At 37.7% G+C, this 144,179-nt stretch overlaps 1 protein-coding gene across 1 annotated transcript; it reads left to right on the top strand.

Annotated features, from left to right (window-relative positions):
• The first annotated feature begins 18,559 nt into the window (after positions 1-18,559).
• Positions 18,560-91,915, top strand: LOC149153424 (zinc finger CCCH domain-containing protein 14-like). Its single transcript, XM_089438135.1, has 3 exons — positions 18,560-19,097; positions 55,454-55,514; positions 90,934-91,915. Exons 1-3 carry the CDS (start codon positions 18,917-18,919, stop codon positions 91,700-91,702), a joined length of 1,011 nt encoding a protein of 336 aa, XP_089294261.1. The 5' UTR covers positions 18,560-18,916; the 3' UTR covers positions 91,703-91,915.
• The last annotated feature ends 52,264 nt before the right edge of the window (positions 91,916-144,179 follow it).

Consider the following 144,179-nt stretch of genomic DNA (forward strand, 5'->3'; position numbering starts at 1 on the left):
ATGTTGATTTCGTGAACATCTAATGAGTATATTTGATATGTGCCCTTACTATTATATATAGGATGAAACTATTTATTGTTGGGGTTTGGAGCATGTTGAGAAGGAATTTGAATCTATTTTGGAGGAGTAAAAATTTGAGGGGTATTTTTGGTTGATGAGGAGGGCGCATTGGATTTGCTTGTTAAGGGTTTTGGGGTCTCCAACCTTGTGGAGTATCAGTCCACTAAGGGTTTTGCTTTTGAGAACATTAATAGGGAAAGGAGCATGTTGGTTTGGATAGTTCCATTTACTTTACATAGTCCAAGGAGGTTTGTTAGGCTAATACCAAGTTTAAGGAGGAATTTATGCATTATATCCACCAAAATACTGAGTGGGATTATAGTTCATACCTTGTTGGAATGGGTTTTGTTATATTGATCTTATTTGGTTGATGAAGTAGACCGATTCCATGATTTCCTTTGTTGCTTGATATATAGCTTTTAAACCTAGCAACGAAGAAAATTTGTTAGTTGTAAGAGGTTCTTCACATATACAACATACTATTGGACTGTAACTTTCAACATTTTGTCACCTCCTTTCCCCAATTTGTTCCTTATAAACTACTATCTTATCATGAATTTTACCTCATTTTTCATCTCATATTTGCTAAAAAACTATTATCTACATGATTATAGATTGAGAAGGAATTTTGAGGTAAATTGTTAATGTTATGCACTTTTCATTTTTTTGAATAGATAATTTTGATTATAAGCTAATTCCTAACATGTCGCTACCAGAATATTCAATTATGTAGTGACCATATACTTGTAATTGAAATCATGGTAGGGCCATCGATCTAGGTGGCTTTGATGAACTAGAGAATAAGTCATGATTTGGAGAAGGCCACAAATAAATTAAAGATATTCCTTAGCCAAATCCTACATGCAGGCAGACATGTGGCAATGGATGGTCAACAATCAAGTCAACAAAAGTTTATAATAGCTTTGTGGCAACATATCAACATTAATTCGATTTGTTAGAGCAGCAGATTATGATAAAGTAATCAATCCATGGACTCATGGACCAATTGTCAAAGAATTGATGCAGAAATTATTAATGGAAATCATCTTTCTCCGAGATACATTGTTCAACATATTTTTTTGAATTCGTAGTCCATGGATGTAGTGATTTGCTAAACTATTGAATTTATATATGAGGCTTGAAAAATATTATAGACATCATGTATATTTGTATGTATTGATTATCAAATAACTGAACCTAATATTTTGTACTTTGTTCCTCTAGTTTAATATAAAGCAACAATTCATCTTTCTCACATGATTTCAATTTGAATTCGGTTTATGCTAAATTAGTCTATATATGTAGCATTTTAACAGTAGGAGGGCAGGGCACAATGCACAAGGTTATTTGTTGCCTGATAGGTTAGTTTAGATTTTAATTTACATTTATTATTTCCAATTCCAACTTCGACCTAGTCTTCATTTATTTATTTTAATTTATAATTGTTGGTCATTTGATTTGTTATCACAGTTTTATTTTATGCACAGACACATAAAATTGATTGTATATTTGTAGTTAAAACTACATGAAAATTAAATTTTGTTATTGATTTAGAAATTTTCTTTTTTATTAATTATATAAGCTAGCATTCTATTGCATAGTTAAAAATTGTAATGGGGATATAAAAATAATTTGCAGGTCATAGACCAAATTATTTTTTTGTAACAAATTTAGTTAGAATAGAAGGTTATTATTGATTGGTTTTTACATGACTAATTATCGCACATACAATGTTTATGCTTCATAATATTACAAGTCTAGATTGATAATTAAATGAACGAATTTAAAAATAATTAAATTACTTGATACATACCTTGACAATGTTCACTAGGAACTCATTCCTAGGATTCCTTTTGGTGTATTTAGGACAAAACATATATAGTCATCTTTCTATTTCTTCTTATTTCTTCTTGATATACAAAGTATCTATCCGTAATACAAGTGAGTGTAAAATATTAGTTTTCATGTCCTCTAATAGTTCTCCTATTTCATTTTTTGTAAGTAGCAAAGAATGAGAAAAGGAGTTTTCTATACCTATACCATTTGTACCTTTCTTCTTGGTTTCCTTGGAGTATTCTTTAACCATTTTCTTTATGTGCCATAATATAGTTGATAGATATCCCCATTTGATTAAATGTTTAGTGTCTCTGTGTTTTCTTCCCTTACTCCTCTCAACAAGGCAAGTTTAAGTGAGTCCTCATCCACAATGCACTTGTGTGCTCTCTTGTAGTTGAGATGAAATATTTCTTCATGATCCTCTAGGGACTCATTTTCCTCTTGGGTCATTCGGAAAATCTGATCTCTTGTGTCTCTTTCTCTACGATAATCTTGATACTTGTTGCTAAAATATTACTCTGTTTTCTCCCAACTAGTGATCCATAAACTGTCATGGATATTCCACTGGACAATTTGTCACAACGGATCTGATAAAACTATATTTAAAATTTTGAAATCTACACTATTAAGGTTTTATTTCTCTTTATATTTATGGATATGTAGGTTACTATTAAATGCATATGCATGCAAATTAAAATTATTTAGAAAATAGAGAGCAGTGAAATAAAAACTCACAAACACATTTGACACAAGATATAACTTGGGAAGCCCTATTGGGAGAAAACCTAGCTGGAAGGTGAGGCCACTTTGCTCTCTTTCTCTGAATAGAAAATGGTCGTAAGTACAAAGAAGTATGGCATGTGGCCCGTGGGATACTACAATGCACAAATTCTCTCTAGTTTCTTTCTCTCCTTTCCCTCTCGGATATTTTTTGTCATCTATAGAACAAATGCACTTGAAAAGAATGGACCCCTTTTCCTCCTAGTGGCCCAGTTATAATACAACCCAATAGCTCACTAGTGGTTAAGTTTGACTACCTCAAATATTAACCAGAGTTACAATGTGGACTCTTCGAGAGTGTTTTTCACCATAATAATGTGGCTAGTCCCTTTTTTAATGAATGATTGGGGTTGATGTGACATCCTCTCTAATTATGGTGGTGAAAATTGGAAGGTCAACTTCCAAGTGGCATAAATTTTGCATACGGACTCTGATTGAGGTGATTTGTGCATCGTTGGAAAGGTCTTTGTGTGTAGAATATGAAACAAGGGTTCTAGGCTAAAGTGGTAAAGTTTTACCCCATAAAAGAAGTCATTTAATGTGTCAAAATGATCCCATAAGGTTTCAAATCCCAATTTACCAAACTAGGTCCCACTAGTAAAAATGGTCTCGTGAGTTTATTCCTCAACTTTTTCCACTCTAAAAGCATTGAGATAGATGAAAAAACATATAATGATCCAATATAAATCACACCTCCCCCTTTTTTGAGGTTTTTTGTCCCAAAAATATTTTACTAAATGAGATGAGAAAATTTGTCCTCCAACTTCTCTTTGGGGTACCATTTAGCTTTGCTTGGAAGTTATGCTTTCAACCCAATCTGCCAAAGGTCATGTTTCCCCTATGTTGCAATTATGGTCCTCTTCTACAAAACTATATATTTTTTCAGCTTTTCCTGAGCATCTTGTGCCAAATCCTCTATAGAAAGCAGGACATGTTCCTCTTCGTGATCTAATGTGGAAGGCTCATAGAGCTTCATATTATCCACATTCACAACTAAGTAAATGCACATATATGGGGCTAGACTGAGTCATAGGTGTTATCTCCCATCTTTTCTAGTATATCAAAGGGATCATAACACAAAGCCTTGATTTTTTTACCAGGACTATGTAACCTCTCAGTTATTCGATTGTAACCATACTATATCTCCCACCTTGAATGACTTATCTATTATGTGATGATCATGCCTGCAGTTATTTTTTCCTTTGACTTCTGCAATGTCTCTCGTACATGTATACAGGTCTACCTGATATTTTCAACAATTTTTTTTAGCCCTTAAGGCATCCCCTATAATATCCTTCCTTAATCTTCCTTGTTTCACATATGCAATATCCAAAGGTGAAGGTGGAAAATATCCAAAACAAGTTTCAAATGGGAACTTACTAGTACAAGTGTGTGATTCTCTGTTATAAGAGTGTTGTATATATAGTCCCATTGCTTGGTACCTTGCCAATTGTGATGTCACGGGGTCAAATCTCTTCGATGCCCTTGGGGTTAGGCCTGACCAGATAAACAAGTGGGTAGATCCCTTTGGGTGGAACTGCCCGGATTATTACCCATGGATGTAGCAGCCACTCAGTGACCATGAACCACTGTTGAAAAAAAAAAGTGTTGTATATATACCAGATTTTCATCATAGGTCTTCATATGCTTATGATTGTAACCCCTCAAAAGTTGCATGAAAGTCTTATTGACTACTTCTCTCTACCCATCAGTCTATGGATGGAATGTTGTATGCATCTTCAACTTTGTGCCCATCTTCTCCCATAATGTAGTCCACAATGCACTGAGAAAATGTCATGTCCTTGTCTTAAACGACCATTAGAGAAATTTTGAGGTCCAAAATGGGCCTCCAAAGGAATATTATAAAATAATAGTTGAAATAATAAAATAACATTATATTACCTCGTCAAGTTTTGGAGGGAAAAAAGAAAAAACTACTTTTTCAACTCATATTTTCAACTTATCTCCCTGTGATTTTACTCAAATTTTGACTGGGAGCATTCGTTCGAAGTGGAATTTAATTTTGCATCCAAGGATTACCTATGTTTCATACTTTTGATTGACCCTTATACACGAGAAATGTGAAATACATGCAAAACCTGATTGCACTCACATTTTTCATGTATTTCACATTTTTTGTGTGGTAGGGTCCGTCAAAAGTATGCAACATGGGTACTTCTTAGATGCAAAATTAAATTTTGCATCCAATGAGTGCTCCCATTTGAAGTTTAAGTAAAATCATAGGGATATAGGTTGAGAATACGAATTGAAAAAATAATTTTATTTATTTATTTTTAATCTTTTTACCTTTTTACTCCAAAAATGGTGAATCATCCCCCATGGTTGACATCATCATATTGAATCCTATTGGTTCTTATAAAATCTATTTTGGTTGTACATTTTTGTTTTGAGACACATTTTTACCTTAAAATTCTCTAATGACTCCTTGGTATCCCAAAGTGCACCCAAACCTACCCAAAGAACAAGTTTGTTGCTTCTTACTCACTGATGGTATTTTTACACGGCATCAAAACACACATTTTGTTGAACCTATCAACTACCATGAATAGGTAGTCATGGATTTTCCTAGATGTTTGTAAACCTCCTATAAATTCCATGGAAATGATTTCTGAGGGACGAGTGGGTACTTGTACAAGTTGGCCATTGTCTTCCCTATACCAAAGTGCCCTGCAATCTTGGAGGTGTGAGGGTCTCTAATCAGTTGCAATCGCTCAATTTTAGGAACACATAACTTATCCAACTTGTAGAGTAACTCATCTTGGAGATGTTAGTCAATAGTGTTATCACCATCATGCACATGACTCTAGATTTTCAAGTATTGAAACACATCCTTGAAGTCCTCATCCTATGAATATGCATCTTTGTATGCATCATGGGTGAATGGCTCCATGTGCATCAAAGTTTTGATATTTGATGTGGGTGGTCTTGAAAGCACGTCGACCAACTTGTTTGTGCTTCTGTTATTGTAATTGATCACTAAATGAAATTGCAACCCCATCCACTTGTAATGAATGGCATGTTGTAGCTTACTATAGGCCTACAAGTACTGTAGTGGTTGGTAATCTATGTGGATTATTGTCTCCTCCCCCATCAGATATTCCTTCCACTTCTTCATAGCTTGCACCAGGGCATAGATCTCCTTGTCATAGGTAGGATAGTTAAGAACTAACCCATTAAATACTTTAGAATGATAGCATACAATCCTTCCTCCCTGCATCAAGACCGTATCCATAGCATACCCACTCACATTTGTCTCCACTTCAAAGGGATGTTGCAAGTTTGGTAATGCCAAAACCAGAGATTGACTAATATTCTACTTTGGCTCCTCAAATGACCTATACTGACCCTTTCCCCACTGGAAACTCTTGCCACTTGTTGTTATGGCATGGAGTGGTGATGCTACCACTAAAAAAATAGGCTATGAATTTCCTTAGGTATTGTGTTTCCCTAACAAATAAACATTAGTAGGAACTGGTTGTTTCATAATGGCCTCCATATTGGCAGGATCCATCTTCATCTCTCCTCCACCTATCACGTATCTTATATACACCAAATATTGTTATGAAAACTCACGCTTCTTGATATTTGTTAGCATTTTATCCTTATTTAATGTCTCAAGCACTTGCGTTAAATGTGATATATGCTCCTCCTAGGTAGCATTATATACCAATTTATCATCCCAATAAACAATAACAAATGAAGTTATAAAAGGGAGCAGTATATCATTCATTAGCCTCATAAATGTAGCTGGCGCATTCCATAGGCCGAATGGCATGACTAAACACTCATACAAATCTTGCCTAGGTTTAAAGGTGGTCTTTTAGGTATCTTCTTCTTTGACTCGAACCTGGTGATATCCAAAATTTAAGTCAGCTTGGTGAAGTATTTCACTTGTGGCAACTAATTGGCAATGGGAAGTAAAACCCAATGTTTTGCAATGCGAAGTATGACAATATCTAGATCTTGTGTTCCACTTCCCTCTTGGGTGGTAACCCTTTAGGCTCCCATAACACATCCTTATATGCTTGTAGCAACTCTTCTATTTGTTTTTTCTATTTCGTAATACTCCCTTCCAAGGATGCCTTGCCTTTTATAGGCTCTTCTACAGAATTATTTTCTCTTAAAAATAGTAAAAACATACCTCTTACTAGAATTGATTAATTTCTTGGCTTACTTGGCACTTACCAATGAAATTTTTTACTTGCCTTTGTGCACATTGATGGTGAACTATTTTCCATCCTTAACAAGCCAGTATCGGTTGGATCTTCGCATGAATATTTCATCTCGTATATAGTTGTAGGGACTTCGAAACATGATTCCACATGCATCAAGGGGAACTACTAGTTCTACTTCATCAATAAAATCAGCATTATTGACAAATCTAATTTTGCACTATGTTTTCACTTTTTCCTTAGCATCCTTATTTATCCATCCCAAAGGATACGGGCTTGGATGATTATGAACTTCCAATCCCAATTTATTGACCATCTCAAATACAATGAGATTCGCCCGCGATCATGAGTCAAAAAAAGCATTAATCTTTACCTTCTTGACCTATATCTTTATGTGGAAGAATTTTGTCACTTCTTTCTCTTCTTGTTGTTGAAGGTTACTCAGATTCACCGCCTTCTGCATTAATGTACAAACAATATTCTCATCCACATCTGAGTTGTTTTCAAGCTGATTTCTCAAATTGGTGTCTGTGAGATTCCTCTTCTTATTATCTTTCTTTTTGTTCTTTTGGTTAACTTTTGGATGCAAGTTCCAACACTTCTTCTACATATGGTTGTCAATGTTGCAGTGGTTGCAACGGTTGCTAGAATCTCTACACCAGTGTGCTGTAGTTGTCATCTTTTTATATTTTTCCTCTTTCAACTTATTCTCCCCCTCCTTACAAGAATAGTATTTCTCCTCATGTTCTGATCCACTTGATTACCCTTTCTTCAAGATGGTTTTCTCTAAGTATTGTGCCTATACACGAGCCCCGTCCCCTAATTTGGGCTTGGACATTATCACTTTATTTCATAGATAGTTGTGTATATCCCCACGATACTTGAGGAGTACATTTGATTCTTTAGGGAGATAGACAATATTATGGTCATCTTTCTAAATTCTTTAGTGTACTCATGTATACTATGCCCCTACTTCTGCCTGAAGTAGTGCCACCAAATCCACTAGTCCTCTACATACCCAATAGGGTAAAATTGTGAATTTATGAGGGTTTTAAAGTCCTCCCACTTAGTCACTGGAGGATCTCCCTCCAAACTTAAGGCCTTTGTGTGGCTTTCCACCAGGTCAAGGCATGGCCCTCAAATTTCAATCGTGCAAATTAAATATTATTTTCCTCCTCTATATGATGAACATTGAAATACACTTCAATTGTTGCAACTAGTGGTTTAGCATCAGTGCATAGATATCACCTTGGTAAAAAATCATACGAAACTTCTTTTTCATTTTGAATAGGGATTGTGAATGGTTTACAACATTTGAACTAGGTTGATCTCTTTCGAGTCCTCTCTTCATTTGGTTCTTTGTTTCTTCCTGGTCTCCCAATCTCCCCTCTAATATATCCTCTATGTTAGAACCCCCATCTTATTCAAGTAGCCTGAGCTTATTGTTTAGGGACAACACGAGGGGATCCAAATTAAGACTTATATCTGCAACTTGTACTTCCAACCACAAAAACCTCTCATCTATAGGATCAGGAGGGTTATTCACAGATATGTCACCATGATTAGGGTTTTATGACTTTTGGTTTAAGCGATATAGATTTCCTAAAAATATCCATAATATCCCCAAAAAGTCCTTTTTTGATATCAATATGACCCATAAAATGTCATGGATATGCCACTAGACAATTCATCATAACATATTTGATAAAACTAGATTTAAAAATCCAAAATATACACTATTAGGGTTTTATTTCTCTTTAGATTTTTGGATCTATAGATTATTGCTAAATTTGTATGCATGCAAATAATTATGCATAAAATAGAGAGTGGTTAAATAAAGACTCACAAACACATTTGACACAAGATATAACCTAGGAAGCCTTTCCAGGAGAAAACCTAGCTGGAAGACGAGGCCACTTTGCTTTCTTTATCTAAATATAAATGACAATGATTACAAAGAAGTGTGGCGTGTGGCGCGTGGTATACTATAGTACAAAAATCCTCTCTGGGTGCATTATCTCCTATCCCTCTGGGCTATTTATGCTCATCTAAGGAACAAATGCACTAAAAAAGAATGTACCCCTTTTACTTGTTGACAGTCTGATAGCCTACTGATGGTTAGGTTTGACTAACTCAACTCTTAACTAGAGTTACAATATGGACTATTCTAGAGTCGTATTCATCACAATCATGTGGCTAGCTTGTTTTCCATGAATAATGGGGGCTGATGTGTCATCCTCTTGAATTATGGTGCTAAAAACAAGAAGGTCAACTTCCTAGTGGCATAACTTTTGCATCTGAACTCTGATTGAGGCGATTTTTGCACCATTGGAAAGGTATCTATATGTAGAATATAAAAAAAGGTACTAAACTAAAGTATAAAAGTTTCCCGCCAAAAAAAAACCATGTAATGCCTCAAAACACTCTTATAATTTTTTAGACCCCAATTTTCCAAACTAGGTCAAGTTAGTAAAAATGGTCCTATGAGCTTGATTCATCCACTTTTTCCTTTCTAAAATCATCGAGATGGATGAAAAACAATACAATGATCCAATCTAGATAAACTAGTAATGTTTTGGTCACATAAACTCATGAACCATATCAAGATTGTGTCCTTCAATGTAGAAGGGAAGAGAATGAGTGTAGTGCCCACTCCCTAGTCCTATTAATTAAAATTAACTATTGACCAATATTAATACTAATCATAGGATACTAATGAAGTTGAGGTGTGGGTATGTAGCTAACATACACATCCCTTATACATATACTAATAATACTTATAAGAATTAGTCACAAAATTAAATCACTCGACATGTAAGTTAATAATTTAGCATAAGATAATACGACTAGGGAGTGAGCACTAGATACACCCCTCATAAAAATTCATTGTAAAGTTAGATTCAAGAGGATACTAGTTAAGAAGTAGTGTGACAACAAGGCATACAAAATAAGGGGAAAGATGTAGTAACCAAATTTAAGTAAATCAAATAAGGATATTACTTCCCATCTAGAGTCCTCAACTAACTTATAACCTCCTATCCTCCTTGACCTACTTTTACTCCCATCATGTCTTTCCTATGTTGAAATATATTATGGCATCAACTATACTGATATAACCATTGATAGAACCAAAATGGAAAAATCATCGAAAATGTCTACCTAACTCTCCCAGTAGGAACCTAGCAATCGTCATCGCACATTTAGGTAAGCATTTCCATCATTGACCTCCCACGATTCTAGACATGGAGGTTATATGGTGGGAAATTTATCCATATCTCCTCAAGGACTAGGTTCAACACCATATCATGGACCACTCTCCAATGTTGGTTTAGATTATTTTCATCAAATAATTTAGTCGGGCAGTCATGTCACCTGTAATTTGCACCTTATCCAATCTCATAATAGTGCATATCAATTGAATACAAAATATAATAGAACAATTTACATCATACTATTTCTCATCGGGGCTACCACATATCCTCTTTCCAATTTACAATTTAGTTCTCATCCAAGCATATATATATATGTATATATATATATATATATATATATATATACATCTTATCCTAGTCATCATATTATTATATTTGGTATTTGCATTCCATGCTTGAAGTAAATCATACATCACATATTTAATCAATAGAAACATAATTCATCAAGTGTTTTATATAAGTCATTCCATATGCCCAATCAAATTGCATCAATGTCACATAGTGCTTATAAAAAAACATCTTAAAAATACAAATAGGGCCTCAACATAAGTAGTTATCTAGGTCAAAATTGGCATCACATATGGTAAAAAAGTGAGGGATATTCTCGACTTATAGTCTTTGTATCCTCCCTAATAGCACACCCTAGACTATACTTGTCCCATTATACCTTAACTTGGCTAACCAAATAATGCCTGAGTTATTGAACTCTATGATATAATATGCATAACAGTTTGACCATAATGGTTCCCACATCAAAGACCTGCAATTCCCTCTAATCGAGTTTGTGAGATTCATCAGAAACATAATGTCATAAAATAGATACATGAAAAACATCATGATTTTTATGAAAGTGGGTGGTTATACAAGACGATAAGCAAGTGGTCCAATTTTCTCCTTGATATTAAAAGGTCCTATAAATTGAGGTGACAACTTCATCCCTTTTCCAAATTGAATTGTGCTCTTGTTGGATTTGACACAACTAAAAATTTGGTCCCCAACTTCATAACTTCGATTGATCCTATTTCCATCGACATAACTCTATTTTCTATCATGTGATTCCTTCAAACTTCGCAAATATGCATTTCCTTCTCCTACTTTTCTCGAACTAGTTTTGGCCCTATTATTACTCTGTCGTCCAACCTTTCCCAACTTATTGGTGTCCTACATGATCTCCCATATAGAGATTAATAAGGAGGCCTTTGAATCAAACTGTGGTAGCTATTATTGTAGGTGAACTCCACCAGCGATAATTACGTCTCCCATTGAGTATGGTTACTATAACATACATTCTAAGCATGTATTCCATAAATTTATTTACTCTTTCATATTATCCATCTGTTGATAGATGATATGTAATGCTCAAGTTCATTTGAGTCCCTAACACTGATTGTAAACTTATCCAGTAACCCATGTAGTTGATTAATTTTGATTATAAACAGTTGTGCCCCATCGATGAAATCGTAAGTGTCTCACACTAGGATTAAATGGGAATGCTTTTTCAACTGATCAAACACAACCAAGATGGAATTGTGCCTTTGGTATGTGAGTGGAAAACCCATAATCAAATCCATAGAAATGATCTCTCGTTTAAACATAGGGATGTCATGCAGATGTAGAAGTCATATTGGATGGTTATGGTTGGTCTTCACTTGCTAACATTCAAGACACTCGGTGACAAAATGGATCATATCACATTTCATGAATTCCAAAAAGAAAATTTTCTTCATGTCAAGGAAAATTTGAATGATGGCAAATTATCATAAAGTTTAGAAACTTTGGCGAATCTTACTGGTCCGTAATACACAAATTGTAAAATATTTAGCAATATTTTTGTAAAAATATTCAAATTTATAATAATTTTATATAGTGTCTATAAAATTTTGGCATTTTTTTGTAAGCTTGGTGGGACTACATCTTCATCATGTCCAATATATCACCCCGATCGGGGCGAGGAATTGAACTAGTGACTTCACATCAAGGAGTGCCTTAATAGAGCGCGTGATCATCGTCTATTCAAGAGCCCGTGGACAAAATTTTGGTAATTTTTTAAATAAAAAAAATTTATCCTATAAAATTTTGGCAAATTATTGTTAGAAAACTTGGAAACTGGAAATTTTTTTTTTTTTTTTGAAAAATCATGGAAAAGTAGCCCACCTATGAATATTAGCCCCTAAATTTTCCCTTGCTTCATGTTTGAATGCATTTTATTCACGCCAATATGTGCACAATAAAGTTCCCTTTGTGATTGCTCGAGGATGGTTTTTCGTATACTCCCTTCCCTATATATTTACACCTTCTTGAAATCTCCACGATCCATCTAGTTCAAGGGAATAGGCCTATGGCGAGGGGAGGAAGCATAAAGGCACTGCCGAGGACACTGGAGCATCTCTCAAATTGACACAGGATTCCTCTTGGGTAATTTCTAGTATGTTTGTTTATTATTAGGTGTCTCTTAACATTTTATGCATGGAAAGGAGTACTTCTAGGCACTGGGTGTTCCCTGACACTGCTCAAGTGGGGAAAACGAACAGGTTCCCTCCTCGCTCTCGGACGCAGAGGTTTGCAACCCTGCCAGTCCTTTGGATGGAGGTTGGTGAAGTCAGGATCGAAGCCTCAAGTCAAAACCCTATTGAATGTGATGAAGTGTGCTGCAACTTCATTTTTGCCGCAAACATAACATAAGCCATCCCTTTTTTAAGCCTTGGCAAGTTACTGCCTTATGGTGACACGACAAAAAAGCCTTAGGAGAGGTGGGGCACCCGCAGGGAGGAGTTCTTGTGCGATAAAGAGAAGGACCATACCAACAACGTGGAAAGAGGAAAGACAGGCACTCCAAATGCAGCGACAACGAGGATGACCGAGGAGAGGTGGAGGAAATCAAGGAAGAGAGGAGCATGAGGGGGACGGAGAATTGGACCCTCCATTCGGGAACTCGCCTAGTCGAGTGAATTTACTTGCACCTTTTGATTAAATCGAAGCTCAAATTCACCTACTCCAACACACACTCGAACAACTATCTCAAGCTCATAATGAGGACAACATTGAGTTGGTTGGTCGCTTGTCTGTCATACGCTAGAACTAGTGACGAATCCTGGACCGACAGGCTACACTGAGAAGGAACCAAAGGTGTCTCCAGGCCTCCATGGAGAGTTTTGAGACTCACATGGATCATGTGGAATCTCACATCCACAAAGCCTTTCATCTCCCATAAAATGTTGCCTAAGCAGTATAGGTTAACCTCGCTCCTCCTCCTTAGTTGCACGATTGATTATTAGTTGCCTATACTTTTTGGATAAATTTTGCTCATGGCGGGCTATGGATGTAATGAGGCCTTGTGTTGTAAAGTTTCTCTCTCTTTTGGGTTTTTATATCTAAAGGCCAACAAATCCGGTCAAAGTGAGCCCAATTTTGCATTCTCTCAAAATTCCTCACGTTGTAATATTCTTATGATATTATGAAAAAAGTTGACTTACAAAAAAAAAGGGAAAGTAAATAAAATCCAATTTAGTTAATATTTTCATTACTTAATATGGAGTTGACATGTGACATTTAAAAATAATATTGATATTACATTTCAATGTGAAGGAGATGTGTAATTTTTATTTATTTATTATTATTATTTATCAATTCACATGTGGTATTTAGAAAAAACTATAGTATTGTTGTTGGAGATTTCCATAAGTGAACTGTGTAATATTTTGATTCGTCCAACGTTTCAAATGGTTACTCCATCCATCATCACGACCAAAGAGCTATCATGTCTCAATATAGCAATAAAATAAAATATCTCAATATCCATATTAAGCAACAAACTTTACTATATATATATATATATATATATATATATATATATATATATATATATATATATATATATATAGATTGAAATGACCTTTTTTTAGAGCATTTTTTAGAGCTAATTTTAATCAAAACTCGATAAAGACTTTTAAAAATTTGTGTTTCAATTGTTTAATCTATAGAATTCAAGTGCTATAAGGGTATTTCATGGTGCTGAATCCATTTATGCATTCAAAAATGTATTTTAAACAACAACAAAAATAAAAATATTTCTTAAGATTGTATCCTTAGATTTTGGTAAAAAGACCCATATATATATATATATATATATATATATATATATATATCATATATATATATATATATATATATATATATATATATATCATTTTTTTGGAATTTATTAAAAAAAAAAATCAATATGGATTATGAATTAAATATTTCAATATGTTCGTTAAGAAAAATATTTCATATCTCACGAGGGGAAAAGGAACGGGTTTCCTCATCGCTCTCGGAGGCAGAGGTTTGCAATCCCGCCAGTCCTTCGCTGGAGGTTTGTGAAGTTAGGACGGAGGCCTAAAATCAAAACCTTGTTGATTGTGATGAAGTGTGGTGCAACTTCAATTTGGCCACATACATAACAAAAAAGTTAGCCATGTTTTAAGCTTTGACGAGTTACTGCCTTCTCACAACACGGTAAGAAGCTTGAGGAGAGGTGGGGCGCATGGGAGGAGGAGTTCCTATGCAATAAAGAGATACCGACAACGAGGAAAGAGGAAATATGGTCACTCCAGATGCAGAGACAACGAGGGCGACCAAGGAGGGGTGTAGGAAATCAAGGAAGAGAGAAGCATGAGGGGGACAGAGAATTGGACCCTCCATTCAGGAACTCACCTGGTCGAGTGAATTTACCTACACCTTTTGATTAAATCGAAGCTCAAATTCACCTGCTCCAATGCACAGTTGACCAACTATCTCAAGCTCAGAATGGGGACAACGCTGAGTTGGTTAGTCACTTGTCTGTCATACGCCAGAATTAGCGGCGCATCTTGGATCGACAGGCTACACTGAGAAGGAACCAGAGGTCTCCAAGCCTGCATGGAGAGTTTTGAGACTCACATGGATCACGTGGAATCTCACATCCATGAAGCCTTTCATCTCCAATAAAATGTTTCCCAAGCAACAGAGGTTAACCTTGCTCCTCCTCCTTAGTTGCATGAATGATTACTAACTGCCTATACTTTTTGGGTAAATTTTGCTCATGGCGGGCTATGGATGTAATGAGGCCATGTTTTGTAAAGTTTCTCTCTCTTTTGTTTTGTTTGTATTTAAAGGCCAACAAACACAGTTGGAGTGAGGCCAATTTTGCATTCTCTCAAAACTCCTCACGATGTAATATTCTTATGATATAATGAAAAAATGTTGACTTACAAAAAAAACAAAGTAAAAGAAATCCAATTTAGTTAATTTTTTCATCAATCGATATGGAGTTGACATGTGGCATTTAAAAATAATATTGATATTACATTTCAATGTGAACGAGATGAGTAATTCTTTTTTTGATCAATTCACATGAGGTTTTGATCAATTCACATGAGGTATTTAGAAAAAATTATAGGATTGTTGTTGGAGATTTCTGGAAGTGAACTGTGTAATATTTTGATCCGTCCAAAGTTTTAGATGGTTATTTCATCCATCATCAAGGACCAAAGAGCTATCATATTTCAATATAGTAATAAATTAAAATATCTTAATATCCATATTTTTTTTGTAATCTTGGTGGGACTACATCTTCATCATGTCCAATATATCATCCCGATTGGGGCGGGGAATTGAACCGGTGACTTCACATCAAGGAGTGCCTTAACAGAGCACCCAATCAGCATCTATCCAAGGCCCTATGGACATTTCAATATCTATATTAAGTAACAAACTTAAATACCAATTTATATAAAAACATATAAAGTAATTAAAATTAAGTAACAAACTTTAATATATATATATATATATAGAGAGAGAGAGAGAGAGAGAGAGAGAGAGATCTCTATCTCTCTCTATATATATAGATATATAGTCTAACTTATAAAGGAATAACCTTTTTTCCGGAGCATTTTTTCTAGCTAATTTTAATCAAAACCCAATAGAGATTTTTAAAAACTTGAGTTTAAGTTATTTAATCTGTATAATTCGAGTGCCTTGGGGTTTTAAGGGTGCTGAATCCATTTATGCATTCAAAAATGTATTTTAAACAACACAAAATCAAAATCTCTGTTAAGATTATATCTTTAGATTCCAGTAAAAAAACCATATATATATATAAAGTTTTTTTGAGAATTTATAAAATAAAAATATTTCAATATGGATCATAAATAAAATATTTCAATATGTTCCTTAAGAAAAATATTTCAATATCACATAGGGAGAGAGACTATGTATATATTATATAAAGTAAATGCTTTTTTTCTTTTTTTTTGAGTGGTTAAATATTTCATTTGTGTTGCTCAAATACAAAGATGTATGTAAAAAGCTATTTTTTTGGTATATTATATAAAACAAATAAAAATACAAAATCTTACAATTAAAATATTTATTAGTGTTTTGCTTGACATGAAAGAGATGTTTAATTCCTTCTAATGATAGATCCTAACTAATTTAAGATATAAGAGAGATTTGTAATTCCTTTAATAGTTAATATGGAGTTAACATGTAACATTAACATAAAACTAAATGTAAATATCTATCTATATATAGAGAGACACAAAGGATATCTATCTATATATACAAAGGCACACAAGATATCTTATATAAAATAAATGAGAGGGAAAGAGAGAATTATGGTTAAAACATTTTATTATTGACCTGCAATTCATTCCATGCTAAGCATGGGGTTCTCACACACACACATATAGAAAGAAAGAAAGAAAGAAATTATTTTAACGTCCACGAGGCTAAAGATAACCTATGGGACATATTGCTTCTTCATCTGCTAGATGTATTCGGCCCTTTTTCTGTGAAGCTTCAAAATAAATGCTCCTAGCTTCTCGACAAACCCCTCGCTAAATAGATTATCCCAAGAGCTAGCTGCAAGCATATCTGCATAACTTTCCTTGTTGTCTTTGACCCCTCGCTAAATAGATTATCCCAAGAGCTAGCTGCGAGCATATTTGCATAACTTTCCCTGTTGTCTTTAAAGGCCCCACATTAACTCCAGATGTATAAGTGTTAAGAGGGAGCAATTTTTTTCAATGTAATCTATTTCTCAAATTTTACATTTAAAAAAAAAGTTTGTGCATCATAAAATTTAGTTCCTCTATAACTTGGATCCAAAATTAACATAAATCTATAAACAAATAATGATTTACACCTCTATTAATTAATAATCAAATTACAATAAATTTTTTTATTATTTAAAAATAGTATAAATAATTTATTTATTTATAATATTTAAAATTAATGATTTCCACTTTTATAATTTATAATCTTAATGGAAGGAAAATGAGTAAATTTGCTCATATGGTTATAAAAAAGATTTAATATTATATAATATTTATTTCTTTTTATATAAGAGAATGAATAAATTTACTCATATGATTAAAGAGATTTAGAGTTGAATTAAAATACTACCTAATAGCTTTATATTCCTAACCTCCTAAAAACTATATTAATATTGATAAACAAACACTTCTAAACCTGGGATTTCTTGAGTTACTTAATCTCTAAACCCTGTTGTTGAAGCTTCCCTTGTGGAGATAACATCCATACACAAAACAATGCAAGAACAACACTAAGGTGTCAGTGGTGGCTGATCTCATTGTTGCGCTAGACCTAAAGTATCTAGAGAAGCTTTGCACAAGGTTGCTAGATTTTGCATCACAGTACCTTGACAGCCCCAATGAACAATTAGCTTGTGACTTTCTCCATGTCACAAGTCAAATTTGAACCTGGGTGAAGAGGATAACAATTTAGTGTTTGATACCACCGTACCTTTGTCACACCTTTTTGCATATATTCTGATGTTGTACTCATGTAGCTTTCTTTCTTTATAACATTTTCGACATTTCTACAAGTTACACTTGCACTACCACATTTATATTCATATGGTTGGACTCCAGTCCCATTGACCTACTATTATGGTCATTCATTGAACATTGAAATAATTTTCTTATGTTACCTACCACTTGAGCTAGACCCAATTGACCTAAAATAAAAGGACATGGGGTGGGATTATGATCCACTTGTGTGTGCACAAGTCCGTCACTAAAACTTTATAAATAAATAATAAGTAAGGCAGCCTAGTTGGTGATTGTGAGTGAGGGAATTAATCCCAAATGTGATAAAAAAATGAACAATATAATTAAGCATTGATTCCGAAATTCAAGTCTCTTTGGGTGAAAAATATAATAATATGATAATAAATTAACAATATAATTAAGAATTGATCCCAGCCCCGGATTCAAGTCCTCCTATGTGAAGATATAATAATGTGATAAAAAAATGAACAAGATAATTAAAAATGATCAATAATTAGTATTTAAAATAAATAAAAATAAACAAACAAACATTTCATTGAGATAATGTGGCATGATAGTATTAGGGCACCGCGTTTTTATTCAGCGGGGTACCTCGGATGCGAGGTCCGCACGGATGTCATAAATTCGATATTTTCCATTGAAATTTTGAAATATTTACATCGATCAATTTTAGTTAATCACATGTGCCTGCTCTTACCAGAGAGCTATGCGTAGCTCCATCGCTGATTATCGTATCTGAAATCGAGGCCAAATTACTCTTGTTTTTTTTTTCTCACAAGCGTGAAGAAATCTGTTATTGTTGCAGTCTGTTCGTACCTTTTTTGAGCTCGTTCCGACTTTATGAGAGTTTCTTTCGTCCTTTTACCCTCGGAGAGATTGGAACGCGGGTTTGTGCGGTTTTATTGAGGCCTAGTGCTGCGTTAACAGGGCCTTCCTGTGTGTTTGGGTTTGAAGCTGGGACTGTTTGTGGGTTCTGCCCGATTTATCTGCTCAGAGAGAGGGAGAGATGGACCCATTTGGACCTCCGCGCAAGAAGTTGAGACCTGAGGTGGAGTTTGTGAATGGTAATGGTGGGATCCACACGCATACACATGCACTTACAGATGTGGGTACTCGACGGTTCAACCCTCCTGACATCGTATATGGAGATCCCGCCAGATTCAAGCAGCCAACCTTTGTTTCTCCTGGTATTTTTCTACTCTTTTCTGGACTAATTAGTTAGAATTCCTTTATAGAAGTGTTTAGAATAGCATTCTATCTTTTGCAGTTTACAGAGATGAGTTGCTGTAGGTATTAATATATTATTTTATTTGCTTTGCTTGTATAGATAGATCTTCGTTCTAATGTTGTGAGATGAGATGAGGAGAGGGAAAAAGGGGCATAGCTCCATAGCTTCTCATTCAATGGTACGAGTTAACTAGGATAGCATGGAATGGGAAAAGGAAACTTCATAGCCCAATGCAGTGGAGTAAATTTTGTGGCTGTTTTTTATTTGTTTGGGAAACGCTTCAAGAAAATTCCTTAGAGGAAGGGCTGGACCGCTTCACAAAGAGTGGAGTGGACTTTCATGGATTTATGAGCCAGTGTCTGGTGGGCGGAGGGGTAGCTATTCCTACAGGATAGAGATACACCTGGTCCCATCGTTTTGAAACTACTTATGCCATGGTCTGGTGCACGGTGGGGTGGGGGTCGGGTGGTGCAGACTGCGGCTAGAGTGGAACCCAGTCCATGGTGGGCATCTCAACATTCCTTAAACGCAATAGGAGTGAATTTTATGTATAGCTTATATAGAGGCAAGCACCGTTCTCTTAGCAAACGACGAAATTTATTCAGTCCCCGCTATATTAGGAAACTGCAACAGACTCAGTCGCATGCAGAATGAGCCAAAATATTGCTCTTGCTATTCAGTAATGTATTGTACTATCTCTAGGGTGGTCTATTGTGAGGGTTCTTTCATGATGATTATAGCAACGTGTATGTACTTCTGCATAGGCTAAGTGTCAAGCATGCAAGAGTAGTCGAAGATCACGCTAGGAGCTTGCTTATGTTGAGTGAGTGTCTCTTTACCCAAAATCTAACTTAGAAAAAACATATTAGTCAAATAATTGATTAATGTTGGCTATTGGGTTAAGGTTTTTTAAGGAAAAGTGAAATATTCACTTTATGATCTAGATTTAATCTCAATTGTTGATCTCAAGTGGGTTAGCATTTAATCTTAGCCATCTATCACTTTGGAGATTAGGGTTTGAGATCTAGCTCAATGAAGAATCATAAAGACAGTGCAAGCGAAGGAGGATGACACAACACAATTGCAAAGGATATAGCCTAATGGAAGGAGGATGACACCACACAATTGCAAGGGATTTGCAGATTTGAGAGAGATATTTTCTCAAGTGAGGGATAAGAAACCCAAGGCTGAAGAAAAGGAAAAGTTTGTGGCTGAAAATTTCAGAGAAGGGAATTCAATTGAGGCTGAGATCGTATGAGTGATTGAGCACCAAAGTTTCGTAGAGGGCTTCATGTGGGAGCAAGATCTAGGTCTTGGAAAGTTGCACGAGTTGAGGGTTTGGTTTGCATAAGAGGGTCGCATATGTGATGGCAAGGTTGAGTCCTGAGTAAATTGTGAATAGTACAACTCTGTGACGTGTGACGACTAAGAAAAAGGAAGGCTTTGCATTTGGAGAGTGTTAACCCTTGTAGCAATTTATGCTGCTGAAGGGTTAAGGTCCAATGAGACTTAGTCACACTGATCTATTTCCAAACACTTAATGGCATAATCGTTGATCAGAGGAACTTGTATATTTAGTATCGTCAGTTTCCAAGAAATTGCTATTTTGGACACTTTTGCTTTTTCAATATTTGGATTACTGGCGCTGGTCTTGCACATCAAATTTGACTACTTCTTGACCCTGGTGAAAAGCGAGTCCAATGAGACTATTTTCATCAAATTTGGAATGACTCTTTTTTCTTTTCTTTTATGCTTTTTTGCTTTGTTGTTATTATGGTCCATTATGTCATTTGGCTAAAAGTTGTGCTTTTGAGCTTTTTTGCTTTCTAGGAGAAGACTGCCTTTTTAGGCATGTATATAATTAGTAAGTTTATATATTTGGTAGGGACAGTTGTTGGTTGTGGTTTCTAGCTAGCAACTAAGGGGTGGTGTGAGCTTCCTTTGCATGGAAGAGTGGGGAGTTGAGTAGCATCTTTGTCAATGGCTTTTATGCTGAGCTGACACTTGGCATGGATCTAAATGATATATTTGGGTAGATTTTCAAGGATTATGACTTCAAAGTCATAAATTATGGAATAATTAAATAATTAAATTTTTATTTAATTATTCAATCACGTGGGAAAGGAATCAAATAGTTTTATTGAGAGAATGTGAGCTTTTACTAAATGTCTTCATGAGTAATAGCAGAAAAAACTTATTCCAGCTGCAACATCACACATTTGAGAGGGTGGTCTGGAATTAGTTACCCTGGATGGGGAAGCAATGATCATTAGATGAGAAATCGTTTTCCTCTTTATGAACTTTCTATTTCTAGAAAAAAATATTACTACCTTGTGCTACATAGTGCTTAATAAAATCATTGATAGAATTCACATCTTCATGTAAAGGGTATAAGAGAAGAAGAGCTGTCCTGGAAGGAATTCGAGGAATATTTCTAGGACAAGTATCTCTTTGACAGATACTTTGACAACAAGGCTAAGGAGTTCTATGAACTTAGATTGGGACAAATGTTAGATGAGTATACCACCAAATTCTTAGAGTTGCTAAGGTATGTTCCCTACCTTAAGGAAGATAAAGCAAGGATTTAGAGGTATGTCACTAGACTGCCACAATCCTTCAAGGATAGAATTGAGTTCAATGAGCCTAAAATATTAGAGGATGCAATTCGAAAACTGAAGCGCTACTATGAGCAGTCTAGGCGTAGCCTTAATACTAAGTTGCACAATATGGGGAAACAGGTATGAGTACGAAACGTGACCCCCCCAAATTTTGGAAATGAGGAAACACAATATATATATATATATATATATATATATATATATTTGTCGATCAAAACATTGAATTTATATTATTGTGAAGAAAACAAATACATTTAGATTTTATCAAGCTCGTCTTGCCTCACTTCGACCGGATTTGTTTGCGAGGAGAGTTGGAATATGGAGCAGAAGATTTAACAATTGGCACCTTATTTCCAGAGGATGCAATTCGAAAACTGAAGCGCTACTATGAGCAGTCTAGGCGTAGCCTTAATACTAAGTTGCACAATATGGGGAAACAGGTATGAGTACGAAACGTGACCCCCCCAAATTTTGGAAATGAGGAAACACAATATATATATATATATATATATATATATATATATATATATATATATATTTATTTATTTTATATTTGTCGATCAAAACATTGAATTTATATTATTGTGAAGAAAACAAATACATTTAGATTTTATCAAGCTCGTCTTGCCTCACTTCGACCGGATTTGTTGGCGAGGAGAGTTGGAATATGAAGCAAAAGATTTAACAATTGGCACCTTATTTCCAGAGGGCTATGCAACCATACAAGCCAAAAAACTAACAAAATAAGAACACAACCTGTCACATTCATATCAAGGTGGCAGACACGGTTGGTGCATATCTGCAGGAGTTGGTTGCTCCCTTTGTTCATGCTAATGATATTCAATGTGCTCCAGTCGAGCTTCAATCTCCTGTAGACGTTCATTTGTGTGCCGCTAGCTTCTGTGGAAGTTTGCCAATTATTCTAGGATTTCCTCTTGAGCGAATTGAATATCATTCCAATAGGCCACATTTTCATTTCAAATTTCGTATCGATGGTCACAGAGGATATCCAAGTTGGTCTGGATCCCTCGCAGTTGTGTAACAATTGATTTGAAAGAGGTGGCCTGAACAATACGATAAGGAGGCGGCGTGAGGTTCTGCTCAACTTCTCCTCCCTATCCAAACTGGCTAAACTATCCTCGTTGGAGGATGAGGGGCCACCCCCTTTGACATTGCCTCCTTTGACATTTAAATGGCCATGATATCCACCCCCTCTATGGGGTCTGCCTCTCTGTCGCGACATACCTGCAATCAAAAGGAAGAAACCAAAGCAGACCAAGACCCCAATCCAAAAACTGCTCCAAATTACCACCACACAACAATGTCCAGTTGACCCCCCACGAGACAACACATCAGTCGGGGTTTCAAGTTTTCAATGCCACCACACCAGGGCCATGTTACCCACCATTTTGTGGGTGATATCCCTAGGAGAAAATTTTATCCAAGACAATCCTCAACTGACAGCCAACAACCCCTTGCAGCTACCAACTAGCTCGTTGTGCCATTTCTTCGCCACCTGAGCCAACCATGTGGCCCCTCACCCATATGTCCTGATTGTATGTTTGAAGGTGGGCCTCCCGAACCTAAAGGTATGCCTTGTCATTTGGTAATTGAGTATTGTAGTTTGCTTATCATGGACACTATTGGGCATGGATTAATGGGGGGATTCGGCGAAAAGAGTGGGCTAGGTCTTTGCTCTTGTCCGTTAGACCTCTTTTGGATGTTAACCTTAGACCCTAGTCCCGTGGGATCTCTTTTATTGACCTTTGGGCTCTAGGGATGGTACTACATGGGAAACCCTGATTTTGGTTGTGTGGTCCCGCTCCCTCATTCACACATATCACTCCCCTTCCACTCATTATAATCTAATTCATCATTTGGGCCTCCCAAACTTAAAGTTATGCCTTGTCATTTGGTAATTGAGTATTGTAGTTTTCTTATCATGGATACTTCTGGGCATGGATTAATGGGGGGATTTAGCGGAAAGAGTGGCTTAGGTCTGTGCTCTTGTCCCCTAGACCTCTTTTGGATGTTAACCTTGGACCCTAGTCTCGTGGAATTTCTTTTACTGACCTTTGGGCTCTGGGGATGGTACTACATGGGAATCCCTGATTTTGGTTGCATGGTCCTGCTCCCTCATCCACACATATCACTCCACTTCGACTCATTATAACCCAATTCATCATTTTTCCCACCTGGGTCCACATAGGGTTAGCCTTCCCCCTCCCCTTGCCCACAACCTTGGGTTGGGCCTGGAATGATGCCCCATAGGTTGATGCAGCTGAAAAGAAAAGTAAAAAAGCATAATTGGCCACATTCAACAAGAAACAAAATGCAAAAGATGGTCGGGAGTCCCAGGGTTGTGGGGGAGCGCCCCCTCCCCCCCTCTCGCTCCTACTCCCAATTCGCGCTTCGAGTGGGAGCGGCTCTGGAGCGCGCTCCCTCCACGCTCCTGAGGAGGGAGCGGTTTCGAGAGCGCGCTTCCTAAAAAAAACACTCCCCCTGCCTTTTCGAGAGCGTTTAGCCTTTTTTGCAACTTTTTTTTTGCAGTAATGTTCCAAATGCAATTTGTTTTCAAAGAAACAAATAAGTTTTGAGTGGGGTAGCTTAATGATCAAGCCTCTGGCCCTAGTATTGATATGCGATTCATGGTAATGTTAAATTCTTAAAGTAAAAGTGACATTCTCCTTAATCTTCATTTTCGTCCTTTTACTTAAATTTTTAACATTACCATGAAATGACTCAGGATGTTTGAGAGTGCTTCCGACGTCATTGGATCTCATATGGAGAAAGTAGAATTTTAGATTTCATTCAAAATTCAACAGACTTATCAGTTTTTCAGGATTAGGGGATTGTAATGTTTCCATTGAATTTTGTCATGTATTAGGGTATGGAACTCGTATTTAATCAAGAGCACCAATCCCTCTATGTACCTTGATGTTAGTGACATTGGTTGTCAAACTCCTTTATCATGACCCTCCTAAAAATGTACGCATCACTCGAACAAAATCTTGACTTGACATCTTATGTTTTTTCTATCTTATGTTAATGCTTAGAGGGTGATATTAATGACAAAGATCTCTATACAGATCCAGAGGTAATGACAAAGATACCTCTGGATATTAATGCTTAGAGGGTGATATCAATGACAAAGATCCTGATTTTCCAACAAGACTAAAAAATTAGACATTTCCCGTGGTGGCAAGAGGCCCAAGCATAAGCAATAGATAATAGATTTACTTCTCATTTCTAGTTTCTAGTAGTTTTTATAATTATTGACTCTTTCATATTTATTATGATATTTTTTTAAACAATATATGACAATTTAAGTTTTAAGTTTGAAGTTGGCAATTATAACTCATTAGTAATGAATTATGAATATGATGCTTCATGAAAGTTGAAAGTTGTTTCATTTCATGTTAGATATTATTTGTTGTAATGGTTACACTTAGCTTAAAAGTACAACTTTGGTGATCAATGATGATAAATGTTATATATTGAATTTTGAAAGCTTGAAACTTTAAGATTGATGAATCATGAGACTCAATATGTTGTATGTTGCTATGTTACTAACTTGTGGATGTGGTTGATGAAGATTATAACTTCTAGATGATTATTGTTATATGGTTCAATCTATGTTTTTAATGTTTTTTATATTTAATTCATCATTCTACATGTTTTTGTTGACATATATGCATCAAAATACAAAAAAATAAAAAAAATATATATTATACAAAAAACTCTTCGGGATTTGCTCCCAAACTGGGAGCTTTTGAAAATGTCGCTCCCGCTCCCGTTTTTGTTCCCGCTCCCCGTTTTCGCTCCCGCTCCCAAGTAACCCTGTCTGGGACACCGACAAACACATTTAGCACATGGGCAAAATCCAATACATGAGTTGTACCCCATTATCATAGTCATCGCCATGGTTCCTATAGGCCATAGATGAGCCTCTTTTATCATTCAGGAACCCATGATTGTTCCAACCCCTGGTGGGCAATGAACTACCCTACCTTGAAGGGGGTATCCATTGCTATACCTTGAAAATCATGCTCTTATCCCTTGAGCCCCAGGCAGTTAATCAAAGAAAAAAATCATAGAAGGCAAAAGGCATATAAAGAAGGGTGGAAAAGTCAAGGCCGGGCACCTCATGCACCACGATTGCTCCCTTGTATACACTATATATATCTAAGTGTGGGCTTCCCTCTTAATAGCTACCCTTGTACCCCAGTATGTGGCCCAAAGCTACCCCTTTCGTTCCCTACTCCATTCATCTCTTTATCACATGCCACCACCCTTTGAAGGATGTACCTTGGACATACTATCCCCTTTAAAGGTAGAAACCACCTAATAGGATACTTGGTTAACCCCATTTCGAGGTTGGAGACGTTATTTCATGCCAAAGGCCATTATGGAAGGGCATGCCATTATGAAGTGCCCACCTGTTGTCCATGGTTTGTAAGCTCTTTAACTCGATTTCCTTTGATGACTTGTTGTACTAGAAGGCTAGGGGACGCATTGGATCTTATGCAGGACTGCAAATGGTCTCCATTTTTGGGTTTGGTCTCCCTATACGGGGTCCTAACCCTCCAGAGGGCTACATTGGCACATTTAGGGTGTGTGTAGAGAGCCATGGGCCTCCACAACAGTAGACAACACTCCATGGACCCATAAAAATGTTCAGAGATTGCTTGAGATTCACCTGTTAGACGAGGAAGATGCACTTGGTTCACCATGCCCAACCAACCCCACAAATGTATCATGCACTTGGCACCCAAGACTTGTATGCTGATGTGGCGTCACTTACACCATCATCTGGGCCCTTAGAGATGGTCTACAGGCATCTTCGATCTACTTGTAGACCCATGAGGTTTTTTGTGTGCCCTCACACCCATTGGGAGCGCCACGGGTTTATTATTTGGAGAACAAGGGGCCAACCTCTTGTCCGCTTCTTTTTTGGAGTCCTATTCATCATTGTGGCACTTATGGACTTCATTAGGCTTCTTAGAAGGCTCAACGACATGTATTATTGATCATTCGACCTCTTGAGAGGCTTATTTTTTTGTTTATGAGCTAGTTTGGTGGGGTTGCCACCAAAAGTTAATTGTTTTGCACATTATTTTATTTTAGGGGCTAATGTAGGTTCAAGTAGCTAAATCGAACTCATTAGAAGTGTATAAATAGAAGTTATGAGGATTCATTTTAGGATCATCACTTGGATTTAGAACTTGTACCTCTTTAGAGATTTTCGCTATCCTTCTTGGAGGACGAATTTTTGGAGCATGGAATGAATTTTGATGTTTGGATTATTTTCATATGTCTTGGAGCTTTTTAAGTGGAAAGATTTTGGATGGTTGGATGTATTCTTCTACATGTAAGTACATTTTAATGCTATTCTTTCTTTCTAATTTTGTCACATACATTGTTGCTAGGATTTCACTATACTAGGGCTTATTTGCTGCATCTCTTTATACAAAGTTGTGGAAATTTGTTTCTGAATAGTGAATTCTTCATGTATGGGCAATGTATAATGAATGAATGTTCCTAGGGATGTTTCGTTACTGAAATTCATCTTGATAAGCCATTTATCTTGCAAAATGAAGTATAAAGTCTTTGAAGCTGCTTTTGTTGCTGCCTTAGTGCTAAGCGAAGTTGTCTTTGAGGCTTCCTTGACCTAGAAAATTCAAAGGTCCATAGTCATAATTCTACTTGACTTCAATCTCCCCAAAGGATTAGACACTGGTCCACCCAAAGGTGATCACCTTAAACCTTTTTTTTTAATCCTTCTCCCTCTCCTTTTCTAGGCCTAGCCCATGGGGTCCCCTAGGGCATCACTTATCTTGCAAACCATCCATCAAAAAAATTCGATCTATTGGCCCCTACTATGCTGGTGTGTCTCCTAGGTGCCCTCTAATTTTGAAGAAATTCCGACAATGTGATTTTGAGATATCCCAAGCCCTAGCCTCGAGATTGAATCTTGCTCCGAGCTTCCTTAGGCTAGAAGCCTCATTGGGACCTTCACATTATCTTGCATTAAAAATTCTTTCTTTGGTTCCTTTCTCTCTACGGAACAGGTCAAGTATATCACTAGTTGCTAAACCCTACCCCCTTGACCTACCCTTGGGTCCTCTTGTTCCCGTGTGGTCCCATACACTATTAACGATAATTATTCAAGGATCACTGGGAATCCAAGCCTTCACAAGGATTTCAAGGCCTAGAAACCTCCATTATAAGATACATACCCTAAACCAAAACCTTGAAGTTCCCCTAAGCCCTTCCTTGAGAGCTTTAAACCTTACCTCCAAAGCAAGCAAGCCACATATTTGACCCTCTCTTGTGAATAGGCTTCTAGGATCACCCCTCATCCTTTCATTGGTCGAACCATTTAGTGATCCTCATCATAATGGGTCTCCTCCTATCGGTGAAAGTTCGTAAAGAGGTGGGAGCCTTAGCCGAGGTGACAGTGGGCTATTGCTCCATTGTTGCCCTTAGCCTAGTAGTAGCCCTTCAAGGATCTCCTTTTAGGACCCCTGCTAGTTTAAGTAGTAACAGGCCACACTGCCCCAATCCCCCGACACAAGGAAGATAATTCAACCCAAAGAGAGCACATAACCCACAAGACGTAACATTATACTTCCCACAATCCAACAATGGGGATCTCCCAAGCCATTGGAGACCTCCTAACTTGAATATCAAGCTCTCATGAAACACAAAGACCGAATTTCTCTTTCCCCCAAGTCCTTTCCCTACCTCTGACCCAAGACAATTTGGGACCTCAGACGAAAGAGGAGGGCACAATTGACCACAATTCCGAAGTTGGAAGTTCAAATTTATCTTCCTAGGGATCCGGGGCACCATGTAGGTATCATCAATTAATTTACATCCCCAACATCACGCAGGACCACTGGCCCAAATCCCAATCTTAAGTTCCTTGAGAATGACTAACTTAACCTAGCAAAGCCACCCTTTAACATGAACGATAGCCCAAACAAAAACGCTAGAAAGGTAATCAAAGACAACCAACAAATGCTAACCTAAGAAACAAAGTATTACCCAAACTTGCCTGCTAAGAGATTTCCACCAACACAGAGGAAAGGAAGTCGACAGATGAAGGAGCAACAACTAGTGAGGAATCTGATGGCCACTGACGCAAATTACCTTGACTTCGACGCACTTGGATCCCAAACAAAGTCTTGAGCACAAGACCACACACAAGAGTCGACTGCAACAAAACTCCTCACCATCCCGACCTTTCAATTTTTGCTCCAGGCCTGAAAAGTAAATGTAATCGTGACCACCTTGCTCAGCGTTACTTCTCATCGCCTGCCACAAACAAATAGTAACCATCCCTCTCCAGAACAGAGGATATACCCCTTCCTTCTCCAGAAACCTCCTTTGTCGGGCCAATGGCCCACACTTGCTCGCATTAACCCTCACATGAATAACAATTGGCTGGGGGTGGGGATCCCAAGGCCCCCTCAATTACGGGTCGGTCACCCCCATCGGGGAATATATGTACCGCAACAACTATTACAACAACTGAAAATTATTCTTCTAATTGAATATTATTATGTGCACTTTATTTGCTATGGCAGAGAATGAATAAAATCACAACTGCAATTTTCCCCCAAAATTAAATATGTTGCGGAAACAAACACTGAAACTAAGAAAATGGAGCGCACACACAATAAAATTGACACCATTGTTTTTAGAAAAATGTCCTTGAAAAACTCCGATGTGGGAAAATTAGTGCAGCAGATGAGGTTTTATTATTATTCTTCGCAGCAAAATCTGATAACAATAAACTGGATGCCACACTGGCAATCCTCTGTGAGAAATCACTGGCTAAATTATTGAGGGAAATTTTCCCTTCTCCACAGGTAATCCAACAACAAACTGGCCACAAAAACTGGCTATCCAAGACACTTGTGCAGGCCTGCGCAGTCCCTCACACGCACTTCTTGGATCTGCGTTTGAATCAGCTGTCCTGTTTGTTGCTACCTTTGGAAATGATTCTCCGTCCCTTTGAAAAATTATACCAACCTCTGACACTTGAATCGACCTCCTCTTCAGTGAAATTGAACTGCCTCTTTAAGGCTCTGCACAAGCCCCTGCGCATCCTCCTGTGGAATAACTCTACCTTTCTTAGTGGACTCTTCTGGCTTTGGAAATCTCCTCCAGAATCTCTAGTGATGCTCCTTTGCCTCCACTACTGATCTCTAGCTTGAATTCTCTTTTTGACTGAATCTCTGCTCTATTGGAAATTCGATTTGCTTAAATCACCCACTCACTCGATGTATCTTATTCATCCCCATTGTCCTGCTCTTATAATTTGTCGTTGGTGAACCAACAACCACGATTAGATCCTCATCAACTGCTAAGATCATCTCAAACTCAATTTGCGTGAGTTTCTAGAGCATTCTCACTTTTCTCAATTAATTCCCTTTAATTAATTGATTTCTCTAAGTTAGACTTAGGCATTTTTTAATTATCGATCAATTAGTTTAATTGAGCCGTCTATAGGTGTTTTCTCCTGAAACCTTTCTTGGGTTTTGGAGATCTTGTGTTTCTTAGCCTCTTTTACCAAAGTTGAGACGAGAACACCTGTCCGATGCTGCAAAAACTAACATATATATATATATATATATATATATATATATATATATATGTTAGGACATTTAAGAAATGTTATGTGCAATCATAAATCATACATGATACATTATTACATTATGATTACATTGTCTAATGTCATTGCATAAACTGTAAGTCTATCAATTATACATGATAATGAAACATACTAACATCACATTTACTCATGAATGATCACATAATGAAAGTAGTAATATCTAGAAACAACCTTGATAAACAAGGTTTATTATAAATATATATCCAAGTGAAACGACTCACTTGGTTCGTGTCATGAGGGAATGAGGCGAGAGTCTTCTTATAACTTGTGAGAGACATCTAGAAACATCCACACATTATTTTAATCACCAAACTGGGAAAAAAATATTGTCGAGACACATGTACGAGCTTGAAATGTGTTTCAGGTTATACGGGTCCCATGTAAGCCTCATGAAACACACCTGTACGACCTGAAATGCATTTTAGGCCCATATCAAACGTGTTTCAGCGTTTTGTTTCCGTTTCTCTTGCCCAACGTTTCTTGCAACATAACCTAAATATAAATCAAAATGGAAATTCAAAGGCAATGCCAAGTTCAAAGGAAAAAGGAAGAATGTAATCAAAGGAATGAGTGCAACCCCTGTTAATCAAGAACATCAATACAGGTCCAATATTGCTATAAGAGGCCAATCTACTTAAGAAACCGAGAGTTATGAGAAGGGTCCATGTAAGTGCTGAAATTGTGGAGGGAATCACTTAAGGAAGGATTGCCCACAACACAAGCACGCTGCATGAGACTATACAATGCGCAGGAAGCAGAGATAGTCAAAGATGTGGCACAAAGTATACCCAGAATTTATGTAGTAGTGGATAATCGTCAAGCTGATCACCAGGAAACAATTATAGAAATGGAAGGTATGCTTTGTGACCAAAACATTTAAGTTTTGATTGACTCTGGTTGAAATTTTTGTTACATTAAGTCTTGGCTAGTTTAGTTGGCCACAGGGACGAGAAGGAGAGTGGAGCACATAATAAGGTGATGACTGATTGAGCTAAATGGCATGCCGACTATTGCCAATTGCAATGTACTACCACTCAGAGCATATGACACATTGTTGGGTATGCACTGGTTGTATATGCATCGCACCAAGGTTGATTGTTTTGAGAAGACCATCGAATGCCTTGATGAAGTCAGAGAGCATAGAATATTGCGGGGAAAACTGAAATTTACTTTTGTGAGATTAATTTCGGCTATGCAAGCTAGGAGAAGCTGTAGAAAGGGATGTCTTTCATTTGCTGTGCAAATATCTAGCAACGCTAAAACTAACATCAATGCCAGGGAAAGAGATAATGACATTCTGTCAAAATATCCCATTTTGAAATAGTTCCAAGATGTCTTTGTTGAGCAGATGCTTGGGTTTCCTCCTCATAGGGAGGTGGATTTCTTTATTGAATTAATGCCAGGAGCAACTCTAGAGTCAAAGGCTCCATATAGAATGAGCACTCCAGAATTAGTTGAACTGAAGCTACAACTCAAGGAGATATTGCACAAGGGCTGCATAAGGCCAAGTGTGTCTCCATGGGGGGCACTAGTTCTATTAGTGAAGAAGGATGGCACACTTAGGTTGTGCATTCACTATAGACAGGTTATCATCAAGTGTGTATTAAAGATGAAGATATCCATAAGACAACCTTCAGAACAAGGTATGGGCATTACTAGTTTGTGGTAGTGCCCTTTGGGCTTATTGATGTCCCTGCAACTTTCATGTGCTTGAGGAATAGTATGCTGTGCCCTTACCTGGATAGCTTTTTAGTGGTTTTCGTTGATGACATTCTGGTCTATTCAAAGGTTGAGGAACATGAAGAGCATTTTTTTGCAATACTGCAATTGCTAAGAGAACATGCACTTTATTCAAAGCTTAGTAAATGTGGTTTTTTTCAATCACAGATCCATTATTTGGGACACATTCTCTCAAAAGAGGGAGTAACAATTGATCCACATATGGTCAAGGGCATCATGGTGTGGCCAACCCCTAAGAATGTGGTTGAAGTTAGGCCCTTCATGGGATTGGCAAGCTATTACAGGAGGTTCATTAAGAACTTCTCCAAGATTGGCCACCCAATTACTGCATTGCAAAAGAAAGGGAAGAAGTTCGAATGGACATTTGATTGTGTTGCAACCTTTGATCAACTGAAGCAATTGTTAACCAATGCACCAGTGCTAAGCATTGCAGACTCAGAAAAGGATTTTGTGGTTTGCACAGTTACCTGCAAGGAGGGACTTGGTGGAGTCTAAATGCAGGAATGCCAAGTGGTTTGTTTGAATCATGGAAGTTGAATGAACATGAGTAGAACTATGTAACTCATGACTTGGAATTGGCTGACATCATCCACACATTACAAATGTGGAGGCATTATCTTCTCGGTAGACAATTTAGTCTAATGACTGATCATGGAGGGCTGAAATACTTGTTTGATCAGTGTAAATTGAATGCAAGGTAAGCTAGATGGCTGGCCACACTTAGCGAGTTTGATTTCGATATCAAATACATTGAAGGCAAAGAGAATAGAGTGGCTGATGCACTTAGCAGGAGAGTGCAATAAACCATATAACAACCATAAGGTCCAATGGAACTAATCTTTGAAGAATTGATAAAAAATGCAGGGCAACATGATGAAAAATATCAATAGTTAAAGGAGAAGTTGTAGCAAGAGTCTAGGGGTGGTCATGACAATCTAAAGAAGGTGGTATTAAAGGAGTTTCATGCTAAGCCATTCTCCGGTCACTTGGGTTATCAAAAGACTCTTACAACCATTAAGAAATCTTACTATTGGCCTGATTTGAAAAGGGAAGTGGCTGATTTCATCGCTAAATGCATAGAATGCAAACAAGTGAAAGCTGAATGCAAATACCCAATTGGTCTATTGTAGCCTATACCCGTTCTAGAATGGAAGTGGGAAGTGATTTCCATGGATTTTATTACAAGGCGGCCAAAGACTTGAGCAACATGATGCAATCATGGTAGTGGTTGACACATTAAGCAAAGTAGCTCACTTTTTCGCTGTTAAGTCTACAAATTCAGCTAGTGAGGTGGCTCAAATTTTCATAAAGGAAATTGTGAGATTGCATGGAGTTCCCAAGAAGATTATCTTAGATAGAGATGCCAAGTTCACTTCAAATTTTTTGAGGGAACTATTTGTAGGGTTGGGAACTGAGTCGAAATTTAGCACAACTTATGATCCACAGACTGATGAGAAAACATAAAGAAATAACAATATCCTTGAGGACATGCTAAGAATGTATGTGATGCACTAACCAAGGAAGTGGGAATAATATCTTCCACTTGTAGAATTTGCATACAACAATGTGTATCATGAATCACTGAAAATGAACCTATTTGAAACACTTTATGAGAGTAGTTGTAATATTTCTATTAGCTGGAATGATCTAGTGAATAGGGTCCTTATTGGGCCTGATATGTTGAAGGACATGAAACAAGAAATGCAAACCATCAGAAGGAATTTTAAGGTGGCAAAGGATAGGCAAAAGAGTTATGCAGATCAACATAAAGTGCACAAAGAGTTCCAAGTTGGGGAACATGTTTTCTTGCGAGCTCAACCCATGAAAAGCTCCTTGAAGTTTGGGTCATGTGCCAAGTTGGCACAATGGTTTTGTGGGCCATGTGAAATGCTTGAAAGGATAGGGCGAGTGGCCTATAGCCTGGCCTTGCCACCATTAGTAAAAGTTCATGATGTTTTCTATGTTTCATTGCTTAAAAGGTATGTATAGGATGCTAATTATGTAATTGATTGGTTTATGTTACAGGTAGAACCAAAGGAAGAGTTCCAACTGAAATCTCCATGCATCCTAGATAGGAGGCAACTCATGCTCCAGAATCGGGCAATAAAGCAAGTCAAAGTTCAATGGAGGCACTTTGGGCCCGAGGAAGCCACATGGGAAGTCACTGACCAAATGTGGGCAACATACCCTTTATTATTTATTGATAAAATCAAATGTAAATACATTGTAATGTTGTACAAAGCTGTATGTGTAAAGCTCCTATATCAGCCGTGCTTGGTTTCTAAGCATGTTTTGTTTGTATATGGTTATTGAACAACAAGGATGGTGTCCCTCCCAAGGGGAAGTGGACTGTAACATCCCCTGGTTAATATTCCCTCATTGGAAATAATTGTAATTATTTAAAAAAAGGGTTGAGAGAAAGGGACACAGATTCTAGTTGCTTGGGGATGGAGATTGCTTGACGAATTAGTTGATTTAAATACATTAGCCATGGGTTGGATGAGAAGCTTAAATGAGCTGACCGTGCATTAAATTTAACTGAAAAAGACAAGGATAGACCCATGTATCTCTTACCACTAACAACAAGCAACAAAAGACAAATTAATGAGGGAATGTGTTGCACTGTCCTAGGAGGTTGATTGGGTGGAGCCTGGGAAAACGATAAACGGTTGGTTTGTTAGGCAGGCATGAAAATTAGTCAGTGAGGGCATAGAATTCATTCTCACATGCATGCTTAGTGGAACACGTGCACTCTCACTCTCTCATGCGCATACGTAATGGAAGAGCATAGTGGTGAGCATTGGGAAAATTCTTCCAAGGATCGAAGGCGTCGTGGAGAGCAATGATCATAATCATAGGATCAAGCTTTGGAAAAGGAGGAACCAACTGAGGAACCCTTGAGAGGCTTGCTGGGTGAAATGTTATAGAGAGTAGTGGCTTGCCGTAAGGCTAAGGAGCTCACTAGAAGCTTGTGGATTGATGTACCTACAGGGTTGGGAAGAGGCACTCTAGTATTTGTGAGGTCTGATAAACCACTAGGAGTTGCTTTTGGGTTGAAGCTCTGGTGCTCGACTCACTGATGAAGTACCTGTAGAGGTGATATCTTTACCCAACAATAGCTTATCCACTGATGAACCTTCCCTTGATGTGGACTCTCTTCTCCTAAAAGTGAATTGAGACTCTCTGTACTGTGGTATCTTGGTATGGATGTTAATCATGTCTAAATGTCTGGAAAGACTGAGTGGAAGCTTGTGTAGCTGGTGGATGAAGTTAGAGTGAGCTTGTGACATCCTGTTTCCGCTGTCAATATTGGTTAAGTTTCCTCTCAAAAGCACACCACTTCAAGCATTGGAATATGGCATGGCGGTGACAACTACAAGTAAGTGTGGTTGTAGCTTGTCTAAGGTTAGGTGGAGAGTTAGAGTCCCACTCTCAATTGCCAGATCGCTTATAAGATAAGTATTCTCTTATGCCTTTGTGCATTTGCTTATCATGTCTCTATTTATTGTGCTGAAATAATGCCATGAAAATGTTGAGGTGTGTTGCTTCTTGCATGAGTAAGGAATTTCATTATCTTGTGTAAATATTTTAAGGAATGGTTCATTTCCTTTATATATTTTGAGCTTGAAATGAACCAGACTACCTAAGCATGAAGAGATAGAAATTTTTGTTTATGAATAATTACTTGAACTGACCCGTTGGTATATTTGGTCACTGTGTTATAACTTGCTCATGTTCCCGTGTGGAAGTGCTCCTGAATGTTTTCCTTCGGAAATATTTTATACCCATATCTATCCTGAGTCTGCAAATTGGTCTAAATGACCTATGTATGAAGAGGTGGACAACCTCTGTTAATTAATTGAATGAGGCCAGTAGGCCTTCGTTTATAAATTATAAGCTTAGGAAGATTAACAATTGTGTGTGTATATATATATAAACACTTGTACAATGGATTAAAAGCCATGGTCGAGTCTTGATAAAGCTTTGAAGGGATATCCCAAAAAGACCTGCATATGCCCTTGTACATCTATAAGCTATGCATCGGAGGCCTGGGTGAAAGGCCCTTATGTGTGAATTAATAGCTTCAAGGTGTGGGGCTGGAATTCTTAAGTTTGACGCATAAGAACACGATGATCAAGCACTTAACCAAGGAGAGACCCTTGCCGTTGATGGATGGGCGTTTATGGCCGTCAGATGACCCCAACACTTTGTCCCTAGAAGTCTCGAGGGGAGTCCCAAGGGAAAGTCACTAAATTTTATTCCCTGGGCGACCTGGCACAGTGGGGTTGGTTGACTGCCCAACGCAAAATGACGAAGGGAAGACCTCAAGTTAAATAATATAAACAACTTCTGCGGTGGGACCCATATCTACAAGGCACTCGACAAGACCTTGGAGATTTGGATGGAGGGCATGGTAGAACCCATTGGGATCTATTTCCTAGGGTGACTTGGTGTGTGTGGCTCGTTTAGTGGGGACGAGTGGCATGAAAATGTTCATTTGCTGCTCAAGGGAGAAGCTAAGCTTCAATGTGGATTGTGCGTTACCATGTAGCCAGAAAGGTCATTCCTAGTAGTTTTAGCGGGGAACAATATTGAAACATGCTGAGATATTATTTCTCAGGGTGACGAGGCCATATAGGGTCCACATCTGCACACACACACACACATTTCTCGGGGTGACGAGGCCATAGAGGGTCCACACACACACACGCACAATCAAATCTAGGGCAGCTAGATTAGGGGCAATTTCTTTCACAAACACACACACATATTATATCAAATCTAGGACAACTAGATTAGGAGCGATTTCTCTTTACTTTGATAACTGCTTGTCATGTTCTTTAATTCAACTTGTAGTATTTATAATTAGCTTCTTCTCTTCTTATAGAATCTTCAAATGATGATTTTCAAGGCCTTTTAGACTTAAGACTAAGACCCGGCCAATACCAAGTCAACCTTCTTTTAGATGAGCTTCTCTTTCACAAAGTCAACACAAGTCAAATCTTCTTATTTGCGCAAATTCGACCCCTGCAACAAATTTTCGGTCTTCACTGCAAGTCTACACATTTTCAGCCCTCCTGCAACTTTGCAACTTTGCACGTGTGGGAGAAAGATGCTAATTTTGGCTTCCTTTCTTCTTCGCTCGGCTTGCTTCTTCCTTCTAGATAGTAGACCATCAAATAAGCTTCCTTAATTCAAATTTTAGGTCCTTGGGAGATCAGAAATTTCGTCCTTGTAGCTGCAGAAACCCTAGCTTCATCTTCGCACGTGCAAGAGAAATGAACAAAAAAACTTCAGATTTTGACTTTACTTGTTGTCTTCTAGTTTTCCTTGACCTTTGCTTGCCCTTTTACTTCTTTCTTTTATTGATCAAACTTCCTTGGATTGTCATCTTAAAATGAGGTCGAATGCTTCTTATATATAGGCTTCCTTGGAGTACGAATAGCCCTAAATAGGGCCGACTTCTTCTCTACAAGCTAACTTGGTCTTGGAGGGATATTTTTGACACATTTGACTCAAAAATAATTCTTTTTACTTGTTACAAAATACCCAATAGGGTCTAATACATGTGACTATGACTCTTTTGACTCTATGACAAATCCTAGAAGCACACAATGGGTGCTTTGACCTTAAACAAATTGATTTTGAGCATGAAACCCCATGCTTTATAAAATGACAATAATAATTTTCTTCTCTTTTACATCAAATACATAGAATCAATAGTACATAAAATATTATGAACATTGAAACTAGTTAGACATTCCAACACTCCCGCTTAACTAGGGAGGTATTCATATAGATGGTACATCGACATTCTCATACTGAAGAATTCTTATAAGAAGAGTTGGATTGGTAAGCCATCTCATAAGCTATATTCTCAGCTTATGTTAGTGCATCTCATCATATCAACCAACATTGTCATATAGCAAGGCCTTGACTAACAACTCTATCTCTCCACTAGATCAAAGCACAATGCTGGGGAGACACTGATTTATAGACACCTTCATCATTGTCTCTCAAGGCACATACCCCATCCAAATGTTCACAAGGTATGTCCTTTTAGGACCATTCTCTCCTTGGATTTACACATCCTCAAGGAATCTCCTCTTCGACTACTCCTTCCTATTGGATGCCCTACCTATTCCTCAAAGAGTATCGGTATCGATCTCAGTTGCTTACCCAATCCTCCATTCATTCTTCATGATGTGTCTATCTCTCCCTCTTAACTAGGGAGGATCTACTCATTCCTTTACATGAAAGGAATATACCCAAGCTCCCTCTTATCTAAAGATTTGTTTCCAACAACAACTATCTATTCTTTTGTTGAGATCATGGTACTATCAGCTGCTTGTAGGGCTGCTCTTTCTACATCATCATGTCTCAAGTAAACTTCAACTTCTACATCATGGCACAATCTTCTTCCATAACTTCTTCGTAGGGCTTCGACAATCTTTCTCATCACTTTCCTTCAAGGAAACACAACTGTGAACCAATTATTGCTAGTCATGTCATTCTTCTTATCATTAGATAGTGTCCTTCTTTGTCATCATATGACTATCCTTCATACTTCTAGCTTTTCCAAGTCATGTTCCTTTTAGAATCATCCATCCAATTTTATGTGTAATAGTTGTAGGTGAATTTCTACAATTTTCTGTCGGTAGCCCTTGTTCCAATCCAACCAGATACTTGTTTTCAAAAATCAAAAGTGAATTTAAAAATAGAATTACCTCTTCATGATGACCCTTCGTCATAACATCTGCCTTCTGCAACATCAACATCTTTTTGTATACTATACGAATCCATCTCCAAGACATTTATTACCAAGGTTCTCCTACTATACTTATCAGAGTCTTCATAGCTTCTTCATGGAGATGTCATAGCTAATCCTTCTAATTGTTATCAGATGTTGATTAATCATCTTATCTAAGTAGTTGTAGATACATTTTCACCAACTCCTTTCAACTTCTTCACATGCTGCTTCCTTGAGATCTCTATACATAGTTCCTCTTGCATAGGAACAATTGTTGCTCACCACCTCATATTCTTCATGAGGTCATATGATGTTGATTCTATCATGTCATAATGTAGAAGAGTTCATGGCATATTGCTTTTATGCCTTCATGTGTCATTCATACGGAAGAGTTCCTTCTTCAATCATGCTAATGAGATAGAGTATTCTAACCATTCTATCTGCAACTAAGTGATAACATGAGTTATTTTATCTATTAAAAATTACTAAATATGTGCATACCTATTTCTTCATGCGGTCATCGAGAATTCCTTCAGCAACATTCTTTCCCTTGCTTGAAGATGGAAAATACCTCAACTAAATCTATCATGCTGCACATTTCTTTCATCATACCTTCATCCTTCCAAATTGTGGATCCCATACTAGGTGGAATGTAGACTATCTATGTATCACTTGCTTCTTTAAGTAGAGGTGAACCTTTCCAACAAAGATTCTAATGGAGAATCTTGATGATCCTTTTCTGCAAATGCTTCGTTTTGATGATGATGAGGTGTGATGAGTTCTTGTCTTCCAATCTTGCTAGATGACATGCTTCAACCATGCAAACTGCTACTTTTCTTATCCTTTTATGCTTCTAATGTGATGCCGTCTCAATACTACTACAATGCATCCTACCATAACTATAATGCTTCCTATTATGACTATTGTCTTGAAAATGAACTTGATGTATGAGAGACCTTTAATAGTAGAGGTCTTTCACTTCTTCCTTCTTTGTTTTCTTCTCTTCCGGTTCTTCTACTTCTTCGGTCACATGGGCTTCACTTCTTTCTTTCCTTTTCTTGTTGCCCTTCTTGAGTTTAGGACAATTCCTCTTGTAGTGCCCATATTCATTACATTCATAACATTGAATTTTAGACATGTCAACTTTCTTTTGAAATCTCTTTCATGGCTCAAACTTTCCAAACTTTCCTTTCTTCCTTGACATAGCTGCAAATGCTTGAGATTGCTCATTGGATTCAATGCCATTCTTTGCTTTTAATTTGGTTTCTTCAATCTTACATAATGCCCATAGATCACTAAATGGTGTAGCTTCTTTGCATAGATGCTTGATATAAAGTTGCCCCATTCATTTGGTAGTGCATTGAGTACACAAGTGGTCATTTATGGATTTGACATTGTTTCACCTAGCTCTTGTAGTTGATCTTTAATTTGATCTTCCTTTGATACTTTCATTTTGTATAATTCGGTTCTTAAGGGTATTATTTCCCTAGCTGTACTTACAAAGTATAGTTCTACCAATTTGTCATAGATTTCTTTTGATGTCTTCAATTTTGCAACAAAGGGAATGAGAGAATCTTTGATAGATTCGATGAGGATTCTTTGAGCCCTTATTTCCCCTTTCATATAGTTTGATAATGCTTCAGATTGTTCGTGAGGAGGTTTTGTGATGAGCCCTTGACATAATCAAAAACTTAATTTTATGTGAGAATCATATATATATTTTTCTTCCATGCAAGGTAGTTTGATGTCCAAACAAGTTTATTGTTCTCCTTGCAGAAAGTAGTCATTTGATTTGTAGATTGAGACATGAATATAAAGTACTTACTTGACAAATGAAGATGCCTCCTTGAAGATGATATCTTCCACTAGAGTGTGAGATTTAGAATGAGGGAGGGATGATCTTTCTTCTTCAAAATGACAATGCTTCTTCTTCAAGATTAGGAGAGATGTTCTTCCTTCAAAAGTGTTGGAGGTCTGCTCTTTTCTTCAATATGAGGGAGATCACTTTGATGATGATGATGATGAAGTGCTTCTTCTTGCTTCCTTTGGATGATGATGTGGAATGTGGGAGGCTTCCCAAGATGCTTCAAATGTGTAAAGTCCTTCTTTCTTTGAGATGGAGGTTATGTCCTTGAGGTCTTCTTGTATTCTTTTAAGAGTTCTCCCTTCAAGATGATAGGGTCTTTGTGATGTGATGACTAAATCTTCTTGATGCTCTTCCTCCTTTATTCAGCCCTTATGTGTACTTTTTCAATTGAGTGATCTTCAAGCTTCCTTTCCTCGTCACCTTAGCTTTGATACCATGTTGAGAAATCCTAGGGCAACTAGATTAGGGGTGATTTCTCTTTACTTTGATAACGGCTTGTGATGTTCATTACTTCAACTTGTAGTATTTATAATTAGCTTCTTCTTTTCTTGCTTATTGTAGTGTTCTTATCATCAAATAACTATAAAAACATGAAAATCAATAGAGCAAATGGACACAAGACGTAGGCTGCAAGCCAGGGCCAAAACCTCTCCTAGAGAGGAAAACCCACAATAAATTCTTCTCTTATAGAATCTTCAAATGACGAATTCCAAGACCTTTTAGACCGAGACTGAGACCCCTCCAAGATCAAGTCAACCTTCTTTTATATGAGCTCTCTTTCAGAAAGCCAACCCAAGTGAAATCTTCTTTACTTGCACAACTTTGACCCCTGCAGCAAATTTTTGGTCTTCATTGCAGGTCTGCACTTTTTCGGCCCTCTTGCAATTGCTGCAACTTTGCACATGTGGGAGAAAGATGCTAATTTTGGCCTCCTTTCTTCTTTGCTTGGCTTGCTTCTTTGTTCTCGATTAGTAGACCATCAAATAAGCTTCCTCGCTTCAAATTTTAGGTCCTTGAGAGATCAAAAATTTCATCCTTGTAGCTGCAGAAACCCTAGATTCTTCTTTGCATTTGTGAGATAAATGGACAAAAAAAAATTAGATTTCGAGTTTAGATGAGCTTCTCTTTCACAAAGTCAATCCAAGTCAAATCTTCTTTATTTGCACAACTTCGACCCCTGCAACAAATTTTTGGTCTTCACTGCAGGTGTGCACTTTTTCGGCCCTCCTGCAATTGTTGCAACTTCGCACATGTGGGAGAAAGATGCTAATTTTGGCCTCCTTTTCTTCTTTGCTTGGCTTGCTTCTTCGTTCTAGATTAGTAGACCATCAAATAAGCTTCCTCGCTTCAGATTTTAGGTCCTTGAGAGATCAAAAATTTCGTCCTTGTAGCTGTAGAAACCCTAGATTCTTCTTCGCATGTGTGAGAGAAATGGACAAAAAAACTTTAGAGTTCAAGTTTACTTGTTGTCTTCAAATTTTCCTTGAGCTTTGCTTGTCGTTTTACTTTCTTTTAGTGATTGAACTTCCTTGGATTGTCATCTTTAAATGAGGTTGAATGCTTCTTATATATAGGTTTCCTTGGAGTACGAATAGTCCTAAATAGGGTTGGCTTCTTCTCTGTAGGGCGACTTGGTCTTGGAGGGATATTTTTGACACATTTGACTCAAATAATTCTTTTTACTTGTTATAAAATACCTAATAGGGTCTAATTCATGTGACTATGACTCTTTTGACTTTTTGACTCTATGACAAATCCTAGAAGCACACGATGGGTGCTTTGACCTAAAACAAATTGATTTTGAGCATGAACCCCCATGCTTTATAAAATGACAATGATGAAGACCCAACCTAGTTACACATTTCAACACCATGTGGGGACAACATGGGCGCCATGTGGTAGGTTAAATGATGGCACTATTTGATAGGCTAGTTTTTAATGGCCATATCTTTTGATCCGAGAATTGGATCGAGACAAATTTATATTGTCGGAAAGGTCTCGACGAGACAAATGCAACGATGTTATCCATCTTGAGTTTTGAAGAAGTCGAAGAAGGTCGAAAAATTTAGACTCCATTTCCATAACGTTACATTGGAGGTCGGGTTAGCATAGTAACTGCCTCCTTCTACCCTTAGCAAGGGGGGTATGTTACAAGCAAGGCATACCACCAAAGCTATATAGCCATACCAAAGTCTCTGCAACAAGCTAGCATCAATACCAAGAAGTCCATCTTTGATACTTCACCATGCTTGCCTCACACAAGTTCTCCATGCCACAAGACACCATGGTTTTCTTGTCACAAATCCGAGGCCCTTCTGATGCAAGCGCTCAAACCCAAGAACGTAAAAGTCTCCTCTAGGTTTTGCCTCTCACGAACCTTAAAGCTTCTTTCCTTGCCAAAAGGCAAGTACAAAGACTCAAGACAAGGTCGTCTTTAAGATACAAATGATCCAACAAACTCTCACATGCTACTACATGATTGTTACAGCTAAGAGTCTCTTCGTCCTTTATATAGATTAGTCGAGGAGGTCAACAATAGTAAAGCGGACGAAGTACTCAAGCAACCTAATCTAATGCTTGAGATAAGGTCTCCAAGTGAAGTGCTCTATCTTCAATATATACACACGTTAGGGCAAGACACCTCAAGTGGTGTGCTTTCCAAGCATGGACTCCAATGTCACGAGGCTTCTCGCTCTCCAAAGTAAGCATCCAATGCAACTACCCTCCTCTTCGCATGTGTGTCTTGGTTTCGCCTATACCCCTAAGCAATATGCCCTTACCCCAATTAACCTCGAGTTAAGTGCTCATCCTTGTAAGGTATGCCAAGTGGTTCCAATGCTCCTAGGGTTAAGTGCCCTACCACTTAGTGCCCAATGCTCCCCCTCCAAGGTATCACCAACACTTATGCAAGCAACCATCCTCAACATGTGTGCCATGTAGAAGATATCAATAACATTGACACATAAGGTAACCACCTCATCAAGGAGTGTGTTATGTTGGGCACTGAGTCCAAGGTAAAGTAACCACTTATAGAAAAACCATCAAATGTCATTAACCAAAAGGTTTAAGATACAACTAAGGGGCTAGGGTTTCACTCTACACCTCACATTACATGAGGGCACCTCTAGCATGTTGTAAACACTTTCAGAGAAACCAAAAAGCTAATACAAATGTTGTTCTCTTTATGATCTCTTTCTCCAAAAAACATATTATTGTCATGTGTTAACACCACTTTACGAAATCATTGATAAGAACTCACATCTTCATTTGAAATTCTTCCCATTGAAGTAGATTTACTTGTAAATTTGGTAAAGCTATTTTGATTCAATGTCACCTATTAGGAAATTAGGGTTTTCATGATGAATGACAATGGTGGAGAGTGAATATGATAGATTTAACAGTGTGTAATGTTACATCTCTCATCCAAACACATTTTTCATCATATGTAATTTACATAACACCTCTAGGTGGTTAGGTGGTTTAACCACCTAATTTTTGACATCAACATTTATCATTACTTGGTCCCATATCACTAACACATAAAGGGACACACATTAATGGTTCCTATAATGTTTTTAAACATTAATGTTAGTTGAGCATCACCACTCTAACATCAACCCTTAACATGAAATAACAATATTTATTTTTACCCTCTATCCGATACAAACCTTCAAAATTTCACAACTTTAGGTTTTGAAGAAATTTTTAACAATTGCTGAAGTGAAGATTGTGCGAGAGTTAGTGCCCATTTGTTGGGTCACTTAAGTAACTAGTTATGGGGTCCTCTGGTTTTCTAGAAGAGCCTCCTAGAATATGATCTGTCTTCAATGCGATAATAACTTCATATCCTCTAGAACATATTAGCGGTCCTGTATTAGGTTACCATTGTTGAGTCTCCATTTTGTCACAATTTTTGGCATCCTTTTCACCTTTTTGAACTTAGAAGCACCCATTTTTGACAACATATTCCTTATTCAACGAGAAATCATGTATAAAAGGTAAAAAAATATTCCTCCTTACTTATATTAGTTTGATAAGTTAAAATGTAAAAAAATGACTTTATTCAATAATTACAGGAATTGGTCCTATAGTCCTCCACTTATTTTCCTATTAGCCACAGGTCCATGTCAACAATGCCACATGGACAAGGCTTTTGATGTTCATAGCATGCTTAATTTCCTATTGAGGTACCACGGAAACAATTGGAAGTCTTTAGTCAAAGAATGATCAACATGGGTACGTGTAGTAGAACAGATCCGGTAACCACTGCAAGGATCCTGCAGGAGTCACGGATCCTGAAACCAAACACAGTTTTGGAGCAACAATATTAACAACCACTTAGAGACAATTCACCAGCCAAGGAAGATGATTATTATCTCAAACCATCATATATTCCCATAATATATTTTGTAATCAAGGAGGTGGAATTCTGATCCCAGCAATCAGATTCCTTGTTTTTAGTGATTAATATCTCATACAAGATTTAGTTACAACCATTTTAGGATCTAGAGCCCAGATATAGGCAATTTGTTATATTTCCATTGTAATAAATAGCAGAATATAACTCAATGATATGGGGGAGAGAATGTATGGAAAAACATAGCTTTGTGTGATTTTCTAAGTTTTTTCAAGTTACAATTAATGAAAGACTTTTTGTTTGTGTTGATTTTCTTGCGGACCTAGCAGCCAACAAACCTATGTTGCAGGAAACGTAGGGCAAGGGGGCGTTTCCGTATGGAAACGCATATGGTACGGCCCTGAAACGCGTTTCAGGCCATACTGCCATGTTTCACAAAACTGAAACGTGGCCAGTACGGCCTGAAACGCGTTTCAGGGCCGTATGACTCGCGTTTCAGCGTTTTACTTGTGTTTTTTAATTTGTTTTCTAATTTATTTTTAGGTTATCCTAGTGACTTCTAGTTGCTTCTAGATGCCTGTCTAAAGTTATGAAAGTGAACTTTTGCTCTAGTGTTGATATGCAGTTCATGGTAATGTTAAATTCTTAAAGTAAAAGTGATTTACTTAAATTTTTAATATTACCATGAAATGACTCAGGATGTTTGAGAGTGGTTTCGCCCTCATTGGATTTCATATGGAGAAAGTAGAATTTTAGATCTCACTCAAAATTCTGCAGACTTATCTGTTTTTCAGGATTTCAGGATTGCGGGGATTGCAATGTTTCCATTGGATTTTATCATGTACTAGGGTGTGGAACTTGTATTTAATCAAGAGAACCAAGCCCTCCATGCAGGGGAGACTCCCAATAATGAAGAGCATGTAGGGTACTAGGGTATGAAATTTGTATTTAATCAAGAGCACTAAGGTCGTTCGACTATGTAGGAGGAGACTCCCAATCAAGCACGAGACAAGAAATTAGAAATTTCTCGTGGCTGATTTTGGATATTTCTATTTTCATTATGTGATCATTCATGAGTAAATGTGATGTAAATTTAGAGACTTATAGTTTATGCATTGACAATTGACAATTGTATCATAATGTAATAAATTAAAATGTATCATATATGCTTTATGATTGCACATATTTCTTAAATGTCCTAATATATATATATATATATATATATATATATCGCGTTTCCCCGTTTCCAAAATTTGGGGAGGTCACGTTTCGTATCACTTCCCGTTTCGGAAACTCGTACCCGTTTCCCCGTTTCGTGCAACCTAGCAACAAACCATTAACCTAGCTTATTACAGATCTACTGAATGAATTGCACAACCGGGTTCTTAACAGTAATTAGCGGAAGTAAAACAGAGCCAATCTCACAAAAATGACAACATTTTCTGCTGAATCAAATCAGTTCATCATTAAATTGATTTAGAACTTACATGAGCTCCCGTCCAAGGATAATGGCACAACTGAGGAAATATATGTACAACAATTGGATCTGATTCAGCTGATACTTATGTCGAACTTTCCTCATATTGAACACTTCTTGGGCATTCTTGGCCCCATCAAGTGCCTCTATACAAATCACCGTAGGAATCTGATACCACTTTATAATCAAATTTGCTTTCATTCTCCCAATCTTCTGTTCTCGCATTTGATATTCTCACTAATGTCGCTGTGCTGTTAATTTCTGTATCAGGCAATGAAATAAAAGGCTTCTGACTACAATCATCAACTAACAACGAAGTTTAATCATTTTTGACTGAAAATGCTTGGCAGCTTCTACAGCTATGTGCACTTTGTTTCTCTTCAACAGGTGCAACCTCTCAAAAGTTTTCCTTGGTAGCTTTACCACGGTTCTCATCTTCAACCCTTGGAACAACAAGAGCTGTCTGACCTGCATTTTCAACATGGGCTAATATTTTGCTGGTCAATGTAGTGTCATTGTTGGACACAGAATTTTGAACATTGTTTTCTGGTGAATTTTGACAAAAAGTAGATATTGCATGCGCTCCACATGTTTTGCATGACATAACTACAGTTGTGCTGGTAAGGCTGATTTCTTGGTCTTCAACTGCTCTATCATCTTTATATCTACCATCTCCTTTTCCCATCACAGCTTGAAGGCCTTCATGATTTCCTGCACTGTTATAATTATTTCTGTTGGTACCAACTGACAATTGGAATGTCAATGCTCCAACTTTATCTAGCACTTCTGTTAGGTTCTTGTTATAGTCTTCAAATTTTCACAAGAATTTTGACAAGTGCTCCTGTATGATAACTGTGTTCATCTATCTTTTTTCACTGAGAGAACTAATTCCCGTTGCCACTGAATGGAAGTGCTTCTCAAATTAAAAACCCCTCATGCTGGCAGGGTGCGCCACTTTGATACCACTATAATGTCCCCTGCTAGATTATACCCTCTTGCAAAAAAATCTCTATTTTTTAAAGCATTTTTACAAACACATTGCAAGCAATTATTTACTTCAAAAATTTGGCATGAAAATAATGAAAAGCCTTACTCTATGAAATTATAATACCACCACTTGATAATTTTAATCAATGAGATTCATCAAAATAAACACCAATTGTCTCACCTAATTTTTTATTTAACTAGATCAGGAAATTACATGAAATAATTATTCTAGAACCTGGAACCTACTTTGACAATCAATAAATTCGCCCCCCAACGATGAAGAGCTTTGCCACCACCATTTATTCGGTCCCCAAGAATGATGAACTTGGCCTTCACACTTTATTCAGCTGCTGCTAGGAATTTGTCCTCCAAGATGAACTCGGTTTGCTTCATTAAATTCAGCCTCAAAATTTGAGCTATTGCAACTAGATGAATCATTGCTCCCTCTAGCTCCCCCGATTTATGGAAAATGAACTTCTTTGATTGAGCACCTGTGAAGAATTTGGATGATTCCTCCTTGACTAGTTAGGATGGATATGTTTCATCACTAAAACAAATTTTGATTAGCTAGGGTGGATATGTTTCACCACCGAAACTAATATTCACTAAGGTTCTCACCCTTTACTGAAAAGCTTCAAAAGCTCACCAAATCAATTTAGACAAATAACCAATGCATGCCCAAAAGTGTGCTCTAATTCTCCTTTTTATAACTTTTATCATTAGAATACCATTGGTCTATACCATGGATCTTCCCCCTTTTTTCTTACCTTTTTTCCCACTCAATAATATAAAGTGACTTTGTAAAGTTTCTTTATTTTTTGTCCATAGTCAATTTTAAATTTAATTATTTATTGCCACTTCTACATGTTGTTCTTTTCATCCGAGTGACATTCAAAGAATTAATTGAACCCCTCTTTCCCCCCATAACCTATGGGAACCAAATAGGCTATTGAATCAGTGTCCAGCAGTGATCATTTGGAAAGGGACATTACAAATTCACTGAGTATTAGACTTCATCAAGATTGCCATTGAGGTGAAGTTGGGATGTCCTCTTTCCCCTACATTAAGTTGGAGTCTTGTCTCCAAGAGCATGTCCAACCTAGGGATGGATGCCATCTTCTCTAGGTCTAATCCCCATTCTCATTTTTGACAACAAGGTGATCCTCTTGTTTGGGGTTATAGAGATAACTTGATAACTTATCTAGTTTTTTCAAACTTCGGAAGGTGATTGTCAACCTTCGCAAATCGTAGGTCATGATCTTCAATGGGACGAATAATGTCCTCTTTGAATATCGTTTTCGCTTCTGGGGTGTAGAGATCAATATCACCATTGTTTACACATACTTGGGTGTTTAGTTCTTTGGGCCTATGTTTGGTTTGAGCAAGGCCCTCTTGTCTCAAATCAACAAAGTTTATCACTCCCTCACTCTCCTTGAGCATTAGTGCTTTTAGAACCACTTTCAAGAATTTTGTCTAGGATGGACCTTTGGACAACCTTATCAGACTCATAGTTCTCTACGGTTCATATGTTTGAGGGTTGAGTTTATTGGAGTCAAATTGTACCGTGACAGAGAGAGATCACGTTCTCATGGTCATCCCTTGTTATTAGATGCAATAGGATAGTCCCCATGCCATTATTTTTCTAGAGTTTGTGGCCCTCCCCTTCGGGATTGAAACCATTTACATCTAGTATCCTCTTTGCTCCAAGTTACGGGCTATGCCAACTCATTTGCCAACAAAGATTGCAGCCCTTTTATTGCTCATTGCTTTTTGAGGGTCATGGCCAATAGCAATACTTCTAGTTAGGCTTCTTGTTGGTTTGTGGAGGTCACTTGTTTACTTCAATTCTTTGGTTCCTTTATGGACGGCTTCTTCCCTCTCAAATATTCTCTTAATGCCCTTGGTTGACTCTTACCGACCAAGCAAGAGTTGGATAGGATTATTAGAGAAGACATCTTTAGAAACTATATTTTTGTTACTTGTGTTGGCCCACTTCGCAGGTTAATAAGCCCCAAGATGGCCTTCTTTGTAGAGCACTTCATGGAGTTGAGGGACAACTTCATTGTTCGGACCTCTTACTTGCTTAGGCAATGGATGCATGCTTTTAGGATCCTTCTTGGGTAGTTTTAGTGGGTTCTCATTAGCTTTGAGTCCAACCCAATCGTCTTATACATGGGGAAACTAGATTTGTCAATTTTGCCATCTTCATGAGCTCAAGTATCACTTCATCTTTCTGTGTCCCATCTGTTAGGATATAAGAGGTCGGTTTCACGACCTTTTTAGGGAGTCTCAATATCCTCTCTCTACCTTCTTTTAGTACCTAAACTAGAGATGCTTGGCCCTTTACGTGAAGGGGACCTTTGTCCTTGGATCATAGTCATGACCACCCTCGCCTAGATTGAAACCTTTTGGTCGATTATGACTTTCTTTCTTGTGCTCTTGACAAATCGAGGCACCAAGAGGTAGGTAGACAACATCACTACCATCACGTGTTAGAATTGTGAAACCTTGAGAAGTTGTTGGGTCAACCAACAAGTCCCCTTATTTCTCCTAGGACAACTTAGGCAACATCATTAGATAGGAGACTTTATCTAGATCTTGGCACAGGGCTACACGATCTGGATAGTGAGACATATCTCAAACTAGATTTTCTAATGTTTCTAGATCCTCTGATCAGTCCTATATCAAGAGCTTCTTCTCTTTAGCCTTAGATGTTAGGAAGGATTGCATTTGGGGTAGTTGGCCAACACCCCTTAGGTGAGACACCATCTTATCGTCCCTTATTGAGGGTTTTGTTGTTTGGTTCTAAGCATGTTTTTACATTACCCCTAAGTTTTTTTAATTATGGTCCTAGATTATAGATCTTATCTAACATAGTTTAAATTTGCTTTTAACATGCTTTTATAGGAGTGGTATTTGTGCTCCAACTTTGTATCCCACATTGTTTTACTTAGCACCCCCTTTGATCACTTTGTGGTCAAATGAAACCTATTTATGCAATATTCTCTAATCAAACGATTAATAGAGGTGATCACTAATGATTACCCTCGTACATAGTGAATGAGGATGATGACTACCTCATTCCCCAGAATCAAGTTATCTTGGGTGGGCATTGACTTGGTTATAATTGATATTTAGCACGTTTCCAAGATTGGCTAGTCAATTTAGTTGGTTGTGCCAATCCTCTAAGATATGGTCAGTCACTAATGTGGCCTATTGAGTTGTTGATAAGGTGACTTTCCATGTCATATGCTGATTTTTCTATTGGGTTCACACTTAACCTAAATGAACATCGTCATTCAGGGGCTGATATGCAGGAAAATATGTAACTGTGCTTGAGAGGTTGAGCATGATGAAGAATAAAGGTTGGTTTTGTAGGAGGCTATTTTCATGAGCTTTGAAGTTTTGCACGTTAAAGCCTAAAAAAGTTTGTTGTGAACCATAAGAGAGCATATGAACATAATATGTGTCACCCTTGTCTATCACTTGGCCTTATTGGGCTTGGATGAGAAGTGTTGGTTTCAATTGTGTTAGAATTTGTTAAAAGATACTACTTTGTGGTGCTATTCTTCAGATAAGACAACTTTTATCCAACTTGTTCAAGTGTGAAGGAAATTTTTGAGTGTGTTGTGGGTTGTTCTATTAATGATTTTGATAAGAAGGGGTCAATGCGCTGAACTCTAGATTGACCTCAATTGAAGGCTCTGGTTGTCTAATGCTTGATTCAAGAATTGGAGGACGACAAGGTTGTAGTAACTTTATGTTATATGTTGGAGGCATCCTAAGGTAAAATGGTAGGTCAAGGCTTGAAGGCATAGTTGCTACATTGCTTTGTGGCGATGTATGGGCTATATGGTAGCTGCTTAAGTTTATGGTGTGGGCCTTTGAATCTCTACATTTTGAATGTGGAGCCATGGCTTCTCTCCTATCTTCCACCAAGTTTCCAAGGTGGGTGAGCACGAGAGTGGGGAGACACACAAGGGGGATGTGTGGGAGCACCCCCAAATTTTAGGAGAATTTAACGTGGACGGGGGAACATTGGGGTCCCTAGAATGATAAAATATGAAAATAATAATTATAAAATCTCAACAATAATAATTCATCCCATGCAAATTCATCATTGTACAATCCAGTGGAAATGCTATAATCATGCCAATCCTGAAATCATAAACACTGTTAAGTCTGCTGAATTTTGAATGGGATATGAAATTCTACTTTCTCCATAAGAAGCCTAATGAGGTTAGATCGACTCTCAATAATCCTGAAACAGTTAATGATAATGTTGAAAATTTAAGTAATCTTTAATGTTAAAAATTTAAGTAATCGTTACTTTAAGAATTTAATATTACCATTAATTACCAAGGTCCTAGACTCCTCAAAGCTTTATGCAACGGATGCCATGTTGCATGTGACTTCATAGTTCCATGTATAAATGATGCATTTGAATGTGCATTAGTGTGTGACAGAATTGCTTTGAGCCATTTGATGTTGTAGCCTGTAGGGATACAAGTGGAGTTGGGTAACTAATTTTGGTCGTTGATCAACTATAAGAAGACATCATTCTTTTGACTCCTTTTTCCATTAATGAGATGTAAAAATTGTTGATTAACCCACATTCAGTGATGGAATAATTACTCTTTCTCTTCCTCAACTAATTGTGTTATAGGGCATTAAATCTCCGTGCATTGCGAAAACGACAATGTTGAGGGACTTTGCCTCGAAAGCTGCAATATGCTTCCCATGATCTTATTTGTGGGGGTCCACAACTTACTCTAAAAGTGATTTTTGCACATGGAACTTGGTATTGTCATGTGAGGTGGACTTGTATTTAGCACATCCTTTTTTGCTTTCATTTTTGGCGATGACTTGTGTGGCTATCTTTTGTTTGATAGGTTTTTTGTTATATCGTGCAATGTTGTCTTAATTGTGGTTGTTTACTTGCTCAATTGCTTATTTTTGGTGTTTCATGCTAGACATGGCGCTTGTTAGTAGAGTTTGTGTAATTCTTAGCTTATGCTTCTACTGAATCTTGTGTGCATTTCCAAGTGTCTTCATCGTCAAGGACTCTAGTTTGCCGTCAATGTGATTGACTCTAGTACTTGAGAAGGTTTGCTTGTGTCTCTTTGATATCCAAATGATCCATGAGTCGGTGGATCTTGTTTGTGTAGTCATCAATTGATTGATCATGTAGCTGGCTTATTTGTTGCCACATCATATACTTGTCTTAACATCATCTCAATGGGTAGAAGTTTTGGTGCACTGGCTTCACAAAGCTGCCCCACATAGTGATGGCCTCATCTCCTTCTTGATATTTCTTGCTATGTACTTCCCACGAAGTTTTCACAGTTGAGGGCATCTTCATAATTGCAAGTTTTATCTTTTTTTGCATCACAGAAGTTGTTGTCTTCAAAGTATGTTTGTAATGATCTAAACCACTAGTCAAGTGCCTTAACATTGATCTTCCCATCAAACAAATGAATATGGTGGTCAGTCTTCAGTTTGAAGGGACATCTATTATAAAATGGAGCGATTTGATGTTTTGAGAGTGGCCTAAGATACAAGCCTTTGGATTTTGTTTGTAAATTGGTTGTAGATATCCTTCCTCTGTTTCTTGAGTGCTTCATCAATCAAGATTGCACAATGTTTGCATTGGGATGTGCAAAGCCATTGGAGTTGGAGTGACCTACCCCTTCCGATTGTCTTGTGTGTTAGAAGGTTTGTTGGGTGAATTAGATTGACCTTGTGCTTTTGGCACTTAGAGTTTGTCTAGATAGGCATTTAACTGCACTTCGATTTTGTTGAGGCTGTGTTTAAGCTCTCATAATAATGATTGGCGATAAGGCCCTGCAACTGTGGTTTGACCTTCACTTTCAAGGAGAATAGTCAACGAACATGACTTGGGGTTGTGCTAAAGAAAAGGACCAAGCTGGTTACGATAAAATTGGTGCAACAAAGTGTTTAATGTTGTGGTAAACTCAAGCAATGTATGTACTATGAACACAAGGAAAGGATGAATCAATGTTGTGCGAAAGCCAGATGGATTCAGGGGTGGAATTAAACATTGCTAATGGTAGATTAATTCAGTGAAAAGTTGAAAACACAGAGTGCACTAAAGTAAGGAAACCACTGTAGAGCTAGATCTGGTTAAGTCATAAAGAACAAATCCTCTGCATGCCAAGAACATTTACAAGCACAAATGATAACCATTTATATGATATTGAATGAATGGTCAAGTAAGTCATTAATGGAGGTGGTCTTTTGTGGTCAACCTCGTGCACAGTGAGCGAGGTTGATCATTGTGTCATTCCTTGAAATAATATTGGCTTGGGTTTGCATTGATTCAGTTAGAATTGATGACTAGTGCTAAAGAAAAGGACCAAGCTGGTTACGATAAAATTGGTGCAACAAAGTGTTTAATGTTGTGGTAAACTCAAGCAATGTATGTACTATGAACACAAGGAAAGGATGAATCAATGTTGTGCGAAAGCCAGATGGATTCAGGGGTGGAATTAAACATTGCTAATGGTAGATTAATTCAGTGAAAAGTTGAAAACACAGAGTGCACTAAAGTAAGGAAACCACTGTAGAGCTAGATCTGGTTAAGTCATAAAGAACAAATCCTCTGCATGCCAAGAACATTTACAAGCACAAATGATAACCATTTATATGATATTGAATGAATGGTCAAGTAAGTCATTAATGGAGGTGGTCTTTTGTGGTCAACCTCGTGCACAGTGAGCGAGGTTGATCATTGTGTCATTCCTTGAAATAATATTGGCTTGGGTTTGCATTGATTCAGTTAGAATTGATGACTAGTGCATTTCTTGTTTTGATTTGGTCAGCTATGATTACTCTACTAGTTGGTTCTTCCAAGACTGTAAGATGTGGTGTGTTTTTGATGTGGACTCCTGAGCTATTGGTGGGATGGTTTTTCGAGTCATTTGTTGACATGTAAACTGAGCTAGCACCAATCCTATTGAATGTTGGTGCTGGTGTCAAGGTGTCGGGTTTGGTGAAGACCAGGAGTGGGTTGTGCGGGAGAGTAGTGTAACAAGCTCTGATGTTCTGGCAGATTATTGTTTTGGAGCTCTGAAGCCTAAAATGGGTATGGCACAAGCCATAAGAGTGTGCACATACAGAGCAACATGTTTATGGGGAATTATTGCTGTACAACTACTAACTTCCCTCATGATTTGTCTTGTGCCGAAATATAAACTGTACACCTACTAACTTCCTCAAGATTTGTACTTCACACAACTGTGTTCCTTTCCCCCAAGTTTTTCAGATCCATATGAATTGCAGTGTTGTTGTTCAATGGTATAAAGTTTGGTTTTACAGTTTATATCACAGATTTTTATGTTTTAAGTTTTATTTCTGTTTTTAAGATGCTTTTAGTTTTTTAAAATCCATTGTGTGTGTTCTATACAGACATGTGCACCTCCCTTGTACCCCAAGATGGGCTGATTTCAGAAATGGCAGCCCCACATCAGCACTGACAAACCCTTGCTACATAGGACTTTTGGGATAGAAACATTTCATTTTAGATCCATGACATTGTGTTGGTGTCTTAGTGAGAGTTTGTGGATACACTTATGAATGTTACCAGAATTTTCTGTATATTTATGCATGTCAGCAGGTGCTGTAATTTCAACACTTAGCTTAAGAGCTGGTTGTCAACATGACGATGTAGGATACATTTAGGATGTGGTTGTCTGTTATTGTCCAAGGAAGAATGGTTGAGTTGGACCAAGAGTTGTGATAATTTTTTTGTAATATTAACACTCTAAAATCAGATAAAGAAGACCTGAAATGAAGAAATTAATTTTCTGTAACAGAAATGGAGTCGTTACCAACAGGTTTAGGAAGCAAATCAAAGGCATGCACCAAATTTTTCAGGTCCTAATCTGAACCTATTAAATGATTTTCATAATTGAGCAGTCTTGTTTATTTATAATATATATAGCTCGAGCAAAGTTAATGTCATTTTTATATTCAGCCTAACATTTAATGTAATGCAATCTAACATTTAATGTAATGCAATCTACTTTCCAAATTCATGTTAAACAAATATTTCTTTTTAAAAACTGATGGCAGTCATCTAAGCTTGTGCTACAGGTGTATGCTGCTCTTTGCTCTAACCAAGCTTAATGAAGAAATTTGAACACAGAGTGGTATTTTTTGAATCATTGACTGCAAACCAGAACCTTGATGAAAAAAGTTTCTTAATAATTCTTGTACGTGGAAAGAAATTTAATAATTTCGTACCTGGAAAGAAATTGAAGTACTGGAAGTCTTCTGAACGTGTTTATACAGCTGTTCTCCTCAATCAAGAAAACCAATGTCGGCTGTTCCCTTTGTTTAAGGAATTTATTTAGAGCTATCCCAAACGAGCTTATGAAACACATTTGTATTTATGTCTAGGAAGCTGTTTCTTATTAGAAGGGTTTTGTGTTCCAGATGACTTAAGCTAGCAGCTTTACCTACTTAGTCAAATATAATGTCCTATAAGTCTGTTTTGTCTTAGTCAAGATCCAACACTGTTGTGCTAAAGTTTGTGTTTTGTATCACAAACTTTATTCACTTTATGTCCACAGTCGTGAAAATTAATTTACCACAATTTTGAGAAAGGGGATAACTCCATAAATGCCCTTCTTTGCAATATATTGAAATTTTGAATAGCATCTCTTCCAGTGAAATGAAACCTTGCACTGCACGCCCACACACATATGCACACACATGATGGGGATATCCATGGGATGCCTTCACACATTTATGGATGGTGTCCCTAATAAACCTATTGGTGTAGACTAACACAACTTACTTGAGGGGATTCAATCTTTGTATGTGCTGGTATGGAACTAGCCAGATGCCCAGCAACATTGATGACAATCGGTTGATATTACCCATTGGGATGCATATATTGATACACAAGAAAGTAGGAGCTGGAATTCCTAGTAAACCCATCATTGTAGACTGGTGCACCTCACCATAGGGATTTGAATTTGGTACATGCTGTTATGGAACTAGCCAGATGCCCAGCATCATTGGTGACAACTGGTTGAGATAACCTATTGGGCTGCATATATTGATATACATGAAAGGAGTTGTTAATAATCTACAATTAATTATGCGAAATGTTTTTATTTATTTATTTACCTGGGAATGTAAACAATGTCTGTACATCTTCTTACGTCTATCTAAAGAGCTGTGCTTGATGCCATAATGTAATGTATGATAAGAGTTAAAAACTTGAATGGGGGAATTAGGCTGCAGTGATCAGTTGTAAACATATTTCTAGCTTAATTTTGCCTATGGACATCAATAGAGGAGTAGGTATGGAGGCAGAGAAGAGCATTGTTAAGTTTTAGAATTGGTGGGAGATGTGATTCATTTTAGATTTTAGCTTTTAGCGTGGGTCCTCTAATGAAAGGGTTCTATTGTGAGATTTGTTCTCAACTAGTCTTTCATAGGGTTCTATCGTGAAATTTGTTCTCAACTAGTCTTTCAGAGGAGCGTTAGAAGGCATTCAAAAAATAGATCCTATGTGAAGCCTTCAGGTCCAAGGATCTAGTATATGGATTTGCCATGTACTTAGAAGGACTGGGTAGCAATTTCAGTTTGTGTTCTATGGTGACTTAGTTGAGGAGGTGAAAAATCTGAGCTTCTTTGCATGTCATGGTCAAACTAATTGTAGAAAATTGAAACTGAACTATTTGTCAATAATGGCCAGTGTTGCAAAATTCATGATAATATTGCGAACAATGTGATTTATTGCATTGTCCACTCACTGGCGATAATATCACTTCAAAACATCATGATATTTTCAAGGGCTGATAATATTTCAATATATTCTAAACAACATGATATTTTCACAATCCAATGGAAAATATCAACACATCCAGAATAGTTCATAACCCTTTTTTTTTTTTGTTCTCTTACATCTTGTTTTCTAAGCATGGCGAAGGGGCTTGAGAGCAGATGAGGTCTCTGCTATTTTTCTTTAAGCCAAGGATCAGAAGGAGAGTGTTTTCATTTGCTATCAATAGTTTATTGTGAAGTTGAGATTGATTCCCATCTGGTGTTTCTATATTTGTAGGTATGTGCAGCAATTTCTCAATTTTTTAAAAAGATTTTTAATAGATTTTGCAATGCTGATTAGTTTTCCCTTTTCTTGTTGATTTTTAGTGCACTGTGGGAGATCCATAAATTATTTAGAATTTAGGTCCTTTTTTTAATTTTTCTTTTTATGTAGCATTTTTGTATTTTGATTCTTGAATGCTGATTTTCATTTTTTTCCCCCTAGGCTTAAGCACTGCTATTGAAAATTTCCAAGAGCTTTGGACCCTACGTAGGAATAAGGTGATCTTGTTGATGGGCATAATCAACAGAAAATGAATTGCAAGTTGTGTGAGAAGGAAATGGTGAGGGAAATCAACTGATTGAAATACCACTTTGCACAAATTCTGTGATATGAAGTGGTAATCTGCCCAAATACAACCGCATAAATCGTCAAATTGCCAATAAATTACTTTTAAATATGGGTAAAAAGAGAGATGATAGGGAAGCTGTGAGAATTGAACTTGCAGTGGGAGGAGTTACAAGAATTGAGGGGGCCAAGAAGTGATTGTGTTTTCTCAGCCATACCTTCCACAATGCCCTCAATGACCTCATTTTTTTGTTCGTTCCTAGAACCATAGTTGGCGCACAACTTTCTATCAAGTCAATGGTTAAAATAAAGGAGAAGCAAGAAATTGACAAATTTGTGGGTAGCTGTTTTTATGGAGCGCCATTCCTTTCAGCATTGCCAAGAACAACCCATTCTGTCAGTGTATGTTTGATGTTGCTATTGTTGGCTTGAGGTCCAAGGCTCCTACCTATGATGAGTTGAGAGGGCCTATCCTTCAAAATGAAAAGGTTGATTGCACTCATATTGGAGGAGCTTGAGGAATCATGGGAAGTCATTGATGCGTCGTGATGTCATATGGTTGCACTGATCAGAAGGGTAGGATCCTTAATTTTTTGGTTAATTGTCCTTGGGGGACAATGCTTATCAAATTTTTTGATGCATTTGCACATGTTAAATATGTGACATTATTATGTGAGTTATTTGATGGGTTCATTGAAGAGGTAGGTCTGTAGAATGTTATCCAAGTCATAATGGATAACGCTGCCGATTATGTCGTTGTTGGTAGGTTGCTGATGTTGAGGTATCTGACATTGTTTTGAACTCCTCATGCTGCACATTGCATTGATTTGATTTTAGAGGATATGGGAAAAATTGTGTATATCAAAGATATGGTTGAATTGGCTAGAAGCATCATAAAACTTACAAATAATGGGGAGTTGGTTTGTCTTGTAATCACATGGTTTGCCACCCATCTCATATCTTCTTAGTCTCTTTTGACTCATATGTGGGAAGGGAAGAGAATGCTCCTTTTAAATGAGTGGCATGCTTTATCATTTAGCACTAATTTGGAGGGGGAGGTCATAAGTAGGATAGTGTCATACTAGGAGAGTTTTTGGGTGGGTGTGAAGGAGGCGTGTGCCATTAGTGAGCCGTTGGTAAAGGATATTTAGATGGTTGATAGAGACAAGCTCATAGTGGGCTACTTACAAAACCATGGGTGGGGTCAAAGAAATCATCCGTGCCCATTACGAGGACAAAGGGATATGAGAAGTGATTATTGATATGGAGGGTGATCAATGAGCGATGGAACAATCCACTTCCTTGCCCTAATTCATGCTACAAGGATCTATCCAATTCCCTTACTCTTGGTTATGGATGGATTTCTTATGTGTTCAAAGGATGGTGCCAAACCCACGAGAATGTGTGGTGATTTTTAAAGAAACAAAAATATAGGATGGATGCTCAAATGGACTTTGATATGTTTGTTTAGGATAAGAAGACCAAAATCCTAGGTAAGCTTCATTTTATTTCAAATTTCAATGTCTCTTCTTTCTTTATTTCAAATTTCAATATCTCTTTTTATGTTTCTCATATTTGTTGTAGATGCTTGGTGGACTAGTTACGGCTCATGAGTGAGTGATCAATTTACAAAAACTTGCCATTGTGGTAGTTAGCCAAACATGTAGCTCTTCATGGATGCAAGGACAATTGGTGTGTATTTGAAAAAAATACACATCAAGAAGCGAAATAGGTTAAAAGTTTTCAAATTGAATTTTGAATTCATTATAATTTATAATTTTATGCCTCAACACCCTATAAATTATGTAATAATTTATGGCCCTCGTATAGGTTGGAATCCCAACACCTTAATAATATGCCTACCACAATCTCCAATTATAAGTGAGATAACTTTAGAAAATAGTTGATGTAGAGGCCATTTTGTTGGATGGATTTGACACCACTAGTGTATGGGAGGTTGAAACTGAGAAGCATGTTATGGGCTTGGCCCTTGATTGGTTACAAGAGGAGATGGCAACGGAGAGTGTGGTAGAGGAGGAGGATGTTCTAGAGTAGACAACCTTACAAGAGGTGGATATTGACACTAGGAGTGAGTCACTACCTTCATGGACTTAGACATGACAAGTTGGACTTAGTAGTAACATCAATAGAGGATGACAGGGTCTAAATTTCCTTTTCTTTCTAGAGGACCTCAAAGTCTAGTGCAAGTCCCATGGCTGCCTTCATCTAGAGAAAAATCCATTACTAAAGTCATTTCGTTCTCTCGTAAAAGGGGTTGAGGGAATTGCTATTTTATTTATATGATTTCATTGTAGATAACTCATGATGATGAGATGTATTTGTTATATTTTTGGATCATATTTTGAGGCTTTGGAGTCAAGACTTAGAAAATGATTCAATATTGATGTGTGATGTATTGCTAGAGATCTCATATATCAATGTTCTTTTCATACTTATGTGACATTGTATTTATTTTGTGTTGTTGTTGTGCTTTAGATGTTTAAAAAAGTTAAAAAGATTATTTTTTTTTCGAATGTTTTTTTGGCTAACTTTGCTGATATTTTCAGATATGTTCTAATATTTTCCCCGATGTTATTGATAAGTTGTTTCTACACCTTGGGCTATATTTTGGTTGACACATTGTTTGCAACATTGATAATGGCCATGTGACAATATCCATATCCGTGTCTCCTGCAAAATATAGGATGCAACAAAAGTTGTCTAGAAAAGGTGCATTTGTATGTATTACTGTAGGATGTACATGAATCAAATTTGAGGTCAGAGTTGGTTACGAGTTGGTCATGAGAAAAGTGTTTAACACTACATTTTTTTGTTAAGTTTCTTGGCTACATATGGTCAAAGACATGAATAAGCTTTGACCATGATGGCTCATGGGCTCTATAGTACTTATCCCAAACATGCAAAATTTGTGTTTTACTCTATTGGCCATCTTGATTTGAAAGTTATGATTTGTGTGAGCCATTAAATTAGTTGTGTTTCTTATTAAGGATTTGACATTCTTCACAAAATTAAGGGCAGGTGCTCTTGGAGGTTGCTGAAATTCTCATGGTACTTTTTAATCGTGGAGTGATTATATTACAGAACAAGAGTTTACTGCTATATTAGTGACCATTTTTCTTGTTGGTTAACCCATGGGGGGATTTAAATGAGTGACCTTTTCGCAAGACAACCTTAATAATTACCCCCCATTCATTGTCAATTCAAATCCCCGTGGGATTTTCTATGTAAAGAAGGATGTGGGAGTAAGATGTAGTGACCTTTAATGATTATATTTTCTTGATTTTCTAGCTTAGGCAGATTTTTTTACCTCGTTCTTGTGTCTAGGTGTGTAGAAGTTGCCCACATTCTTTTTAGAACACTTGGTCTAAGTTGAGGAAGTTGTTGATGTAACTTAGTCCAAGTGTAACATAGGAGAAAACACACATAAAAATATTGGCTTATTGAGCCAAGAAAATATTTAGGAAAAGTAAAGTAATTTACTTGAGTATGTTTTAAGTTTAGCAATTGATCTCAAGTGAGGTGAGATCTTATCTTTACCGTCAATCACTCTGAGATTAGGGTTAGGGTTAGGGATTTAGCTCAATGTAAATTATAAAAGAAAGTTCGAGGAGAGGAGAAGGCACACAACAACAACACAAGATTGAGAGAGGCATCTCAGTGAGTGGTGTGCTAGGGCCAAGGGAGTGCAAAGAGGCTGTAGATTTAGATATGCGGGAAAGATTGAGCAACGGTGTAAGAAGATCTACTTGATCAGATCCAAGTTATTGTATTTGTGTTTTCTTAGGTGGGCCATTATCCGAGGAGGGGAGCCCACATAAGTTTGGATTTGTTAATGAAAAGCTTTTTAGGCAGAAATCTGTTTGTATCATTGTAATTGAGATCGTGATTTAAATTTGCTTATGCTGAATTTGTGAGGAACCTAGTTGTGTGTTTATTTAGTAAGTTTTATGCTAGGAATCAACTGTTAGGTGTTGGGTTCAAAAACTAACATGGTATCAAAGTTGGAACTCCAAAGAAAATTGATGTCAAAATCACAGGTGCAAGGTTCGTACAGGATTGTTGGGGTGAGGTTTAGCCACGATTGTACGAGTCATTGTTTTTGGGCCAAAGTAAATCTGCTAAATGATCGAAGAGTTTTTTCTTTTTTAAGAAAGGCCACAATATTTTTAAGGGCATGTTTAAAAAAATAAAATAAAGAATTTGGGTAGTTGGGGTGGTTAGCAACCACCAAGCTTGTCAGAATATACTTGAACTAGGAGGGTGGCTGAGGAGGTTGCGAACATTGTTATTAGGACTGGACCAAATTGGTTTGAACCATTTGGTCCGATCGTTTTGAGGCCAAAATTGGTTCGGGCGGGTGACGTGAATTGTCCGGTTCGGTAAGGTAAAGCCGCATAGAACGCAATAAGTGGGGCCAATATTGCTTTTCTTTTAATTTTTGCCCTTGGCACTAGCCCACAATAGGTGCCTAATATTCAAGCCTATGGCCCTATTATTGCTATGCAATTCATGGTGATGTTAAATTAAAAAAGTAATAGTGACATTCTCCTTTATCTTTCGTTTTCATCCTTCAAATTAAATTTTTAACATTACCATGAAATGACTAGGGATGTTTGAGAGTGGTTTCGACGTCATTGGATTTCATATGGAGAAAGTAGAATTTTAGATCTCACTCAAATTCCAGTAGACGTAACAGTTTTTTTCTTCTTCAGGATTTGGGGGATTGCAATGATTCTATAGGTTTTATCATGTATGAGGGTATCGAACTAGCATTTAATTAAGAGCATCGATCCCTCTATGTACCTTGATGTTAGTGGCATTGATTGTTTAACTCCTATATCATGATCCTACTAAAAATGTACCTATCAGTCAAACAAAATGTTGACTTGACATGCGAAGCATTTTTTATTTTATTTTAATGCTTAGAGGGTAATATTGATGAAAAATATCCCAATATAGGCAAAGATTTTGATGATATGTAAGTATTTGTTGTAGCGTGATTTTTTTTGGATGCTAGAGGCCATCTAAGTCTTGTTTTTTGATGTATTTTCGGTTCAAAGATGGATTGTACTCTGTGTTATTTTGGTTATGTGCACCCTTACATGCTCTATAAATGAGAAATTTTACTTTATTTTGTATAAATGGTTTGGATTTAGATGGATGCACATGAATATACATGGCTTTCTTTAAAATTTGAATATTTTATCTGTTTTTTGTTGACTTGTTTTTTTGTCCCATTTTTTTACTAGTTCCGGTCTACTTCTGACCAGCTCCAAGTCCGTGGGGTTTACCGGTTCGATGATCGGTCCAATCCTGATAACATTGGTTGCGAAGGGCCCAACTGTTGTGCGGAGGAAAACATTGGGAGAGAAGGCAGCGGTTGTGATATTCCCACTTAGCATTTGCTAAGTGAAATATCAATTTTGGCCAATTTTGCTATAGTGCATGATTGTACTTAGGAAATGTGGGATTAGAGACCCTACATATGAGTTTTGACTTAGAAGCATCCCAAACATTAGCGCTGGGCGAAAAATTGCGGCTTAGTGGAGCGTGGGGCCATCTCATGGGAATTTTGGCCCACATAGAGAATACACATGCCTTGGAGGGAAATTCGAAGGGAGGAAATCAAGGAGGGCCCACATAAGGGCGTTGGAGGCATCTTGACAAAAAGGAAGGGAAGGCACTCATTTGGTCATTCAATCATCTATTCAGAAATTGTGTCTTTGACGTAGCATGCTTGAGCTGGAGCCAACTCTGCAGTGTTGTTTAGCACACGAGTGTCTCCGAGCGGAGATCTCAGCACTTGCTTCGATGGACTTCGAGTGTCGGCCCAAGGAGGGAGTTCCATCCTTTTCCGATTGTTCCAGAAGTGGTGTGTGAGTTTTGCATGGAAGAGACTTAGCCAACAATGCAAGGACTGCGCAGTGCTTGTAGGAGGCTCACTTGTGAGTTGAGTTGTGAAGGGAGTTTGGGCTTGAGGTTTGAGGAGGAGTCCGGGAGAGCCTTTGCTTGGAGTTTGCAACCATTTTTGGGAGTAGTTGCAGTAGGATAGACAGGAGGGCCAAATTTACTAGCAGTGGAGCCATAGAGACAAAAGAGGGCCGAATTCCTGGGGTCAACCATAGCCTAATTCCTTCGTGGGTTACTCTGGGTATATTGAGGAGAGTCTGGGGCTATTTTCCCAGAATTTTTTGCGCACTACAGGAGGCCCTAACAATAGATCTTATCACCCAGCAACATATTTCTAGGTAGTTCAGTGCAGAGCCAGGAGACAGAGCAACAACATACTACAGGGGGATTTCCTAGTTTCAGTTGGGCTTGGCTAGCTTTCCTTGAGCAAGCCCAGGTGCACTCTTTCGAGCACCTAATTGTACCCTCTTCATAATTTAATAAAATGGCTCGGCAATGCAATTTTGGTGCATTTCTGTGATCTGATTTGTGTGTTTAAATTTTGTGGCTTTTTGTCTATGTTTGCTTTGCATATTTATTGTAATTTTTCGCTAATAATATTACAACGACACATACAACACTGCAAGGAAAACACCCAATTGACAGATCCAGTTGAGGGCGATTATGACAAAATTTTGGAACAACAATAAACAATCGCAAACCACTAGGGTAGCTGCTAGCCTTCGGATCGACTGGCTGTGGAAGAGTAGGATAGCACAAACAGACAACAGGATTGAGCTGTACGAAGCACCTGCCAGGGGACGAGTCGCGAGTTGCGGTAGTTGGTTGAAGGTGAATCTGTAGGCTGAGAGATAGCCAACCAACAGTCGAAGAAAGCATCTACCGACTGGGGCTTGTGCACAAGGAGTTGTCACGAGAACATATGTAGGATGCAAGGTAGAAACCATAGACGTTGTAAAGAGCAACATACAATGCAGGGTCGATAGATCACAAAGGAGGTTGGTGCATGGGGTTGGGACCCTGCTGGGTCAAGCTGAACTGTTGTGCACGACACATCCCCAACATTGTTAGACCCAATTGCAGACAGGCAGAGGAAAATAGTGGGAGAGAAGGTAGCAACACAGAAAACACTGTAAGGAAAACACCCAATTGACAGATCCAATTGAGGGCGACCGCGACATAATTGTGAAACAGCAAGAAACAACTGCCAACTACTAGGGAAGCTGCAAGCCTTTGGATCGAATGGCCGCAGAAAACTACAATAACACAAACAAACAATGGGGTTGAGTTGCACGAAGCACTTGCTAGGGGACGAGGTGCGGGTTGATGTAGTTGATCGAAGATGAATTTGTTAGCTAGGATATAGCCAACCAACAGTGGAAGAAAACATTTGTCGACCAGGGCTTGTGCACAAGGAGTTATCATGAGAAACATATGTAGGATGCATGGCAGAACCCATAGATGCCACATAGTGCAATAGACTGTGCAGGATCGATAAATCACAGAGGAGGTAGGTGCATGGGGTTGGGGCTCGATTGTGTCAAGTTGACAAGCATGCATGACGAGAGTAGGTTGTGGGGTTGTAGAGGACAAAAGACAGATTAAGCGTGTGGGTGCAGTAGCACACAGATCGAGTGGGGTTCCTATAGGGTGTTGTGTGTGGAAAAGTCAGGGCTTGCGAGGGTTTGAGCAGCTGTAGATAGCGTGAGGAAGGGCACAATTATTCATCAAGGAGAATTGCATTTGGTAAGGTTTGATAAGTTGGATAGGGATGGCAACCAGTCTCAGGTTTGAAGATTGTTTGGATGGCTTGTCTAACTACAACATCTGGAAGGAGTGGATTGGATTGGTATTAGAGAAGAATGAAATATGGGATTTTGTTTCACAAACTCAAATTCATCCTATCGATGCAACTCTTCTCGTTGGCCATATTGAGAAAGACATGAAAGCCAAGAGGATTATTCTGGATGGAGTGAAGGATCACATTATTTCTCATATATCTTAAAAGAAATCGCCAAAGAAATGTGGGAAACATTGACCAAGTTATACCAAAGGGACAACCAAAATCGGAAAATGGTGGTGAGAGAGAAACTCGGGGGCACCATGATGTCCATGAATGATACAATTTTTCTCATCTCACTCGAATTTCTCAAGTACGAGATGAACTTGGTATAATAGGGAAGACAATATTAGACTCAGAACTAGTAAGGACAACTCTAAGTGGGTTCACAGAGTGGCGGGGTACCTTCATTAAGGGGGTTGTGGGATAGGGGAATCTCCCAACCTGGGATAGGTTATGGGATGACTTCTCCCAACCTGGGATAGGTTGTGGGATGACTTCTCCCAACCTTGGGATAGGTTGTGGGATGACTTCACCTAGGAGGAGACTTGTGAAGAGGCTCTACATGGAAACTAGGTGAAAGGTGAAAGGGATGAGGAGAACATTGTTCTTTCAAGTCATGTAAGAAAGATTAAGGGGATTGCTAAACTAAAAAAGGGAGAGGAAGGATCCTCTCATGATCGGAAGAAGGACATGACGAAAATCAAGTGGTTTGCATGTCACATGCCAGGACATTACGTGAACCAATGTACAAACAGAAAGAAAGATTGAATATAAACAAAGATTGAAGAGATTGCCGCAAAATTTGGGGAGTTCTCATTAGTGGTTGCTTGTTTTTGTGGCAATAATGTTAGAAGTGCCCAATTTGGGGATAGTGATGTATGGTTCATAGATCGTGGAGCATCTCACCATGTGACGAGAATGAGGGAAGTGTTCCTAGTGTTTCAAAGACGGATTTAGACATGCATGTGAAAGTTGGTATGAGTACCATACATGGAGTGAAAGGGATTGGAACAATGTTATTCCAGCTAGAATCAAGAGGATGTTTGGAGGTGGTAGAAGTGTTATACGTTTGAGAGTTGAAAACGAACTTGTTCTCAGTCTCATCTCTGGAGGATGAAGGGTATGATGTTGAGTTCTAGAAAGGACAAGTATTCATACGTTCAAAGGGAGCTACCGAAGACACAACAGTCAGGTTTGGTGTCAGGAAGGGTAAGTTGCACAACTTGCAGGGCTAACTTGTAAGCAGATCCAAAGGGATCTTAGATCAACGATCATTGTTAGTGATAGAGATTGAGCCTCTTCTAGATCTGTCAGAACCAATTGGTGTGAGCTAATATAGGAGCAACCTCTTAAGAGTATGGTTGGGAGAAACATGTCTTTAGATCAGATTCCAAAGCAGGCAGCATGAAAGTCTTCCAGTTTAGAGGGAGTGGCTACAATAACAGATGATGTAGTAAGATTGGAGACAGATCCAGGTGGAGAAGGTTCTTTGAGAAGTACCTCCCTTGCCAAGAGGGAGTGTTGATTTTTGTAGCCAAGGCAGGTTCTTCTACACAAACCTTGTGTCTAGGCGTTTAGAAGTCGCCCACATTCTCCTTAGAACACTTGCTCTAGTTTGAGCAAGTTGCCGATGTAACTTAGCCTAAGTCTAACTTAGGAAAAAACACATATTAATATGTTGGCTTATTGAGCTAAAAGAAACTTAGGAAAAGTAAAGTATTTTATTTTAGTAAGTCTTAATCTTAGCCATTGATCTCAGGTGAGGTGAGATCTAATCTCGACCATTAATCATTTTCAGATTAGGGTTAGGGTTATGGATTTAGTTCAATGTAAAATTATAAAAGTAGGGCCGAAGCCTAAGGGGAGGAGAAAAACACACAATAACAACACAAGATTGAGAGAGGCATCTTAGTGAGCGGTATGTTGCGTTCGAGGGAGTGCACAGAGGCTGAAGATCTAGATCTGCAGGGAAAATCGGGCAACAATCTAAGGCACATCTGCTACATCAAATCTAGGTTATTGTATTAGTATTTTCTTAGGTAGGGCCATTATCCCAAGATGGGAGTCCACATAAGTTTGGATTTGTTAATGAAAAACTTGTTGGGCAAAAATATGTTTGTATCATTGTGATTGAGATTGGTATTTAAATTTTGCTTTTGCTGAATTTGTTAGGAACTTAGCAGTGTGCTTATTCAGTAAGTTTCATGCTAGGAATTAAATGCAAGGTGGTGGGTTTAGAAACTAACATATTTTGCATCCTTTAGTGGTCTTACTTGCATCATAAGGTTAAAATTAATCCTTGAAATTGTGCCATTGACATTTTGCACAATTCATGTGTATTGGGAAGTCAACAGGTGTTCACCTCAAGAACAAACACCATAGAAATAATTCACATAGATAAAGGATAGAGACAACAAGATTAAATCCTCAAAAGAAGGAAACATCCACAAAGAAACATAAAAGTTGTATATCTACTCAAGAAAGCAAGACTACATCGAGTACAACATTTTCGATTACGTGACATCGGGTAGATGTTGGGTGTTCCTCCATGATCTTTAAACAAAGATCATGGACCCTATGAGGTGATAAGACATGGATCATGAATGCAAAGATTACAAGTACCATTGGATCACCTATGCACAATATAGAATGGTGACTATTGGATAAGTCAAGTACAAAAGCATACTAAAGAAATACTCTAAAATCCACATGACCATTGACTAGTACATTGGACCAAGTTGGTCTTAAGAATCTTTTAATGTTCTATATCTTAACATCCCACATGCATCCCCTTTGAAGAACAACTTGGAATAAGATGAAGGATCCACAAAGTGACACAAGGAAGGATGAATTACACCTATACCCCATTGATGACTACTTCCTTCACAACTAACATTGGTTGAAGATGTAGAAGGATGCCCTATTAAGGGCTTAGTGTGCAATTCATTAGTGGCGCGCTGGATACCTAGGAATAACAATAAAGATGCCTAAGAATCATCTCCAAAAGGTGTCATAGATGATGGTAGTGTTGAAGTTGAAAGGATCTGATGATGCTGTAGGCAAGTAATATCCAGAAGAGTGGTCCACTCAAACCAAAAACAAAATACATGCCATCCAATGATAAAAGGCACATGTACAAAGGGAGCAAAAGATGCTGCCATCATAATTGTCAAGGGCACTGAAAGTGTTGAAGCGAAAAAGTTGCAAGTCGTATGCTCTATAAGCTAAGTTGTATGAAATGTTGAAACATCTAGAAGTTTCCCAAACATGTATGGCTCGAAATGTGACCCTTGGAAAATGGAAATGTTGGCCGAAACGTCATATATATATACAAATTTCTTATAAATGAGTTAATAACACATTATCTTGCAATAAAGGAAAGAATGAGGCACATAAATGACATTTTAAAAGGAAAACCAAGTCTATATCCACTAGATGACTACACAATGCAAAAATTCAAAATTAGCCTTTATAGATGAGCCTTTACATTGAAGGCTCCAAAATCAACCTTTATACATGAGGCTATATGTTCTAAAACTGAAATAAAGCACGAGTTAAAGACAATTATTGGCTACATTAACATATCATTAATCATAATATTCCTCATCCTCATCAACAAGGATAGAAAAGGATGCTTGTTCAGCAGAAGAGGCAACCTTACTAGTGCTTGCAACTCCACTTGAATCACCACTAGCACCATTGGCAATAATATCAAGAGGAGAAAGAGAGCTCTAAGTCTAAACATTCTGCTTCCACATCCCAATCTTTATGAGTTCGACTTGTATATTCTTCACACCTACGAGACACAAGGCGTAGGTTTGAATGAACAACTACAAGATCCTTGGCCTTCTGCGATCCTAGCCTGTTGCGCTTCACAGAGTGAATGAAACTATAAGTGCTCCAATTACGTTCTGCTGATGAAGAGCTTGCCACTTGTGATAGAATACGAGTGGCAAGGCTTTGCAAATAAACACCATTTGCCCCATGGCATGCCCACCACTTAACTAGGTTCACGATCCTCCTCTCATCGAAAGCTGAAATGTTTGCAAAATCCTCTAATCCAACAACAAAATAGGCAAATTCCTCCCTTACATCAGTTTGTAAAGAAGTTGGAAACAACCTTTGAAAGGCTTTCTTCACTCCATTGGCCACCTCTTTGTACTTATGTGGGGCCTTCCTCTTCCCATTGCCTTCAACAATGAATTCTTCATCGTAAAATTTTGGATTCAGAACATGTGCCAAAGTGTGCAATGTAGTCTATGATCCATTCCACCTTGTAACAATGTTGGACAAAATCAAAATGTACGAAAGGAATAGTGGGAGCTTCTTATGTAATAATTTCCACAGTTTTCTCAACCATGGTATACATTCCATCATAAATCTCTCCTAGGAAAGGTTTCTCTATGTTTGCATCTCAGAGAAGATCAAACACATGTAATGTGAACTTGAGTAAGAAATAAATCTTCCTCCACCAAACTTCATTAATCAACACCGTCCTCACCATACTTCCCTTCTATTAATCTGCGTGTCTCCACTCAACCCAAGTTGAATCCACCACCATACTCATTAATCCAGTTTTAACTTCAAAAAGGCGATGTAACACGATGAATTTTGAGGCGTACTTTGTCTCGACAACTTTGAGCAACTCCAACTTGGAGTATTCTCGATATATTGCTTAAGATTGGTGGTGGTTCGTGATGAATTCCATTTTTGTCTCAATCTCCTCTACAATCGGATTCAAATTGTGGACAATGCAAGGAGTCCAAAATATGTGATTGTATCTACTCTCAATAATTAACACTGTAACTTTGCAAAGATGGGCATTATCTGTGATAACTTGCACCATATTTTTTGGCCCTACTTGTTCAATAGCAACAATTAAAATTTCAGCATTGAACTTACTATCCTTTACCTCAACTAAACAATCTTCTGCTTTGATGACCTTGGCTCCTTTTGATGATGATGCAATGACATTAATCAAAGGCTTGCGTCTTGTATTAGTCCATCCATTTGAGATAATGGAAAGCCTTGTGCCACCCCATGAGTTACGAATTGGTTTTAGAACATCAACAAGAAGTTGTCTCTTTCTTCAGCAAAATTGTTTTGAGTTCTTCACAATTTGGCCCCTTGTAACCTTGGGGGGTTGTGTTAATTGCTCTCACTAAATCCTGCCAATATGGGGATCGAACTGCATTAAACGGGAAACCACAAACAAAGATGGCCCTTGTCGCTCTTGATTCAGCCTCTTCTCTCCCTTGATTATCAAGCATTTTCAACAATCTACTGTCTTTAATTGGATCTGGTGACTTGGATAACTCTTCCTCTACTACTAGTGCCATCCTCTTTCTTGCTTCATGAACAATCCTTGGCTCCATGCTAGCACTCATGTGAGGATTGGTAGTGCCTATGCCGATTTTGCTTCTTTGATCCTTCAACCTTTGGGCATCACAACTCTTTCTCTTGAATCTAGACCTCACCTTTGGAATTTTGGTATGTGCACACACATCAATACCCTTTATGCCTTCATGCAAAATGTGAGCTTTCACTCTTGTGTAAGAGCCCTTGATGTTCTCATCAATTTTGCATAAATTGCACTTCCATTCCCATGTACCACCGAAACCCATTTGTGTCACTTTGGTAACATACCTCCTCAAAGGATAATATTTTTGTTGCCTGGTTGCTTGAGTAGATTTAGGGGCATTGGAGACACAACTTTGAGAAGCCATGGCTGTTACAAAATTAGAAAATGAAATACTCACCAAAACAACTGTTGCCCACACCCTTCTTGTTGTTGCCCACGCTCCAAAACAAAACTAAAATTCGTGTTGTTGCTATAGGAATCTCCTCTTGGAGAAGAATGTGAGGAATGAGTGAATGAAGTGCCTTTTTATACAAAAGAAGAGGTTGACAGGGTTTCTAGAGAATTCTATTTTTAGTTTTTTTATTAAGTTTTATTAATTGGGTGTTTTAACTAGATAAAAAAGTGTTAACTTGGTGTTTTTGGCTGATAAAAGGGGCCCACGCCCTTCTTGGCCCCTTGAGATGCTCGAAAAAGAAAAAAAAGTGCATTTCCAGTTTAAACACCACTAGCTGTCCCGAACGGTGTTTCAAAATCACGAAATGCTGTTCGGGACGATTATCGATGTTTTGGGGCTGTTTCAGGTACCGAGACGACCCAGTCTTGTGACGTTTCCCGCAACATAGTCTAAAATGCAAAAAGACTATAAATGATCAACAAGAATGCTCCAAAGCAACCTAAGAATCTTGGAAACATTGAAAGTGACTCTGGCGTAACTGTCGCCAAGTGTAGTAGATTAAACAATCCTTCAAGGACTCAAAGATAGCTAACCTACCTTTTAGGGAAAAGAGTAAAAAAATCATTAAGTGCTCCTAATAACAATGGCCAAAATGCATATGTACAAGGAAGAAACAAAAATATTGCATCATAATTTTCATGTGTTGAGGTTGAGAATATCAAATGCAGATGATCTAAAAGTCGAAATTTTTTGTGATCAACATAAGTGCTCTATGAAGAGAGTGGTGCTAGCATAGCTAGCATACAAATATGGAAGTAAACACTATGTTTTGAATGTGTTGGCTTTGAAGAGGATTTGATGCAAAGGCTTTTGTCAATGATAATGGTAATGCTTCAAGCATTAAACGGTACCATCATAAAAATGCTAGATAAACATCAAAGTTTTCAAGATGGTTGATGTGGTGATGCTAAAGTAGATTAGATGCAAAGGCACAAGCAAACAATTTTGATAACAATCAACATAAGTTTTCTAGGCAAAAGATGATGCCAATGTAAAAAGATATGGATATGTGTTTCATAAAAAGGAAGCAAACCTTGAATCTGTCAAGATGGTTGGAAGTGTTGAAGTTGAAGATGATTGAATGTAAATGCACAAAAAAACAAAAAATTGACGATGATCAACATGAATGCTCCATGCAAAAAATGGTGTGGACAAACACTAAACTATCAAGATGGATGTTGTGTTGAAGCGTAAGAAGATAGGATACAGATGCACAAAAAAGAAAAGACCACTGTGATCAACAAGGGTAGTCCAAATGGAAGACTTGCTAGTGTAAAATGGCTAAAGATAAGATAATTCTATTAATGTCCAACAAATGACCACAAATGTAGGTCAATGGGATTGCGTAGGAACATTCGATATCGATGCACAAAAAAGAAGAAAACTACAATGATCAACAAGGGTGCTATAGGTGGAAGACTTGCTAGTGTAAAATGACTAGATAAGATAAAATAATTCTCTTAATGTCCAACGAATGGCCACAAACGTAGGTTAATGGGACTGCTGAATACAATGGTGGTGATACAAAGCAAGAGCACTAAAATATGTCCTATATATAGAGCAAGATAGAAAGTAAAGCCTGAGATCTACTCTAAAGCATGAAAAACCTTGGACTCCAAGTATAGGCCAAATGCATTAAGAGGGAGATGTATAAAGGGAAAGAATCCATGAACTAGGGATTATGGTCCACTAGATCTATTTCTTCTAACATTCGAGGGAGAATGAGAAAAATCAAGATAGAATGATGTCACGATGAACTAGGGGAAAATTTGGACTACCCATTGTGCCATTGCTGTTTTTGATGCATGGGTGATCTTGCTTGCCTTTTTGTAAGGGATATGGGTTGGTGATGTTTTTGAGATCTCTAGGAAAGGGGGATGGTCCCTTGGGTTTGCATTGATTTGGAGTAAGAGGCAATGCTATTATTCGTCTGTCTCTTAGTGCCCGTCGTTGATGGGAGCACTATAAAGAAGGAAGTAATCCCTTGAGTGGAATTTGGTCCAGAAGAAGGTTGAGGAATGTGGGCATGAAAAATAAGGGCCTCTTGCATGTATATGCTGAGACATCTTTGGTGTTGATGTTTGTAGCTTAGGGAGTTACTTCTGCAGAAGCCCAAGTGTTTGGGCGTGCAAAAGTTGCTTAGTGGATCCTTGAACCCTGGTAATTACTTTAATAATTAAAATAATTCTTTTATGAGATAAAGCGAGTTAATCTAATCCAATGCAAAGGTTATTTGCATTAAAAAATTAGATGAATCTCAACCATCGATCTCAAGTGAGGTGAGGTCTAATCTCAACTGTCAATCACTTTGGACATTAGGGTTGTGGATTTGGTAATAACTCAAGCTTCTAAAAGAAGGATTAGGCCAACAGAGAAGACACCAACACATAGGGGCACAAGGCATTGAGAGAGGCATCTCAGTGGCGGGTGGAGAAGGAATTCTACTCAAGTGCGCTAGGTTCGAGGATGGTGCAAAGGGGGAAACAAGGAGATCTAGATCAACCATGTTTAGGGCTTGATTAGTTGGATCATATCTAGATTGTTGTATGTATTTTCCTTAGTTTGGGCCATTTTCCCAGTAAGGGAGGCCATGTGAATTTGATTAATAAAATGAAGAGTTGTTGATTGGGAAAAAATTGTGTGTATGTTTATGTGAGATGGTGATTTAATGTGCTTGCATTAAATATTTTTTTTGTTTTGTTTTTGTAATGTTAAGAACTTAGTTGTGCTTTTATTCATTAGATGTAAATTTGCTAGGAATTAGTTGTCAGGTTGTTGGGTTTAGAAATTAACATGGTATCAGAGTGTAAACTCTGAAGGGGACCAATCTCTAAATTTTCAAGTGCTATGTTGGTACAAATGTCAGGGGGTTGGGTTTGGCTAGTGACCATATGAGGCACTAATTTTATTTGCATAGGTTGAAGAAAATTGACTGTACGTCATGACTGTATGACAACCGAAGGAATTTTCTTTTAGGTTGAAGTAGATAAAGTAAAAAAAGAAGAAAAGAGAACAAGTGCGAGGGGTAGTTGTGGTCGTTGACTAGCTAGGTGAGCCAACCACCGCACAGGGATGGACAATACAACTGTTGATAGTTGTGTTAGGCCACAACAAGCAGACCAACAAGGAAAAACAATCACTGATAGGGTGTTGTAACACGATGAGGCAATCTGTAGAGCATTGAGGAAGCAATCGACAAAGAGAGCAAGAAAGGTCGTCGTGCCAAAAGGAAAGGTTAGCTCAGGAGTATCTGTTGGCAATTGTTGTTGTCTGAGGTCTTGTGGAGAGATAGAGGTGTGTCGTGGGGTGTCAAAGGTAGAGCTGCAGGGTGGTCCAACACGGGATGAGCATGGGGCAGGAGTTAGGACCCAGGAGCTATAGACTGTCATGCAACAGAGTGTTGCAAGGTTGGCATGACAGTTCTAGCCACGCAGGAGCAAAGTTGATAGCGTGGGTTTTGGGAGGAGACTAGGTGAGGTCGGTGGGAGGCGAGGCTGCACAAGGTTGGCTGCGGGGCGAGGAGTTGATACACAAGTGGGAGCGATAGGTCAAGTAGTCGAGTTGCAACAATTGTCGAGGGCCAACATTGGGTGGGCAAAGTAGAGCCATGAGTTCATGAAGGAATTGTTGGCGTGAAGGCGGCACCAACAAAATCTGTACAAAGTGAACAAGTGTACCAGGTTTTCTAGCAAGTCTGGTGGAGGTTAAGCCTTAGAGGGAGAGGGGAAGACTGTACTAGTGAAGAGTTTGAAAGCAATTTAATTTCGTGGGTGCTTAAAGGACCAGGTGGATTTTTCAGTTAAGTTTCTGATTTTGGGGATCGCTGCAACAGGTTTAAGGTTTGAGGACAGGTTGTAAAGTGCATATAACTTCATTCCTTGGAAGGTGAGGGTTTCACTGACTCTCATTGAGAATGGCATATGGGAGTTTGTTAACACCAAACTCACCTTGTTTACAGATGCTATAGATCTGGCCATCTACAATAAAGGATGTGAAAGCTAGAAGGATTATCTTGGATACGATGAAGGATCATGTTATTCGTCACCTATTCGAGAAGAATACAACAAGATAGATGTTGGAGGCTCTGACAAAGCTATACTAGAGTGATAATACCAACAAGAAGATGGTGTTGAGAGAAAAGCTTAGGTTCAACAAAATCACTGAATCAGATATAGTGACCTCTTATCTCACCAAGGTCATACAAGTTCATGATGAGTTAGCTGTAGGATGGAGAGATGGTAAGGATGGCCCCTAATGGCTTCACCAAGCCATGGCTCCTTTCATCATGGGCATTGTGGCACAAGAGTAATTTCTTAATTGAGATAGATTGTGGGATGCTTTCATCTAGGAGGAGATTTGGGAGGAATCTCTATCAGGAGGCAAGCACAAGAGTGGTAATGAGAATCTAGCTCTTGCTAGTTAGGAATGAAGAGTAAGGGAAAAGGTTTGACTAGCGTGAGTGAGGAGTCTGCCTCATGGTTGAAGAAGAAAAAGCACTTGACTAAGATCAAGTGTTTTGCACGTCATAAGACAAGACACTATGCATCACAATGTCTAGAGAGAAAGAAGGATGGAAAAGGTATGTAGTCAATTGTAGTTGTGTTAGCAGAAGCTTAGGTGGAAGAGTTTGCCAAGAAGTTTGAGATAGAATTCACACTTATTTCCTACCATTCATTGAGCACCATACCAACTGGTGCATTGCTATTGGATAGTGTAGCCACACATCATATGATAGGAGCATGAGAGTTGTTTAATACACTGACAAATTGGGACTTAGAGATGCATATTGACTTTTGTGTTGATTCCAAAAATACGGTGAAAGGAGTTGGGACAGTGATATTCCAGCTTGAGTCAGGAGGCATGTTGAAAGTGAAGGTTGTGTTATGGGTGGTAGAAATCAATTTCCTTTTCTCTTAGTCTCCTTGTTAGAAAAGAAGGGATTTGTTGTAGTGTTTAAGGATGGATATACATTAATGAAATCCATGGGATCTAGATTTGGTGATGGCCATGTCATTGGAGTTAGAGAGGGCAACTTGTATAGGCTAAAGAGCTAGCTTATTCAAGCAATGCAAGCAACAAGATATTGACAGAGAACAAGGAACAGGGAGCTCCAAAGCTTGCATAGAGTAGAGGAAGGCAACCGTCAGGTTCATGTAGGGAGGACTAGTCAATGAATCCTTCCAAGTTCGTCAAGGAGGCCTTATGGTATGTGAGATGACCTTATACGATTTTCAAGAATAGGAGGCTTCTAGGAGCAAGTTCAAAGTGATTAGGTCTTTAAAGAAGGCTCTAAACGAGATGGCAAAGAAGGTTCTGAAGTAGATGGCAGGGAAGGCTTCTGTTTCAAAGGGAGCAACCATGATAGTGGATGCAGAGTGGGACATTGTTCTAGGATCAGAGCCAGTTCCAGGTGGTAGAAGTACCTCCCTCGCAAAGAGTGAGTGTTGATGTTTGTAGCTTGGGCATGTACTTCTGCATAGGCCTTAAGTGTTTTGGTGTGCAAAAGTCGCCTAATGGACCCTTGAACCTTAGTAATTATTTTAATAATTAAAGTAATTCTTTTATGAGATAGAGTGAGTTAATGTAAATTAATGCAAAGGCTATTTGCATTGGTAAATTAGATGAATCTCAACCATTGATCTCAAGTGAATCAAGATCTAATCTCAATCGTTAATCACTTTTGAGATTAGGGTTGTGGATTCGATCATAGCTCAAGCTTATAAAAGAAGGGCTAGGCCAAGTGAGAAGACAACAACACGTAGGTGTACAAGGCATTGAGAGAGACATCTCAACGGTTGGTGGAGAGGAATTCTACTTGAGTGTGTTGGATCCAAGGAACATGCAAAGGGGCCAACAAGAAGATCCATATAAACCAAGTCCAGGGCTTGATCAATTGGATGAGATTCAAATCTTTATATGTATATTCCTATGTTTGGGCCATTTTCCCAGTAAGGGAGCCCAAGTAAGTTTTGATTAATAAAATGAGGAGCTATTGATTGTGCAGATATTTGTGTGTGTATGTTTACATGGGATTGGTTATTTAATGTCCTTCTGTTTAATAATTTTTGTGGTTAATGTTAAGATCTCAGTTGTGCTTTTATTCATTAGAAGTAAATACGTTAGTAATTAATTGTTAGGTTGTTGTGTTCAAAAATTAACATTTGGTCTTAGTACTTGAAGAAACTAGGTAAGATTTGGGACCCGCATACACGATGGAACCTCCTACGGATCTCATAGTAAATGGGGCAGTGGAACATGAAGTGCTTCTTTAGCTCAACTTCACGTGGATGACTCAATTGGCAAATTGTCTCTACTTGTACAATGTGGTGATCCATGTTGACTTAATGTGTATGTGAGCCAACTCGGAATTGGCTGAGTGAGATACAAAGAGAGTGTGCCCAATGATGAGATGTGGATGGGGTTTGGATAATCAATCTATCCCTCACCTCGATGAAGTTCTCAACATAGAATATCATCTTTGGACATAGCACACCTTAGGGGATTTTCCCAATGACTTGCACAAATTGCTTGTAAATGTAATTTCAGATGACCTTGTTCAATTATTGCCTAGTAGATAAGTAGTGGTCAAGTGCATTTGGGGAGTATTTGAACGAACGAAGTTGATCCATTGAAATACCAAAGGACTTCAAAAAGTTTGAGGCCCCTGCAAATCAACATTTGATATGACCCAGAGGGCTAGATAAGGCAATGTACTTTGATGAATGATAGACCAAGTATAGGTATTGGTCTGGACCCTTTGTTGATTTGAAGAAATTCTGAATGCGTTGTAGAAGTGAAACAAGGACGAAAATAGTCTCAATCTAGGAGGAGGAAAGTGCTTCAAGAAAAGGAAGAAAACACCAAAAGATTGCCATGAAGAAGTACCATTACATGAGACACGATTCTCAACATGGGTCTCAACAAACATTAGCTTGATTATGTGCTCATTTACTATCAAATAGAGCATTACCCAATACCACTTGCAATGGAAGAAAACATCAAAATAATGCCATCAAGAATTTCCATTTACACAAGGCAAGCTTCTTAATATGGGGCTCAACAAAAAATAGCTTGATAAAGTGCCCATTTATTATCTCAGAAAGCATTACTCAAGAGTCCCTTGTAATGTTGAATTTGGGTGTAAATAAAAGGATGATCAAATCTGACAACATCATTGTGACTATGACAAGGTTCAAAACAATGCTTGGAGTAGAGTACCACAAATTCCTAGTTTCCAACAAACTAAAAGGTGGTCCCCACAAGTTGATGAAGTGAAGAAGAGTTTCCATTAGTGAGCATGAACATAGGCATAATTTATCAAGAGTGGGAGTGAAAACCTATAAATATGTTGTCAAGGAACAATCTTCGAGAGGCAACATAGAAGATGACAAGGAGCATTCTAAAGTGAAAGAAGATTAGACTTTGATACAAAAATTAAACAATTTATCAGAGAGAAACATAAGTGGTGTATTCATGCAAACCAACAAAACTTTGTGAAGCAAAAAGTGATTTCATTAGCTCTAGTGTCAAAGATAATAAGAGTGCTTTGAACAAGGAATGGTTGCCATTATTAGTTGTCAAAAGAATAGAGTGAATAATGACCCATGGCAAACAATGACCAAGTCCACCAAGTTTCAAATGGAATATGGACACTCTGAAGATGAAGCAAATCTTCAGAAAGAGACATGTTGCTAAGTCTGTAAAGCCCATGGTATTTTTTACCCCACGCCTTCAAGGAATTTAATGGTGCAATTTATGTTCCCATTTTGATCCTAAAGATTTTTTTATTTCTTAATGGATCTTCCTTGACTTCTATGATATTTTTTTTCGTATCAAGGGTAAATTGGTAATTAGAGCATGCAATCATTGTTTCCACCAAGAACCACATAACATTGCTGCCAAGAAAAACCCTCGTGGCCTGATATGATAGCTTGCAAACCATGCTGAGCAAGGCTAGCCAGGGTATGGCTCCTATGAATATTGATTTGTATTGGTTAAGTGGGTTACATTTAGATTAACCGTAATGAAGAACATGAATCAAATATCTATAAAAATAGAACTGACTGCACTTATGCGAAGTATGGAATAACACACTTTCAAAAAAACAACACTAAAAATGTTTTTGATTGACCAAGATATGCCTTTTTTAAGTTCCAGATGTGAGGATTAGAGGGGTTGTTCTGAGAAAATGAAAAGCAAGTAATAAACATTGATTTTTTCATAAACCTATTGAAAAACATGGTGTGCAAAAAGACCACACTAAACGAGAGTTCAAATGCGAAAGGTATGCTCTTTTTAAAATTACCTTTTTAAATGTTAAAATTGAAATAACAATGGAGAGAGATTTGTGTGAACATGATGTGGCATGCTGATTGGACAAAGTTGATGTTGCCATTGATGTGGTGTTGGTTTGGTTAGGGGAGTTTTTTTTGAGAAAATTCAGAAGCTAGCACTAAATAATGAATTTTCAACTAAAACAAAACATATAACATGAAAAAACACACTATGCAACAAATTGCCCTAAAAACATATTTAGATTGAGAAAGCAAATCTTGTTTTAAAGTCACCTTTGAAATTGGAACAATGAGAGGGGTCTGATTTGCATGAGTGTTGATGTGGTATTGTTGATTTAGTAGTTTGATGTGGTTACTTATGTGGTGTCGATGTGGTAGGGTAGTTATTGAAGTGTCAGGATTGATGTGGTGGGGTTGATGATGTGGTGGTTAGGGAAGATGGCAAGTGGCAAGTGATGAGGTAGTTAGGTACATTGACACATGAAAGACGATGTTGATGCACCACTATGATGATGTGGCACTATTCTGAAATGCGGTGAAGGGTCCATTTGACAAGCAAGAAGAGGTCCACATAGTAGGTGTTTGCATTTCTTCTATCTGTTGACATTTGAATTCTTTGTGGCATTGAGGTGGGAGTGAAATGGCTTGCAATTAGGCCATGTGGCAATATCTAGTGTGAATAGTCTTAGTTAAGGTTTTTTTGCATGGAGTTTCGACATGGTAAATTATGTTTTGAAGGTTGAGGGTGGGAAGGTTCGTTTTCAACAAGACCTTTAAGATTCTACCAACCAGGGTTGGTGTAGATCCAAATGTTGAGCTTATATACTTGTGGTACCCATTTTGGAAGCATAAAGCCTAGTACCATTTTAATGAAATACAATATTTCTTTGTGGGGGAAGATAATACAAATTATTTTGCAGAGAAAACTTGATTTTGACTTGACAGGAAAGAATTTACTTGACAGGGAAGGGGAAACTTTTGGAGGATTATAATTCCACATATACCAAGGTGCATGGTTTTGAGGGAAAACCCTTTTACTTATCCAAGTGTTTTTTGTTAGAATTTCGTTGACCCAACCTTGGTTTAAGTTTCCATAAGTTAACAATTTAATGCTCAACCCTATATGCTACTCTTATATTATGCATTAACTGAACTTGTAAAATAAACACTTTGAATCTTTTTACAAATACTAAAAGAAATAGAAAAGTAAACCACAAAATGAGACACAAGGTTTTTGGGCAATGCCCCTTGAAAAACCCCGAAGGGAAAACCAGTGAAAGTGAGGATCTTTTTATTATTAAGAGCTCACAAAAATGTAAACAGAGTTTACAACAAAAATATTCAAGCAAAAACACTTGAATCTCTTGTGGTACCCATTTTGGAAGCATAAAGCCTAGTACCATTTTAATGAAATACAATATTTCTTTGTGGGGAAGATGATACAAATTATTTTGGGGAGAAAACTTGATTTTGATTTGACAGGAAAGAATTTACTTGATAGGGAAGGGGAGACTTTTGGAGGAATACAATTCCACATATACCAAGGTGCATGGTTTTGAGGGAAAACCCTTTTACTTATACAAGTGTTTTTTGTTAAAATTTCGTTGACCCAACCTTGGTTTAAGTTTCCATAAGTTAACAATTTAATGCTCAACCCTATATGGTACTCTTATATTATGCATTAACTGAACTTGTAAAATAAAACACTTTGAATCTTTTTACAAATACTAAAAGAAATAGAAAAGTAAACCACAAAATGAGACACAAGGTTTTTGGGCAACGCCCCTTGAAAAAACCTGAAGGGAAAACCAGTGCAAGGGAGGATCTTTTTATTATTAAGAGCTCACAAAAATTTAAACAGAGTTTACATCAAAAATATTCCAGAAAAAACACTTGAATCTCTTGAGAATGGTGCCAACTTTAACCTCGAAATAAACTTTTGGAGGAATATGATTCCACATATACCAAGGTGCATGGTTTTGAGGGAAAACCCTTTTACTTATCCAAGTGTTTTTTGTTAAAATTTCGTTAACCCAACCTTGGTTTAAGCTTACATAAGTTAACAATTTAATGCTCAACCCTATATGCTACTCTTATATTATGCATTAACTGAACTTGTAAAATATAACACTTTGAATCTTTTTACAAATACTAAAAGAAATAGAAAAGTAAACCACAAAATGAGACACAAGGTTTTTGGGCAACGCCCCTTGAAAAACCCTGAAGGGAAAACCAGTGCAAGGGAGGATCTTTTTATTATTAAGAGCTCACAAAAATTTAAACAGAGTTTACATCAAAAATATTCCAGCAAAAACACTTGAATCTCTTGAGAACTGTGCCAACTTTAACCTCGAAATAAACTTTTGGAGGAATATAATTCCACATATACCAGGGTGCATAGTTTTGAGGGAAAACCCTTTTACTTATCCAAGTGTTTTTTGTTAAAATTTCGTTAACCCAACCTTGGTTTAAGCTTACATAAGTTAACAATTTAATGCTCAACCCTATATGCTACTCTTATATTATGCATTAACTGAACTTGTAAAATAAAACACTTTGAATCTTTTTACAAATACTAAAAGAAATAGAAAAGTAAACCACAAAATGAGACACAAGGTTTTTGGGCAATGCCCCTTGAAAAACCCTGAAGGGAAAACCAGTGCAAGGGAGGATCTTTTTATTATTAAGAGCTCACAAAAATTTAAATAGAGTTTACATCAAAAATATTCCAGAAAAAACACTTGAATCTCTTGAGAACGGTGCCAACTTTAACCTCGAAATATGTGCCCACTAGCTGCTTGAAATTAGCCCAGATTTCTGTACACTATATGGCTAGAACAATAGAAGTATTTCCTGAAAATTGTGCCCACAATTTTTTTGTACCTTTATGCACGGTACTGTACAAATTAGTACAATAGATTTTGTGCTTCAAAATTGTTGAAAATGGTACGAAGGAGGTGTTTCCTAGGCATTTCTCCTTTTGGCCTAGGGAGACACATAAATCACCTTTTGTCTAAGTGATATTATGAGTTTATTAATATCAAGGGGGCTAATGTACTTTTTATGTGGAGATCTACTAGGTACTTCAAGTTATTAAAGTTGCATGTGTTTTAAAAGTCACTTTATGTAAAAAGGTACCAAGTACACTTTATATTATTAAAGTGACTTTTATATTCTTAAAGTAACTTTATGAGAAAAAAGTGACCATGGTACTAAAGCATTAAAAGTTCTAGAAATCTAATTAATAGAGGAGACCACATGAGGAGGGGTCAAGTAGGTGACCAATCTCCACCCTTGATCTATATGGTTTGAGACTGAATCTCAACCATTAGATCTTAGTGATAGGGTTCTCATCTTTTCCCAAGAGACAAAAGGAGGAAAAAGGAGTTCATTCTTCACTTCACACTTGAGAGAGAAAGAGGAGAATATCAAGGAGAAGAGGCAACCATAGCCTAAACTTTTTGCAGGAGAAACTAAGACCAAATCTGCTGGCTCAAATTTCTAGAAATGTGGAGAGCTCGACTTCCAAGTTTATAGTCAGGGACCAAAAATCGAGGAGCTTGGGGAGGCTATCTATCACAGAAATCAAGTGATTTATGGGTTGTTTTTTCTGTCAGATCTCAGAGAATTTACTTCACATATCTCGAGACAAGAGCATTAAATTCGTGCTAAAATCGAGGGTTTGCGAGTGCTTTTTTTGAGGCTAACATCAACCTTTCAGGGCACAATTTTCTGGGTGGTTTCCAACAGAGTTTGGCATAAATTGCCACGTTGATTTCTGGTAGAGAATTTTTGTTGAGTTTGAGCAAAAGATTCGAAGCATAGCTGGTAGCAGAGATTTGCTACAGTGGGGCATGAATTCCAAGGTTTCTTAGTAGAAAAAATCAGCTGTAAAAAGGGAAGGGATAAGTACTGTGTAATCCAAGTTTTAAAACTAGGTCTGTCCGAATCGGACTCAGCCTGGTCGATTGAGCCGAACCCCTGCCCTGGATGGCTCAGTAGAAAACCGGTTCCAAGGCCAGTCCGTTACCGAACTGGTCGAGTCAGACACCGACTCGACCAAGCCTGTCATAACCACGCCGAGTTGGTCCGCGACGGAAAAGGGCAGGAAAGATAGACTTGAAATGCAATATTTTTTTTGGTTTAGGATTTTCCTCAATGCATCTACCCTCTCCCAAGCCTATAAAAGTTATCCAACCCCCTCACGTTTCCTCACAACTATCTCATTGCATTTGTGTGGGCATTTGAGGAGTTTGTGAAGAGTTGGAGTTGGTTTTTGGAGCTGTAGTGAGGAGCCTCTTGGGCAATCATTGGAGCAGCGGTGAGGAGCTTCTTGGGCAATCATTGGAGTAGTAGTGAGGAGCCTCTTGGGCAATCATTGGAGCAACATTGAGAAGGCTAGAGGTACGTTTTTTTCACTTCTCAAATCTACCCTTGCTTTTTTGTTGTCGTTGCAAATCTGGAAATTGAAGAGAGTAATTTTTCTAAAAGAGATGAACATTGAAGAGTTGTTTTTTTCTTTTCTTTTCATTTTCAGAGTTTTGTCCTTTCATTTCCAAGTCCAAATATTAGAAAATGGCTCCTAGAATGAAAGATGCTGCTTGGGAATATGCTAAGATGATTGATAGTCAAATGCATTGCAAATTGGGTCATAAAAGAATCAAGGGAGGTGGAGAGGGCATTCACACATTGAAACAACACTTGGCTGGTATTAGAGGCCAAATTGTTCTATGTGCAACACCAACAGAACACATTGGGGAAATTAAGGAGGAGTTGTTAGAAAAATTTGTGTGAATCCTCTCAAAGATAGACCAATTGCGCTCACGCCCAGAAGTACTGCAAGTTTGACTCAAAATACGGATTGCAAACTTCTGCAATTGAGGACAATGGCTACCAAATGCCTCCCACCATTGTGCTGCAAAAAATATAGTTGTATGATGAGTTAGCTCAACAAATTATATCCAACTTTCAAATTATAAACAATTTAACAAAATAAGAATTTGAAAATTGAAATTGTTTACCTAGCTCATTTGCTTCCCTTGCAATCCTTGCTAGGTTCTTGCCAAAGAAACCTGTGGCACTACTAAAAGAAGTGATTTGTCGGTGTATCTCTAGCTGCTCACTCTTAATAGGGACCATGCACTCAAGGCACTCAATCAATCCATCTCTAACCTTCCCAGTCAAAGCTTCTGCCTCCATAGCTTTATAATGATAACTTGGGTTCAGAAAAAACCTAGCTACATATATAGGGCGATGGAGTTGATTGTTCCATCTTTGACCAATGATTTCCCAAATGGGCCCATACTTGGCCATTCTATCCTTGTATGTTGCCTCTATTTGCTCCTTTTCCTGATCCATAACCTCATAAATGAAACCCATAGCCAATCTTTCTCCATCCAGTACCCGTACATGTACCCGATTCCTCACCTAAACTCCAGAAACCTTTTTGGATTCTTCTCAAACACACCCTTTCAAACCTGGTTCTGGTATGAAGAACCCGATATTCTGAAAATTAAAAATGAGTTCTTTCTTTGTGATGGTTATTTGGTACCTTGTAATTGCCTTCTCCTAACAATTTTGAAATTTTCCATTAATGGTTTTCCATACGATTACTTGGGCAGGTAGCTAGTTCCTCAGCTTGTGAGAGGAATTGGAGCACATATGCTTTCATCCATTCAGTGAAGAGAAACAGGTTGGGATCGAAGAAGGCTAAGAACTTAGTCTACATTCATAGCACACTTCATCTCATATCTTGGAAAGACCTAGGGTACAAGGAGGGTCCTTTCAAGAGATGGGACCAATACACAGATGATGCTACATGTGTGGACGAGGAGATACAACCAGATGGTCTTATTGAGCTACCTCCAGTTGCTATGGATGAGCAGGAGCCTCCAAATGAGAGTGATCCCTCCCTAGAGAGCCTATTGACTGATGAGCTTAGTGATGTTGATTATGATGACATGAACGCTGATGAGTGATGACATGGCTTGAGGAAGCCAAATCAATTATCTTAGATTTGTTCATTGTTCATTGTTCAATTTCACTTTTTTTTTTGGAATTTTCTATTGAATGTGTGGAAATGCCTTCAAGGCAAAATTTGAATGTAGTATGACAATGGAGTCCTGGACATATAATATATATCTATTATCATGATTCATATCTCTTTGCTTGATATTAAATTTGAAATTTCAATGTGAATGTTCAATGTTTTATTTTTCTTGTTGGAAATTGGAAGATTTCAAAATTGTATATTCATAATTCAAATTTCATATATATATATATATATATATAGTATATGCACTCTACGAACCCACACACCTTGTTTCAAAAAGTGACGTACCCATTCTTGTCCCTGTACTCAAACCCGAATTTCCTGGCAATTCAGAAATAAATAAAGCATTTGTAAGTCCCTCAAATCAGTGAAGGATACTATCGACCCTAGGGATATGAAAGGGGTATATATTATCCCTTGTTCCTGTGGGGCCCCCTATATTGGTGAGACTGGTCGCTCCATTAATCAAAGGATTAGTGAGCACATAGGAGAACCAAGTCCTCCGCTCTAGCAGAGCATGCAGAAAAAGCCAAACATCATGTTTGTATTGAGGAGGCTAGTGTTATTGCTATGGTTTCGCAGTTCCATCATCGAAAATTTAGGGAAGCCCTTGAGATTGAAAAGAGGCCGAGCAATCTCAATAGAGAGGATGGCTGGAAGATCAGTAGTTGCTGGGTCCTAGCACTCTCTTCCTAGTCGCATTCTTCCCTTCCCCTCCCCCTCGTCTTTGGGCTTATGCTAATAATTTTGACTGATAGAAATTATAATTACTTGTATAATAATAAGTTAATTTAACAATTAGATATACGATTAATTATATCTGCATATTTAAAATATTTGTATTCTTTCCAACCCTTGACTTATTCTAATATTATTATTTTTAAACTATTAATACCTTTTATAACTAACTATTATCTTAATAAAATTAATTTATGTTATATATATATATATTTATAAATAAAATTTTATAAAGTAGTTAAAACCTTTAGGTATATTCATATAAACAATTAATTAAATCTGGATAATTTATTAAATAGTTAAAAAAATCCTCTAGGTTAATTTAACAATTAGATAAACAATTAATTTAATATGAATATTTAAAATATTATAATCTTATTCTTTCTAACTCTTGACTTATTCTAATATTTATATTTTTATATATATTTATTAAATAGTTAATACCTTTTATAACTAACGATTAACTTAATAACCATTTTAAATTACTTAATATATATATATATATATATATATATATATAAAAGGTGAAGTCATATGTCCCTCTGACTTAGTATAAATAACTTCCAATTTAATATATTAAATTAACCTATTTTTATGCCCCTGGTCCAACTAACTGATCCCCAGTCAAATTTAGTCGTTGGTCAATATAGCTGTTGCCTGGTCAAGAATTATAGACGTTGGAGGTTCTGCTCTGACTATTTAACATGCAAAGCTTGATCTGATTCTTCAACTTGTCCTGACGATGGTTGGTTCGAAACACGTCGACGAATGAAATATCATGTGATTTATGCCGAAAATCTCTCGTAAATAAATAAAGCAATAAAATGGAGATAAAACAAGATTTTTTTATTTTTTATTTTTGAATTTATGGACAAGTAAAATGTCAGGATAGGAAAATGTACCTGGGGGGGTGTTAGTTACTTCTTGATGTATTGTGGGCTTCCAAAGATTGGTTAAACTTGTAGGGATCTTCTTGATTAAATTATTAGGATGTTTTTCAATTTGTAGCGCATGCTGAATGATATGAGAGGACTGGTAGTGTGCTGATGCAAGAAAGAAATGCTACATCTGGTGCAACAATGTTTGTCATGCAGCCTCACCAACCTCTGGGGTTGCTGACAAATGACCCTCCATGATCTTCGAACAGATATCATAGACTAGTGAGGTGACGAGACACAGATCGACTGTTGTGAGTACCAAGAATATGAAGGCCATTGGATTGCATATCACAAGATAGAATGGTGACTGTTTGGGATGACCCAAGTACAAAAGAACAGTAATGAAACACACTGAAAGTACATGACCGGTACATAAGACCAAGTTGGTCTTAAGGAACCTCATAATGTCTAATGTCTTGTACCAAGATGTTAAATTTAGGTATATTCTATGCTTAGAGCAATTTACTTCAATTTTTCATTTTAGCCCTATGACAATATTCAGATTAGCAATCACATCAGCATGATAGTAAGGTGCAGATAGAACATAAACATAATCATCAGAAGACAAGCCAAGACAAGATGACACACAATGTGGCACCAGCCAGGAACAAACCCCAATGTGGGGAAACCCGTGATCAATTCTTCTTATATTCTTCAATAGTTCAGAAGAGAGAGAGATAGTACAAATATACAAATCTTAGACAACAGCAGTAAATCCATCATTCTACTAATGATGACTAATCTAAGATGCAGCCCTGACAACATTCAATAAGAGTGATGTTGCATATCCCCTTTTGGTAGATCATCAATCCAGTAGTCCTCCTTACAGCTGCAACATTCCACTGATGGCTTGCAGCACCTACAGACTTCAAGCACTTATGAAGAGTAGATCATCAATGCTGCTGCAATGATCCTCTAATTGCCTGATCCTGCAATTATAGTAAGGGCACAGGGAGAAGCCCTTTAACCTTCCAAGCTGTTAGACAACTAAGCCCTTCAAGGGTAGCAGTCCACCTAGGAGAGACTCTCCTAATCCACACTGCCACCTGTACTCAATGTACACTGCAGTGCTGCTTCACTGATCATGTCAAGGCTGCCCATCTGGCATCTTATACATGCTGAAAGGACTGAAACATATCTACAGGTTAGTGCACAAGCTCCAGCACCCTAAACATACTCCACAGTCCACTTATTTACTGTGGATAGGCTTCATGTAGTCCTCCAATGATATGCTGCCTTATAGGGTCTGAACGCAGCACTTGAAGAGGCCTCCAACTGCTGGCTATGGCCTGCGGCCTAGCCCAGAAGTTGACTGAAACCTTGTCCCTTCACACAGTGACCCAATCAGCCTTTAAACAGCAGAGATTTCCATGCTGCTAGACGCTGATATATATAGCTCCTTTTAATGCTGCGTATAGGGCTCTTTAGGGCTTTCTGTGCAGCGTATTGTAGTTCCTTGGACAGCTGATGAATCACACAACAAACTGCGGCTAGATTGACAGCGTAATACATCTCCCTTTTTGCCTGCGGCCAGATCTCCTCACTGCTGCTAGGGCTTCATGACCTTCCACTAGACAGCGTATAGAACTGTTCTCAATACAGTGGCTAGAGTCTCCATTATGGCAGAGGATTAGGACCTTTAAGGATTGCGGATTAGGAGCTACTCAGACATCAGATCAAGGCTCTCTTTTGCTGCGTTTGAGGGTCTCTTGTGACAGCAAATTATGACCTGTGGCTAGGGCATTTAGGACAGCGTATGAGGGCTTATCCTTCAGCTGTGTGTAGGCCTCTTTTTACTGCGGCTAGGGCTCCCTCTAGGACTCCTTAGATCTGCGTTGAAGCTCCCTTAGACTAGAGAGCCTTTTCTTGACAGCGTTGAGGGCTTACACTTCACTGCCCTCCTTGACTGCGGCTAGGGCATGTTTACCTGCAGCTAGGGCACCTCCAAGACTCCTCCTTTAGGACTGCATAGAGGGCATCTCCTTTAGACCTCTCCTTCCACCAAAAACCCAAACGAGTGGAGAGTGAGATCACAAGAGATGAGTCTAAAATGACTTGAAGGCCACCTCTATTTATGGTGCAACATTGAGGTAAGATGGGGGTAATTTGGTTGCTGGCCGACCTTGACGAATTGTCACATAACACAAATAAATTCATATGTCCATGAATACATGTCGGAATCAGATGATCTTTAGATCAATCGTACACCTCTCGACGAGAGGAATCGAAGAAAAATATCAGCTGCCATAAATAAGTAGGACCCACATGGAGTTTGGCCCTAGTTGCCAATTTTAACACAAGAATATGAGGACCGTTGGATCATATATGCACAAGATAGATTGGTGACTGTTTTTGATGACACAAGTACAAAAGCACACTAACGAAACAGCATGGCTAGTACATTTATGTTAGACCAAGTTGTTCTTAAGAGACCTCATAATATCTAATGTCTTACCATGTTTCTGTTTCTGCGACCAGCAATAATTGTTTCAAGTCCATTTCAGACTGTTCATTAGACTTTTAATCAATATGAAATGGTGATTGCAGCACCGTATATAAGACTCAAATCTTGTGTGTGCAATGTGGAAATCCCCTTATTTATTTCCCATGATTTTTCCAATAGATTTCATCGCTATGCATAACTCAGCGTTTGTTCCTTTTGATGGTGTTGTTCTTTTTGGTAGAGCATGTAGTGATGCAGCATGATCCTGATGGGGGCATCATTATTGTATTGTAATGATGAATGACGAATGTGAATTGTCCTGGCTGTTGCTCGTGGAGTCAGTTTTCAAAACAATCGTGACAGGTGCTTTTGGCATGACTAGACCAGCTCTAGAATGCAACGAATACAAATAAATTTCTCGATTATTGCTTCTGTCGTGCTGCGTGCATGCTCTCTTCTGTGTTTTATGCTTCCAGTTGCTGTTAATATCAATATCCATTGATTTGCTCTAATTTTTTGAACAGCTAATTTTTTTTCCGAGAGCAATTGAAATCAATTCTTGAATAAATATACGTGATAGAGTAATTAATAGAGTTGGTTTAGTGAATGAACTGTCTTAGAACCTGTTGGCCGCAAGCTGACCTAGGTTTACGAATGGATTTGAGTTTAAACTTACCATCATATTTTTATTTATTTGTCTAACAAAGGTTTTGTACAGAATTCCGTTCACATAAATTGTTCTTTAAAACAACTACGTGAACACATTTACTTGCTGATGCAGAAAGAATATGGTACTATATGAAAGCTGACTATTGCTACTTGGCTATTGTGCAGTACATCTGGTTGCCCATTTGGAGAGAACTGTCATTTCATGCACTATAGCCCTGGTGGTGTGAATTTGATTTCTCAGGTGTCAAATTTGGGAAGTGGTCTGCGCACAGCTTCAAGGAATTCAACAGGTCCCCCAACTAGCATTTTGCCTCCTGATCAGGCAGCTGCTGTACAGCCATACAAGACACGGATGTGTAATCGCCATGGGACTGCAGAAGGATGCCGGTTTGGAGATAAGTGTCATTTTGCCCACAGTGAAAATGAACTGAAGAAAGGTAATACACTTGCTCCTGTAGAGAGAGAATGGACAAGCTCTTATGGCAGGCCAGTTCCTGGTGTGTTAGATGGTAGGCCTGGAGGTAGACTTGTGCAGCATGAGGCTACAACACCTGGAATGGCAGCGGCAGCTTCATTTGGTTCTTCAGCGACAGCAAAAATCAGTGTCGATGCTTCTCTCTCTGGTGCCATTATTGGAAAAGGTGGTGTAAACTCCAAGCAAATTTGTCGTGTAACTGGAGTAAAACTAGCCATAAAAGATCATGAATCTGATTCCAATCTAAAGAACATTGAGCTGGAAGGTAGCTTTGATCAGATAAAACAAGCAAGTACCATGGTTCATGAGCTGATAATGCAAACTAGGGCTGTAGCTGCAAAACCATCTGGGTTTGTTTCCAACAATTTCAAAACAAAGCTGTGTGAGAATTTTTCAAAGGGTACCTGCACATTTGGGGATCGTTGCCACTTTGCACATGGTGCCAGTGAACTTCGGTAATCCTCATTTTTAGTCCTGTCTGCTAGACTTTGTTCGGCTGTTTGATAATATTTCAGTATACCATTTGACAATTTTTGAAGCATAGGGCTGTGCATTGACTAGATTGATGATAACATGCTATGTTAAATGCCACTGGACTTAACGAACTTAATTATCGCATGTTGTATTGTAGTATGCCATTTCTTTGAGTCTCAAAATCTGGTATTTCTTTTATATGGAGATATTCACCTATCCCGTGTTGATTTGTAGGCATTATAATAGATTTGTTTGTTTACCATAATTTTACATTGCAGTTTAGTTCCACGTCCTATGTTCTGGTATATCTGTTTTTATGTTGGTTTGTATTATTGCAATGCACGGCAGGTTTATTATTTGCTGTTATTGTGTGAACATTATGAATAAGCTACTGTATTTTATTTAGAAATTCTTACATGCATTGAGTTTTCAAATGATTAACACCCTTCCTGAAGGGCAACCCTTCTCATTCAGGTTAGATCAGGTCAGGTTCAGTCCGGTTCAGTCCCATCTCAAGTGTCAACCCTTCTCATTCAGGTCAGGTCCAGTCCAGTTCGGTCCCATCTCAAGTGTCAACCCTTCTCATTCAGGTCAGGTCAGGTCCAGTCTGGTTCGATCCCATCTCAAATGGGTCAACCCTTCGCATTCAGGTCATGTTAGGTCCACCTGAAAGGTCTCGTAGGATACAACATTGCTTCCAGTCTGGTTCGATCCCATCTCAAATGGGTCAACCCTTCGCATTCAGGTCATGTTAGTTCCACCTGAAAGGCCTCGTAGGATCCAACATTGCTTTACGGTCAAAAATTGTTTTATGGGGTTAGCTGAAGTTAAAATTTCTTAACCTACAAACTTTACCTGCTATGGTATCCTGCGTGTAGGAAAAAATATGAATAAATGTATCTAATGTAGTGTAGTTGTATAAACTCATATATATATATATATATAGTTATTTGATACTTGTTAAATTATAAAACTATGGAATGATCTTAGATATTTTTATATCCTCCATATATTTGCAATGCGTGGAAATTACGTCCATAATCTATTTCTGACAGCCTGAGACAATATAGCCCATATAAATCTATAAATCAAATCCCTCTCATTTAATGTTTACAAATGCAAGTGTCACATTCATTTACCCTCTCTCTTCTTAGAGAACAACATATAATTTCACATCTCAACAACATTACATGGTGGTGTTACTAAACAAGGACCATAAGCAAGTTTACTCATCTCATGTCAGAAGCTACGACCTTCTGTATTGTTACCCTCCTTGAAAGTTTCAAGATAATTAATGATGAGAGTTGTATAGAAAGCTATAAATATATTGATCTCTTCTGACTTATATATATATATATATATATATATGAGATTGATTTTAAGTTATAAGTTAATGGTGATGTAAATATATGTTTTTCAGTGCTTAATAATTGTTATACCTGCCAACAAAAGTCTTGATTGATTTGTTATAATGGTTTGCGTCATACGACCATTGAAAATGTTGATAAGTTAATGGTGATGTAAATATATGTTGTCCGGTGGTTACTAATTGTTATACATTCAATGGTTACAAGTTAATGTGATGTAAATATATGTTTTCCAGTGCTTAATATTTGTTATACCTGCCAACAAAAGGATTGATTTCTTATAATGATTTGCCTCATACAACCAATGGAAATGTTATAACAAAAGACTTGATTGATTTCTTATAGTGATTGGCCTCATACAACCAATGGAAATGTAAATATATGTTTTCCCGTGCTTAATATTTGTTATACCTGCCAACAAAAGGATTGATTTCTTATAATGATTTGCCTCATACAACCAATGGAAATGTTATAACAAAAGACTTGATTGATTTCTTATAGTGATTGGCCTCATACAACCAATGGAAATGTTTTATCAAAAGTGGTACACAAGAAAAACCAAAGATGTTATTATCGAAATAACATAATTTGTTTTCAATAAATTAAGGATATATAAGAAAATATTAATTTAAAGTGATATATTGATGGTAAAGAAATGATAATAAAAAAATAATTTGAAGTGATATATTGATGCTAAAGAAATGTTTTTCAGTGCTTAATAATTGTTATACTTGCTAACAAAAGTCTTGATTGATTTCTTATAATAATCTTTCTTTATACTGTTGGAAAATGTAACTAGTTTTAATTTTCATAATTGTCATTTGTACTCGTGTCAATATGTATATCTTATGTAACAAGGAAAAAAAAGAAAGAAAAATTATTATTTTAAAGCATGGTGTTCATGCTTCTTTTGGTTGGTCTTCTAGAGAAAGCATGTTCCTCATGCTTCTAGGGTTTTCCATGTCATAAGATTATTGCCATGAGTCAAGAAAGTCAATGTCATGTATAAAAGGCCCATTTGGGCAAGGTGTACCATGTAAAATAATTTATTTTGAGTCAAGAAAGTCAAAACAAGCATCCTAGCACAAGTCGGCCCTGCAAGAGACAAGTCGGCCTAGAGGGGTAATTCAACCTCACAAGAAGCTTATATATAGAAGGAACTTCAACCTCATTTGATAGGAACACAACAAGTTTTATCTGTAGTAAAAGGAAGACGAAATAAGACTGAAGAGACAAGGAAAGGAGGAGAAAAATGAAGCGAAGGAAGAAGACCTTAATGTTGGACTATCTCTCACCTGTGAATTAGGGTTTTTGTTCGGTTGTAGGAGCGCTGATAATTTTAAGGTAAAATTCTGAAGTTATTGCAGGTCCAAAATTTTGAGATAGAGGGCCAATATGAGATTGGAGTAGGTTTGAAGATGGTTGACTCTTGTTGACTAGAGTTGACTTTTGTCATCATGGAAGGGCTTTGTTGGAGGGTTGGCTTGGTGCTAGGAGGTCTTGGTCTTGAGTTATGGGTCTTGGTTTTCTCATTTGAAGTAGATTCTATAAGAAGAGGAGATTTTTTTTGGGTTTTCCCCTTGGAAGGGTTTTGCCCTTGCTTGGAGCCTATATTGTGTCCATTGTCTTTATTGTTTTTCTCTTGATAATTGTTTTGATGAAACGATTTAATAAAGAAACACATGAAGATAAACAAAAGTTCACAAGCAATTATTAAGGATAAAGAGATTGAATTAATAGATGGCCCACTACATTCTCCAACGTGGTTTCAAAGCTACGATGAACAAGACATGGTTTCAGAGCTAAGAGGACCATCTTGAAGGGTTTGCTTTGCAAAAGAGACACAAGAAAGAAGAAGATCGATTGATCAAGGAGGTTACTACATCAATGATTTCACCATCTCAAGAAGGATCAAGCTCTCATTGAAGGAAGGATCATTTTTTGTTAAAGGCTCTCTAGTGCACTCCATCATCTTGAAGAAGAGGAAGCATCAAATAATCTTGGGATCATCATCCACTCTTTGAAGCTGTGTTCAAAATCATCATTATTGAAGGAATCCTAGAAGTCATCATTCTAGGGCATTGTTGAAGTCTCCTTAAAAGTCTTGAAAGCATCAATATAGTTGGAGACACCATTAAGAAAAAGGACTTTTGACAAGTATTATATTGTATGACTACATTTTGCAAAGAAAACAAAAAACTCGTCGGATCAAAAAACTTCCTTGCACGGAAAAAGAGGATTGACTTGACACTCAGAGAACATGAAGTCATCGAATATGTCCTTGGTGAAGTCGTCATACCAGACAAAGAGAAGACTCAAGTTAGCAAAATACAAGAAGGGAGAACATAGAATCATCGTTGAATCTATAAAAGATCATCTTGCTCCCTTTGTCGCTGATTTGAAGACATCTAAGGCTATGTATGATAAGTTGGTAAAGTTGTACTTTATAAGTACATAAGGTCAAAAGATTTTCTTGAGGAATCAACTATATATAATAAGTCAAAGGATGAAGACATGACCACTTATCTATGAAGATCTCACAATAAGGGATCAATTCCAAAGGCTTGGGGAAATCCCCAACTCTGAAATGACCATTTGTGTATTAAATGCTTTGCCACGTGATTGGTGCAGTTTTGCAACTAGTGTCTACTCTAAGAAGGAAAGTACATAATTTGATGAGTTGTGTGTTCAATGTATCTTGGAAGAATCCAGGATCAACGCAGAAGATGACACCAAATCAAATGAAAAATCTCGAGCCTTTATTGCAAGGTCCAAGAAGTTGAAGAAATGGAAGTTTGGAAAGTCCAAAAGAAAGACAAATATGTCCAAGATTCAATGTTTTGAATGTAATGAGTATGGGCACTTTAAGAGGGATTGTCCAAACAAGAATGATAACAAAAGAAAGGACAAAAGTGATGCTCACATAACTGAAGAAAAGGGAGAACCAGAGAAGAAGCCGAAAGGAGAAGATCCCAAGGATCTTTACTACTAAAGGAAGCTCTATCTACATCATGTTCTTTATGAAATTTGTCTTTTAAGTAGAAGGTAGAGTAGTATGCATTGTTGCATTCTCTATAAGTCTTGATTTTTGTAAAAGCATGGCTTCATAGATAGAAGCTTATGATAGTAGAGAAATTAGAATCTATTTAATTATTAATTGATTTGGGAAAGATCATCTAGTTTAAAAAGAATAAGAAGATTGGAACCATATTGCATGTTATTGTTTATGCAAGCATTTTCTAACATTATGCTAGAGGTAGTCATTTTGCACAGAGGGATCATCAAGATCCTATAAGAAGCATCATTTTGAAAGGTTCTTGGAAAGAACATTATGACATGACTAGTATATATTCCATCAATTATGAAAATAATACTTCTGAATGATGATGGAACGTAGATGGTCAAGTTGCAGTGTGAAGGGCATAATGAGTCTTTCTACTTCTGGGAAAAGGAACCTATCTTCAATAGGTACAAGAAGTAAGCTCGTTCAAGAAAGGATGGCTACATGATTGTATGGAAGCAAATGAATGCATATTTTAAGTAACTCTTCTCTAGGGCAAGATTCATATCTACAAGAATCTTGCAAAAAGCATTGGATATAAGTGTGCTCGGTAAGTCATCCATATTGCTGCATGATGCTTGAAAGAAGAAATTTAAGATGCTTTGGAATGGATGGAGATCAAGATTCTCTCATAAGTTTGCAGGGTATAAATATAACAATGTTGACCAACATCAAGTATAGTCTCTGGAAGAAAGAAAAAAAAGTTAACAAAACAACTCCAAGGAAGATTTTGTAGCTTACAAATCAATTTGATCCATGGGCAACTTGATTAAAATGGATGCATGGAGAAGGATTCTTGTACAATGTGGAGATGGATCAGATGAAAGGTTGTTGATCTCAAAGGGTTCAATAAACAAATACTTTGATGAAAGGGCCATGATGATAAGGTAATTATGATATTTAATCTTTTGGTTATCTGATTGACATATTGTTTTACTACTTGGAAGGATATTTACATAAATACATAATGACAATTGAGGCAAGTTCAACTATTGGTGTTAAAACTTGATTCAAAGAATATATGGATTAACTGATTGTTTTTTATTATCCTTAAAGGTTTGTGTTGATTTGGGGTAACATCGGATGTGCTCTAGGCCTCAAATTTTGCAGGGAGGCTTGGGCACATGTATTTCAAAGAATCCAGAAAGCGCTCTGGGAAATTCCACCCAAAAACAATTTTATTAAAATAATTAATATTTTTTAATGGGTTCGTAAGTCTAAACTTAAGAAATTAAAAATATTAATGGGTATTAATCTAATTGTGGGTGTAATTTCTAGAAAAAGACGAGGATCTAGCTAAAATGATTTTAGCCATTGATTAGTTTTTAATCTGGGTCGTTGAATGTCAACGAAAAGATTATTTAAAGAAGTTTGAGGGTCATTTGGAAGATACACCGAGAGATCAATAGATCAAATTTCTGAAGTGAGAAATTTGCAGGAGGAAATTCTGATTGAATAGATTTATTGCAATTGAGGAGCATAAATAGCATCCATAGAGAGAGATTTTCTCCGCTGGAGAATCCTCAGCAGAGAGAGGAAAAGAGTGATTCAACAACTCTCATGCAGAGGCTGATGCAGGGCCATGTAGAGGGTGAGAGAGAGTCTGAAATTTTGCAGCAGGGTCAGTTTCAGAATCTGGGAGACGGGTTGTGAGACCGGGAGGCTGAGAGCAGTGACTTTGGGTAGCAAATCGATCAGCTGGCTTGGTGACGTAGCGCTTAGGCGGGATGACGCAGGCATTGTGTGAGCACTGCGCTGGGCCTGCCAAAGGCACCTCATCTAGTGACCAGATCAACGGGGATTTTTCTCAGTGATTGTGTGAGGTAATTTGACAAATCTTTCTGCCAATATTTCTCTCTCTGTAACTGAATAACCCTTGAGGTATTTAGAGATGTATTCAAAATTTGCTGCTGTTTAATAATAATAAACCCTCAAATCTGCTGCACCGGTTTTCCCGCATTGGGTTTTTCTAGGGACATTTGTCCAAAAATAATGTTGTTATTGTGTTGTATTTTTTTTCTTGCTCAGTCTCTTGTTTCCGCATAGTATTTAATTAAGTGAAGGCAACAATGTATGTATTTCGATATTTGTCGTAGGAAACTACAAGTAATTTGTTTGAAGGAATTTAACAAATAGGAGAAATATTATCAGTTGCTACAGTAGAAATTCCGGTTTAGGAATTTTCACATGGTATCAAAGCTGTATGTGGAATAAGAAGAGCAGTGCCAAAGAACCCAATGCTGAGCAAAAGAGGGAAATCGAAAAGTTGCGGGAGGCAACGGTTTGAATCCCTAGAGGGTTTGCGCAATTCTTAGCCGGAGGGATGAAATTTTGAGGCAGTCTCTCTCCGAGTGAGTCGACAGAGAGAAAGGCTTCCAGATCTAGTTTTTGCTGGGGTAGAGAGAGCAACGCAGAAGCCTCAACGTGAGGAGAGATGGTGGGACACAGATTTTTTTGCAGATAGTTTGTTGGGCAGAAAACCATCAGAAGAAAGAGGAGCGCAATTGAGGGAAATTATTTCTTAGAGAATTCCTATCCAAGCAATTCAAATTCTCTAGAGTTGAGCAGCAGCAAGGGGAAACAATGTTACTAGCTCCAACAAGGAGTGCTTAAGTTAGCTCAGTAGTAGTGCAAAAGAGAGAGGAGGTTTTCAACATTTGTGGCAGCAATGGCAACCAATGGCATGATGGATCAGGACAGGTTGGATGGAGCATCTAATTACGTCATCTAAAAGGCTAGAATGTCGTTCCTTCTAGATGAGCATGCCCTTAAGACATATGTCGACAGTGTGGTGGCTGTCCCCGCAAATGCAAATCAGTTGAAGAAGTGCCAAGCTAAAATGGCAAAAGCAAAAAGAATGATCCTCAACAGAGTGAAGGATCATGTGGTCTGTCACATCGCTAGCAGAGGAACTGCTAAGGAGATGTGGGATGCATTGTCTATGTTATATCAGGGATCTTCCGAGTAGGGGAAGATGTACTTGGAGCAGAAGTTGAGATCTGCTAAGATGCAAAAGGGGGAGCGTGTGGATCCATTCCTCACGAATTTAAGGAGACCCGTGATGAATTGCCTGCTGCGGGGCATACACCTCAAGATTCAGAGTTGGTTACACTGGCCCTTAATTCTGTCTCATATGAGTGGTAAGTCTTTGTCCAGAGTATCATGGGTAGAGCAACCTTGTTGAATTGGGATGAGATGTGGGTAGCTCTAAAACAAGAGGCGCTGAGGAGAGACTTAGTCAAGGTTAAACTTGACGGAAGTAGCAGCAATGGGTTGAAGCCCAAGGAGGAGGAGGATAATGCAACCCTTGCATCGAAGGGACATCAAGAGCATCGAAGATGTAATAAGGACGTCTCGAAGATCAAGTGTTTCAAGTGTGGTGAGATGGGTCACTTCACTACGCTACTTAGTGTCCTCTCAGGAAGAACGACAAGGATGAGAAGCATGATCCGAACGTTGCGCTTGCAAAGATCGAAGAGGAGTTCACCATGACAACCGAGATACCTCCAGGAGGGAGGTGGGCTGAGTTGGCACTGTAGTTTGAAAGAGCGACAGATGGGCAAGATCCTTGAGGAGTCCACCTCTTGGATCAATTCCTTTTAGAGGTAACAGAATGGACTAGTGTCAGATGGTGCCGAGGAGTGTCAGAGAGACAGTTGCAGTCACTAGGAGTGCCAGAGATTGAACAACACAGCGCAAAGGTGGCAACAATGCAAATGGCACAGAGCAGAGGTCAGTAGCAACGCAGTAGATTCAGAGGGTCAACACAGAGACTAGGAGAAGTCAGGCTTCAACATTCACGTGGTATCATACTGAACACAGTTAGTTCAGTAACTTGGGATGTTTTTTCGTTTTCTGATGGAGTAGCAACAACAGTGTGCAGTGCAGTGGCAGTGCTAGCAGCGACCCAGATGCAACACTTGAGAGGGAGATGTAGTACAGATGCAGTGTTGACAATGTCAATGTCAACAACAGTACAATTACAGCAGCAACGCAGTAGTTGGTGGACAACATGTCAGACATCAGCAATGCAGAAGATGATGCTTTAGAGTTAGAGCAGTGTGCAACAATGTATATTGCTAGAGCACATTCCTCGCTAAGAGGGACTGTTGATTTGGGGTAGCATCAAATGTGCTCTAGGCCTCAAATTTTGCAGAGAGGCTTGAGCACATGTATTCCAAAGAACCCATAAAGCATTTTGGGAAATTCCACCCAGCGACAATTTTATTAAAATAATTAATATTTTTTAATGGTCCCCTAAGTCTAATCTTAGGAAATTAAAAATATTAATGGGTATTATTCTAAATGTGGGTGTAACTTCTACAAGAAGACGATGATCAAGCTAAAATGATTTTATTCATTGATTAGCTTTAAATTTGGGCCGTTGTATGTCAACGAGAAGATTATTTAAGGAAGCTTGAGGGTTATTTGGAAGACATAGCGAGAGATCAAGAGATCGAATTTCTGAAGTGAGAAGTTCTTAGGAGGAAATTTTGATAGAGTATATTTTTTGTAGTTGAGTAGATATAGCATCTAGAGAGAGATTTTCTCAGCCAGAGAATCATCAACAAAGAGAGACATAGTGATTTATCAGCTCTCACTCAGAGGCTGACACAGGGCCACAAAGAGGCAGTGTAGAGGGTGAGAGAGAGTCTGAAATTGTGCAGCAGAGTTAGTTTCAGAAGTTGGGAGTCAGGGTGTGAGACCGGGAGGCTGAGAGCAGTGACTTCGGGCATCAAATCGATCAGCTAGTTGGGTGACGTGGTGCCTAGAGGGGCTAATGCAGGGACTGTGTGAGCACTGCGCAGAGGCAGTGCAGGGCTTGCCAGAGGCACTTTATCCAGTGACCAGATCAACCGAGATTTTTCTTAGTGATTGTGTGAAGTAATCTCACAAATCTTTTTGCCAATCTCTCTCTCTGTAATTGAATAACCCTTGAGGTATTCAGAGATGTATTCAGAATTTTCTACTGCTTAATAATAATAAACGCTCAGATTTGCTGCACCGGTTTCCACACGTTGGGTTTTTCCAGGGACATTTGTCCAAAAATAACGGTGTTATTGTGTTGTATTTTATTTATTTCTCAGTCCCTTGTTTCCACATAATATTTAATTAAGTGAGGGCTACAGTGTATGTATTTCGATATTTTCCGTAGGAAACTGCAAGTAATTTGTTTGAAGGAATTTAACAAATAGGAGAAATACCATCACTTGCTGGACTAAGAATTCCAGTTTAGGAATTTTCACATTGTAAACTCAAGATGTTTATATCAACATCTTGGAATTGGAAGGTCGCAGTGTAAGATGATAACCTAATGTTTATGTCCCTACATAACAAAGGTCACTTTCATGTTTAGAGGGAGCTTTGACTAGCTTGAAGTTTGATAAGGCTCAATATAATGCCTTCATTGATGATGACCAAAGGAAAGTGATATGTAAGATTGATGCCCCGAATCTTGTCACAAAATTGAAGGGAAAATATGGCGCTACAACATCGAGGAAGAAAGAAAGCTCAATATGATGAGACACAAAGGAAAGAAGGAGCCATGTAACTATCTCCATAAAGAACTAGTCGCTGATACACTTGTGAAAACAAGCTAGAGAGCTTTTTGTTATAGGCCATTTTGTCACATCTGGTCAATAGGCCTACAAACTGGATTGATCAACATCCATGAATACCTTGTCACCATCCCTACACAAAGACCTAAGCATGACTCTTCAAAACCCAAAGCTTCTGGGTTTAACTGCTTCATTTTAGTGCTTTTAAGGCCCAACGCACTCTGATCCTTTAGGGACCCGCATTCAACAATAAGTTGCTCAGTTCTACACCAACGCTGATCAGCAACAGGTTGTCCCTTGTTGGGGGTGCGCTGATTCTAGAAATTCGGGAAAAATAAAAGGAATCCCGAAACTTCCTCTTTCATAAGCTTCTAGGAGTTGTTACAACCATTTACCTTGAATAAGAACTTCGAATCCTATCTGATCCTACCTTGGAGATTTCACCTCTTATCCCTTGAGCTCATCCTCCCCGCCTAAGTGGATCTCAAGTCTAGATTGGTAAATGGATAAGAAATCTTAAACTACCACTCTTCTATAAATCTACATCCATCTGCAACATCAGGGTTTGCTTTTGGAGACTAACCATACCCTCATGTTGTTGCTTTGATCTTAAGAGAGTTATCATTTCCATGCATTAGGGTGACATTGAGGTGTGCTTTGTGATGAGGAAAGACAAGACATCTTGGGGAGATTTCTACAAGATCAACTTCCATTTTTTATTGTAAACTCTCTCATTTTCATATTAATACAAAAAGTATACCATTTTCCTATATGTGTCATGTTATGTTTACATTCATATATTTCAATGCTACATTGATCCATTGAATAGAGTGATTGGATAATGTTATATAGATGTCGTAAATCTTTGGGTTGTGTTGATTGTTTGTGCAGGTTCTAATTATAGCGATCGAAGCTACGATTGGAGCTTACATGCCAAGAGGAGAAGAGCTTGTGACGGATCACAAGTAAGCATCTTTCCATTCTCCAATTTCTCTAAGGGGAACTTTATATTCTTTTCTTTCTATTGTTCTAGACCAGACTACTAGGTCTAGGGAAGATACTTCTATTAGCAGTGGTAAATTTCACATAACAAATTGACGACTTCGTCGGGGAACGATTTATTCCCTTAGTGATTTCCTTGACTTTATCCCTTGTTACACCTCTTTAACAGACCTATAGTGCCTTATTCAGTTTGAATTGACCCTAGGAAGACCTTTCATTGAGTTTCATTTGAGTTTTTGTGTCAGAAATTAGATTTTCCTTGATCAACGCTCCCCCTAGTATGCTGACAGAGCATTGCAATGCACCCTAGCCTTCTCCTCCCCTGCATTGCAGAGCACTGGTAGCCTCTCTGCACCTGCGCTGACCCCTGTTTCATGCAAAAAAATTCCTTTTCATGCTTTGCTCTCTAATTAACTTAGTTGCAGTTGGTCCTCCTTGTGTCCCTGAGTGTGTTTAGGTCTCTCAGAAGCCTTCATCTTGTTTGCTTTTGGTTTTGAGTGCCTTTGATAAAAATTTCTTTAGATTTTTCTTTGTTCTTGTCATTAGGTCATTAGCAAATTGATTCTTGATCATTGTGTTGCTTGAAAGAATTGATGCTTAAGTCATTGTTCTGAATAGTTTCTTTTATCAGTGATTAGGCGAATCTCTTAGTTTTCATCTGAAAATTAAGTGGCGCTAAAAAGACAAATCTTATGCATCATGCATTGCATCTAGGGTTTTATGGGTGAAATTGTAATTAAGAACAATTGCATTAGGGGAATTGCTTAATAATCTTGTATGCTGCATATTTTTTGTTTTCTTCCCTCCCATATATAGATTTTCATTGAAAAGAAAAGTTTCATTTTATCATTCTAGTTTTCATTTTAGGATATTTAGGTGAAATTCGTGGTGAGACTTGAAGACCAAAACTTAACTCAAGATGAACTTTAAAAGTTATTGAATCAACCTAAGGAGCATTTATAACATTAACACAAACATCTAGAGGTCTAGGTTAGAGACGTGTTCCAACGTCTATAAACATAAGAGCTGTCATTTTTTGCTAGTGTTGCATTCTGAGGATGATATCCCATTCCACGTACGTAAGTGTATCAGACTGTTCTCCAAGGACCTCTAGGTATATTGGATGGCGCTCCATGCATGAAAAGTATATGGGAACGCTCTCGTCGTACGATTTCGTATTCAACAACACTAACCTAGACTACACTTCCACGTATTGTCGAGTATACTTTGGTAGTATCCTATAGGTTGCTATCCTGCCATAAGTAACCAAGTCGGCTACCTTGTACACTGTGATACACCGAACAAAACGTTCGGGGAGATTTCCTTCCCGTGCGTAAATCCTTGGTTTTCCAAGGTGGTATATTGTAGTTCACAGTTGCGTGGTAAACCCTTTTGCCTAGTTACCTCTCTTTTGATTTATTCTTGTTGTTAATTTCTAAAATCAATTAATTGACCACGAAATAACATCTTCCCCATGTAACAACTCCTTAGTGGATTTTAGGTTGAGACTAATGGAAACAGTTCCTGAGTCTACTAGTCAAGGAAACCCCTTTGAAAATAATCCTCCTCCTTTTCCCTTTATTGGAAATATTGGTTGCTCCTCATATGGCAACATTGTCCCTTCCCAGATTTACCATTCGTTTGCTAGTTTCGTTGTTTTCGACCCCTATGGTTCCGAATGTCCAAACTACTCCTCAACCAAGTTCTCCTCCACCTGAACAATATCAATCCCCAATTGATTCTAAAGTTGAACCTTTTCCTTCTTTACATGTTGTTTCTTCATCCCTTTCTTTCTCCTCACCTGGTGAAAGTATTGATTCCAGTAACCAGAAAGCTAAGAAGAAGAAGAAAGGGAAGAAGAAGACAAAGACGCAAAATAAGCAGGGGGGAAACTAAGCAACCATTGTTACGAATGCAACTAGTAATGAGAAACCTTCCAATCAACCCAACAAAGTTAAATTCTCTTTCAAGTTTTGTAAGTGTGCTCCATAGGATCACATCAACCTTTGTCGTCAACTTCTAGAGATCATGTTGGTGACAAACCATCAACTATTGATCGTAAGGTTCACAGGAAGAAGGGTAAAATTAAGTTTTCTTGTAGGTTATGTGAAGGGAATAATCCTATTCATCGTTGTCATTATATGGATGAAGCCTAAAAAATGTTGGAAAACCTTGCAACTTCTCAGCCTCGTCTCCTCGCTGGTTATCGAAATCTTTCTCCTAATCCTCCACTAGTTGATGAAGTGATTGATCATAATCCATCTCTAATAAATCCCACTCTCTCTGAATGTGAATCCTATGAGTCCATTCCCGACCAAACATTGGTTGAGGAAATGGTTAACCGGATTCCACCTTCAGGTGATCGTACCTTTCCCGTAGGGAGTGAACTCCATACTGCTCAGGTTTTTCTCGTTTCTTCAGATTCCAATGAATTGGGGGGCAATCCTATTGTTCCAACAACACATGGGGACAATCCTACCGTTCCAATGACACAGGGGGACAATCCTCCTGTTCTCATGACACGGGGTAAATTCTCCCATTGCCACAGTACAGGGGAGAATTTCTTCCATTCCCATAAAACAAGGGGATAGTTCCTCTGATTCCCACGACACCCCTCCAAGTAGTATGGCCACTTTCTCTGATTGGAATCGACTGGCAGGATATCATCTTCCTCCTTACGTGCCCTTCCAGATCATAGTACAAGCTTATAATGTGCCCGTACCTAGCACAACCATAGATGAAGGTGTGTCTGTTAATATTCTATCCTCAACTACTTAGAAAGATTTAGGTTCTCCACAACTTGTGCCTGTTACTGAGACTCTGTTGGCTTTTAATAGAGGAACCAATCAATTCTTAAGGATCCTTCCTCAGTTGCCTATCACTTTGGGAGGAAAAAATGTCTATATCAATGTGATGGTAGTCCAAGGCCCTTTGGATTTTAATTTACTCTTTGGACATGACTATGTTTATGACATGGGAGCTCTTGTTTCTTCATTATTTCGTGTGATGTGTTTTCTGCATGAAAGAAGAATCATGATCATTGACCAACTTTCATTTGTTAGTCCTCATTTGACTCTCAATCAACCAACTTCCCTAAATGGTTCTTATATGCAAGTGGTATCTTCCCTGCCATAGATTAATAATGTGGCAACCTCTTCCATGCCTGCATCTACTAATGATCTAGTAGGTGATGTAGTGCATCATGTACTAGGAGCATTGGTGCCTGATCTTTCTCTTAGATCTCTTGTTATGTATCCCTTCCAGAGCAATGTTCTTCCATCTTGTGAGAACCTCTTGGAATCCATGGCCTCTTATGGGCCATGATCAAGGTGTGTGAGAAGAATTCCTTGTCTTGTGTTAAGCTCGTTAAAAACTGAAACAAGGTCCCTTGAGCACTTTTTCTGTGCCAAGCTCGTTAAAAAATGAAATAGATCCCCTTCCAATTCGAGTCTTTCACTTGATCTCGTAAATGGGACTTCATTCCATCCACTTGTTAGTAACCAATAGTCTACTGAGATGAATGAAATGAAGCTTGGGGGGCATGTGCCTAGAATTGATTCATTATGTTGGGGGTATGAAAAATTATTTCAAACATAGTTTTTCTCTGTTTCAAGCTTGTGTAAAAATGAAACCAATTTCAAATGAAACCATTCTCATCCTATCCTTTGTGATTGCCATTTTATAAGTCTGTTTCTGCCAGATGAGCCTTGGTTTTCTCATTCCATCGTCACCATCTGCTTGGCTGATCATACACTTATGCTTGGTTGATTTATCCTTTCCTAAGGAACAACTGTGATGAGTGGTCTTATTAGCCAACCTCTTGACCTCTACGCGTTTTGAGCAGTTCCATCATGACCGGAACTTGTTGCTACCCTTTTACCACTTGTTCCTCCAAGAGGAGTCATCTTTCAACCCTTTTCAGACTCCCAAAATATCAAAAGATTGTTTAGCATTTGTCTTTTCGAACTTGTTAAAGTAAATGAAAAGACGTCTATTCAATATAAGTTTAAACCTTTTCCAGACTGAGCTAGACTATCTAGGCAAAATGAATACTTTAGTTAAACATGGCTAAGAGGTTCTCCTGAGTATCATTTTCTGCCTTTTCGGACTCTAGAGACTATTTACAAAAAAAACCATTGGAGTTTTTTTTTCCACTTCTTTTTCAAACTCTCTAAACATGGAAAAGGCGTCAAGTTAGACCTTCGCTAGACTCTTAAAAACATCAAACAACGATGGACTCATCAAACATGACGGGACCAAACCACTCCTTCTCAGGGTTCGTTAAACATATTTAGAGGGATTCATTCAAAGGATGAACTTAGAGATCAAGCATATGTTATCCTCCTCAAGCTTGTTAAAAAATAAAGAGGTACTGATAAGAAATGATTGGGGAAATTTGGAAAATAGGATACTCCGCCTATTATCGCAGCGAGTCACTCTTGAACACGACACTCTTCCATTTCATCTCCGTGGATGTTGGGTTGTGGAATTTGCTTGCCTTTTTGGTTCATCACACCATATCAAAGCCATCACTTTCGGTTTTGGATCAATGCTGCCAACTCCATTTAATCTCGCCGATATGTTCAAGAGAAGTCATTCAGTTGATATCTGCGACGACACTCTTAAGCCTTCATTTTATGTCTGTCATTCTAGAACCAGTTCTACATCAACATCATTCTGTGTCAAATCATGATATCCCCGTTTCATGTTGTTGATTGGGGGTAGATCAAGGCCCTCCTACGACGAATTGCTCCTTGTTGACATTAACTCATTATCTAGGAAGTTGACTTAGAAACTCTTCCTTCAGTACCTTGGGGATTCCATACATTAATGTAATTTTTCCTCGCTCTCGACGACACATTTTCATCGTTGGCCTTCGACCGATAGATTCTGTGTGGTGTTCGACTTCAACTCATTCATTCACACCATACAGATTGTACTGCAGTACCTTGAGAGCCATTAACATCATCGGTGGTTTCTCTCGCGTCTGTTAACGACTTACATCATTGGTCGGTAATCAGAGGGTGTCTGCCATGTTCGACTCCAGCTCCTTTATTCACATGGTTACACTCGTACATTGGACAATCCAGTGAATGAGATAGAAGACCCCAGGTCTAGTTTCATCAATCCAAGTTGCGATTTCAAGATTAATGCAAGATTAAAAGCATGATGGCTATGATCATACATATAATCATCCAATTGTGGGTCCACACTTTGTCATCAATGGACACGACTTTTTGATCATTGTACATGTAATGTTAGCTTATGTGCTGAGTATGGGTATGTCTCATTTGATGCAGGAGCATTCAACCCAAGGAAAATAATTGTATTTTAGTAGACATAGGGGGGTCATGCGTTTTAGGGAAATTGGTTTCCTAAGTGTTAAGTTAATGTAATATTTAGGCTTTTCAGTGAGTAGGATAGGAATTAATTAGATGTGTGAGGATGTTTGTAAATGCTCTTGAATAAAGGAGAACTTGAGTGGTTAATAATGACAAAAGAGTTAGAAGTCAATTATAACTCTTAAAGGTAGTTTCATGATTCGAGGGACTAGAGAGAGTTCTTAGGGATTAAATGAAGTTAGAAGTGGATATAGAGGACATTTAGGAGTCAGTTCAGTAGATCTAGGATTTGAACCAGAATTAGTTGAACAAAATCTTTCTGGTATAAATGTAAGCCTACGGGCAGAGTGAAGAGAAGGAGGCCACTGACACTGAAGATTAGGCCTATGAGAGACAGAGAGTCTCGATATCTAATCAATTATTCATATTTATATATACAAAGGTTTATTCCTAACTGTGTAATTGTGTGAATGAGTATTTCACATATAAGTTGTGAATTCGTAGGTTCTGTAACAGGGGTTGCAGGCAGAGTTTTGAAGGACACGCAGAGGAGCAGAATGATTCAGAGGAATCATAAAGGGATCTTTGAATCTAGTTGAAGATCAGAGTGAAGCTCTAGAGAAGTTGTGAAGCGAGAATTCGCAGAGGAGTTAAGCTCAGAGAAAGTTGAGCAACGGAAGCAGAAGGTTGAAACCCTGAAGAAAAACCCGAGCCATAGGAAAAACACTGAAGAAATGAATTAAAATATAAAGGAAGGGACGAACGGAGAAGTGAGGCTTCAATACACAGGAACCGTTAGATCTTATAGATCAACGGTCCAGATCAATCGCGGAGGATCGGTGAACCTTGAAGGAGAAATAATGGAGGAATTAGATGTCGACCGTTTGATCGACGGTCATCGCTCAGTGAAAGAGCACAAGAGTTAACGCAGCGGAAAGGTGGATTTATATATGGAGGTGGTATTTCAGGCGGCGAAGAAACCATAAGCGGTATTCTTCCGTTTGGCTCCGATTCCACTAATCGGAGGACACGTAGCAGCGGAGGAGTGAGGGGAAACCGCTTTATCGGGCAGTTAAACCCTGTGCGTGTTGTCAACCTGAAACCAATGTAAATCGTTGGATCTTGCGGGAGGAGATCAACGGCAGAGGAGAATGCGACATGCAAATAAGCGGAACTGATGGGGTTATATGGCGCAGTTAATATGTTTTGAGTTCTGGAGGTTAATTGCATATTAGAGGAGATGGGGAACCACATGTTAATGTGACCCACGGACTATAGCGATTGCGATAAGAGAAAAGGTAAACCTCGGTAAATGTGCCAAGGCTGTACCAAGGCGGAAAATGTATGGTGTGCATATATTTCCTTTGTAAATGGTTTATTAAAAAAATAGTGCCGATAGAAGGGTTATGCGTTAAAATATATGTAACCAAGTTTTAAAGAGGAAAAGGTTATATATGTGCAGCTAAAGGGTTAGCGAAGGTTTTATAAAGGTTATGAAGGGTTTTAAAAGTCCCGATAGGAAGTCATAGATGAAAGGCTTTAATAAATTATTATGTGAAGGTTTGAGGGTTGATTGAGGTCCCGATAAGTGAATATTCCCCAAGGGTTAAACTATGTTGGTTAGTTTATAAATTATTACCATTGATGGATGAAGATTTGACTCCTTGGTGAGTTAAATACCTGGGACAAGTGTGTTTATGCATTTTACATGCATACTGTGGGTGTAAGCGGGGGTATCCTCGACATCATCCCTCAACGAAGATATCATGATGAAAATGTATTGTAACAGTTGATGATCCGACCAGTTGCTCTTGATCTGAGCTTGTCACAAGGTAAAGCACTTTAGTCATTAGTTTCCATTTCTGACTTTGCGCTTTAGGGGGTAGTCTGTTATATGCTATTTTGTCGCATCTGGTTAATAGGCTTACAAACTAGATCAATCAACATCCATGAACACCTTGTTATCATCCCTACACAAATCCCTAAGCATGACTCTTTGAAATCTTTGAGTTTCTGGGTTTAACTACATCATTTCAGTGCTTTTAAGGCCCAATGCACCCTAGCCCTTTAGGAACCTGCATTCAACAAGTTGCTCAATTTTGCACCAACGCTGATCAACACTAGGTTGCCCCTTGTTGGGGGTGTGTTGATTATAGAAATTTGGGAAAAATAAAAAGAATCCCGAAGCTTCCTCTTCCAAAAGTTTCGAGGATTTGTTACAACCATTTACGTTGGATAATAACTTCGAATCCTATCTGATCCTACTTTGGATATTTCACCTCTTATCCCTTAAGCTCATCCTCCTCTCCTAAGTGGATCTCAAGCCTAGATTGGTAAATGGATAAGAATTCCTAAACTACCACACTCTCCTATAAATCTACAACCATTTACAACATTAGGGTTGGATTTTGGAGACTAATCATACCCTCATGCTGTTGCTTTGATCCTAAGAGAGTTATCATTTCCATGCATTAGGGTGACATTGAGGTGTGCTTTGTGACGAGGAAGGACAAGACATCTTGGGGAGATCTCTACAAGATCAACTTCCATTTTTGGTTGTAAACTCTCTCCTTTTCATATTAATACAAAGAGTATACCATTTTCCTATATGTGTTATGTTATGTTTACATTCATATATTTCAATGCTATGTTGATCCATTGAATAAAGTGATTGGATAATTCTACATAGATGTCATAGATCTTTGGCTTGGATTGATTGCTTGTGTTGGTTCTAATTATAGCGATTGAAGCTATGATTGGATCTTACAAGCTAAGAGAAGATAAGAGCTTGCAACAAATCACAATTCAACATTTTTCCATTCTCCAATTTCTCTAAGGGGAACTTTATATTCTTTTCTTTTTGTTGTTTTAGACTAGGCCACTAGGTCTAGGGAAGATACTTCTGTCTGCGGTCGTAAATTCCACATAACACTTGTGGTTATGACTTCCTAATTGAAAAGAAATGAAAAACTCTCCTCTATACTTTCGAGGGAGTATGAAGTCTCCTTAATGTATATGAAGGAGCAAGGATCTATTCCCTAAATGAAGTGGGAATAGGGATCTCCTCTCTAGTTGAGAGGGAGTGATGATAATAACATTTGTATTCTCTTCTTTATGTGTCATGTACTAGGAAATGACTAACAACTGTACGTCTAAGTAAAGGCCATGGAGAAAGAATGGTGGATGGAGGATTGGATAAGCATATGTGATTTCCTTGAGGATAGAAAATCCAAGATAAGAAGTGGACCGACACTCTTTGAGGATTGGATATGTATCCAAGACAAGAGTAATCGAAGATGACCAATATTCTTTGAGGATTGGGAATCCAAAATAAGAAGTCCTAAAATGACATATCTAGTGAACATCCAGATGTGGTGTGTACCTTGTAGAGGTAGTGTGGTATCTCACATAAAGCCTCCCAACATTATGCTCTTGTATAAGAAAGAGCTTGTCAAGTTAAGGCCTTACTCTGTTGATAATGTTGGTCATGATTTTGATGCTTAAAGATGACTTATCAATCTGATTCTTCTTATGAAAACTCTTCAATTTGAGAACAATCAATTGTACAATTATAAATACCTCCCTAGTTAATAGGGAGTGTTGGAAAATGTAACTAGTTTCAGTCTTCATATTTTTTATTGTACTCATGTCAATATATATATCTTATGTAACAAGTTAAAGAAGAAAGAAAAATTATTATTTAAAGCATGAGTTTCATGCTTCTTTTGATTGGTCTTCTAGGTAAAGCATGTTCTTCATGCTTCTAACGTTTTTCATGTCATAAGATTTATTGTTAGAAGTCAAGAAAGGTAGTGTCATGTATATAAAACCCACCTAGGCAAGATGTACCATGTAAAAGAATTTATTTTGAGTCAAGAAAGTCAAAATAAGTCTTCTAGCACAAGTCGCCCTTGCCAGAGACAAGTCGGCCTAGAGGGGTAATTTGACCTCACAAGAAGCTTATATATAGAAGGAACTTTGACCTCATTTGGAACTCACACAACGTGTTTGATCTGCAATAAAAGGAGGATGAAATAAGGGTGAAGAGACAAGGAAAGAAAGAGAAAAGCAAAGCGAAGGAAGAAGACCTTAATCTTGGACTCCCTCTCTCATGTGTGAATTAGGATTTTTGTTCTGTTGTAGGTTGGTGAGAATTGTTGGCCGAAATTTTGAGGTAATTGTGGGTCCCAATTTTTGAGATAGAGGGTCGAAATCTGAGATTGGAGTAGGTTTGAAGATGGTTGACTCTTGTTGACTAGAGTTGACTTTTGTCATTTTGAAAGGGCTTTGTTGGAGGGTTGACTTGGTGCTAGGAGGAGATCTTGGTCTTGAGTTTGGGTCTTGGTTTTCTAATTTGAAGTAGATTCTATAAGAAGAGAAGAGATTCTTTTTTGTTTTTCCCCTTGGAGGGGTTTTTCCCTAGTTTGGAGCCTATATTTTGTGTGCATTGTCTTTATTGTTTTTTCTCTTGACAATTGTTTGATGAAATATCTAATAAAGAAACACAAGAAGATAAACAAAGTTCACAAACAATTATTAAGGTTAAGGAGCATTAGGGGAATTTTGAGGTCTAAAATGGGCCTCTTAAGAAAAATGTACAACCAAAATAAACTTTATAAGAACTAATACGATTCAATATGATGATGTCAACCATGGGGGATGATTCACCATTTTTGGAGTAAAAAAGTAAAAAATTTAAAAAATAATAAAATAATAAAATTAATTTTTCAACTCATTTTCAACTTGTCTCCCTCAGGTTTTACTCAAATTTCGAGAAGAAGTACTTGTTGTATGAAAAATTTGATTCCTCATCCAAGGAATACCCATGTTGCATACTTTCGATGGACTCTTCTACATGAAAAATGAAAAATACATGAAAAAACGTGATTGGAATCATGTTTTTCATGTATTTCTCATTTTCCATGTAGTAGGGTTCATCGAAAATATGCAACATGGGTACTCCTTGGATGAGGAATCAAATTATGCATCCAACGAGTGTTGCTGCTCAAAATTTGAGTAAACCCATAGGGAGATAAGTTGAAAATACGAGTTACAAAAATTGTTTTTCCTTTTTTTCCCTCTAAAATTTGATGATGTAATCTAATATTATTTTGTTATTTCCACTATTATTTTATAATTTCCTTAGGAAGCCCATTGTAGACCTCAAAATTCCCCTAATGAAATTGAATTAATAACTATTGACTACATTCTTTGACACGTACAACCAATAAATTAATTAAATGCCTTCAACCAAGCAGTGTAATAAAATATAGAAATAATAAAGTGAGAGTTAAATTTATTGAAGAAGAAATTTGGTTAAATGAGTTGTCTTTCCTTTCAATTGGAAAATGAAAATTATTCATTGCAAGAGAATGAGAGTATTTTTATCACAATTTCTTGAAGAAGAAGAAAATGGATCATGGATTACTGGAGATTCAAGGAGAGTTTGTGAGTTTTCTTTGTAAGAAAAGAGTGGATAATCAAGTTTGAAGGCAATGCAATCCATGTTCAATGATTCTTTAAAATTCAAGAATAGTGATTTATTTGTAAAGTTTGCTTTGTGGGGAAAGAGTAAAGATTCAAGTTTGAAAACAATGTTACTTGTGGTAGTGCTATTTTCTTCAACTCGTTGATTGTGATTGGAAAAAATTCCCTCTATCATATAATGATTGAAAGAAAGTTGTCTTTCGAAAAAAATAAAAATAATCTAAAGTTTATGAATATTTTAAAACTTTCAATGTTGTTGGGTAATTTAATTGTTTTTAAATTACTTCATTAATTGTCAACCAAGGTTCGTGTACTTGTGAGATGTATGTGTACTATATATGCTAAGAATTCTATCTTTGGACTGAATTCATCTAAGTATGAAATTATCTCGAGGATGGACAAATGTTTGAGTGAGATTTAGAGAATAAACATGCACAAGTTCTATCTATTCAAAGTTATGTCAAAACCAAATTACTTAATTGAATTGAAATCTATTGCTTGCAGAATTGAAAGTCTATTTTAATTGCAGAATTAAAAACTTACTTCTACTTACATAAAAAGAAATTTTGATACTAAATCGCAGAAAAAGATTCTAATGTTACTTGTAGAATTGAAAGCACTTCAACGTTATTTTTCAAAAAGGAACTACACTAGTTGCATAAAAGGAAATTGCATAAGAAAAACCAATCGCGGAAAGAAAATATACTACATATGCACAAATAAACTACTGACATGAATAAAAATCAAATGAGAACTGAGAAGTTGTAACACTAAATGAATTATTGATGTGCGTGATTAACTCTAAAAGACATCTATTTTTCCATCTATGAAATTAATTGAGTAATGAAACCTTCGTCGACTTCATTTAACCCTATTGTTTGTTTCTCCTTCTTGGATTTCTACATAATGATTTTGAACAAGAAATATTGCCAATTATATCCCTTAGCTCCTAAATGTGCCTCTATAAGGATTTTTATGAGTCCATGATGGTAGAGGGCATTATCAATGGATCTAGACTTTCTCTGTATACTAGATGCCATCTTTATAAGACTTTGAAGCAAAAAATAAGTCAAACTGATTTCATTCCCATCAATAAAAGGCATCAAAAGTCGGACATGGTAGAAAAACATAGTTCCAAATCTACCCTCACAAGTTAAAAACTTTTGGATAACCAACAATAAATTTCTCCATTTTCCTTTCATGTCGTAACTGGAATTCCTTTGATTAAAGATGGATATATCCATACTTGGTTCTCTGAGGAAGTGTACCCAACCATTCTCCTTGATTTTCCTGTTCTTGAACCAACTTTCTCCGTTTCTGGGTAATTCTGTAGCTTCCACCCTGATAAATTCTGTCAGAATAAGCTTGATGTCTCTAATTTTTGCCTAGACCTCATAAGCTCTAATTTTTGCCTAGACCTCATAAGCTCGAGAAAAATCTTTGGTAACCTCTGCCTCCTGCCTATCAATTTTTTCAAAGAACTTAAGCCACCCTACCCTCTACCACTGATCTCTAACTCTCATGTATGCTTGAATAAACTTAATTCAGTTTGGTTTAGAGCAGAAAATAATCCCCATGGCGGTAAGAAGTTTCGACCCTCAACTGTTCCTTTCGACAGGGATGATGGAAGACTGATAATGAGCGAAGTTTGAATGGAAGGGGTTTCAGAATTGAACATAATGAAAATGAGACAGAGTAGAATGATAATAGAATAAGGTGTCCTCAGAAGTATTTGTTTTATGATAGGATCGTTCCTTCTGTATGATTACTCACGATTCCTAAATCTGATTTCATAGAATCGGTGGAATGTATTTGATTTCGATCAGATTGATGTGATCGACTGAGTAATGATGAGGGAGTGGGGTATAACGGTTATGATAATGAGTGTAATTTTTAGGAGTTTTATAAGGTCCTCAAACTTTTCTTTGATAAAATCATCCATGAATTAAATCCTAAGTTCTTATATGAAAAATAATTTCAACATTCTACATACTTATACTTTTTTGAATTCCCTTGATATTCTTTCGTTGTCGATTTTCTGATATAGATTTCAGATTTGGCTGCAGAATTGAAGATCGACTACAAAATGACATAAATTTTGTTTTTGCTTCCCATTTCTTGAATTTTACGTGTTTGATCAAGGGAAGACTTTTTATTGCTCCTGTTGCTTTTGGTGGTCAGTGAAAACTATGGTCCTTAGAAGTATTGTTTGCCCCTTGAAATTTGTTAGAAAAAAAGGGTAGAAAGAAATAGGGACAAAAAAGAGGGAATTATGAAAATCTAAACCGCCAAGAAATCTTGGTTTTCAGTTAATATTTTCTGTATAAACATTCCAACATAGTTGGTTTTCATGTTTATACTCTTATTTATTATTATTTTTTTATTTTATTTTTTTGTTGGAAAAATTACAATGAAGTTGGAGAATGAGGGGAAGTATTTCCTTTCTTGACCAACCTGAATTCAGAATTCTCTTGCAAATATTTGACAAACTCTTCCTTTGTTAGTGGTTTATGATACAATCTTAATCTAAGACCATTAGCAAGGAACGTAACTTGTTCATCATCAATAGTTTTGATTTTGACTGCTCCATTGTAAAAAATAATATCAATCTCATAAGGACCAAGCCAATGAGTTTGAATTTTTCCTTGAAAATCTTTGAATTTGGAATTAAAAAAGAGAGCTCAGACACCTTTCTTGAACTTTTTAGATTTGATGAATTTGCCATGCCACTTTGATCTTTGTTGCTGAACTATGTTGGTTCTTTGAATAACATCTTGTCGGATCTCATCTCGCTCATTCAATTTTGTTAGTCTACGTTTTTGAGCTTCTGATAGATCGAGGCCCAATTTAGTTGTTGTTTTGAAGGTCTCCACTTGGAACTCAATTGGAAGCAAAACTTGCTTTCCATAGACAAACTCATAAGGAGTGTGTCCAATTGTGCTTGTCCATGTAGTTCGATATTCCCATAGTTCTTTTGGAAGCTTTTCTTCCCAATCCTTCCTATGCAAATGCACAATATTGATAAGAATTGCTTCAAGTACTTTGTTGGTGGATTCCACTTATCCACCGACTTGTGGATGATATTTAGTAGACTTTCGATGCTTGATATTATATTGCTCCATGATTTTTTGCACCAACTTGGATGTGAATTGAGTACCTTGATTTGTTACAATTTCTCTTGGAACACCAAAACAAGTAAAAATATCCTCAAAAAGAAATGTAACTACAACATTTTCAGTTGCAAATAAAAGAGGTTTAGCTTCTACCCATTTTGTAACATAATTCGTGCAAATAGTATGTACCTTTTCTATTTAGATGGAGGATCTATTGGTCCAACAAAATATAGAGCCCATTTTTCAAAAGGTTCTACAAGTACCTGTAGCTGTAAAGGCATTTCATCTGATGGAATATGCTTTCCCATTCTTTGAAAACTATCACATCTTTTGACATATTCTTTGGCATCCTTGAAAATCGATGGCCAATAATATCCCAAAAGAAGGATTTTGTAAGAAATTATTTTGTCAGGAAAGTGTCCTCCACGTGACTCATCATGGCAAGCTTTCAGGATTTCAGGTGCTTCATCTTCTCAAACACATCTTCGGATGATCAAATCAGGTCCAGTTTTGTATAATTCTCCATCTATCAAAGAATAAGGTGCACTGATTTTGATCACTTTTTGCTTTTCTCTCACTGATAGTTGTGGAGGTATTTTTCCTATAGCCAAATAATTAGCAATATCTGCAAACCAAGGTGTTTTAGTAGATACTGATATATTCATCAAGAAATTATCTTTTACAAGAACATCATCATTATTATTCTGCATTCTAGAAAGAAAATCAACAACTGTATTTTCTTTTCCTGGTCTATCAAGAATAATAATGTTGAATCTGTAATAATAACAGCCATGTTGTAATTCTACCATGAGTAATTGGTTTTTTTTATTATATATCTAATGATAGAATGATCTGTATGAATGAAAATTTCATAACCAGTGATATAATGACGAAACTTATTAATGGCATGCACAACAACTAAAAACTCATTTTTTGTTACAATGTAATTTAACTTCGCTGGAGTTAAAATTTTGCTTGTATATTAGATAGCATAAGGAGTTAAATATTTTTGTCCCAAGACAATTCTTAGAGCTATATTTGAAGCATCAGTAGAAATGTGGAAAGGAAGAATTCAATTTGGTCCCCTTAAATTTGGTGCTTCAGTAATATTTTGTTTCAATGTCTCAAATGTTTTTTGATAGTCAGAATTCCAAACAAACTAAAAATCTTTTGTAAGGACTTTGAAAAGTGGAGAGACTATTTTTGTGAAATTTTCTATGAATATTCTATAATATCCAGTAAATCCAAGAAAACTTTTAGCACCTCTTTGACAAACAAGAATTGAAATTTTAGAAATTATTTCTACTTTAGATGTATCCACTTTAATTCCATCAATTGAAATATGGTTGCCTAAAACAATTCCTTCATTGAACATCATAAAACATTTCTCACAACTTAATGAAAGGTTTGCCTCTTTACATATAATAAGAAAAATTTCCAAATTTTCAATAGATTCCTTAGAAGTATCACCATACACAGAGAAATCATCCATGTATACTTCCACACAATCATGAATTAAATCAGAAAAGATACCTAAAATTTCTCTCTGAAATGTGGCAGGTGCATTACATAATCAAAAGGGAAGAACCATATAGGCATATGTTCTCCATGTACATGTAAAAGTAGTTTTATATTGATCTTTTGGTGCTAGTTGGATTTTGTTATATCCACTAAAACCATCTAAAAATGAAAAATACTTATTTCCTGCCAAGGTATCTAATACTTGATCTATAAAGGGTAGTGGAAAAATATCTTTCAAAGTAGCCTTGTTTGATTTCCTATAGTCAATAGACACTCCCAATTTTCCACTTTTGTTGGGAACAATCACTAAACGTGACACCCATTGACTATCTGATATTGGATAGATGAAATTCACATACAGTAACTTTTGTAATTCCTCCTTAACAATTTCTCTTAGATTATGATTCATCATTCTTTGAGGTTGTATAATTGGTTATGATGCATATAAGTTTTAGGATCAATCCCTTTCATGTCAGTGTACTCCCATGCATAAGAAAAAGAGTGTTTTTGTAGCATTTTTATCAATTTCCTCTTTTGAAATTCATCCAAATTATTATTAATATTTAATGATTTATCTCGAAAATTTTCTACTTGAGAATTGCCAAACTTTTCCATAAAATGCAAAGCCATTTGGTGAGATGATAGATATTCAATATTTCATTGTTCTTGCAAAATGTGATTTTGCTCACAGTATGAAGAAGAATCATTATTATTCATTAAATTTATCAATTGATCTTCTTCATCTAATTGTGAAAGAGTATAAATTGGTTGCATATCATCAAAATCTTCCATATAATTATCTATACAAATTTCACTTTCTACTTCAGTTATTGTTTTTGCAGGAGGATACAATGTAAATTTCTTAGTGGAACTTCCATCATAGACATACATATCACTAGATCTACAAATTATGAATGCATTAACTATAGCTAGCCAAGGTCTACCAAGGATCAATGGATGGCCTCCTAAATTATTCTTAGTAGTTAAAATCATGAAATCTATAGGATATTCCCAAGAATATAGAGAAACAGACACGTTCTCTAATACTCCATCTGGTTTGATAACAGATCTATCTGCTAATTGTAATAATGTAGGAGTATATTGAAGATTAGGAAGCTTAAGTTGTTCCATTGTTTGTTTACTCATGATATTGATGGTTGCTTCTAGATCAATTAAAGTGTTTGGAATTTCAACACCATTGATATGAATTTTTACATTTTCACAATGGGACTACCAGGATCTAGATATTTTTGAACAATAGGTTTCCCCATCACGATATCAACAATTTTTCATACCAATTGGAATTTTTAACATCTTTTCTCTTTCTTCCTGGTTTTCTAATGCATAGCTCCTAAATAGTTTTTGAAAATATTCCTTTGTATATTGGAGTAAAGGAATTTTGATGGAAATATTATTAAGTTCATATAGCATATCATAGTTTAGTAAAACAATTTGCCTTTCTATTCCTTTATCAATTTTGAGCCTTTCAGGAAAAGGTGGATCCTGTTAAAAAAATAGAAGGTTGTTCTACTAGAGGAACCATAGGAGCTTGCTTTATTTGCTCATCCTTTGATTGTACATGAACATCTTCCTTTAGAGGAATAATTTCTTGATCAAGATTTGCATCATTTTCATGAACTTCATCCTCTTCAGACTTTTCGATGGCGATTGTTGGTGACTTCTTTTGTAAAACCCTATCAGATCTAAGTTGAACATCATTTATACCTAATGGGGTAATCATACAAGTTTTAAATTTTTGTCCTTTAATATTATAAATAACTTGTTGATTCTTATTGTTTGGATTTGGAAGCGGTTGAGAAGGTAGTTGATTGGGTTTTTGAGGAAATGGTAATGAAATTTGTTGATTTGGATTTTGAAATTGAGGAGGTTGTGTTGCTTGAGGAGGATAATATTGTGGTGTAAAATAAGGATAAGGTTGTTGGAATTGATGATATTTACCATAAGGATTTTGCCAACCATGTGCCCAAAATGGATTTTGACTTTGTGGGGGCCAAGGTTGCCATGACATGGGTGCAATCCAATTGTTTTGTGGTTGTGCATATGATTGAGAATTAAAACCTTGAGTCATATTTGATTGTTGATTTTTCCATGGTATTTTAGCAATAAAAAAAAGAGATTCAACTTGGCTTGTTCTAGCTTCATCTTGAAAAACAACTTTAAGACCAGGTATCGAGGGGCATTCCTTTGTATTATGATTTTCAACACATATGACACAAATTTCTATACTATCAAGGGGACATTCTCTTAAGGCATGTTTCTTCCTACATTTGGGATATAAAATAGATAATGCAAAATTCTCGGCTTTTTGCTTGTTTTGTATCTTACAGGTATCTAATTGTTCATTAAGACTCCCTAAGATATTTATTTTGAAATTATCAAGAAAATTGTCTATTTCATCTCTACTTACTATTCCAGTTGTAGATTTATTAATTCTAAACATCACAGGATCTCTTGGATTTTTACCAGTTCTAGCCTTACCCCTTGAAATATGCTTACACAAATCACAAATTTCTCCAAATGAAAGTTTTGAAACATCTCCCTTGTCCATTAAATTAAGAATGCCAATCCATTCATCTCTGATATATTTCAACAAAAGAGCTTATAATGTTTCATCATCTAAATTATGCATCTTGTCCCTTTTAATGTTGTAAGCAAGTATTTCAACTAGGTCTTAAAGTCTTTCATCCTCTTTTTGCATCATCTTAAATACTTCATCCTTAAGGTTATGGGGCATGCAATAATCCTTATATTTTTCTAAGAACACATTTTTCATTTCTTCCCATGTTCTAATAATATGTGTTCCTAATCCCATGAACCATTTAAGTGCTTCATATTTAAGAGTAGCTGGAAATAATTTCAATTTTTGAGGATCAAGTAAGTAGTCATAAGTTATACATAAAAATTAAAACTCAAAAAGAAATGTTTCGGGGTCCTCATTTCTCAAACCATGGAGATTAGGAAGGATGGAGGGTGAGATGTTCTTCATTCTGGCTGTGGTATCTTCATAAAAAAATGGGAAATCCATAAGTATTTGGTTCTCCCCTACCACCTCTACCACCTCGACTTCCACCTCCTCCTCTATTTCCTCCTCTACCTATTTCACCTCTAATCATTAGTTCACCATTTACATTGTGTACTTATCCTTCTTCTTCCCTTGCTATTATAGATTCCTCAGCGTTAATATAAGATTCTATGATATGATTGTCTAGCTCTTCTTCTGGTTCCTCTACTAATGGTATATATTATAATAAGTTTATTCTTCTTCTTCTTCATTAAGAACTTTTAGTTCTTGTCCTAGAAGTTGCTCTCCTTTCGAAGAGAGGAAAATTACTCCTTCTGTTGGGGATGTAGGTTCTTCAACTATAGCTTTGGTAGAGGAAGTTAATGAATATTTTGGTTGGATTTCAGATCTATGCACCTCATGAAGTCTATGTCTACCTGCTAATGATGGAATGCAAGTATGAGTGGATGCTGTGTCACTACGAGGTCTAATAGGGGTGAGTGGTGATGTTGGAATTGAACTTCTATATACTTACAAATCTACCCGTAGAACCCCTTTATCTATGCATAAATATTTTTTACCATGCTTTAATTATGCATCTACAAAATTGAATGTACCTAAAATGATGTTGGCTTGTTGGGGCCTGACCCAGGTTTAGAGGTGATTTAGCCAAACAAATCCCGGTACTACTGGCCCTTTCGGCAACAGTTTGCGAAGCGCGGACTGAGGTCTCACCTGAAGTAGTATGGGAGGGTGCTAGAACCAGGTTTCCGCACCCTAGAGATGTCTGATGATTTTTGGTGGTCCGCGGTTTGACCCTACGCGCACCTATTAGTACCTCGCACCCTGTGATGTTGCCTTCGCACAACCCTACTCGGGGCTCGATTCGCGTTGTTACCCACTCCCTTACTATTAACCCCATATTAGTTGATCACTTAGCTTATATACATGTGTTTAGTTATACTTAACAATGTTTTATTCATACAAGTGCACGCGATAAATAAAATAGTATAATTGCAAAAGATATAAACCATATAATAACTCAAAACAGATACACAAGATTGGGAATTAAAATTCTCTTTATTATTCTTCTTCCTTGGTTATAGACTCGACTCCGCCTTGCACACTCAGCTGCAGGGGTCCGCGTACTCAGCTTCGGACTCTACTAGGCCTCTGTGCACTCAGCTACAGAGCCTCTTCCTACTACTACGACTCAAGATGCTTAGACTATTTTTCTATGCTTCGCTATCTCATTCTATCCATTAGATTCCATCTATGTATCTCTAATTGTCTTTACAACTTAGAGCCTCGCTCTATTTATACAATCCCATGGTCCGCGGACCATGGGTAGGCCGACACTACATTCAAAACTTAGGACGGACAACCCTATGACTCTAACATACAATTTGCGCTCCACGCCCGCAATTCGCGAAGTTTTTACAACAATGTTACTCAAAACTTGGGATTTGTGCTCCAAAACATGTTGTGGGGGGGATTCCATCCCCAACAGGCCCCCAACACAAACATTGTGACTCGTCCTCGAGTCACTTTGTCAGCGCGACAATCTTGGCGCGAAGTTCTTCCAACTGGTCCCAAACGGCTTGAATGTCAGCAGCGCACTGAGTTGCTGCTTGCTGAACCTGCTGCAGCCTTGCTTATGAACCCTTTGTTTCTAGCGTGCTGCGCTGCATCTGTGCATGCATTCCTTGAACTTGTGCAAGCTTTTCTTCAACACTCGTCATGATTGTGAAGGCTTCATCAATCCACGGCTGGACGTGCGCTTTTAGAACTGCTTATTTGTGGCGCGCCCCGTCCACCTGCTCTTTTAAAGTATTGGTCTGCTGCATCCTTGCAAGCCGCTGAGTAAGGACTACTGTCTGCGCAGTCCCTCTAATGCTGTCATATTGTTGCTGGAGTTTGTGTGCCTCGGCCTCCCAACGGGTCCTCCTGCAACGTTGTGAGGACCTCCAACGCTTGTTCCAACATGCTGGTACAGTCACGCACTGCGCCGCCAATCTCTTCCATCCCTAATGCAATAGCGCTTTTTGAATTCGAATTCGACCATTCTCCCCAATTTCGGGCCATTAATGCTTCATTGGCGGAAGATTTTCCCAAATCTGGCCCATAACTCGCGTCTTAAATGCTCGCTGCCCGCTCCATTTGGCCTCAAATCTCACATCCCATCGTGAATAGTGACTTCAACGGTCACTTCCCAACCAACCCACACGGCAGCGCAACCCTCCATGCACAGTCGTGAACCCCGCGACATTCGGATTTTGCGCTTATCTCCTAGAGCGCGTAGCTCCCAGGCAGAATAATTTTTAGTCCCGCGCTCCCTTTCAACTGCTTGGAGCGCTAAGACTGTCCTCTACGGCTAGTCAGGTGGTCGCACCACCTGTGCGGGGCTCCATCCCTACCTCCAACATTGTTCGCAAAAAATCCTCATCTACCATTGTGGTGATCGGTATCGCGCGCTCTATTATTTGTAATGCGCTACCCTGATTACTATGTTTGGCGATATGCGGTCCCAACCACGACATCAGACTAACCACTTCTCGGCAATAGTCCTCCAATTTTTCAGTATGATCATATGCACCTTGCCTTGCCATTCTTGGTTTATCGACAAGAAATGCTTCCTTTATTTCGTTTTCCAGCTTCTTGACCTCTGCGTCCATTAAAGCACTTTTCTCCCTTAGCCGTACTCGGTCTTCTTCAAGTTCGCGAAGTCTAAAGTTTCTCTGTCAAATTTCCTCGTGAAGTCTTATATGTTCTGCTTTGCGCAGCTGTGTGATTTCTTCGTTCTGGTTTGCGCGGATTGTTGCATCTACGAGTGATCTTACGCGTGGACTCGGCTTCACATGCTCTTCAGAAATTACAGCCCCTGCTTTATACTTCAGCTTCGGAATTTCTCTCGCGGGCAGAGTTTTGCACATAGCCCTATAGGCCCATCGAACCGCTGGTACGCGCAGGTCCCAGTCAGTGCGCTTCACATGGTGGACCCTGTTCAGTACTTCGCACACCTTGTCAAAGGCTTTTCCGTGGATAATCTTTGGCGTGCTTCGACTTTCCTGCTTCTGCGTGTTGTTCCTGCTTTCTATCGTGAGAGCAGTGTGTGTTTGTGCGGGTTGTGTACCACCCATTTGTATCCATTTGGAAAGGTGGGCGCACAGGCGGTTTCATTCATCATAACCGGCTTTCCTCCGCAGCTGGGGTTGTCCAAAGCGTAGGCACATCATCCTTCTGCAATTGCGCCAATCCTCAAAACTTCTTTGATGCGTACCCCACCATCTTGCGGGTGTAGCACCCATTTCAGAGCATCGAATTGCTGCTGTTTTGGTACTTCATTTTCAAATTTTTCCAGAAATTCATCCATCGGTGTCAACCCGTCATACATAGGCAGATCCCTTGCCTTTGTTGCTACACAACGTAGTGACCTTATCATCATGTTGCAATTGAGCGTGGTTACCTCGTGTAACCGGTTCTGCCATCGTTCTACTTCTTCGTCTGAATCCAAAGTGCAGGAGTTGTCGCGCTCCCACGAAATCCTACCATCTACTGTTGGATTCACCCAATCCTGCTCTCGCGCGGTTATTTTATAGATACAGTCAAGATCGTCATCACTATCATCGTCACGCATCGATTTTGTATAGCGCGCTCCTTCCGTAGGGTCTAAAGGCACCACTACGCGTAATGACTTTTTCTTAAAAATCATTTTGTGCTTCTTCAGATTTATTAGTTCGTTCATATCAGTGGCCCAGCCTATTCCCAGTAGCGCGGGATAGGGATTGTTGTCATCGACAATCTCTATCACTTCGAAATATGCAAGCGCGCTCGCACCTTCGATGTCTACCGTTATTCCCTGCAATCTTCCCATCGGTAGGATCTTTTGCTGATTCGCCATTCTCAAATGAATATGAGACCATTGCAATGCAGGGTTATCCATGCGCTCCCATGTCTACTTTGGTATAACGTTTGCGTCCGATCCTAAATCCAGAATTACTTGATCCATTTCATACTCCCCGATTTGTGCAATCAATCTCATCTTTCTTCCCGTTCGCGTTGTGTGCTTCCTGAGCTTCCGAACTACGCGCGGTTCTCCTGACCTAGCACACCTAGTGATGAGTTCGTACAGTCCTTTCAAAGCCTTGCTGTCGCGCAACAGTTTCATGCATGTCTCCAGAAAAGCAGTGAGCATTGAAGGATCCATCCTTGGTTCTAGTTGATCCTTACTACTTGAAGTGGAGGCCTCCATGAAGCCCTTCTTAGCATCCATGAATGTCTCATTTTCACGTTCCAAATCGAACTCTGGTTCCTTTGCAGGAGCCTTGCGAACCCACGCACTTTCTTTTGGCTGCTTACCTTTGTCATCCCCAGTTGTGATACCACTTTGAAGCACTATGTTTACATTCGGCTCCTCTTCGCGCTTTTCAGACCTCATCATTTGTAGGTTCTGAGTCGGGGGAGGCTAGAGTATCCCTTTATCGCGCAACCTCACTATCAGTGTAGGGAAATCCTCCGTCTCATGATCAAACTGGGTACAATATAAACATGATGATCTCGTCGGATTTGTATAATCGTGAGCATAATGCCTTGGCCCTCCGCAATTGTAACAAATTAGCTGTCCGTGACCCCTTCCTGGTCCTATTCCACCTTGACCTCGTCCGCGCCCCTGAAATCCAGCGTGCACCATCGCTGCATTTGGATCGAGGGCTCGTGCTTCAGTTTTCACTCTATAGGCAAGAGTCCCTTCCATCATCAACTCGTAACTTCTACAGGCGCGCTCATCATGGCCTACCGACCTGCAGAAATTACAGAACAATTGTTGGGACGTTTGCGTATACTTCTGTAGTAGGTGACAGTTATCTGTAGCGTGCTTCCCTCCTATCTGACAAATCGCGCACCATAATGAAGGCGTCGCGCTCAGTCCTGCTTGTGCCTCTGGTCTTAATGGAATCGACCCTCCTCCTGCCAAGTAGTTCGCGAAGACTAGATAATGGTCGTTGTCATGCCCCTAGCCTTTGCATTTTATGCACCACACCTCCTCGCGTACCTTTGGGCGAGTTGTCATGTCCTGTTTTAAACTCTACATTTCCAGACATAAATTCTGCAGTTGCGCATGGATTTGTTGGACTTCTTGGATCTTGTATTGGGGTCTCGTGCAACCTCATTGCTAGTTCCAAGGTTTTGACTTGAGTAGATAGCTTCTACTATGACAGCGTGGTCCTTTACAATGTAAACTTTGAAACGGGAACTATAAACTCAAAACAAGAACTCTGCCCAAAAAACCCCGAAAAAACATGAAAAACAGTGCTAAAAACGAAAAGTGTGTATACTAGAACGATGGTTTTTATTTTAGGGTCAATTTTAAACATGTTTTAAAAATGGCAGTGAGAACAAATTTTTTGTGCAAAAATTGTGCAAAAACCAGCCTAAAAATGAAAAGTGCTAATAATGAAACGATGGTTTTTTTTTAGGGTTAATTTTCAACATTTAAAAAAAAATGCTAGTAAAACAGAATTTTTATGTGCAAAAATTGTGCAAAAAACACCCTCAAAACGAAAAGTGTTGATGCTCGAGTAACACTTTTTTTTTTTCTTTTTTTTTTGGGTAAATTTTCAACATTTTTAAATAAAAGTGTAAAAGATTTTGTTATGATTCCGAAAAACATTAAAATTTCAAAAAAATAATGAAAACATAAAATTAAAAATAAAAACAATGAAAAAAATACAAAAAAAAAAAATTAAAAAAATACCAAAACGTAAATAAAAATATATATTAAAAACAAAACATAAAATTAAAAGAAAAAAATAAATCATAAAAATGTTAAAAAAAAACAAAATTAACCTATAAAATATAAGAATTAAAAAATTAAAAAAATTTAAAGAAATAAATAATTAAAAAAACATATTTTCAAAAAAATTAATATTTTTTTAAATGTGGTAAACCATAAAAAAATTTGGAAAAAAAAAAAATAAATAAAAATAAATTAATTAATTAAGTAATTTTAAAAAATAAGAAATTTTTAAAAAGCATTAAGAAAAACTAAAAAAAAATAAATTAAATTAAAAACAAACTAGATTAAAAAAAATAGAAAAATAACCAAAAAAAAAATTAAGATTAAAAACATTTTCAAAAAACCCTAAAAAACAAATATATGTTGAAATTAAAATAAAATAAAAACCCAAAAGAAAATTAAAATTAAAAAAAAATACATATTTTCAAATTAAACATCATTTTCAAAAAAAACATTAAAATTAAAAAAAGCTAAATATATTTTTGATATTTTTTAAAATAACATTTAAAATATTTGAAATATATATATTTTACAAATATATATAAAATTTAAAAAAATATTTAAAATATATATAAAATGAAAAAAAAAATATATTTAAAAAAAATATATATATATATATATATATATAACAACAACAACAATTTTATCGGCCACCGCCCCCATGGGTGGTCAGGCGGTGGCTATTCGATTCCGAGAATCGATCAGCCACTTCCCGACCACCCCCACGGGCGGTTGGGCGGTAGCTATCCGATTCTCGGAATCGGATAGCCACCACTCAGTTGCCTGTGGCAGTGGCCGGGTGGTGGTTATCTGATTCTCAAAATCGGATATCCACCTCAAGGGTGGTCAGGTGGTGGTTATCCGATTCCGATAATCGGATAGCCACCACCTAACCGCCGGTGGGGGTGGTTATCTGATTCTAGGAATCAAATAGTCATCGCTTGACCGCCCATGGGAGTGGCTATCCGATTCTCGGAATCGAATAGCCATTGTTTGGATTCCCGTGGGGGTGGCTATCCAATTCTTGGAAACGAATAGCCATCGTCCGGTTGCCCATGGGGGTGGTTGGAATCGATTAGCCACCGCCCGTGGGGGTGGCCAGGCGGTGGTTATTCGATTCCGATTACGGAAACTGATACTGTTATGCGTTCAATATTTGTAATATGTGATTTTTGCATTAATTTTTAAGTTAATCGTTAAAAAAAAAAAAAAAGGGAAAAAGAGTGATTATTATTATTTTTGACATGAAATTCATAAAAAAAAACTATTATTAAACCATTTTTAGTTAAAATTTTCGTATAAAAATTGTGATTTTGACATGTCAATTCTAGGAAAAAATTATCAAAACTTGTAGTTTTTTAGTTATATTTATATTAAAAATTGTTATTTTTATGTCCATTGTTAAAAAATATTGTTTTTTAGAAACAATTATTTCATGTGGATTGAAAAATTAATTAAGGACGTATAAATATGTAAAATATTGAAAATTCAAAATATCGATCTTCTAATTTAAAAATGCAAAACAATAAAAACCTCACTACAAAAAAATTAAAATTAAAATAAAAACAAGAAAATATGAAGAAAATGACCACTTTAAAAATTATTAAATTTACAAAATAATTATTTACATTTCATACATTAGAAAATTTAAGGTCAAAAAATAGGTCTTTTAAAAAAAGGGTTTGATGCAGAATTACCACTTTTTTAAATCAACATGAAAATCACTACCATTCCAAAACGCAATGTACATAAAAAAAATTAAAGTGTCAAAAACTATGCTCTAAAAAAAACATGTGCGTTCTGCATCACCCCTTTTCAAAATCAGGTCACTTTTTTGCTATCTCTACGAAATGGGTAACAGTATTAGTTCTCGTTTCAAAGTTTACATAATTGCGGTGTTAGTTATGCCACAAACCATGCGCGGTGTTGTCTATTTGTCAAAGTCATGTTGGCTTCACGAATCATACTTTTTAGTCTCTGATCCAACTCCCAGGGGGTCTCGCTTGGAAGCATCGTGATTTCCTTAAACCTGATAATCGACTGCGTTTCTGATTTTGGCCTACTAAATTCCCTATTCAACGCGATCTTGATATCTACGATCCCCACGTTTGGATGGTCATTAGAATGCTTAATGTACCATGTCAATGCGCGACTCTACAACGCGCTAACTAACGTTGCCTTCTTGATATTATCATCCGTGACTCCTTGCGCTTCCCATACAGCTTTTACCACGAACCAAAATTGGTCTGGATCCTCATTCCCTACTCCCCTGAATACCGACAACTTTACTGCGCTCGCCATATTAAACTGTGGTGGCGGTGGAGGTGGTGTGGGTGAATTTGGAGGTGAAGATGGTGAAACTGGTGGTGGTGTAGGTGGGGGTGGTATGCGCGGAATTCGCTGTCTTATCAGACTGATCGCGCTCCTCGGCGAAACTCTCGCGAGCTCCTCCTCGCTCTCCCATGGAGGTGAAATCAAGGGACTAGTCTCTAATTCTTCGCTACTTCCGTTTCTATAGGTCCTCCCACTTCGCGTTGCCCCAAACATCAATTTATTCGCATAACCCGCTTTTCACACAGTAGCATTTTAATCCAAGTGTTCAAAGATTTAATGTACTTACCTCGCGGTCCTTTGAGGAAGTGTCGTTCTGCTTCGCTGTAACTGACTGTCGCGTCTACCGCGAACTCGGTGATAAATCCTCCTATTTTTCGATCGAGCCAATGGTCCACAGCGTGTGCGAGCTTCTCTTCCGATGCTTCCAGTCTGTGCACCAATTCTGGAGTCCACACAATTGGTTTGTCGAGCCTACACCTTCCCTGATTGTCTACTAGCTTCGCAATCCACTCATACAACTCAGAGGGGAAGGACGCAAAGAAAATTTTGTGGATTTCCGTATATAAGTAGCTCTCTAACCACTGTTCCTTTGACACTTGTGGATTCCAATTTTCGTGCGCTGCGAACTCGTGAATTTTTCTGTCCAGCTAATTTTCAATTTCTTTCTTTGTCGGATTCTAGTGACACGACATTAGACATCCCTTATGCAGATCCCAGTCCCGACAACGGAACCATTTGTTGGCTTGTTGGGGACTGACTCAGGTTTGGAGGTGATTTAGTCAAACAAATCCTGATACTACTGGCCCTTTCGGCAACAGTCCGCAGAGCACGGACTGAGGTCTCACCCAAAGTAATATGGGAGGGTGACAGAACCAGGTCTCCGCACCCTGGAGATGTCTGATGATTTTTGGTGGTCCGCGGTTTGACCCTGTGCACACGTCGCTATGCGCACCTATCAGTACCTCATAGCATATGATGCTGCCTTCGCGCAACCCTACTCGGGGCTCGATTCACTTTGTTACCCACTCCCTTACTTTTAACCCGATATTAGTTGATCACTTAGCTTATCTTCTTGTGTTTATATATACTTAACAACGTTTTATTCATACAAGTGTGTGCGATAAATAAAACAGTGTAATTGCAAAAGATATCAACCATATAATAACTCAAAACAGATACACAAGATTGGGAATCACACTTCTCTTTATTATTCTTCTTCCTTGGTTACAGACTCGACTTCGCCCCGCGCACTCAACTGTAGGGGTCCGCGCACTCAGCTATGGACTCTATTAGGCCTCTGCGCACTCAGCTGCAAAGCCTCTTCCTACTACTACGACCCAAGACGCTTAGACTCTTCTTCTATGTTTCTCTATCTCATTCTATCCATTAGATTCCATCTATGTATCTCTAATTGTCTTTACAACTTAGAGCCTCACTTTATTTATACAATCCCATGGTCCACGGACCATGGGTAGGCCGACACTACATTCAAAACTTAGGGCGAACAACCCTATGACTCTAACATACAATTTGCACTCCACGCCCGCAATTCACAGAGTCTTTACAACAATGTTACTAAAAACTTGGGCTTTGCGCCCCAAAACATGTTGTGGGGGGATTCCATGCCCAACAAATGATATGCAAACCAAAATGGAATCCTATATGCACGTCCCCAACAATGCTACCAAAATGTTGGGCAATTTAATTGTTCTTAAATTAATTCATTAATTGTCAACCAAGGTTCGTGTACTTGTGAGATGTATGTGCATTATATATGCTAGGAATTCTGTCTATGGACTGAATTATTCGAAGTATGAAATTATCCTAAGCATGAAAAAATGTTTGAATGTGATTTATAGAGTAAACACTCACAAGTTTTTTCTATTCAAAGTTACATCAAAACCAAATTACTTAATTGAATTGAAATCTATTGCTTGCAGAATTGAAAGTCTATTTTAATTTGCAGAATTCAAAACTTACTTCTACTTACATAAAAATAAATGTTTATATTAAATTGCAAAAAAATATTCTAATGTTACTTGTAGAATCGAAATCACTGCAACATTATTTTGCAAAAAAGAACTACACTAGTTGCATAAAAGGAATTTGCATAAGAAAAACCAATTATAGAAAATAAAGAGACTACAAATGCAGAAATAAACTACTAACAAGTATAAAAATCAAATGAGAACTGAGAACTTGTAACTCTAAATGATTACTGATGTGCGTGATTAACTCTAAAAGGCATCTCTTTTTCCATCTATGAAATTAACTGAATAATGAAACCTGAAAGGAAACTCACATGAAAGTTAAATATTTTTGGTAATTTTCTTTTATGAGCTCTCTTAATACTAGAATAACAAATGATTATATCATAACTGTAATGAAACTATTGTAAGAGAAAATAAAATTCAAAAGACTATCACATTATGAGCAAATGGAAACATAAACAACACTAGATATCCTTACAAGTCGACACGGGGCCATCCCGTGAGCGTAAGTCTATTATTGATTAGATGAGTTCTTAGTCACGCATTGAAAACAGAGGATTGTATTTACTTGAAATATAGTATCACAATAAACTTAATAACCAAACTAAGTTTTGGATCTCTCCTTATAGATTTTATACAAGTTTTCATGAAACAACTTTAAGAGTTTTATGCCGATACAAAATGAAACTACTTTTCCATATAGGAAATAGATTTAAACTAAGACTTTATCTCCTCATGATTTGCTACTGAAAGAGAAAACAATGAGATATTTTTCTCAAATCACATCCTCGTGTTTGAACAAGCCTTCTGCATGCTCTCCTGATGTCGTTTTAATCTCCTGTTGCCTTCACTTAACCATTGCACTGTCATACTTAGAGTTTGACTTTGAGTTTGAACCTTAGAGCTCTTGATCTCTATAGTCTGCCAAGTCATGCCGATATGTGGTCATCCATGTGGTAAACATTTTTCATCTTTAGATACTCTTTATCTCTTCACTGATGCACTGCAACATGTCTAACCATGAATATCGTTGCGTAATTCAATATTAGCTACGAAATGTTCACAATTTTGTTATTGTAGAAATGTTTCCATTATAATTCATAAAGAAACATAGATTCTAAACATGGATGATAAAAAAAATTTATAAGTTGAATTAACCTTGAGTATGTTGAGATTGCTTAAAAAGTGGTGACAAAAAGGTGAAGGAGATGGGAAAAGGTAGTAAAAAAGGAAACTATTTCAGACTTCAACACATGTATTACCATAAAATGAGATTAATATGAAAATTTAACTTTTTGAGTTGACAAAGGTGGACAATACATGTAAAATAAAGAATGGATTCATATATATTAAGAGATGCACATAAACAATAAAATGATGTTGGAGATAAAATATAAATTACTAATGGAAATAATCCGTGGCATGCTGAAAAAGCATAGTTTGGGATATGAATATGATTTTTTTGAGAGAAAATTGTGTGGACTATAATTGTTTTATATTCCATTGTTTGATGACACCAAAAAATAAAACTTCAAAAAAGTTTCACTGAGTTAAAAAAGCGTAGGTAAATATTTCAACTTACTATTTATAGAGGCAGTGAGAAACATGCCTTTGGGAGAAGCCTTGTGAAAGTGAAAATTGTAAGTAAAGATTGAAGAGTCTCTGGTTGACCAAACTATTTTGAAATTCTAATTGAAACTAGAAATGGTGTTGAAGTTAAAAGAAATGTATTTTATCAACTATAGTATGGAGTCAAAAAAATATGAATTTAATGATTTTGTTGACAAGAAAATCATAGTTAGTAGAGATTTTATTTTATGAATGTCAGTGGTAAAAACCTCACTTTTGATATTTGTTTCAAATTTTCTTTTTGGATCACAACAAAACATTCAAATACCAATAGATCAATCTCCATAAAGGAGTGGGAAAGAAGAAAATATCAAGCAATATACATTTGACTACAAAAGTAGGAGAGTCCTATTTGGTTGTGGAATACCTATATTCAAATGAAGAGAACTAAATTAGATAATTATTGCTTTCCCATCATAATCTAGATTCATTTGATGAAGCCAATAAGTATGGTATTGAAGAGAAGAAACACATGTTGAATTTAGTGTTTTGCTAAAATATTTCTTATGGGAGGTATTGAAGCCATAGATTTATGATGAAAAATTTAGCAAATTTTAATTCAACAGAGTAAAACACTTACATTTATAGAAACACTACTCAATTCAACAAAGTAAAACACTTATATTAATAGCAACATTACTCTAGATTAGTTCATACCAATAACCGAGAGAGAGAGAGAGAGAGAGCTCATAGACAAGAGAGATATGGTGCTCACAAGCTTAGCGAATTTTGCCTAGAGGTTTAAAAATCGAGCATACGATGAATTAATATGATGTTACAAATAAGACATGAGTTGTGTATTCATATGTATATCTAGAGGTGGGACATCTTCTTACATGATGTTGGCATTATGATGCATGTGTTGTCCTTGATGAAAACTCACTTGTAACAGAACAAATATATGGTAAGTAGATGAATCCGAAGGTCAAATCAGAGGTGACAGAATGATGGAACAGAATGATGGTCTAAGGTTTACAACTCAGAATCAGAAGTTTGATACAGGGAGATTGCTAGTGTTGTCCTTGATAGACAGGGAGATTGTTAGTGTTGTCCTTGATAGCAACCTACCTGATGAGTTGTCATTAATGACAACCTATTTTATGAATGGACTACTTGATAAAGGTATAAACAAGATGTCACAGAATACATGACAGTTTTGTTTACAGATGTGACAAAATGCAAGGCATTTTAGAGGAATCAGTTCAGAAGTGATGTATGATGGAAACACACAGTGTAATAGGTCAATTCATAGGTAACAAAGTAATAGCATAGAAGAACAGGATGATGAGACAAAATATTATAGATCAGAATCAAGAAGTTGAGGAAACAAATTTTTTTCAGTTGTATACGTTGTTTCACCTAGTCCAAGTAGCGTATACACGCAAGTACAAAGAATAAAAGACGCATATACGTATGCACACAGTTTCACAGAAGGAAAAACACATATGGGATGGAAAATTAAGGTTAAAGAATACCAGGGGTTCCTACCATGGTATTGGTCCATAGTAATGAGCGCGACAAAGAATATTGATCCCGTCAATGAATACCATCGGCATAACTATGGTTTTGACCCGAGGTATTGAAAAGGCTAAACCTATATAAGGATGTGAAGATCAAAGTGTGAGTGTGTGCAAGTGATGGAAATCTTATGAAGAGTTATATCAAAAGAAAATATGCATTTGATGGGTTTTTGATGATTTGCTTGATCTGAACTAAGTATGCATCTAAGTGTTTGATGATGGATGAGATCTAATGATGGATCAGGATCATGCGACCTGAAATTGCTTATCATTGTATGATCTGATTATGGATAGGATAGATCTGAGTGTTAACACATGTTTTATCATTTAAATGATATGATCTAGGTATATCTAAAGTCTTGAAAAGCTTCGAAGTTATAAGTCAGTGTTTGCAGATCTATACGCAGGTTCGCCTCGGTGAAGGTGCATATACATGCGGATTCAACACTTTCAAGTAGCGTATACAGAGGAAGGGCTTGTCAGTCATAAATGACTGATCTATCTTATCAATGTTGCTCTTTTACTGTTGTTTGTCAATGATGTCTTCATTAGATATAAAGTTAAATTGACTGTATAAGGAGATTGAGTCTGGGTGACTGATTGATTGAGTAGGATGGGTGATATTTGTTGCTATCTATTTAAAAATTTGTAATATGACAGTGGATCTTCAGAATGTCTTTGGTTAGTACAATTTTGGTTTAGAAGTTTTATGATTTAGTATATTTAGAGGTATATGCAGGTTGGGTTACAAAAAGTAGCGTATACATTTTGACATATGATTTTTGAGGTTGTAGTGGGTTCTGGTTGTTGATGCAGTATTCTGGTTTGAGCTCTATGTTCTGGTGACAGTGATCTAACTGTTCAGATTGATTGATTATGTTTTGCTTCAGAGTTGATGGGTTTAGTGATTGGTTGATGCAGTTGTATTTAATGGTTGTATTGATGTGGTGAGTGATTTTGAGCTTCAATGTTACTGATGTATCCAGTGTGAAAATTTGATGAAACATGGTCCCTGGAGAAAGAGTGAAGGTGGTAGCCTTCTATAGGCCAGCGCCTACGTAATGGTAAACATATCAGCCAGTACAAGAGCTAGGGGGTTGGAGCTCCCTTCCAGTAGCAGCTGGAGAATGAGTGAAGGTCGTAGCCTTCTGTAGGTCGACGCCTACGTAGTGGTAAACATATCAATTAGTACAAGAGCTAGAGGGTTGGAGCTCCCTTCTAGTAGAAGTTGGAGAACAAGAGAAGGTTATAGCCTTCTACAGGTGGGTGCATGCATACTGGTATGAGTCAGTGCCAGTACAAGATTGTAAATAGTATTTTCTTTATATTAAAAAGAAGATAGAGATGACAGTAGCAGGTGGTTTTCTTGCGCATTGGGTATCCACCTTAAATCTTGGTGTTCATGTGTGTTGCTTATGTGTGATATTTTATTTTTTTATTACAACAGATGGTTACTGTTTATATAATGTTTAATAAAGTACTAATGCATTAGCTGAAGACAAACATATGATGGATTAAATGAATCATAAGTTCACTAGATATACGCTAATAGCCTTAAGAACAGTCGCGTACACACGTAAGTTCTGTTTAGTAAAGTCATGTATAGAAATCTTAATATGAAATGTAAAAATTTATTGATTTGTAAATATTGATTCACCCCCCCTCTCAGTATTTTTCCCACAATTGGTATCAGAGCTGGTCCTTTGGTAGAATCTTGATCGCTTGAAGGAGATTTGTGGTAACAATGGGAAAGAAGCAAAAGATGAAAGCAGCTCAGAAGAAGAAGACATCTCAAAGGAATAGTGACAGCATGAGAGACAATTGGCTATTAGGTGGAAGCAATTATTCAGATTCAGAATCACCTCAGATTGAAGATGAACAAGAAAAATAATTATTAGGTACTAATTTTTGGTCCTCTGGTGATACATTTCTCTGTTCATGCAATATTGAAGATAATGAATGTGACAGTGAAACAACTGAATTTTCTCTTATGGGTGAAAGTGAAAGAAATCTAATAGAGACAGAAGTTAAAAGGCTCATAGATAAAATTAGAGATCAACAAGATCTATTTGACAAAAGGGAGTGTACCTACAAAGAAGAGGTTACCAGGTTAAAAACTCAGTTGGAGGAAGGAAACAAAATAAGGAAGCAGTTCAAGGAAAAGGAAGATCAATGTCAAAGGCTGCAGGATGAAGTAACATCATTAAGAAATGAAGTGAATGAAAAGGATACAACAACCAAGGAACTAAAAGAAAGAACCAGTTACTGTGAAGGTCTTGAAGCTGTGGTCGTCTCTCTAAAAGAAGATCTTGAAAATTCAAATAAGCAGAATGAAGAACTACTTCAAGAATTTGACGAACAAGAAAATGAGGTTCTCAAATTAAGGAAACAAGTGGAAGAAGGAAGAAAAGTTGAAGAAATCATGAAGAAGTAGTATCTGGAAAAGGAAGAGAAATATCAGGTTGAGGTAAATATCCTAAAAGGTAAATTAGAAGAAAAAGATAAACTTTTACGATTTCAAGATAGTACTAATATTTTGGATAATATTCTTAGTATTCAAAGGTCTCTTGCCATCAAACCTGGTCTTAGTTTTCATGAAACTGTTAAAGGTGAATCTAGCTCACAAACTGAGGCAAGGAATTCTAATGGAAAATCTGAAATGCTCTGTTCTGGAGAACGACGAAATCAAGAGGCAGATTCAGGAGTTGTTGTAGAAAGGTCACATCCGGTCGAGTTCATTTCCCCGTGGGAGACCGATTGTGTTGGTACAAAAGAAGGATGGGACTTGGAGACTATGTATTGACTATCGAGTGCTGAACAAGATCGTTGTCTGGAATAGGTAACCAATCCCACGGATTAATGACGTTCTTGACCATCTCAAGGGGGGAAAATATTTCAGCAAGATCGACTTGAAGTTTGTATATCACCAGGTACCAATTGAACCCTTCGATGTGTGGAAGACTACCGTCAAAGCCAAGGAGGGCCTTTTCGAATGGCTCGTTGTGCCTTTCGGGTTGATAAATGCTCCTGCAACCTTCATGAGGCTAATGGATGACATCTTGTCACCATTCACCAACTTATTTGTAGTGGTATACTTGGATGACATCCTAATTTTTAACTAGAGTTGGGAAGAGCACCTCCACCACATCCGACAGATTCTCCAAACACTGTGACAACACAAGTTGTGTGCCAATTTGGAGAAATTCACTTTTGGCATGACTCAGGTTCAGTATCTAGGATACATTATTGATGAATACGGGGTGCATGTGGATCCAACCAAGATCCAATTAATTTAGCATTGGCCAGCCCCAACCACTCTGACAGAGCTCTACAGCTTTTTGTGTCTTGCCAATTTCTACTGCGGGTTCGTGTTGGGGTTCTCTCATATCACTTGGCCCTTGAGTCAAGTCACAACGGGAGGAGCGAAAGCAAAATTCTTTTGGTCTGAATCTCAACAGAAGGTATTCGTAGAGTTGAAACATCGCCTCTGCTCTGCACTAGTTCTCACATTACCAGACTTGCAACAACCATTTGAGATCGAGACAAATGCCTCTAACTATGCTATTTGGGTAGTCCTTACTCAACAGGGGCATCTAGTGGCATATCACAGTGAGACACTTTCACACACAGTCCGGGAGTATCCCACTTTTGACAAAGTAATGTATTCCATTGTGCAGGCCTGCCAAAAATGGAAGCATTACATTTTGGGGAAGGAAATGGTCATCCACACAGACCACCGACCACTGTAGTTCATACAGACACAAGGGAAGTTGCAGAATGATCACCATCAGAAGTGGTCCACATACCTGCAACAATTCCATTTGAATATCAAGTACAAGAAGGGCAGCACCAATAATGTTGCAGACTGCCTCAATCGACCACCGATCATGGCGTTAACCACCGTGCTCAACTCTTGTGGGCACAAGACTTTTGATTGGCCACTTCTCTACAAAAGAAACCCATATTTCGGCCACACATACCAGACACTCTTGGAGGGTCATCAAGTTCCATATTTTCACCTCCAGGATGCACTGATATACCACCTGGGACACCTTTGTGTTCCTTCAAGCGAACGTGCCAATATTATTTGGCAAGTGCACTACAGTCGAGTCGTTGGGCATTTTTGGGTCGCGAAAATGGTGGCATTACTGCAGAAGTATTTCTATTGGCTGAATCTTCGACAAGATGTCGGGAAGTACATCAGATCCTGCACTGCCTACGCCATTGCCAAACTGATCATCAAGAAGCAAGGCCTCTATACTCCGTTGCCTACCCCCAGTCGACCTTGGGAATCCATCTCCATGGATTACATGTCGGGCTTTCCTTCTACTAAGCATGGAAATGGTTGTGTTTTTGTGGTCGTCGACAAATTCTCGAAGATAGCCATTATGGTGGCTTGCAAGAAGAATGTCACAGTAGAAGCCACTGCTAAACTCTTCTTTGAACGAGTTTGGGTACACTTTGGGATCCCATAGTATATCATCTTAGATTAAGACAGTAGGTTCCTTAGTACATTTTGGTCCAGTCTCTAGTCGATGTTGGACACCAAGCTCACTAAGTCCACAACTTTCCATCCCCAAACTGATAGCTAGACAAAGGTCATCAACAAGATGATCGTACACATTCTGCGCATGTACAACTAAAAGCATCCACGCACATGGGATGAGAGCCTCCCCTATGTCCAACATAGCTATAATCGAGCTCTCCACAGCTCGACTGGCCACAACCCTTTTCAGGTGGTTTTGGGATTCTAGCCACTATGTCCCATTGATGTGGTCATACCATTTGCAGCTACTCAGGCAAATTCGACTCACGTCTAGTCTTAAGCTGATAAGGCAAACAACTTCATTAAGCACATCTAACACATCTGCCAGCAAGTCCACGACATTCTGGAAAAATAAAATGCCATGTACAAGCAGTGACATTATCAACGTCGGGTGCCACACAAGTTTCAGATGGGCGACAAATTCTGGTTGCATTTGCAGAAGGAATGCCTTACGGAGCTTATCAGAAACTTAGACCACTCTGATATGGTCCTTAAACCATTACAAAGGCTGTGGGAGACAATGCATTTGAGCTCAACATTCCCCCATCCCTTGGCTTGCACCCAATGTTTAACGTAGACCACCATCGACCATACTTCCTACCATTGATGGACACATCAGACATTGAAGAACAACTCACACCTATAGAGTTAAATCCAGACTGCATGGAACAAGCCGCAAATGATCGGATCATGAGCACACAGATCAAGAACACTCGAAAACAAAGGGTCCAAGTATATCAAGTTGTCAAAGTAGGCCAATTCCTTCACCAAGGCAAGTAGCTCACTAGGGACCAAGTTCAGCAAAAGTTTCCTCATCTCATGGAGGAACTCAAGGCAATGTGGACCATTGCTTCCTAAGGGGGGAGGAATGATCTAGGTGGATATTGGTGGCCACCTGCCTATTCCACTTGGACCCCCACCATTGTTTCTTTCAGTTTTTTAGTTTCCTTATTCTTAGCATAATTTACTATTTGTGGCAGTTTTTCGGGTCCTGAACTTCGGGAGCCGTTTTGAGGCCCTAAACGACATATTTTTGGGAAAGCATAGGCCAATAACGGTTCCAACCAATGTTTACCACTCGAAATTTGTAGTCCTAGGATATATCTTTCTAACGAGGTATTGTGCGCGTCAAACAGAGATCGTATGCCAAAGTTATGACCCCGGGAAGTTAATGTACCAATTTACACAAACGGGGCCCATAGTTTGGTGCTTCATCTCCTAGGGTTAGGTTTTTGGATTTTTAGGGTTTTCCATTGTTTCTCAAGAATAAATAGTCCTTTGAGCCTTATTGTAACACAGTTCAGAGGCATGTAGCTGCCACATATCTTCTCAGAGATAAGCTACCATCGCCCGAGCTAGTCTTATTTCCATTCTGTTTGTAAGCATACTTCAGTATTTGATATTAATGAAATGAAGTGTTATTTCTACTGCATCTCTATATTTATGGTTATATTTGTAATTTTTTGCGTTCTTGTTTAAATTTGTATCACAACCTTTCTCTTTCCCTTATCCTATGCGGGGTTGCTCCCTTCTGCAGGAATCGCTTCCAGAGTACCTTCCTTTTGTGGAGTCACCTGTGAAGGTCCTGCAAAACTAACCAGCTCGCAAGACTTGGAGGCATTATAACAATTCTTCCATGGGTTCTCCTTCGGCCAATGAAGTGTCCCATTTAGCCACTCGAAGTGAATTCTCGCACAGTGGTATTTGCAAATACCATGGGGATCGTACATATTAAAGTCCCAAGTATTGAATTCAAACTTCTCTATCGCCTTTCCTTCGGTATCCGCAACCTTCAGGTTCTTCATCTCGTACAATCCAATTTACATAGGAAGAGTTGGCCAATGTGGTTCTTCCTCAAAGATCATATTGTATATCAGAATGAGGAAGTGGCCAATTAGCTTTTCCATTACTCCTTGATGAATGCAATCTGAGAGCAGTTTGCAGTGGATGTGCATGGCAGGATCTTGAGGTGTCCAATTCCAATTCATGTCAAGGAATGGATTATATACACAGATTGCATCTAGTGGATATGAAGGCATGTAAAATATTTCTTACCCGCCCATGGGATGATTTTGGGCGTTGACTACATAGATACTTAACTTTCGATCCAACAAGTTTGACAAGTCGAACGACTTCCCTCGTTCACAACTTGGTTCAATAATATTGCCCACCCTTCATGAAAGGTCTCTATGCTCTATTGACCATAGATTTCGCAAACTAGGACGATCAACAATTGATAGGCCTCCTAAGAGATTTTTTTCTTATAAGTATTGGTGGGTGTCAGTCGAAACTTTGATGTCTCTTTCACCCAGCTTTTAACAACAACTTTCATGCCCACGTAGTTGTTGGTGGCATAGAATTATGAATCCCTAAGTGTTTCTAGCTCAAGAAAATGGTACATAAGACAGTGATATGCTGTCAGAAAAGTAGCAAGCATATGTCTACTGGCATTGCTGAAAGTAATAGTATTCACATCAATATGTGAAACAATCCAGTTGATAACATTTACACATGGGAAGGATAGATATATGCATGCAAACCTCTGTTATCTCGACCGTTGAACATTAATGTATACCTGTCTGTCCTCTAGATTTTCTTGGAAGCTCTTTACTTAAAAAGCTTCGTTCACTTTCTTCCATGTAAGATCTTATTCCTTTTCCACAAACAGTTGAGTGTCTAAATATACTGGAAAGCTTACTTGTATACACTTAATTTCTTCCTCGATACTCCTTTTTGTGGTATCTTTTGAAGAAGCTCTCTTGGGTGCCATGATAACAATGACTGTTGGAGAGAAGTCCTCTACAACTGTGATACCTACAGGACGAAAATGCATGCATGGCAAGATTGCATTAGATTTTGCAAATCAACTTTCAAAGCAATATCAGGAAGAAAACACACAAACTGATGAGAGAGATTGCACAATTCTCATGAGCAATGGAGGGAAATTGGTTGAGGGAATTGCGCATTGCACAATCTCAGAAGCCAGTGATGAAACCTAAGGCTTGAGACTGCGCAATGCATAGTTCAGTCTAGGCAGTGACAGGGAGAGACAACGCATTGCAAAGTCTAAGTGGCCAAGGTGGTAGCACTGAGCCCTAGGACTACGCAATGCATAGTTGGGCCAGCTTGTACTTCACATTGCATAGTCTCAAAGGCTAAGCTCTCAACTTGAGCCTTGGACTTGCATATATCCCAGTTGGGCAAGGTTGTGTATGGCTAGGTGAAGTGTAGATCTGCCCAGTGAGGGTGTAGGAAACAAGCAGATTTAAGTGATAATGAAAGTTAAAGTGTAGATCTAACTAAGTATGGATAGATCAATGTGAATCAAGTGCAGAAACTCAACAAACAAAAGGAAAAACAAATATGCAAGGAGAGTCACTGAAACGGTGATCACTAGTGTGCAAAAATAAGAAAATTGATGTGACACTTATGCAAGGTGAATGAAAAACTAAATCAACATTTCTATAAGCTAATATAAGTCAAAAATCCAGCAACCATGAAGATAAAAAAGTAAAATAACACTCATTGAAGCAAAACGACAAAAAGCGACAAAAAAAGCGGCAAAAGAAGATAAAAGCAAAACTCACTCAAAAAAGCGACACAAACTCCACTGAAGGTTCCTTGATCTCCCTAGGAATGATAGAGCTCCAAGATCGGATGTATAAATTATCTCTAGAGGCATCAATTAAATATATTTGGGTGGATTAAGGTTTATGACGTGCATGCCTAAAATCAAGGAAAAAACAACACTTGGCGGAAAATTCTAAAAATAGCGACTATGCCACCTTCAGGAAACTAATGATGAATCCCTACTTTTGAGAGATTTATTTTTCGCTTTTTTTCTTTTTTCTTTTTTCAGGAAACTTCATGCACACTGCCAAGGAAGATTGCGTAATTCCAGGGAACTGGGAAACTTCCTGGCTCAATGCATTGCGCAGTTTTTTAGCACGAGGTATGGATTGCACATTTTCTGAGCTTTGTGTTGGGTTTCCATTCATGACTGCACAATTCTGAAGCTCAAGGCTGAGCTTCCATTCTGGATTGCGCAGCTTCCATCATCAAGGTTAGCTTGCCTTCCAAGATTGCGTAGTTTCTGTAGGGAGGCCATGACTACTGCAAGGTCAAGTCAAAAGGTTAGCTTGTGACTCAAAATATTAGATCAATATCAAAACAAACAAACATAGCCATAGCATAAAAGGATAAGTCTTGATAAAATCATGAATACTTGACGACAGTAATAGATAAGCTCTTGTGGACAGAAGGGAAGGCTCCAAAATCAAAGCATAGGGAAAATTTTGGAGGGTGGTTGTAGCAGCTACAACAAATTTGTAAGGAGACATTGATGCCTTATCACAATAGATGAATTATCATATATTAGGTCATATATTCATTTCTCATTCATTTGTTAATCAAAACATGATGAGAATCATACATCAATACTATCATAAAACATCCTCTTAACGAACATATATTCAACATAAATAACAAAGATATAACAACCATAAAAGCCACATATAAACAAGCATATTTACCCATCAAATACAAGAGGAAAGAAGCTCTTATTAACTTATGCAAATTGCAACCGGGTCTAGGACTTCCACTTACCACTCTACCATCGATTGGGCTGAACCAAATCTGTCTTTCAGTCAATCAGCCTTATGCCATATTCCAGGCATGAATGTGGGATCTCATGAAACAACTCAAGCAAAACCAAACTAAGGATTCCATAGGCCAAACCACCTCAACCCTCAACTAGTGATCCACCTCACGGGCGGACATCACTAACCATCACCAGATTGGTCTCTACACAAGTTGTCCAGTGCTCCAGAGCATTTGTTCCAACCAAGGCTTCCAGTACTAGTAATTCAATCCACAGTTGTTGTCAAGCTTCCAAAGCGTTTGTCCACCAGGGCTTCCAGGACTAGTAACTCAACCCACCAAGGTATTTGAGAGAATTTTTCCAACCAAGGCTTCCAAGACTACTAACTCAACCCAAGTTGTTACATGGCTTCTAGAGTGTTTGTCCAACCAAGGCTTCCAAGAAGTAGTAACTCAACCCACAACCATAAGGAACATGAGAACCAACCAAAAAAGACAAAAGGAAAGACACCCACAACACCATGGCTATCTAAGAATTGACAAGGCTAAGCAAATCCACCTCAATCCAAGCATTCC

The sequence above is a fragment of the Pinus tabuliformis genome, chromosome 9, assembly GCF_031772625.1.
Source record: "Pinus tabuliformis cultivar Carrire ecotype Pingquan chromosome 9, CPIR1, whole genome shotgun sequence".
Taxonomy (NCBI): domain Eukaryota; kingdom Viridiplantae; phylum Streptophyta; class Pinopsida; order Pinales; family Pinaceae; genus Pinus; species Pinus tabuliformis.

What these genes read in the sequence shown, in the direction of transcription:
- LOC149153424 (XM_089438135.1), top strand. Translation starts at nt 18,917, where the DNA reads ATGGACCCATTTGGACCTCCGCGCAAGAAGTTGAGACCTGAGGTGGAG. An exon ending in GCCAACCTTTGTTTCTCCTG is followed by an intron (nt 19,098 to 55,453) that starts GTATTTTTCTAC and finishes TTTCTGTAACAG; the next exon opens with AAATGGAGTCGTTACCAACA. An exon ending in GCATGCACCAAATTTTTCAG is followed by an intron (nt 55,515 to 90,933) that starts GTCCTAATCTGA and finishes GCTATTGTGCAG; the next exon opens with TACATCTGGTTGCCCATTTG.